This window comes from Macaca nemestrina, chromosome 8, assembly GCF_043159975.1.
Source record: "Macaca nemestrina isolate mMacNem1 chromosome 8, mMacNem.hap1, whole genome shotgun sequence".
In the NCBI taxonomy this organism is placed as follows: domain Eukaryota; kingdom Metazoa; phylum Chordata; class Mammalia; order Primates; family Cercopithecidae; genus Macaca; species Macaca nemestrina.
In genome coordinates, this window is record NC_092132.1 from 96,166,106 (window position 1) to 96,310,284 (window position 144,179).

Here is a 144,179-nt window from a genome sequence, read left to right on the forward strand (position 1 = left end):
GTTGGATAGTCATTCACACCCATGCTATTAAAAACTCTAACATGGTATATATTAATAATTTTATGACTTAATTGAATAAAATTATTGAATACTTAATGTTGAAGAGTTTATATGCCACTACAATTATTGTAAATAATATAAGCATTAATAATTTGCACATTATTTGATCATATCCTTAGGATAGTGCCACAGAGTCAAAAAGTCTGGAGGTTTTAAGACCCTTAATGCCTTCTGAAATTTTTTTCCATCAAGGCTGAACTGATGCAATGTACACTCCAATGAAAGCTAAATATCATTATTTTAAAACCTTTTGCTAATTTCCTGAGCAAACATTTTCAGTTCCTTCTGCTGTGTAACGAATTACCTGAAACTTAGTGGGGTTAGATAGCAAGCATTTTTGCTATGCTCATGGATCCAGAAGCTCAGGAGTCTGGCAGAATCAGCTGGCTGCTCCTTTGCTCCTCTTGGATGCTGATATCACACCTGGAGCTCGTTTGGCAGAAGGCTGGTCCTGAAGGCAGGTGATGACTCCCTCACAGGGCTGATGGCTTCTGGGAAGCAACAGTGATGTCTATCAGCACCTCCCGGCGGACCCTCCAGCATGACAAAGGACATCTCACTCTGTTGTCAAGGCCTCAGGAAAATCAAGTGGGAGCTGCATGGCCTTTTCTGATGGCCTTGAAAATTGCCCAGATCACTTTCACCATACTGTGTTGGCTGAAACAGGAGCAGGTTGGCCTGGTCCATGCGCATGGGGAAATGGCAAGGTCACATCCTAGAAGAGCAGGTGGTACCAGAAGATTGTTGCTGAAAATATAGCCTTCTCAAAAAAAAAAAAGAAAGAAAAAATGAGAACACTCTATATTACGTTTCAGAACTTCTTTTTAAAATTTACTTTCTGATTTGAAAAAATAATAAACAGTGTTAAAAGTTGCAGAAAGATCCCTGGAAAAAGATCATTAACAGAAGTATTGGAAAATGGAAAAATATATGTCTCTCTTATGCTTCTACCCTTATTTATAAAATGGATAATAATCAAACATTAACATTCATAATCCAGGAAGGTAATTAAGTTCTTGTGAGAAAGAAAAATACCAATATGCAAAAGTACACACTGATCATTCAAATGTGCTTACCAAAGACACCAGTCTTCAGGTCTAATGTATCTTACCCATGGACTGTACACAAGCTTGAGAGAAGTCTTTGAGCAAATGTCAACTAATGTAACAAAAAATCCCTTATGCTAAAACATTCAAAAATCCTAGCTCACTCTTCATCTGAGGAAAATCTCTAGCTCCCTCTGTTGGGAACATTGAAATTTACACACTAAACAACCTTCAGCACTTAGGAGGAACTCTCCCATCCTTTTAAAATGGGAACTCAGCCAGGAATCTGCCCTGTGCCCCTTGATAAGACACGATGTTGAATGGCCTCCTTCTTAAATATCTTATGATCCCTAAGGCTTTCTATAAATTTTATTTTAGCTGAAACTTGACATGTGTTGCTGACAGTGCTTCAAGAATGCTTCAAGAATAATGAAGAGACTGTACAATTTATAAAGCAAGAAGAAAATATGGATAACACATTAAGAGCAATGTTTCTTTGTGACACTTTTATAATAACCTTTAAAACCAATATGGTCTTCCATCCAGTCATCTGTGATTTACATATAAATTTGGGAAGTTATTTTGTGTATTTGTTGCAGCAACAGAATTCTCCAAACACAAAAATACCAAAATGACCACCAAATAGCCTTATTAATTATAAGTTACTAAGTTACAGTCCAGGAAACTCAAGTTCACCTATTTTCAGCATTTGACTATCAGTTGAATTCTGCTTTAGATTTAGACTTCATGCTGGTGTCAGCGAGTAGTGTGATCCTTTACACCAAATTTTCCTTTTCCTGTTCCTTCAAGCCTTAGGTGTGGTGCATAATTTTTTAAATGACAATAGTTAGAAGTAACTAGGTCATTGAGTGGAACCTAAACATAAACAGAGAGGGAAATCTAAATGAGTAAATGTGAGTTTTGAAGATCCAAAGAATGGGATTTTCAGTCATTCCTTTCTCCCTACTGCTTCTATAAAACTGGACGGGTTACTCAATTTCTTCAGTCTTTCGTGGAAATGCGCAAACAGAATTGAAATAAACGACAATTGTTAGATGCAGTGTCTGGGACCAAATCCTGAGTTTGAATCACAATTCAGCCACGCATTAGCTATGTGTCTCTAAGTAAGCCTCTTAAACTCTTGGTGCCCCATTGTCTTATTTAAAATGCAAACATAGGCCAGGTGCGGTGGCTCACGCCTGTAATCCAGAACTTTGGGAGGCCAAGGCAGGTGGATCACCTGAGGTCAGGAGTGTGAGACCAGCCTGGACAACATGGTGAAACCCTGTCTCTACTAAAAATACAAAAATTAGCTGGGCATGGTGGCAGGTGCCAGTAATCCCAGCTACTCAGGAGGCTGAGGCAGGAGAACCGCTTGAACCTGGGAGATTGCGGTGAACCAAGATGGCCATTGCACTCCAGCCTGGGCGAGACTCCATCTCAAAAATAAAAAAAAATAAAAATAAAATAAAAACACATAATATTATCCTCACAGAGCTGTTGTTGAATACGATGAAATTAGTTAATATATTTTCCTCTATAAAATGTAAAATACCTACTTCGTAGGAGTGTGGTGGGAGTAAATGTGTTATGATATACAAAGCACTTAAAACAATTTCATGTGATGTTATGACTTACATGTTAAATGTAACAATTCTCAAGCACTTTATCAAACTCATTACATTTTATAGGCTCTCAGTAAATGGTAGCTCCTCATGGCATTTGTGGAAGTAACAAAATATAGGGACAATGCCCAACCTCTTTTCAGAATGTTACTATTGCCAATTCTGGCCAGCCAAGGTCTTCAGAACACTGCTATAGTTGAACAGAGTTCTGTTTATCAGTAGCTGATGCAATAACAGAGATTTCGCATGATCAGAAACCACAGGGTGTCAAGCCCATTAGGAAGGGTTTGTTACAGAATTTGGACTTGAAAGTAGAGGATTAGAGTGAAGATTCAAGGAATCATGATTTTGCTCTAGATAGGCTACTGTCCGTAGGGGGTTTCTAGAATAAGGTATCTATACAATTTATATCTAAAAGGTGGAAGGCATGGAGTGGGATTAAACCTGCCCTTGGTAAAGACGTATCTATTGTTTATAATAGCTCAGAATAGGATTGCTATCTCTGAATGTTTGTGTCTCTTCAAAATTCATATGTTGAACTTTAATTGCTAAAGTGATTGCATTAGGAGGTAGGGGCTTTGGGAGGTAACTAAGTCATTAGGGCAGAGCCCTCCTGAATGGGACTAGTGCCCTCATAAAAGAGGCCCCAGAGACCTCTCTCACCTCTTCTGCCATGTGGACATAACTAGGAGGCAAAATCTAAGAGGAAGTGGGCCGTCCCCAGGCACCAAATCTGCTGGCACCCTGATCTTGGACTTTACAGCCTCCAGAACTATAAGAAATAAATCTCTGCCGTACATAAATCACCCCGTTTGAGGTATTAGTGAAACAGACTAAGACAGTGGTGTTTAGTAATTTCTCTAGTTTGCACACTCCTTGTTTACATGTTTTTAGGCAGTGCTGTGAGGTGGGTATTGTTTGCTCTGCTGCATCACAGTTTGTAGTGCTCTTGTCTAATGTATTATGTGAAATTTCTTCTGTTCAACACCAGAACACCATGGGCCAGCTGCAAGAGCCAGGCCAGCTCCCAGCTCACCACCATATATAAATATACATATATATATACACACACACACATATATATATATACTCTCAATAGACATCAACTTTTTGTAACATAAATCTAAGAAAATTACAGTATTATTATTTACGTTTTCTTTCTCCTCACTGCAGTTTTACATATTACTAGCTAAATGATTTATCCTAAAGATTTCTATCTTTAGGATATATGGGGGGTTTTGTAACTTTTATCATGACACCTCCAAATCCAAGATTCATTTATGAGCACTTAAATTTAGCCTGTGCACACACCCAGCTATATTATATAAGCACTTCCAGAATCAGACTCCAACTCCCCTTACCGCCCCCACATCCACCACCTGTACCACCTGCTGTGGCTGATGCACTCCTGCCTCCATGTCTTTACTGGCTCTCTTCTCTCAGCTTGCAAGACACTTTCAGAAACTATCTTTTATTTGAATAAATTTAAATTAATTGCATCTTATGCTAATAACTCTAAGGAACTTAATTTTGATAAGTAGAATCCATATACATTGGTTGGTATGCTTATCAAATTTGAGGCATCTCACCAGATTGAGATATGAAATAAGGCTTCATTTCATTTAACATTTGAAATAAAGTGCTTCTGAGCCCCGCAGGTGAGGTTATTATGCAGTTCATTCCTCCATTTCAGATCCTTTCTGCAACATTATAAAAACATTAGAACACTCAACCTCAGGGTTCAGTCCAGCTGTCTTGTACGTTGTCCTCATTAGCAGAACTCAGGTGCACAACTACCACTGGTGCTGAGGCTCCAAGTATACTGCCACACTATTTTCACCACCAACACTGGAGGTCTGGAATAAATGGAAACTGGGAGATTCCAAATATCTGCAAACTTCTGATTTGCTGCTTTTCCATTGAAGATGCCAAAACACCATATGTTTCCTCATTGGTTCTGGAGAAGGCCACAGTTCCAAAGTATTCAACACTGTCTATGTCAAAATTCATCTGGACTTATAATAACATAATTGTTTATAATTCGACTTGACTTTTTTAACCCCTCCCTGTACCCCCACCAGCTCACATATACACACATACCTGGAGTCATCCCATTCCTGACATGCCATGGCCCATGATGGTCATCAGGAACTCCAGAAGCAGCCACACACTACATCTTGACACCCCTTTACCAACTCTACCATAGGACAATGCTCAGATATTGAGCCAGAGGAACTCGTTTAAGAAGCAAACAACAAAAACTAAAACTAAAATAAAAAATAAAAAGACATCTTTTGAAATGAGTTTCTCTTTTAAAATAAATGTGCATTCTTTGTGTCAGATGACTCCCATCAGGGATGTTAGAATTCATGAAAGTCCTGTTACCCACGTTGATCTTCACAACAAAATGAATAAAAACCTTCATCAAATTTTTCACTAGAGAAGTTAGCTCCTGTGAAAATATTCTCACCACTTTCCAAAAGCATTTAGAGCAGAGTTTCAGAAAAAAGAGCAGCCTTCATCAAGATTTGCAAATGCCTGTTTCCCTAGAGGCAACACTTGCTAACTCTTAAAAGAAAACACTTTATTCTAAAAACATATTTAAAATTCAACTTATCAGCCTCCATATTACATAAAGTCTATTGATTCATCTCTCGGTGACTTTTGTATGGTTTGATTTTTGTTGTTGTTGAATTGATGGTTTGGGTGTTTGCACTGGGGTGTGTTAAGACTTAGCCCCTTGTGGCCGGGCGCGGTGGCTCAAGCCTGTAATCCCAGTACTTTGGGAGGCCGAGACGGGTGGATCACTAGGTCAGAAGATCGAGACCATCCTGGCTAACACGGTGAAACCCCGTCTCTACTAAAAAATACAAAAAACTAGCTGGGCGAGGTGGCGGGCACCTGTAGTCCCAGCTACTCAGGAGGCTGAGGCAGGAGAATGGCCCGAACCCAGGAGGCGGAGCTTGCAGTGAGCTGAGATCCGGCCACTGCACTCCAGCCTGGGCGACAGAGCCAGACTCCGTCTCAAAAAAAAAAAAAAAAAAAAAAAAGACTTAGCCCCTTGTAAAATACCTCAGAGGGAGTGTAGGATCACACATTTCACACTCTATGTAACTCAACTCAGCATCCAGTACAGTGTTTGCAAATGATGTTTAGTCATTTTGTTACTTACCCAGTTCTAATTCAATGTTGGTTTTAGACCTTTGGGTGAAGAACGCTAAAATAACTCAAATAATAAATTTAGATCATAAGGAAACTCATTACATAAGTTCAATGAATTCCTTCTTAATTGACATATATTTCAATACTTGGACTTTGATAAAGTTATTTTATAGGTCTTTTCATTAAATTAACTTAGAGAATTGATTAGCCACAAAACAGGAAAGAGCATATGTGTAATCAAAAGAAACCTTTTCTATGATAAAAATGCTTTCATAAATATTCTGAGGAAATGAAAACTTCCAGATTATAATGCTATTACTGACATAATAAATTTATTCTTAGTAAGCAGAGAAATGTGAAAAGTTATAAAATTTGAAAAGAAATGTATATAGTAACTTGCTAATTTAAGTTTTGTTTTCTTCTTCTTCTTTTTTTTTTTAGACAGAGTCTCGCTCGGTCACCCAGGCTCGAGGGCAGTGGCTTGATCTTGGCTCACCGCAACCTCCACCTCCAGGTTCAAGCGGTTCTTCTGCCTCAGTCTCCTGAGTAGCTGGGATTACAGGTGGAAGTCACCATGCCCAGCTAATTTTGTATTTTTAGTAGAGATGGGGTTTCTCCATGTTGGTCAGCCTGGTCTCAAACTCCCGACCTCAGGTGATCTGCCCACCTCGACCTCCCAAAGTGCTGGGATTACAGGCATAAGCCACCATGCCCAACCCAGTAATGTTTTAATAAATACCCACTTACGACTTTTACCTGACACCTAAACTCATAACAAAGAAATTTTAAAATGTTAGATTTTCACTCACGTTAGTATACATTTACAATTTAATGAAATGCAAAAATATAATGCACTACTGATCCTGTAAAACTAATTTAAGTGTTTTATTTTTTGCTCTCCCCCATAAGGATGGGTGTACTATATCCCCTTTGATGGGTGGATTTGCAAGAATCTGTAGAATGCTAAGGCATGCTTTGGCTCAGGAATTATTAAATTATACTCCAAGAATATCATTTTCAGGTTTCTTGTTTCTTTCTTCCAGGCTGTTCCTGGTTCTTTGCATTCATCATTTAATTTATGCACTTTGGCTGTCTCCAGGTGGGAACTTGTGAACGAGCTTTGGTGAGATCCCCACAGGATATTACACATTGCAATCTGGCATCAGCGTACATCTGTAACACGAAACAAAAGGAAATGCTCTGAAAACTTTTGATTTTCCAATTTCTGTATATCCAGAAGACAATTTCATCATTTATATTGTCGACTTTTCCAATGAATCTGGCAATGTTCAAGATGTTCATTCTGTACACCTAGAAACCTTGCCAACCAGTCAAACATCCCAGAGGTTCAAAAAAGTTCAGGACTAACAATAATCACTGGTTCTGAGTCGATTCCAGTGTCTCTGGAATGAGTTCACTGAAGTCTGGATTTGGTGGGCAGATTCTGGAGCGAGGCCCTGGGTGCTGCTGGTGCTGCTGGCTGCAAGGGACAAATGTGCTGACCCCTCAAACAGATGACCCGAAAGATTGCACAGGACTCTGACCCCTACAAGAGGGCCTGGAACATGCAGGCCTTGCTCAGCAACAGTAGTCATCACTGGGGCATGCTTCAGAACCTAAATAGCTGATGGAGAAATACTCTGCTCTTCCTTATGAATAATATTCGTGCTTCACAACCAGGCCTTGCCATCTGCTGTGATCTTTTATAACCTGTGTTCTACTCTATTCTCAGTTACCAGATGGTGGGTTCCCGTTTTGTAGAAAATCCACATTTACATTCTTTTTACCTTTTCCATTCTCTTTTCCCTCACAGATACCTACACCTAGCCTTTGCCTCTCCCAGTTGTCTTGTAACCAGGAGAGCATTTGTGGGCAAAGAGAAGAGAAATTATAGACAGTGACCTAAATTCTAATAATAACCTCACCACTAGCAAACTGCCATTTTAGTTAATTCATTGAAATTCTCTTGGTTTGACTGACAACATGGTAATAAAAACGCTTCCACAGGCCTGTGTGTTGGGTCCTATCCTTAGAGCTTTTCATGTCTGATTTAATTTTCATACTAATCCCACTTCACAATGGAGGACACTAAAACTTGGAGAGTTTGTGAGTTAGCAAGTGTGGTGTCATTCATTATTAGCAAGACCAGAATAATTTCTGCTCTGTGGAAATAATATTTGTTTGAAAGACACAATGTAATATTATGATGCAACAGCAATATACAATGTTTAAAAAGGATTTGAATACCAGTAACTTTTAATATTTCCTGTCATTCCTAATTTTCAGTGCCACAGATTATAGAAATTTTACTATATTTCCATCAGGGGCTGGTAGGTTGTATGAAAACTACTTTGATAGCATAATAAATACGTATCTCGGGGAAAAGAGGAAAAGGATTACAAAGTCTTAATGTTGTATCTTGCTTCTGGTTAAATTTTAGGTTATATATATATCATATGATAATTTGTAAGACCTTAAAATCTGATTTTCTCTTTTCTTCTGACTAGCAATATCCATGTGGGATTCTAAAATTAAACTTTTAAAGTTGAGGCTGACAAGCAGTTGATTGTTATTCATGATTGAATTGACTGCATTTGTCAGCTGTAACACATTTCTGCTTCCTCATGTAGTTGGTTCAGAGGCTCTCCAAAGAAAGAGAAAATATAGAAGACGAAGTAACCTAAGAAAAATACTGAACTCATTTATAAAATGTATTATCTATCTATCTATCCATCTATCTATCTATCTAATCTATCTCTCTATCATTTTTCTCTCCTGTCTATAGTTAGTATGTGCTTCTCTCTTCACTTCCTTCAACCTCATATTGAATTTTCCTCTAAGTATTTAGTCCTAACCAATGTCACATTTAGTGGTTAAATGTGCAATATTAGAATCTCATACATCTAGTCAAAACTCTTCATTTCACAGGTGATGGAATGTAACCAAAAGAACCAAAATGATTGTCCAAGCCATCTGGGAATTACCTGACACATTTAGAAAGATAATCAAGAATACTGTTGCTTCAGTGTGTGGGAGACTTTTGCTAAATTGTACAAAAGGGATAAATTAATAATTAATTGCAATTTAGCTTTCATTGTTTTACTACCAAAATAATCTTTTCTTATACATGTCACTTACGTTTATTCTCCAAACTTGGCAGCAGTCCAGTAATATGTATTAAACATACATTTTAAAATAAGAACATTCAGTCAAGGCAGAGTAACTTACATCTGTAATCCCAACACTTTGGGAGGCTGAGGCAGGAAGACTGCTTGAGGCCAGGAGTTGGAAACCACCCTGGGCAACATAATGAGATCCCATCTCTACAAAAAAAATTTAAAAATTAGTCAACTGTAACGGTTCGTGCCTGTAGGCCCAGCTCCTCTGGAGAGTGAGGCAGGCTGTTTTTTTTAGTTCAAGGAGTTCAAAGCTGCAATGAGCTACGATCAAACCACTGTACGACAGTCTGGGAAACAGACTGAGACCCTGTCTAAAAATAAAAAATAATAATAAAATAAATAAAAACAAAATGAAATACGAATGGTCAAAATGAAAATAGGATTTTAACACAGAGACATGCCTTTTTCAATAAAGGACAACATAAATAATGTATGCTGAATCAATATTTGCATCTATGATACAAACAATTCAACAGAATTATGGCAATGATTATATTTAGCTCTGAACTCAAAGAAGTCTGGAAAACATCAGGTTGTTAGCAAGTTAGTCACCACATTAAGGGTAGAGGTGCTGTATTCACTAGAACTTTCAAGTTTCTCCTTCTCAAGAAAGCATTAAACAAAAATTAAGAACTTTTTTAAGGCTCAGATCCATAATGTATTAGTTGGTTTTCACCCTGCTATAAAGAACTACCTGAGACTGGGTAATTTATAAAGAAAAGAGATTTAGTTGACCCACAGTTCTTCACGGCTAGGGAGGCCTCAGTAAACTTACAATCATGCCAGAAGGTGAACGAGAAGCAACACCTTCTTCACAAGGCAGCAGGAGAGAGAAGGAGTGAAGAGGAGACTGCCACACACTTTTAAACCAACAGCTCTCAGTTCGTGTGAGAACTCACTCACTATCATGAGAACAGCATGAGGGAAACTGCTCCCATGATCCAATCACCTACCACCGGGTCCCTCCATCACACGTGGTGATTATAATTCAAGATGAGATCTAGGTGGGGACAGAGAACAGAACAGTATCCCATCAGCCAGAAGGACTATAGGAAACACATGCTTGGGAGGTTCTGGAAGCCAGGGCTAGTGGTTGTTATTCTTGTTTATATCAATTTTTCCAGTCATTGAAACTAGAATAATTGAAGAAAAGTTTTGTATCAAACTTTCATAAACTCATAGCACAATTGTTTAAGAAAATGTTTCAATTTCCTTACCTATATTTTTACATTTTAATATTAGACTGGAACAAAAGCAAAATTACGATATTCGATATGTCTCCTCAATGACTATTAATTTTTTCCCTTAGAAAAACATTTTTACTTTAGAAAAAAAAATACCGCTTAATGAATAAAATAAGAATTAAGTCAGTCTCATGGCACTAGATATGAATCTAAGACTATTTTATATTTAAAATGACTAGAAACAGTGAAACTACATAATGATTACGTGTTTCTTTTTCTATTTAGAAAATATTTCCAAAACTCTTTAGATTTCAAAATGAAGAGATGGAAGGCCAGTTAACCCCACACAATATCGAATCACTTGGTAGAATTGTAGAAGAAAGGGCTGTAAGAGACAAACCAAAGCAATCCCCTCATTTTCCACTGGAGAAAAATGAGGGTGAAGAAAATGAATGGCAAAGTGATACTGCTACAGCTGTCAAGAGACAAAAATGGGAGTCAGTATTTGCTCTCTTGATCCACACTCCTTAAAAAAGGTATCTCTTTACAAAGCATGTTTTATTCAATTAATATTTATTGAACAGGTTCTATGTTGAGGCATTATGCCAGATTCCCAGAGGAAAGGGCTTTGATGAGACGAATAAAAAACCAGTTACATTTCTATTATGCAAGTACTGCCCTAAGTGAAGGAATTATAAGCACAACTCCATGAGGAATCAAGAAAAAATAAACAAAGCAGAAGCTATGTGACAATTAACCAATGTAGTAATAAGTGTAACATGACAAGGAGACATCTTGGAAGCATAAATGATTAAATGTATCTGCAACAAGCAGGAATATAAGACCCGTATGAGTATCCCCATCATCAGAGAACATGTGTGGGAGAACAGATGTTTAAGAAGGTTGTATGTGAGAAAAAAAAAAAAGGAAGGAAGCTGAGATGAAAAACAGGAAGGAAAAAAGACAGTGAGGGAGGGAGAGTTTGGAAAATAGAAAAATATTTCAGGAAGAGACTGAAGATGTATATAGTGTATTGTGAAGATGTATATAGTGTATTGTGAAATGGCAAGTGATTGTTCGTGACTCAGAGTATATTTCAAGGAATAGCACAGGAAGTGTTGCTAAAAATACTCGCAAGGATGAGATCATGAGTGGTTTGCTACACCGTGTGAGGAAGTTAGGCATTCTCTTTTGGGCATTAGAGAGAAATTCTAAGACTTTAAGCAGAGATCTGGAGTGGGCACAGGTGCCTTACAAAACTGGGGCTGCAGAGCAGTTCAGAGGGACAGGGGAAGGGTTGCATCGGGATTAGTCAGAACTTATTCCTCCAGGATCCAGCAATCGAGAGAAAGAGACATTTAAAAAACTAAGACAGTAGACCATAATCACAACCTCTCAGAAGCATAAGTGAGTGTTGAGAAAGACCAAGTGTTTATTTTTATTAAGAAAACAGTTTATTTTAAGGGGTCAAAAGGATTTTGACAGATCAGATAATAAAAGAAGTGGATTTGAGCTAGAAAAATGAGATTGACGTGAAATATCAAAAGAAAATTTCATATCCAAACATGACACGTATTCCATGTTAAGGAAAATACGGTGAGATAAACCAAACATGTCAAGCAGGAAACCAGGGAAACCCAGAAGTGGAGGAATGTTGCCAGATCGTTCAGAAATGGTCCTTCCAACATTGGAGAGATAATGATGACCAATCCATCACTGCATTACTTCTTAAATTTTTGTTTTATTTTATTTATGCCTTGAAGCAAGGAAGGTAAAATGGTAAAACAAGAATGGCAAATAGACCCCTTCTTCCACAAAACTGGTCACTTGCTTTGAGTGGTAACTTTGAAGGACTGGGAAAATATGGAGCCAAAACAAACAAACAAACAAACAAAAAGTGTCAGGATTCCAAAATGCTTTGGGGAAGTTGATGTGGCCTGACCGGTGTGGGACATGATGCATGAGGATGCATGCACTCCAGGTGAGGTGATCAATACAGTTAACATCCAAATCCTTCAGAAAAGTCAGTCACCCGGGGTGGGGGCTTTCTTTTAGGATCCCAGACCCGCAAGGGGCTGATGACCTCACTAGGAGTCTGATACCTCCCACTCCTGCAACTTCCCAGACCACTCAGGTTAGAGGAGGCATAGTGGTGAGATGGCTGAAGAAGACTTAACAAGGACCACTAGTAGGAAGAGAAGAGAGACAAAGAAAAAAAAAAAACATCCAGAAAGGGGAAATGTGAGAAGAGAAACCCAGTGTTGTTATTTAGTTTGTAGGAAATTATTATGTTTTTCTCTCACATCTTTATTGTCTAAAATCAGGGGAGGTAGAAAAGTTGGTTTTCACAGTACAAAGAGTTAATCTCTGTGTGTAAACACGAAAGAGTAGGAGAGAGAGTGTGAAAGAGACCACATGAGTGGGAACCCCCCCCCACCCCTCCCTGGTGATGGGAAGCCCCAGCCAGCTCCCTGGGTTCTCTCTGAGGCCTTTGGACATGGACGAGAACCATGCTGCTGGCTGTCGTTGGCCTCCAGCTTAGAAATAGCAAACTGTAAGACCTCAGCCGCCATAATCGTGTGAGCCAGTCAATCCTTTACAATACATCTCTTTCTGTATGTGTATATCTGTATCTATATCCACTGATTCTACTTCTCTGGAGAACTCTGACTAGTACAATAATATCTGCCAAATCAATTTAAATTCTCATCCTTTCATGTATTTTTTTTTTTATTTTTTAGTGATGACGTTATTAACTTTCCTGCTTCTCACAAAGCATTACTTTTGGCTATCAGGGGCTGAAGAAATAAATGGACACATTCACAGCCTGCTGGAAGGCTGGGTGCATGAGGGAGCAAAGATGAACCCCTTTCTCTAGAGCCCTTGACATCTCTTTCTCATCCCTGCCTCTAGTCTACCTCAACTTCTGCCTGTGACACAAATGTAAACAGCACTTGGACTTCTCCAGGTGAGGAAGGACATGAGCTATGTTTTGTATTTCAGATATACCGACTTTGAAACAATTAAATAGATGTAGAAAACTCTCCACCTTTTTTTCCTCCAAAATAGCAATTCTGCCATTTATATATTATAAAAGAGTAAGTGGACACAGTAGATATAAAACTAGTATGTTATGCATTTATGATACTGTTTTTCATAGCCTTTCACAAAATATTGATCACCACTTATAAAGAGCAATCCCAGGTAAGCATCAATTTTCTTTCAGTCTTTCTGCATTTTAACTACGCTTTCTGGGAACTTCTTCATGTCCTCAGGGAACACAGATGATAAATAAATAGATATATTAATTTTAAAAATTAATCTTCTGGAACAGGATTGTGCTCTGAGCCGCTTACTTTCAAAAATAGCCTTCCCTATAAATTATAGAGTTTTAATCTACTTTTCAACCCTTATAACTCATTTGATTTTTTTCTTACATAACTATTCTGCATGGCAACCAATGAGTTTTCATCTGAATGCAAAATTTCTTCCTTGTAGCATGACTTTCAAAGAGCAACTAAAATTCACATTTTGTTAGCTTTGGCTGTAAATATAATTATGTTTCCATTATCAAAATGAAAATGGTGAAAAAATGTTTTTCAAAAGGTCAGTATTTCAACACTGACTCACGATTATAATTTACTGATTTAGTACACATATTGTATCTCTAACTTACTATATATGTGTAGTATGTGGAATCTGGGGTAAGGTAAAGTAAGAAGCCCCAGGAATCCATCTCCCTAACTAGACAACAACTGCACTGGCATAATCTGTCTGACGTAACTATTTTGGAACTCCTGAGTCTCTGAACAGCTTGCAAATTCCAGGGGAAGGCTTGGACAGTAAAGTGCAGTTAATTGCAGTCAATTTCAGCTCTTAGCCCAGAAGCAGCTACACAACCTCTATGGCTGGCCACATGTTCCTGGAGCACCCTGAACACAGTGTGCAGGAATCAAGGTGGATTAAATGACCACGTTCTCCAAATATCAAGGATTTTTTTAAATCTAATCACTGATTGGGGCTTCTGATTACAGTGGTGCAGACAAAGAAGATGAGCTATTGTTGGACTTCTTCTCATTGTTGCAAGCCCCTTCCTTTCCAGCGGAAGTGACTGTCTGGGTATTTAAAGGTTGACCACTCCTTTTACTTCTTTGTCATTCTTATTTTCCCCCTTTTGGGAGTCAGACATGAAACACAAAAACATTCGAAAGCAACTATATTTATAGGAGAAATTAGAAAGTCACTGTGCAGGCTGGGCAAGGTGGCTCACTCCTGTAATCCCAGCACTTTGGAAGGCAGAGGTGTGTGAATCACTTAAGGCCAGAAGTTCAAGACTGGCCTGGCTTATCATGGTGAAACCTTATCTCTACAAAAGAAAAAATACAAAAATTACCCAGGCATGGTAGCACACACCTGTAGTCCTAGCTACTCAAGAGGTTGAGGTGAGAGGATTGCTTGAGCCTGGAAAGTGGAGGTTGCAGTGAGCAGAGATCCCACCACTATACTCCAGCCTGGGTGACAGGACAAGATACAATCTCAAAAAAAAAAAAAAAAAAAAAAAGTCACTGTGCAAGACACTGGCTCAGAAATAACCTGAGAAGACCTGAAGTTTACTCTTCAGGCTGATCCTTGGCACAGAGACAGCCCATAGCAATTCAAAACAATTTTTTTTTTAAATAGCAAGATACACACACACACACACAAACCAACAAAGGGGAAAGGGGGTAATTTGATTTCCAGAGTTACCTCATTATTATATTCAAATGTCCAGTTTTTAGCCAAAAAATTCACAAGACATATTGAAAAACCTGGAAGTATAACCTATTAACAAAAACAACAGAAACTGACACTAAGTAGGACCAGATGGTGAACATGCTAACAAGACTTTGAAACAGCTGACAAAGATACTCAGTAAGGCATGGAGAATGTGAATGTCAAGAAAATGATAATGAATAAAATAGAAATAACAAAAATTGATAGAAAAAAAACCTAAAAATAAACCAAAAGAAATTCTAAAGCTAAAAAGTGTTAAAATAAAAATTCACAAGGAGTCAAAGTTAGGTTTGAACAGGCAGAAGAAACTATTGGTAAACTTTAAAGATAGGGCAATGGAAACTGCTGAGGCCAAGGAACAGAAAGAAAACGGATTAAAGAAAAGTGAACAGAGTCTAAGGAGCCTGTGGGATGCCTCAAGCAGGCAACATACTCATTATAGAAGCTCCAGAAGGAGAAGAGAGGAAGAAAGGGGCAAAGAGATAATTATGGTCTTCCTGCTTTGTACATAAAATGCAGTAGTTCCCTTTTTTTCATTGTTGAAACTGCTAAAAAAAAATTACATTTTGATATTTTAGTGATTTCCCTTTAGTTGCCAACAACTTTAACAGATTGCAAATGTTTGACTCAATTGTATATTTCATAACGAGTAATCGAGGCTTCTACAACCCCTTCCCCTGCCCCTGCCCCCAATGTTATTGCTTTGGGCATAAGGAAGAATGAACTACTTCAATGTGACAATGTTTTAAATTACCCAAACATTGCCCATCATCTAGAGCAGATATTTTAATACATATGGCCATCACTAAGTTATATAAGATATAGCTGAGGTTTCCTTTCAAGGCTACTGAGAGGTTCTGCCCACATATTTTGCCAGTTGAGTGACTCAGTGTTCATTGCTCAGTATTATAACATGGTCCCACAGCCTTTAATATATTATTTGTAGTAAAATCTCATTTTTTACATTTGATCATTTTAAGCAGCTGTGTGTGAATTTAAATTCTCATCACTTACATTTAAGAAATAATTTATTAAGTTCACCAAACATTTGTAATGATATACATGAGGTAATTTTACACTTACTATGCTATGAAGATTTATGATCATAGTTTATTTTAAAGGAACATTGGTAGCTGTAACAATTAATTTGTTTGATACTTACTTTGTTATACATCCCTTTCATTCATACATAAGATTTACTGATTTATTAGTCATTCCACATAATTCAGGCATTTTTAAATGTAGGGCAGTTGAACAAATTAATACTTGGGCAGTGTTAGTGGCCTTTGTAGTTTTCTCAGATCTTCAGGTCTTTAAGAATAGGTGGTTATTTATTTTTGGAAAATGCCCTACATGAGTTTACTAAAGGTTACACAATAGTTTCCTGAAACAATTTTTGAATTGACCTCTCATGCATTTTCCTTTTCTCGACATGTTATCTATGGCCATTATAACAATAAATGTGTAAATTCAAAGGATCCTGAAGACATAGAACTAAATCTGAATATGAAAGGAAGAAGATGGTTTTCTGAACTCACTTTCTGTTCTTGATATCTCTGACTTACAAATTAACAGAGGGAAATTGGTACTACTATTCTAGGTATTTGAATTGAAAGCACATTCTTTAGCTGAGAAAGAATACCACAAACTCTTTTCAATACCTTACCATAGAGAAATTAATAATGAAATTTGTACTGTGTTACTCATAATCAATACTTGCCATTAGAAGTATTTGCTAAAGTAAGTATAGCTGCTGTAAGCTTGCAGCCACTTCCTAGTAACAACTGCATATTATGGAGGATACAAATTTCTGTCCACCCCTCTGGCCACTACATATTTAAATGCATTTTTTCGTACATGTAAAATACATGCATTTTCTCCCCAAGAGACAGTCTAACATTAAAGTGGGTGTGACAGCTCAAAGTGGGTATGACAATGTTCTCTCCATCAGCATTTCATCCTTTTGACCCACCTGCTTACAAAATTGAAAACAAGCTATCTGCCTCCTGCATGTATATACCAAGTATACAATGGTGGGGCATGACTAGAAAAACTGCAACTGACAAAAAGGAAGCTTGGGATCTACGCTGAAGTCACTGATCTACAGCAATGATGAAATCCTGATGGCCAAGCTGTAGAAAGCACCCTTTCCCCAGAAGGATGTGGAAAGACCTTCAATTAGACTCCAGTCCTGCTATCTGGGGAGATTCCCTTGTGTGAGATCCTTTGACTCTGGTTTGACCCTCTGTGGAGGCGCTTTCTTTGGCATCATCTCCCAAGGCCACATCTGATGGGGTTTGGGGGGATCTTGTCCTTAGTGGAAGGTAAGCAGCTTTTAACACCTTTTTTTCTGCTGGGAAAATTTAAGGACCTATGGGCGGGCTTGATACCCACAGAATATTTTAGTAAGTGATAAAAAGAAGGAATAGACTTCTGATTCATTTGTTTCCTGTCAATTTGATGTGCCTGCACTCACCTAAAGTTATTTCCTAGGAATCGTCCTCAAGCCCACATTTGCTCATTATTTCTCCATCCCCATGCATTTTTTCTTTCCATTGAATTGTGGCTACCATCATGCCATCTGAAGCAACAGGAATTAGTTGAAAATGAATCTGCTTAAATCTGGTCTCTTTTCTAGAATTGTATCCCCATTTTAACCCAATTAATCCCTACAGAGCCTTTTTTTGTTCATGTCTTTTTCAGTATTACTTCTTATGTTTGCAGCCCCAAAACAGTAAACTTTTCCAACTCCGCATGACCCAAATCTCTGTATTACCATTTATCCTTTGCCTCCAGTCTTAAAGGAGTCAGTTCTAGCCTGAATAATTAGCTGTCTCTCCTAGACTAAAAAAGGACTTAAAAGCATCAACCTACATTGAAAAATATACTTTTAAAAGGAGTTTTCATTTCCCCAATGACCAACAGAGTCATTACTTGACATGAAATTTTTCATTTTATATTTTATGAATCTGTGAATGTTGTATACATCAGTCTAATTAAAGAAGCCTTCCCCTTAGATTTAATCTGAGGGCAAAGAATAATTAAAGCATTTTCATTTATTTTATAGTATATGTATACGGGGAAAAGTAATAGATATTCATATTTAATATTCATCTTTATTAAAATTATCCTAATTATGCACATGAAGTTGTCTGGGTCAGAGACAGATTTTTTATTAAAATCTCACAGTAAACAGTAAGTATGTGGGTCTCCTTACCCTAGTCATTTCTCCCGGGGTGCCGTAAGAGCCAGGTCAAGTGTTCTGCACAAGTAGCCAGGCCCACCTAAGAAGTGTAATGTGCTGGAGTCAAACTCCAGCCTTTTGAAGGGAAATAAAACCTCTGGAGGAGTCAGATTGTCCCATGTATTGGGCCCTTTACCACCTAGACATGTTTCCAAGTTTTCAAGCCTCTTTCTTCCTTGAGTTGTAAATACAGTCATCCCTCAGTATCCATGGGAGTGTCCAGGGACCCCTCAGATATCAAACTGCATGGACACTCAAGTTCCCTATATAACATTGTGGAGTATTGGCATATAACTTATGCACATCCTCCAGTATACTTTAAATCATCTCTAAATTACTTATAATACCTGAAACAATATAAATGTTGTATAGATACTATTTATACTGTATTGTTTAGAGAATAATTACAAGATAAAGAATCTCTACATGTTCAGTACAAATGCAATTATCTTCTTTTTTCTTTCAAATATTTTCAAGCCCCAGTTGGTTGACTTCCCTGCATATGGAACCCACAAACACGGAGGGCTGACTGTACCTAAAAGGAGAAGGTTCTCCTGTCCCAGAGACCTTAGGGCTTAGCCTGAGGACCTAGTCTGGGCTGGAATCTTTGCCCTTCTTAGGAAGATCTGAGAAGTTTTATTATGCTCTAGGAAAAAAGCAACTGACAGGACAAATGTTTCTAGACTTAATCCTTTTAATATGTCTAGAGTCCAGGAGGTCGGGGCTTCTAACAGGAGCACTGAGAAACCTACAAAAGTTTTACTCCATTCTTGTCATAAGACCCAATGTCTGGAGACCAAAGGATAGCTTTCCAGGGAGCCTCATTCTGTAGGGACATTTTCAGGTATAGTATGTTTGCCTGGAGACCTTCAATATGAAACTAGATCAATTTTAATTAAAGAATAAAAACTGCTTCCAAACCCTGCTCTCTGTCAACAACCACAGTTCCTTGTTTCTCTCTGGATTGTAAGCGTCCCTCAAGACAAATGTTCCTACAACTTTTTCAGTATTTCCAATTGCTTCCGTGGAGGAATACCCAGATATAGCCCACATGTGAAAAAGCAAAGTGTGGAATAGTAGGCCTGGTACATTACCACAGGGGAAGAGTGATAAAAACAGCATAAGTAATTGCTTATTAAGATGGAATTTTATATATAGACATATGTGCACTCCACGGATGGAAGCTACATTTCTCTGAATTTTTAATAGTTTTGATTTTAAAACTTCTAAACAATTTACATAATTTAAAAATAATAAAATAAAAGAATCCCTACAAATACACAGCAAAAATAAAATAGTTAAACCTGATCATATATCATGTGGATAGCTAAAACATACACAAAAAAAAGGCATTTAAAGTCCAAAGAAATTGTGAAGTGTATTCAGTAATCATATTCAGTAAGAATATGGCATAGTTTTCTGAAACTGCAGCAAAACAATTATAATTTATCTTAAAGACATTAGAAACCAGAATTTTTGCTAAAGAAAAAAAGAAGCAAACTATGAGAATACAGTATTAACTGAAAACATTACTATCTTAAATTTGAATTGGAAATATCAGTCTAAAGTTACAATTAATGTTTCTCTTTGCCTAACCCAAGGTTATGACAATGTTCTTCTATTATTTTTATCTAAAATGTTTGTAGTTATACTTAAGTAGGTCTGCAATCAAACTGCAGTTGATTTTGGTGTAGGGTATAAAGAAGAAAATTCATTTTTTTTCATTTTCTCTCCTGTGTTCTGAAGTTAAACTGTTTTCCTAATGCAGTATATGTTTATATTTTGTTGGATTTTCATTGTTACACTTTTAAAAAATTTTGGATTTATATTCCCTAACAATGTTAAAATATTAAAGCACTTTTATTTGACTTAATCCCTCCCTTAATTTAAATAATTATTTTATAAGTGTTCTACTTTTACATATATTTGTATTACATGTAATGAAATTACCCTTTCTGTTCCTCTTTCTTTATGCATTTCTGTATTCAAATCTGCAATCATTTATCTCTCACTTGAAGCACTCACTGTGATAACTTTTATAACTATTCTTAGTGTACCATCCTTTCAATTTATTTTTTGAAAACATCTTTATGTCTTATTAATATTTTAAATTTCCCATGATTTAAATGTAGATTCTGTTCTTCCAGCTCATGAATGATGTCATTTCATTGTCTGGCTTTCCATCATTTTCACTGAGAAGTCAGCTTTAGATTTAGTTTTGCTCTTCTGAAGGTAATGTGCCTTCTTTCATTAATCTATTTGTAGGGTTTTCTCTGTCTTTCAGAATTTTGTTATAACTATTTCCTTTATATTTATTCTGCCTGGCAGTAGCAGAGCTTCTTAACTCTGTGGGTGAATCATTTTCATCAGTTTAGCAAAATTTTTAGCCATTATCTCTGCTCCTTTGCATATTTTTTTCTGGAGTCTCTTCTGAGACCCTAATTACAGAATATAGCATTTTCCCCGCGTATTCCTTATTCTATTTCTTGTATGTTTTTTCTTTCTCTATATGTCTCTGTTGAATATTTTCTACATGTCTTCTACTTTGCAAGCGAAATATTCTTGTGTCTAATCTCCTAAATCCACTTATTGATTTCATAATTGAATATATTTTTAAATTCTGAAATTTTCATTTAAAAAATTTACAAACTTTAATTCTCTTTTCATACATTTTCTCCATCTTCCTATTTTTTGTAGATATTAATGATAGTTATTTACAGACCTTGTTGCTAGCCCCATATCTGAATTAGGTGCAGATCTATTTCTATTTTCTGTGTTTTCTTTTTTTGTTTTTGGCTTTTTAATATAATTCATATTATTTATGTGTCTAGGAATTGATAGGCTGTCAGCTATATGTATAAGCAAGGTTCAGTATAACATCTTCTTCCACAAATGTTCAGCCTTTGCTTTACTAGCCAGACACAGTGGTGAGGGTTCACCTGATCCAATCCTGGGCTGAGATGAATTAGGCGATTACTAATTTGAGAAGTTTCCACCTACTGTGGTGCTTCCCTGTAAATATTGTGAATCTCTCCTGACCTCCAAATGAGATAATGGTGTAAGCGGCACTGTCCTTCTCCTAAATAGATCTCCTAATAGGTCACAAAGTATATTTATGATCCACCTGGAAAATTTGAATATGGACTGAATATTAGATAACATTAAGAAATTATTGTTTAACTTTTATTTGCAACTATAGTAATGTTGTGTTTTTAAAAAGTATTTTATCTTAGAGGTACACACAGAACTATTTGTGGATTAAATTGAAGCCGTGTTAAAAAAATTGAAAGAAAAAAATTAGGAGGTCAGAGCTGTAAGAGAGAATAAGTACAGTTGACCCTTAAACAACATGAGTTTGAGTTATGTGCATCCACTTATGCCCAGATTTTCTTCTGCCTCTGCCTCCCTTGAGACAGCAAGACCAACCCCTCCACCTCCTCCTCTGCCTACTCAAAGTGAATATGATTATGATGAAGACCTTTATGATGATCCACTTTCATTTAGTGAATAGGAAAGATACTTTCCCTTCCTTATGATTTTCTTAAAAACATTTCCTTTTCTCTAGTTTACAGTATTGTAAAAATATTCTATATAGGATATATAACACACAGAATATGTATTAATTGACTGCTTATGTTATTGGTAGGGCATCCAGTAAAAAGTAGATTATTTAGAGTTAAGTTCTGAGGGGAGTCAAACGTTATACTTGGATTTTCTACTGCTCAGAGTCAACACATCGTTGCTGACCTAACTCCTACATTGTTCAAGGGTCAATAGTAATATCTTTTACTCACCCTTCACAAGGTTTATGGATGAGGCACCTATAACAAAAGACAGATTAGCAATAGAAAAGCATACACATTTGTTAATATAAGTCTTAGGTGACTTCAAAAATGAAGAACAGGGAAACCTGTGTATCATTACGCCGAGTTTTGTGAGTGGATAGTCATGAAGAAGTATGATTGGACAAAGAGGGTATGACCTAATGGTAGTAAACTGCAGGGAACCTAACAAGGGTTTGTTCGGATTCTTGTGTATGTCTCTGAGTCTTCGAGAATAGGAATATTTCTTTTCTCCAGACATAATACAGAGGGCACCTCTGGAATGAAAGTTTTATGACCTACTTCAGAGGAAGGTCAGAGAATTCTTTTATGACCTGCTTCAGGGAAGAAAGGTGAAGAGAAGATGAGAGTGACCCTCCAGGTCTGCTGCTTCCTAAATGCCACGGTGCCATATTTTGGGGTAGCATGTCCTGAGCTCCATCAGTTTATAGAGGAAACACAATTATCCATATGTATTTGATCACATATGGATAATAATATGTTGATCATTATAGAGGATGAGTTTTAAGGACATGTGGTCTTAATATAGTGTTCTCAAATCATTTGTGTACACCTTGAAATTTTCACAATAAAAATTTTAAAAGGCATTTTCATTTGATTTACATTCAGTCCTATTCACTTCAACACAATTATTCCATATGGATTCTAAGTGTTTCTCCTTTCCACCAAACCCCAGTGCCATCCTCAGTGTTATCCCAGTGCCTCTAAATTCAGAGTATGTATTGGCATGGGTTGAAAGTGAAAAAGGTAGTGATGCATTCTCCCACTATGAGAAGGAAATTCCATTTCCTTTCACTGATCTTTTTGGTGGAGTAGAGAGGCGGATTAAGCAATGGATACCTTCCCTCTTAGACGGCCAGTAGTTATCAGGTTATTTCATTTTCTGTTGGTTCTATTGGAAGCACACCTTGATTGTAGGTGGAAAGATCATGATCTCCCTTTCCTGTCTACAGGAAGGGAGGGATGGAAAAACAAAGAATACTGGTAGAAAACACATGATGAAAACACAGCCATAAATGCTGATATATTAATAATTACATTAAATATTAATGGACTATATATTCTAATTAGAAAATAATTGTAAAATCTGTACATTTAAATAATACATATTTCTGAGTCATTCCCTCAGTCCTCCACCAGATCAGGAATTTTGCCCTTATATGTTTATGATGTACCTGTAGCACAGCACACTCACACTTTCAGCATTCTAGCAGAAAACTTTCTCTATCTCTGGCTTATAGAAGACCATTATGAACTTGCTTGTAGAAATTTAAGTGCAAAAGAAGGTAATTTCATTTTGTAGAAAATTTTTACAGTGTTTCTAAAGAGAATTTTTTTTTAAAAATCACATGAATAATACATACAATGAAGATATGATTATATGTTTTCCTTCTTCATTATTGGGAAAAGTATAAATGCCTCTGAGCAATTTTTTCAACTTCTCATGTTGCAGGTTGCTAATAAAGCTTGATGTTTTCAGAGGGTGAACAGTAGGCATTTAATTCTGTTTATTAAGATTTAAAAGCTGCCAAATAATGTTTAACCAGCACTTATTTCTTCATTCAACTCAATTTCAACCTAATAAAATAACACATAGGCGGATAGATCATAAGCTACAAGAATGTAAGGACAGGTATACTTTGAAGATATTGAGAGTTTGGCTCCAGACTACTGCAGTGAAGCAAATATCACAATAAAAGAAGTCACATTATTTTTTTGGTTTCCAGTACATATAAAAGTTATGTTTATACTATGCTGTAGTCTATTAAGGGTGCATTATGTCTAAAAGGGCAATGTACCTTACTTAAAGAATACCTTATTTCCAAAAAGAAAAATGCTAATAATCATCTGAAACTTCACTAAGTCATAGTCTTGTTGCTAGTGGAGGATCTTGTCTTGATGTTGACAGCTGCTGACTGATCAGGATTTGGTTGCTGAAGGTTGTGGTGGCTGTGGCAATTTCTTAAAGCAAGAAAACAATAAAATTTGTTGCATTGATTGACTTTTTTCATGAAAAACTCCCCTATAGCATGCAGTGCTGTTTGATAGCATTTTACCCAAAGAATTTCCTTCAAAATTGAAGTCAATTCTCTCAAATTCTGCTGCTCCTTTATCAACTAAGTTTATGGAACATTCTAAATCATTTGTTGTCATTTCAACAATGTTCACAGCATCTTCATCAGAAGTAGATTTCATCTCAAGAAACTGCATTCTTTGCTCATGCATAGAAGGCAACTCCTCATCTTTTAAAGTGTTATCCTGAAATTACAGCAATTCACTCATGTTTTCAGGCTCCACTTCTAATTTACTTCTCTTGCTATTTCCACCACATTTGCACTTACTTTTTTCATTGAAGTCTTGAAACCCTCATAGACATCCGTGAAGGGTGTCTCTAAACTCCTGTTGATGTTGATATTTTGACCTCTCATCATTGTCTATGGCAGCCATTGCCTTGCAAAATGAATTTCTTAAACAATAAGACTTGAAACTCAAAAGTACTCCTTGATCAATGGGCTGCAGGATAGAAGTTGTGTTACCAGGCAAGAAAACAACATTAATCTCCTTGTATGTCTCCATGAGACCTCTTGAGTGACTAGGTGCACTGTCAATGAGCAGTAATATTTTCAAAGAAATATTTTTCTGAGAAGTTGGTCTCAACAGTGGGCTTAAAATATTCAGTAAACCATGTGGTAAACAGATCTACTATCATCTGGCTTTGTTGTTCCATTTAGAGAGCACAGGCAGAGTAGATTTAGCATAATTCTCAAGGATCCTAGTATTTTTAGTATGGTAAATGAACATTGGTTTCAGTGTAAAGTCATCATCAGCATTAGCCCTTATCAGGAGAGTCAGCCTGTCCTTTGGAGTTCTGAAGCCAAGCATTTATTTCTTTCTGGTTATAAAAGTCCTAGACAGCATATTCTTCCAATAGAAGGCTGTTTAACTACACTGAAATTTTGTTGTTTAGTGTAGTCACCTTCATCAATTATCTTAGCTAGATCTTCTGGGTAACTTGCTGCAGTTTCCACGTCAGCACTTGCTGTTTCCCCTAGTACTTTTAGGTTATGGAGACAGCTTCTTTCATTAAACCTCAGGAACCAACCTCTGCTAGTTTCAATCTTTTTTTCTGAAGCTTCCTCACCTCTCAGCTTTCATAGATTTGTAAACAGGTCCTGTTCTGGCTTTGGCTTAAGGGAATGTTGTGGCTGGTTTGATCTTCTATCTAGACCACGAAAATTTTTTCCGTATCAGCAGTGAGGATGTTTTGCTTTCTTATAATACACATGTTTACTGAAGTAACAGTTTTAATCTTTTTAAAGATATTTTCCTTTGCATTGAAAACTTGGCTGTTGAGTGTAAGAGGGAGGCCTAGCTTCTGGCTTATCTCTGCTTTCAACATGCCTTCCTCATTAAGCTTAATTACTTCCTCCTTTTGATTCAAAGTGAGAGTCTCCCAATTCTCTTCTCACTTGAACACTTAGAGGCCATTGTAGGGTTATTAATCAACCTAATTTCAATGCTATGTGTCTCAGAGTATAGGCAGGACAGAGCAGAGGGAGAGAGACAGGAGAACAGCCAGCTGCTGGAGCAATCAGAACACACACTACATTTATCTATTAAGTCTGCTGTCTTACATGGGTACAGGTTGTGGCACCTTGAAACAATCACAGCAGTAACATCAAAGATCACTGGTTACAGATCATCATAATGGTTACCATAATAATGAAAATTTCAAAATACTGTGAGAATTACCAAAATGTGACACAGAGACATGAAGTGCCTGCGTACTGTTGATAAAATGTTACTGATAGACTTGCTCCATGCATGGTTATCACAGACTTTCCATTTGTAAAGAAAAAAATAAATAAATAACAATATTTGCAACGTGAATAAAGCAAAGTGACTGTATCTAAACACTTTAAAGAGCAACCTATCGGTATGTAATTAAGTTATTCTGATTGTTCCTGGCATTAATAGTCAATTCAAGGTTCCTACAACTACCTGTTCATAGATTTCCTTTCAGTGGTGCTAAAATTAACTCATTTATCATACTTCATTTTATATTTAGTTCCTATGGAATGTACAAAAACGATTTTTTTCAATAAGATTTCATTCCAAGTAGCTATTTCCCATTAGAAAACTCTATGAGGAATTTGTACAGAAATATATCTCATATTCACCAAAAAGGACATTTTTTAACTTTGTTGAGACCAAGTAAATGATGTTTTCCATTTATCAGTAAAATCACTTTTCACCCTGCCTTCAGGCTTTTTCTTGTGTTACTTTTACAAAAATTCTATTTCTAATAACATGTATTAACATGTCTGCTAGCTCAAAGGCCTTTTCTATTTCTTCCAATTATTGGTTTTGATAGTTATAAATAATCAACATCAATGTTTTGAAGGAAGACAAAATAATAAAACACCATCAAAAATCCCACATATGTCTGAATATATGTTATGCAAAAAAATTACATTTAGGTTTTCAAAGCAGTTAGAATAATATCAATAATTCTTTTTCATCCAAATGTATGTCTGAATGCCCACACATAAACTCAAAATATTCATTGAAAAGATCAGTCAATGCTTCAGAATTGTGGCCATAGCATTAAAAACTTTGGAAAAATAAATATGCTTTTACAGGTTTTTTAAAAAATCAGTGTCATCTAAATTATCCATTATCTTTGGTATATACCATCCTGCTGAAATAGTTAGAAAAGCTACAGTAATTAAAATATATGATTTCATTTTTTTTCACACGAGCATGTCAAAAAAGTTCCAGTAAAGGGAAGAGTATGGTACATATGTTTTATAGGGGGAATATTGCAAATTCCCTATTTTTGCATTCAGTGATATTTTTGTTGAGTCCTTGATAATGTAGATTTTTTGGAATGACAATAGAAATTTCATTCTGAGTTGCAAAGAATGAACTGATTGAATAACCTTACATGTGTGAGGGGCCATTATAATGGTTTATCACATATAGTTTGCCTTGCCTTGGGAAGTAATCCTGAAGTTTATATCAAAAAGAAAAGTAACTCTAAGGATTAGGAAAACAAAGAATGCGTTTGTGAATCTGAGACTCTATAATGTTTGACAGAAGCCCAATAGGAGAGTGATAGCAGATACTCAAAACAGAGTCGATCGGGTAATAATCATGCGGTTCTGTTGGCTTTGCTCCAAGAATATTTACCCGTGTAAGGAAAAATGCAGAGAGGAGTTACTTTATTCTGTGCAGAATCTTTCCTTCATAGGTAGAATGGGCACAAATTGACAAGCTCCTGCTGACTAGTAATGTAATAATGCCACGGACCATGAGAGCAAAATGAAGAGAATAAGCTAGGCAACCCCAATTTCCACACTAAAAGCGCAGAGCATAGCTCAGCATACAGGAGGAACGATTAGTAACAGCTCACATAATAAGAGTCCTACAAAAATGTTAAGCTTAAACATCACTGAAAATTCAGTTGTTATTTTCATTTCCGTTCTACACACTAAAATGAAAATCAAAGACCAAAATGATTAAGACACTAATCCAATGTCTCAGGACAAGTAGGAGAGCCATTACAGAGTAGGAGAACATTTTTGCAATCTACTCATCTGACAAAGGGCTAATATCCAGAACCTATAAAGAACTCAATCAAATTTACAAGAAAAAAACAAACAACCCCATCAAAAAGTGGGCAAAGGATATGAACAGACACTTCTCAAAAGAAGACATTCATACAGCCAACAGACACATGGGAAAAGTGCTCATCATCACTGGCCATCAGAGAAATGCAAATCAAAACCACAATGAGATACCATCTCACACCAGTTAGAATGGCAATCATTAAAAAATCAGGAAACAACAGGTGCTGGAGAGGATGTGGAGAAATAGGAACACTTTTACACTGTTAGTGGGATTGTAAACTACTTCGACCATTGTGGAAAACAGTGTGGCGATTCCTCAAGGATCTAGAACTAGAAATACCATTTGACCCAGCTATCCCATTACTGGGGATATACCCGAAGGATTATAAAGCATGCTGCTATAAAGACACATGCACACATATGTTTATTGTGGCACTATTCACAATAGCAAAGACTTGGAATCAACCCAACTGTCCATCAGTGACAGACTGGATTAAGAAAATGTGGCACATATACACCATGGGATACTATGCAGCCATAAAAAAGGATGAGTTTGTGCCCTTTGTAGGGACATGGATGCAGCTGGAAACCATCATTCTCAGCAAACTATCGCAAGAACAGAAAACCAAATACCACATGTTCTCACTCATAGATGGGAATTGAACAATGAGATCACTTGGACATAGGAAGGGGAGCATCACACACCGGGTCCAACATGGCACATGTATATATATGTAACAAACCTGCACGTTGTGCACATGTACCCTAGAACTTAAAGTGTAATTTAAAAAAAAAATAAACATTTTAAAAATAAAAATTTCTGATTCTTACTTCTAAAAAAAAAATAAAATTAAAAAAAAATTTTTTAAAAAAAGCTTACTTTACTAAGTCTGCCTGTTTTCAAATCCCTTGTGTGGTTTGTTTCTTTGTTTTATTTTTTAAACTTTTCAGCTTCATAAACTCTAAAAACGAAAGAGGTGTTCATTATGCAGTACAGACTAAGGCATGCTGCAGTCCCAAACGCCTCAGTGCAGGCAGTCTGCAACTGGGAACTCCACCACGTGGCCCCAGCCTACCTCTGCCTCTCTCAGGGCTAGTGCCACACTCAGGCGAACCCTCAGTCTCTGTCTAGGACATTGCCAGCTGCCAACACACAGAGTCTTAATTTGTATTGTTGCTGTAACAAATTACCACAAACTTAGTGACCAAAACCAACACAAACCTATGATCTCACAGTTCTGTGAGTCAGGAGACTCGCCTGGGTCTCAGCCGGCTAAGATCAAGGCAGGCAGGGCTGTGCTCCTTCTGCAGGCCCAGGGGAGACTCTGTTTCCTCACCTTTCCCAGGTTCTTGCTGTCGCCCACTCCAGTGGGCTGAGCGGTGGCCCCCCAAAAGGTGTGCACACATCCTGATCTCCAGAACCTGTGAATATTACCAGGTATGGTAAAAAATAAAAAGAAAAAGTTTATTTTATATGGAAAAATATGTGATTTGAGAAAAGAGACTTATGCTGAATTATCTGAGTGTGCCCTAAATCCAATAAGTGCCCCTTATAAGCATGACGCAGAAATATACTTAGTAATCTCACAGAGGAGAAGGTGAGGTAAAGATGGGGGCAGAGATGAAAGTGATGGGGCATAACACAAGGACCGCAGCAACCACCAAGCACTAGAAGAAGCAAGGAATGAAACTCCCCCTAGAGTCTTCAAAAGGAGCTATCTTGCTGATACTCATGGACTTCTGTTGTTTGGAACTGTAAGATAATACATTTCTGTTGTTTTAAGGCACTACCTTAGCGGAAATTTATTCTGGCAGCCCTAAGAAACTAACACTGTTACATGCCTCACCTCCCTGCCTTCATCTCTCATATTCAAAGCCAAAAATGGCAATTGAGCCCTTCTCGCAGTGCTCTCTCTCTTCTTTTCTTTTTCTTTTTTCACAATTTAATTGAATTTTATTTTAAGTTCCAGGACACGTGTGTAGGACGTGCAGTTTTGCTACATACGTAAACGTGTGTCATAGTGGTTTGTTACACCTATCAACGTATCACCTAAGTTTTAAGCCCTGCATGCATTAGCTATTTATCCTGATGTTCTCTTTTCTCCCTCCACCACCCCTGAAAAGGTCCCAGTGTGTGTAGTTCCCCTCCTTGTGTCCATGTATTCTCACTGTTCACCTCACACTTATAGGTGAGAACATACGGTGTTTGGTTTTCTGTTCCTGAGTTAGTTGCTAAGGATAATGGCTTCCAGCTCCATCCATGTCCCTCCAAAAGACATGATCTCATTTCTTTATAAGCTCCATAGTATTTCATGGTGTATATGTACTACATTTTCTTTATCCACTTTTTTATCCACATTTATCAGTCTATCACTGATGGGCATTTAGGTTGATTCCATATCTTTGCTATTGTGGATAGTGCCACAGTGAACATATGTGTGCATGTATCTTAATAATGGAATGATTTATATTCCTTTGAATATAAACCCAGTAATAGGACTCCTGGGTCAAATGGTATTGGTTCTAGGTCTTTGAGGAATTGCCACACTGTCTGCCACAATGGTGGAACTAATATATACTCCCACAGTGTAAAAGCGTTCATATTTCTCCACAGCCTTGCCAGCGTCTGTTGTTTCTTGAATTGTTAATAATTGCCATGCTGACTGGTGTGAGATGGTATTTCATTGTGGTTTCCATTTGTATTTCTCTAATGATCACTGATGTTGAGCTTTTTTACATGTTTGTTGGCCACATAAATATCTTCTTTTGAGAAGTGTCTATTTATGTCCTTTGTCCACCTTTTTAAATTTTTTATTTTTATTTTTTTAAATTTTTTTATTATTTTTAAGGTCTAGGGTACATGTGCACAACATGCAGGTTTGTTACCCATGTACACTTGTGCCATGTTGATGTGCTGCACCCATCAACTCGTCAGCACACATCAATTCATCATTTACATCAGGTATAACTCCCAATGCCATCTCCCCCCCACCCCCTCCCCACAATAGGACCCGGTGTGTGATGTTCCCCTTCCAGAGTCCAGGTGATTTCGTTGTTCAATTCCCACCTATGAGAGAGAACATGCAGTGTTTAGTTTTCTGTTCTTGCGATAGTTTGCTGAGAACAATGGTTTCCAGCTGCATCCATGTCCCTACAAAGGACACAAACTCATCCTTTTTTGTGGCTGCATAGCATTCTGTGGTGTATATGTGCCACATTTTCTTAATCCAGTCTGTCACTGATGGACATTTGGGTTGATTCCAAGTCTTTGCTATTGTGAATAGTGCCACAATAAACATATGTGTGCATGTGTCTTTATAGCAGCATGCTTTATAATCCTTCGGGTATATCCCCAGTAATGGGATGGCTGGGTCATATGGTATTTCTAGTTCTAGATCCTTGAGGAATCGCCATACTGTTTTCCACAATGGTTGAACCAGTTTACAATCCCACTAACAGTGTAAAAGTGTTCCTATTTCTCCACATCCTCTCCAGCACCTGTTGTTTCCTGACTTTTTAATGATTGCCATTCTAACTGCTGTGAGATGGTATCTCATTGTGGTTTTGATTTGCATTTCTCTGATGGCCAGTGATGATGAGCATTTTTCCATGTGTCTGTTGGCTGTATGAATGTCTTCTTTTGAGAAGTGTCTGTTCATATCCTTTGCCCACTTTTTGATGGAGTCGTTTTTTTCTTGTAAACCTGATTGAGTACTTTATAGGTTCTGAATATTGGCCCTTTGTCAGATGAGTAGATTGCAAAAATTTTCTCCCATTCTGTAGGTTGCCTGTTCACTCTGATGGTAATTTCTTTTGCTGTGCAGAAGCTCTTTAGTTTAATTAGATCCCATTTGTCAATTTCGGCTTTTGTTGCTGTTGCTTTTGGTGTTTTAGACATGAAGTCCTTGCCCATGCCTATGTCCTGAATGGTATTACCTACGTTTTCTTCTAGGGTTTTTATGGTTTTAGGTCTAACATTTCAGTCTCGAATCCATCTTGAATTAATTTTCGTATAAGGAGTAAGGAAAGGATCCAGTTTCAGCTTTCTACTTATGGCTAGCCAATTTTCCCAGCACCATTTATTAAATAGGGAATCCTTTCCCCATTTCTTGTTTCTCTCAGGTTTGTCAAAGATCAGATGGCTGTAGATGTGTGGTATTATTTCTGAGGACTCTGTTCTGTTCCATTGGTCTATATCTCTGTTTTGGTACCAGTACCATGCTGTTTTGGTTACTGTAGCCTTGTAGTATAGTTTGAAGTCAGGTAGCGTGATGCCTCCAGCTTTGTTTTTTTGACTTAGGATTGCCTTGGCAATGCAGGCTCTTTTTTGGTTCCATATGAAATTTAAATCAGTTTTTTCCAATTCTGTGAAGAAACTCATTGGTAGCTTGATGGGAATGGCATTGAATCTATAAATTATCTTGGGCAGTATGGCCATTTTCACGATATTGATTCTTCCTATCCATGAGCATGGTATGTTCTTCCATTTGTTTGTGTCCTCTTTTATTTCACTGAGCAGTGGTTTGTAGTTCTCCTTGAAGAGGTCCTTTACATCCCTTGTAAGTTGGATTCCTAGGTATTTTATTCTCTTTGAAGCAATTGTGAATGGTAGTTCATTCATGATTTGGCTCTTGTTTGTCTGTAACTGGTGTATAAGAATGCTTTGTCCACTTTTTAATGGGGTAGCTTGTTTTTTTCTTGTAAATTTGTTGAAGTTCCTTGTAGATCCTGCATATTAGATCTTTGATGGATGGATAGATTGCAAAAATTTTCTCCTACTCTGTAGGTTGTCTGTTCACTCTGATGATAGTTTCTTTTGCTGTTCAGAAGCTCTTTGGTTTGATTAGATCCCATTTGTCAATTTTTGCTTTTGTTGGAATTGCTTTTGGTGTTTTTAATCATGAAATGTTTGCCCTTGCCTATGTCCTGAATGGTAATGCTTAGATTTTCTTCTGGAGTTTCTATAATTTTGGGTTTTACAGTTAAGTCTTTAATTCATCTTGAGTTAATTTTTGTATAAGGTGTAAGGAAGGGGTCCAATTTCAACTTTCTGCATTTGGCTAGCCAGTTTTCCCAGCACCATTTATTAAGTAGGGAATTCTTTTCCTGTTGTTTGCTTTCATCAGGTTTGCAAAGATCACATGGTTATAGATGTGTGGGCTTATTTCTCATATCTTTATTCTGTTACATTGGTTTATGTGTCTGTTTTTGTACAATTACCATACTGTTTTGTTTGCTGCAGCCTTGTAGTGTAGTTTGAAGTTGGATAGTGTGATGCCTTCAACTTGGTTCTTTTTGCTTAGGATCATCTTAACCATATGAGCTCTTTTTTGGTTTCATATGAATTTTAAAGTAGTTTTCTTTCTAATTCTGTGAAGAATGTCAATGGTAGTTTAATAGGAATAACCTTGAATCTATAAATTACTTCGGACAGTCTTTTCACAATATTGACTCTTCCAATCCATGAACATGTAATGTTTTTTCCACTTGTTTGTGTCCTCTCTCATTTCCTTGAGCAGTATTTTGTAGTTCTTTTTGAAGCAGTTCTTCACTTCCCTTGTTAGTTTTCTTCCTTGGTATTTTATTCTTTTTGTAGCAATTGGGAATGAGAGTTCATTCATGATTTGGCTCTCTGTTTGTTTGTTTTTCATGTATAGGATTTTTGCACATTGTATCACTTATTCTAAAATCAATCATGTAATTGGAAATAAAACACCCTTCAGCAAATTCATGTGAACTGAAATCATAACAAACAGTCTCTCAGATCACAGTGCAATTGAATTAGATCTCAAAAATAAGAAACTCACTCAAAACCACACAACTACCTGGAAATTGAACAACCTGATCCCGAATGGCTTCTGGGTAAGTAATGAGGCAGATATCAAGAAGTTCTTTGAAACCGATGAGAACAAAGGGGCAACATTCCAGAATCTCTGGGATGCAGCCAAAGCAGAGTTAAGAGGGAAATTTATAGTACTGAAAGTTCGCATCAAAAAGCTAGAAAGATCTGAAATTGACACCCTACCATCACAGCTAAAAGAGCTAGACAAGCAAGAATAAACTATCCCCAAAGCTAGTAGAAGAGAAGAAATAATCAAGATAAGAGCAGAACTGAAGGAGATAGATAAATAAAAATACCTTCAAAAAATCAACTAATGCAGGAGCAGTTTAAAAAATAATAATAATAATAATAAAACAGACCATTAGCTAGACTAATAAAGAAGAAAAATAGAGAAAAATCAAATAGATACAATAAAAATGATACAGGGGCTATCACCACTGACCCCACGGAAATACAAACAACCATCAGTGAATACTATAAACACCTCTATGCATATAAACTGGAAAATGTAGAAAGAAATGGATAAATTCCTAGACACATATACCCTCTCAAGAGTGAACCAGGAAGAAGTTGAATCCCTGAATAGACCAATAACAGCTTTTGAAATTGAGGCAGTAAAAAATTGCCTACCAATCAAAAAAAGCCCAGCACAAGACAAATTTGCAGCTGAATTCTACCAGAGGTACAAAGAGGAGCTGGTACCTTTTTTTCTGAAACTATTCCCAACGACTGAAAAGGAAGGATTTCTCACTAACTCATTTTATGAAGCCAACATCATCCGTATAACAAAACCTGACAGAGATGCAAAGAAAGAAAACTTCAGGCCAATATCCCTAAAGAACATTGATGCAAAAATTCTCAGTAAGGAACCAGGAGTCATCCTGGCAGATGGGAAGCAGGACTAGATTGCAGCTCTGACTCAGATGAACAGAACAGCATGCAGAGGCTTGAATTGTGAATATTAACTCCTGATTGACTGCAAGAACAAATCAGCAATCTGGAGAGGATCCATGGACCCTCCGAAGGTGGTGGACTTCTCCTGCTAGACCCAGGAGACACCTCAAACACTGTGAGTGTCCCAACTGCAGAAGTGGGAAAAGGAGATCATCCACTCCCAAACACACACTGCTGCTGGAGAAACTGAAGGTCTGTTTGTGGGAGAAGTTACTAACCTTATCTGGAGCTGAGTCAATTTAGAGAGCTGAGCAAAATACAGGGGTAAGGAAGCAGCAGAAAGGCCCTGGGAGCTCACCGGGTCCCCAAACAGGCCATTCCTGCCTGGCACCACAGGGATCCATTGGGAAGGTTGCCAGAGGAGTGGGGGAGAACACCACGGAAAGGAAATCTCCAACTGAACTTTGTGACAATTTGAACGGGATGAGAAACCTGTTGACCAGAATTCGGGGGAGGGTGCGAAACTGGTGGGCAGACTCCACAGGCAGAGGACAAACTAAGCCCTTTGTTTTCACAGCTGGAAGGCAGGCAGCCTGGGGCAAGTTTTCAAACCCATCTCACACACCTCCTGGAAACAGACTCAGGGCTGTTAGGGGTAGCACAGGAGGAGTGAGACTGGCCCTTCAGTTTGCATGGAAGCTAGGTGAGGCCTGTGACTGTCAGCTCTCCTCCACTTCCCTGACAACCTGCATGACTCAGCAGAAGTAGTCATAATCCTCCTAGGTACACAATTTTATTGACCTGGGAACCTACCTCCTCCACCCCCACAGCAGCCACAGCAAGACTCCCCCAAGGAGAGTCTGAACTCAGACACACCTAACCCTGCCCCCACCTGATGGTCCTTCCCTACTCACCCTGGCAGGTGAAGACAAAGGGAATATACTCTTGGGAATTCTAGAGCCCTTCCCACCACCAGTTTACCTGAAAAAGAATTCAGGAGGTTAATTATTAAGCTAATCAGGGAGGCACCAGAGAAAAGCAAAGCCCAATGCAAAGAAATCCAAAAAATGATACAAGAAGCGAAGAAAGAAATATTCAAGGAAATAGATAGCTTAAAGAAAAAACAACCCAAAATTCAGAAAACACTGGACACACTTATAGAAATATAAAATGCTCTGGACATTCTCAGCAATAGAATTGAACAGTGAGAGAAAGAAATGCAGAGCTTGAAGATAAGTTCTTTGAATTAACCCAATTCCACAAAGACAAAGGAAAAAGAACAAGAAAATATGAACAAAGCCTCCAAGAAGTCTGGAATTATGTTATACAACCAAGCCTATGAATAATCGGTGTTACTGAAGAAGAGAGAAATCTGAAAGTTCAGAAAACATATTTGGGGGAATAATTGAGGAAAACGTCCCTGGCCTCGCTAGAGACCCAGACATCCAAATACAAGAAGCACAAAGAGCACCCAGGAAATTCATTGCAAAAAGATCATCCCCTAGGCACACTGTCATCAGGTTATCCAAAGTTAAGATGAAGGAAAGAATCTTAAGAGCTGTGAGACAGATGCACCAGGTAACCTATAAAGGAAAATCTTTCAGATTAACAGCAGATTTCTCAATAAAAATCCCTACAAGCTAGAAGGGACTGGGAATCCATCTTCAGCCTACTCAAACAAAACAATTATCAGCCAAGAATGTTGTATTCACTGAAACTAAGTATCACTTATGAAGGAAAGATACAGTCTTTTACAGACAAACAAATGCTGAAAGAATTTGCCATTACCAATCCAGAACTACAGTAACTGCTATAAGGAGCTCTAAATCTTGAAACAAATCCTGGAAACATATCAAACCAGAACCTCTTTAAAGCATAAAGCGGCCGGGCGCGGTGGCTCAAGCCTGTAATCCCAGCACTTTGGGAGGCCAAGACAGGCGGATCACGAGGTCAGGAGATCGAGACCATCCTGGTTAACACGGTGAAACCCCGTCTCTACTAAAAAATACAAAAAACTAGCCGGCCGAGGTGGCGGACGCCTGTAGTCCCAGCTACTCGGGAGGCGGAGGCAGGAGAATGGCGTGAACCCGGGAGGCGGCTGCAGTGAGCTGAGATCCGGCCACTGCACTCCAGCCTGGGTGACAGCGCGAGACTCCGTCTCAAAAAAAAAAAAAAAAAAAAAGCATAAAGCACACAGGACCTATAAACAAAAATACAAGTTGAAAAGCAAAATAAATAAATAAATAAATAAATAAATAAATAAAAAACCTACACGGGCAACAAATAGCATGATGAATGCAACGGTACCTCACATCTCAATACCAACATTGAATGTAAATGGCCTAAATGCTCCACTTAAAAAATACAGAACCACAGAATGGATGAGAACGCAAAAAACAATAATCTGCTGCCTTCAGAGACTCACCTAACACATAAGGACTCATATAAACTTAAAGAGTGGAAAAAGGCATTTCATGCAAATGGGCACCAAAAGCAAACAGGGGTAGCTATTCTTATACCAGACAAAAAAAAAACTTTAAAGCAACAGCAGTTAAAAGAGACAAAGAGGGACATTACATAATGGTAAAAGGCATTGTCCAACACAAAAATATCACAATCCTAAACATATATGCACCTAACACTGGACATCCCAAATTTATACAACAATTACTAATAAACCTAAGAAATGAGATGGAGAGCAACACAATAATAATGTTGGGGGACTTCAACACTCTACTGATAGCACTAGACAGGTCATCAAGATTTAAAGTCAACAAAGAAACAGTGGATTTAAATTATACCTTGGAACAAATGGACTTAACAGATATATACAGAACATATCATCCAACAACTGCAGAACACACATTATATTCAACAGTGCATATAGCTTCCTCCAAGGTAGACCATAAAATGAGCCTCAATAAATTTAAGAAAATTGAAATTATATCAAGCACTCTCTCAGACCACAGTGGAAGAAAACTGGAAATCAATTCTAAAAGGAGCCTTCAAAACCAAGCAAATACATGGAATTAAATAACTTGTTCCTGAATGAACATTGGGTCAAAACCGAAATCAAGATGGAAATTTAAAAATTCTTCAAACTTAACAGCAATAATGACACAGCCTATTCAAACCTCTTGGTTGGTGCTAAGAGGAAAGTTCATAGCCCTAAACGCCTACATCAAAAAGACTGAAAGAGCACAAACTGACATGCTAAGGTGACACCTCAAGGAACTAGAGAAACAAGAACAAGCCAAACCCAAACATAGCAGAAGAAGGGAAAGAACCAAGATCAGAACAGAAATAAATGAAATTGAAACAAAAAATACAAAAGATAAATGAAACAAAATGCTGGGTCTTTGAAAATATAAATTAAATTGATAGATTATTAGCAGGATTAACCAAGAAAAAAAGAGAGTAAATCCAAATAACCTCATTAAGTAACAAAACAGGAGATATTACAACTAACACCACTGAAATACAAAAGATTATTCAAGGCTACTATGAACACCTTTACCCACATAAACTAGAAAACCTGGAAGAAATGGATAAATTTCTGGAAAAATACAACCTCCCAGCACAAATCAGGAAGAATTAGATTCCCTGAACAGACCAATAACAAGCAGTGAGATTGAAATGTTAATTTAAAAATTACCAGTAAAAAAAGTCCAGGACCAAATGGATTCACAGCAGAATTCTATTAGACACTCAGAGAAGAATTGGTACCAGTTTTTTGACACTATTCCACAAGATAGAGAAAGGAGGAACCCTCCTTAATTCATTCTATGAAGCCAGCATCACTCTAATACCAAAACCAGGAAAGGACATAACCACAAAAGAAAACTACAGCCTGATATCCTTGATGAACATAGATGCTAAAATCCTTAACAGAATACCATCTAACTGAATCCAACAACATATCAAAAAGATGATCCACCATGATTGAGTGAGTATCACACCAGGGATGCAGGGATGGTTTAACATACACAAGTCAATAAATTTGATACACCACATAAACAGAATTAAAAACAAAAATCACATGATCATCTCAATAGATGCAGTGAAAGCATTTGACAAAATTCAGCATCCCTGTATGGTTAAAATTCTCAGCCAAATCAGCATAAAAGGGACATAACTCAATGTAATAAAAGCCATCTATGACAAACCAACAGCCAACATAATACTAAATAGGAAAGAGTTGAAAGCATTCCCTCTGAGTACTGGAACAAGACAAGGATGCCCACTCTCACCACTCCTCTTCAACATAGTACTAGAAATCCTAGCCAGAGCAATCAGACAAGATAAAGAAATAAAGGGCATCCAAATCAATACAAAGGAAGTCAAACTGTCACTGTATGCAGATGATATGATCGTTTACCTTGAAAATCCTAAAGACTCCTCCAGAAAACGCCTAGAACTGATATAAGAATTCAGCAAAGTTTCTGGATACAAGATTAAGGTACACAAATCAGCAGCAACCAAGCAGGAATTCAAATCAAGAATACAAACCCTTTTACAATAGCTGCAAACAAACAAACAAACAAAAACACTTAGGCATACACCTAACCAAGGAGTTGAAAGACCTCTACAAGAAAAACTACAAAAATCTGCTGAAAGAAGTCATATTTCTTTCACGACACAAACAAATGGAAACATATTCCATGTTCATGAATGGGTAGAATCAATATTGTGAAAATGATGCAAAGCAATCTACAAATTCAATGCAATCCCCATCAAAATACCACCATCATTCTTCACAGAATTAGAAAAAAAATTCTAAAATTCATATGGAACCAAAAAGCCCGCATAGCCAAAGCAAGACTCAGCAAAAAGAACAAATCTGGAGGCATCACACCACCTGATTTCAAACTATACTATAAGGCCATAGTCACCAAAACAGTGTGGTACTAATATGAAAATAGGCACATAGACCAATGGACCAGAATAGAGAACCCAAAATAAACCCGAATACTTAGTGCCAACTGATCATTGACGAAGTAAACAAGAACATAAAGTGGGGAAGGGAAACCCTTTTCAACAAATGATGCTGGTATAATTGGCTAGCCACATATAGGAGAATGAAACTGGATCTTCATCTCTCACCTTATACAAAAGTCAACTCAAGATGGATTAAGAACTTAAATCTAAGACCTGAAACTATAAAAGTTCTAGAAGATAACGTTGGAAAAACCCTTCTAGACATTGGCTTAGACAAGGATTTCATGACCAAAAACCCAAAAGCAAATGAAATAAAAACAAAGATAAATAGTTAGGACTTAATTAAACTAAAGGGCTTTTGCATGGCAAAAGGAACAGTCAGCAGAGAAAACAGACAACCCGCAGGGTGAGAGAAAATTGTCACAATCTATACATCTGACGAAGGATTAATAGCCAGAATCTAAAATGAACTCAAACTAATCAGTAAGAAAAAAACAAAAAATCCCCTCAAAAAAGGGGGCTAAGGAAATGAATAGACAATTCTCTAAAGAAGATATACAAATGGCCAAAATACATATGAAAAAATGCTCAATATCACTAATTATCAGGAAAATGCAAATCAAAATCATAAAGTAATACCACCTTACTCCTGCAAGAATGGCCATAATAAAAAAATCAAAAAACAGTAGATGTTGGTATGGATGTGGTGATCAGAGAACACTTCTACACTGCTGACAGGAGTGTAAACTAGTACAGCCACTATGGAAAGCAGTGTGAAGATTTCTTAAAGAAGTAAAAGTAGAACTACCATTTGATCCAGCAATCCCACTACTGGGTATCTACCCAAAGGAAAAAAAGTCATTATACAAAAAAAGATACTTGCATGTGCATGTTTATGGCAGTACAATTTACAACTGTAAAATCATGGAACAAACCCAAATGCCCATCAGTTAACAAGTGGATAAAGAAACTGTGGTGTATATATATGTGTGTGTGAAAGAATATATATGATGAAATACAATTTGACCATAAAAAGGAATGAATTAACAGCATTTGCAGCAACCTGGATGAGACTGTAGACTATTATTCTAAGTGAAGTACTCAGGAATGGAAAACCAAACATTGTATGGTCTCACTGATATGTGGGAGCTAAGCTATGAGGACGCAAAGGCTTAGAAATGATAAAATTGACTTTGGAGACTTGGGGGGAAGACTGAGAGGGAGGCAAGGGCTAAAAGAGTACAAATATGGTGCACTATATACTGCTTGGGTGATGGATGCACCAAAATCTCACAAATAACCACTACAGAACTTAATCATAATCAAATACCACCTGTATCCCAATAACTTATGGAAAATAATAATATAAAATTTAAAAACATTCAATAAAATACTGACAAACCAAATCCAGCAGCACATCAAAAAACTTATCCACCACAATCAAGTTGGCCTCATAACCAAGATGCAAGGCTGGTTCAACACATGCAAATCAATAAATGTAATTCATCACGTAAACAGAACTAAAGACAAAACCACATTATTATCTCAATACATGCAGAAAAGGCCTTTGATAAAATTCAACATCTCTTCATGTTCAATAAACTAGGCATTGATGGAACATACCTCAAAATAGTAAGAGCCATTTATGACAAACCGACAGCCAATATCACACTGAATGGGCAAAAACTGGAAGCATTCCCCTTGAAAACCATCACAAGACAAGGATGCCCTCTCTCACCACTCCTATTCAACATAGTATTGGAAGTTCTGGCCAGGGCAACCAGGCAAGAGAAAGAAATAAAGAATATTCAAATAGGAAAAGAGGAAGTCAAACTGTCTCTGTTTTCGAATTACGTGATCCTATATTTAGAAAACTGTCGTCTTAACCCAAATGTTTCTTAGGCTGATAATCAACTCTCTCTCCCTTTTTCTACAGTCAGTTCCCTTGGGCCATCATCAGCAAATGTCCCCTGTGTTGAAGAAATAGAGTGTATTCAAATAGGAAGAGAGGAAGTCAAACTATCTCTGTTTGTGGATTACATGATCCTATATTTAGAAAACCCCATCGTCTCAGTCCAAAAGCTTCTTAGGCTGATAAGCAACTCTCTCTCCATTATTCTATAGTCAGTTCCCTTGGGCCATCATCAGCAAATGTCCCCTGTGTTTAAGAACTCATGTGATTATGTTCCCGGGGATAATCTCCTCATGTCAAGGTCCTTATGTTAGTCACCACTGCAAAGTCCCTTTTGCCATGTAAAATACTGTAATCACAGTTTCTGGGACCAAGGTGAAGATATCTTTGGAGGCATTATTCCGCCCTTTGCAGACAGGAAAAGACAACATAGTGTACCACATTAGGTTTCTTATAGTGCTTCTTCCTGGAATGACAAACATCATTTCCATTTATGTTCTATTGGCCAAAGCAAGTCATATGGGTATCTCTGATTCCACAGTGCAGGACCATATAATCCACATGCAAGAAAGAATATGGAATATGACAATGATCATACACTCTATCCAAGAGACGCCAACTGCTTTACTGTGACACAAGGACACATGGAACTACTCAGGATGTACCATGAAAAAGACTTCAGGGTGCAGAAAATATTAAGATGGGCTTCTGTTTGGAAGGGAAATTTTTATATTGTGTAGTAATGTAAATAAACTACAAGTGCCACAATAAAGGGTCAGACAAGTATCATAAAGGAGTCTCATTGTAAATCATCTGAAAAGATTCATTCATTAGTTTGAGGAAAGCCACGAAGGTGTTTATGAGAGGTGGCCATAGAAGATGGAGATTTATAGCCAGATATTTTTCTCTTCATCTTTTAAAATCAGGCATGTGTATCAGTTCCATGTGGAGGAATTCCTGACCTCTCAGTCATACCAGGGTAGGTTCAATACCTCTCCTCCGTTTCCATAATAATGTGATCCACATTTGTAAAAACCCCAAAACCTTGTTATGTCATTGTGTACTTTTAGGCAGAAAATTGTCTTCCTTATGCAGGTATCATATTGTAACATAGTTCATTGAAATTGCTCAATAAACTTTGAATTAATAAAAGGATTTAAAGTCAGTGAAGAGCTGATGAATGGAAGTAGTCTAAAAATATGTGATACAATAAGTATGTTCGCTGAAATATTGAGAAGTTAAAAGAAATTAGACCTGAAAAACATGTAATGAAGTTGAATTAATCCATTTCCTGGACTGAACATAATACCTATCACCTACTAAGCTCAGGCATGAGGGATGACATGAGAAAGGGTCTGTCCCATTAAGTAACCATGTAGTAATGTTAAGGGTGTCCAAGTTTTTGGCATCTTGAACAAAGAATTGAACAAAACACACAAATAAAGCAAGGAAAGAATGAAGCAACAAAAGCAGAGATTTATTGAAAAATGAAAGTACACTCCGCAGAGTGGGAGTGGTCCCCAGCAAGGTGGTTAAAAGACTGGTTACAGAATTTTCTGGGCTTTAAATATCCTCAGCACATCTCCCATTGGTTACTTGGTGTACACCCTATGTAAATGAAGTAGTGGCTCACGATCAGTCTGATTGGTTGCAGGAGGGGACCAATCAGAGGCAGAAGTGAAGACACAAGTACTTTCCATTTTTCAACTACCAAGCAGAAAGAAAGGGGAGGGTTGCAAAGGGTCCTTTTGTTACTTGGGAGTGGAAAGTTGGGGGTTTTCTTTTTGATTTAGTTCTAGGAAGTCAGTATGAATATGCCTTAAGTTTCCTTCCTCCAGACCCTATTCTGCCGTCAGTAAGCCATGTCAGGACATCAACCCAATGTACCCTATCCAGGAAAACCACAGATGCCAAATAAATGTCAGATAGATGCAAAAAGATAGCATGAACTATGACGTTAATGTTTAAACAAGCATGTTGATCCACTATAATTAGGGTTAATGTACTATTCAACAACTGCCCCTATATACGTTAACCTTTCTCCTCTCTTCAAGAGTGGAACTCGTTTCACTGACACTTAAATGAGAAAATATCTGTCATTTAAATAAACACTTCGTTTTAAACATAGCTTTTCAAGATCATAAGAAATACACATTAATCTTGTGCAAAAAAAGACATTATCCACCGTTTGAATCTGTGCCCATATGTTTCTATATTTAGATTACGTGTTTTTACATTTCACATTAAAAGTGTAACTACTGACCATTTACTTATTGCTGAGAACTCACAGACACTGATACTTTAAATATTTAAATAAGTAAAAATGCTTATTCAGAGAGAAAATTTTTGATTCAAACTAGAAACCTTACCTTCAAGTAGGTCCTGGCCTCTAAGCAGCGGAAATCACACTATCGTTTTCATCACTTCCCCGCTATCCGGGTTGCCTTATTTTTCAACATCTGCCTGTCTTCAAATTTCCCGCCACAACAATTAGGAACATTATGTGTGGTTTAGCAAAAAGCCTAGAAGTGATCTCTTTGTGGCTAGAGAGGCACAGGAGCAGAGTGTGCTGGCTCTTCCAGCATAAATGTGTTTCCTCGGCGCTCCTGCTATTCACGCATACTTTTAGCTGCCACAGACGGAGTCTAATTCACTGAAGAAATTCACATCATTGTGATTCTCTGGGCTTCCATGAATTAAACTGGCATTTGCTATTATAAACCCCTGTCTTTAGGATTTTATAATAATTTTTTCTGAGAAATATAATTTGATACAGAATTACACTGAATGGCAGCTAGAGCAGTACATCTTTTGGTGGATTTAAATTAAAACAGAAATGAAGGCCATTTTACCAGCTTTAATTTACACAGCTGCAAAGATGTAATAAAAAATGTGCTAGACCCTGAGTTTATTCCAAAATGCTGTCTGTTACACTGAAGCAGTTTGTACACCATCAAAGCTCCACGGAAGCGTTGAGCGGGAGCACTAATATGCTTCCTCAGACCCACGTGATGCCTCTCTCTCCTGTGTTTATGCAAAACAAACATTACCCAACAAAGTCCCCTTTGCTACTGCACTCAGCACTCCTTCAAATAAAATGCCTATTCGGCCGGGCGCGGTGGCTCACGCCTGTAATCCCAGCACTTTGGGAGGCCGAGGCGGGCGGATCACAAGGTCAGGAGATCGAGACCACGGTGAAACCCCGTCTCTACTAAAAATACAAAAAATTAGCCGGGCGCGGTTGTGGGCGCCTGTAGTCCCAGCTACTCGGGAGGCTGAGGCAGGAGAATGGCGTGAACCCGGGAGGCGGAGCTTGCAGTGAGCCGAGATCGCGCCACTGCACTCCAGCCTGGGCGACAGAGCGAGACTCCGTCTCAAAAAAAAAAAAAAAAAAAAAAAAAAAAAAGCCTATTCGGCAAAGCAGGCTAATCCCTATGCCCCGAGCATTCTCTGATACAAATAACTAAGCATGTTTTGTCAGTGAAGTAAGCAGCAGCCTTGGTCTTCCTTTTCAACCCTAGATACTTCCATTTATTTTGGATGAAATAAAATTTAGCTTAGAAATCCAGTCATTATTATCACTGCTACGAGCACCATCATTATCATCTCAGGGTATTAAAAATGAAACAAACTACATTAGCAAGGATTCTGCTGCAAATAACCTAGTATATTTGACTTATTTGAAGCTTAAAGGAATTAAAAAGAAAATATGGTTGCCCACAAAATTTTGGAAGGGCTGAAAAAGTCACTCTATGCTTTACTTTCAGAAATTATACTAGAATGATGCTGCCTGCCAGAAGAGACGTGAAATCTGTTGCACTCGTGACCTGAGGAACCAGGAATATGCCTCTGGAATGAAGCTCACCGTGAACTGCCAGCCAGGATCAAGACCTGCACCCTGCCTGTGTTGAAATTCCGTCATGAAATGAACAGCACAAGTCTTCTCAACGCTCAAGATAGTTACGACCCAGCATTTCCATAGGAAAACCCAGTGCCTGTCCTCTCACACCTACCAGAACAAAAGCATGTGCATCTCCAACAGCATCAAAGCCTTTGCTTCACTCCTTCATCAGTGTCTCACATCAGCGTCTGATGCCTTGAATCCAGATCCCATATGGAATCCTAACTCCCAGGTAGTCTGGTAAATCTTAATGTTTAACTATCCAGTTTCCACAGAAAAGGAAAGCATATTAGAAGACTTTTTTAAAAAACATATTTGGCTGTAAAAAAAAAAAAAAGAGAGAGAGAGAGAGAACATACTTTACATGACAATACAGTACACATAAATCCACATATGCAGATAGACAAAATCCTTTTTGCTATTGTACTCACCACTCATTCAACTAAAATTGCCCTTTCAACAAAGTAGGCTAATCCCTATGCCCTGAGCATTATCTGATGAATTTAAGTATATTTTGTCCATGAAATAAGCAGCAGCCTTGGTTTTCCTTTTCAACCCTGGATATCTCCATTTATTTTCAATAAAAGAAAGTGTAGCTTAGAAACCTAGTCATTATCATCACCATACAAGTATATTTACATACATATGTTCTAAAATAACACTAACTCTCCCTAGGTGTGAGGCACCTAGATATTTTCTGTTCTATCTACTATTCTATTCTATTCTAACCTATATTTTCACATTTAGTACAGGCATTTTATTTGAAGGAGTGCTAACTGAGTGCACTAGCAAAGGGGATTTTGTTGGGTAACATTTGTTTTTCTCTGGAGAGAGATACGCCTGTATTATAAGGATGGTGAAATAAATATTAACCATCAACCTACCATATCTAGCACAGAATGTTAGGGATAATTTAGTTTTTTTTTTTTTCTTTTTTTGTTCCTTTCCTCCTCCTTTTTTTTTTTTTTTAATTTTCACCAATCAGACAGAAAATAACAGATGTTAGCAAGGATGCATAGAAAAGGGAATGTAATGTATTATTGGTGGCAATGTAAATTAGTACAATCTCTATGGAAAACAGTGTAGAGATTGCTCAAAGAATGAAAAATAGGACTCCCTTTTGATCCGGCAATCTCACTACTGTGCATACACCCAAAGGAAAATAAATCATTACATCAAAAAGACTTGTATTTTTATTGCAGCAGTATTTGTAATAGCAAAGTTATGGAATCAACCTAAGTGTGCATAGATGGATGACTGGATTTTTTTTAAAGTATGTAATGGAATACTACTCAGCCATTAAAAAAAAATGAAATCATGTCTTCTCCAGCAAAATGGATTGAACTAGAGGCCCTTAGCTTAAGTGAAACAACTCAGACACAGAAAGACAAACACTGCACGTTCTCACTTATAAGTGCGATCCAAATAACATGTGCATGTGGACATCAAGTGTGGAGTGATAGACACGGAAGACATGGAAAATGAGGAGGTTGGAGGTGAGCGGATGGTGAGAAATTACTTAATGGGTGCGATGTACCTTACTCTGTGATGGTTACATAGACAGCCCAGGCTTCACCGGTATGCAATATATTCATGTAACAAAATGACAGTTGTACCACATACACTTATAAAAATAAAAATACAAAACTTGAAAATGTTAAAAAAGATAATTTAGTTGAATTCACTCACATTTTAGACAAGGAAATGAAGTAATGAAAATCAAATAATCACTTTAATAGTAGCAAATTTGAAAGCAGAAATTAGATCATTTGGCATTTCATTCTAGAGACCTGACATTCGTTCTACAGTAGTTTATTGAGTTCCTATTACACACTCACAGATTTACAAACACTATCCTGTTTCACCCTCAGAAATTTCTGAGACATAAGTATTATTATCTACCTGTCAAAGAAGAGAAAATTGATACTCAGATTAAGAAAAAAAATCTCCCCAAAGCTTAACTGTTAAGCTTGGGGTTCAAACCCTAAATTGTGAGACCATGGGGGTGCCTGTCTTATAATCCGATCCCCACATAATCATTTAGAGTGTGTGCTATTCAACATCTATGATTACTACCAATACTAGTAATGCAACTAAAACAAAAGGGAACTGATAATGATAAGGTTATTTATTATGGATCCATTGTTTATGAGTCATAATGTTACATGTACTATAAATTTAACTTAATTTCCTGAAAGAAAAGTTGCATTGCTCCTACTTTATAGGAAGGATGCTGTCAATCAGTGAGGTTTACTGCAACCCTCAAGGTCACAAAACCAGTTATTAGCAGAGCTTGGATATAAACCTGGATTTACTTGACTCCATGCACAGACCAGGCTTCCTAAATCAGCTAGCCTGACTCAGTACACACAAACTCTCAAACCTTAATTTCTCATTTCATGGAAGTCACTATCTAAGGACTATAAGAAAAAAACAAAACAGAACAAAAATACTATGACAGCAAAAATTCATAGCACTTCCTGAGTACTTCACATACTTCTTAGGTATTTGCCCATTTTCTGTTAGCATGTTCAATTTTCAAAATAAAAGAAATAATATATACCACAAAACTTGCATTGATACAGAGACTTTTATTAATCCTGTTACATATCTTGCTTATCCGAGGCCAGTGAAGTTATCTAGCCAAGGCTACATAGCCAGGAAATTGTAGAGGTGGATGTTGAGACAGGGAGTCCAGCCAGAGGCCGAAGTTTGTAGAAACACAAATAATAGTGAATGTGAACAGTCAACATAGGGAGGTCATAGCTGTTTGAGGTGCACAAAAGTTTATGGAGGTGAAAGCATTGATATGTTAGGTAAAGGATTAGTAGAAACGAGCTGTGTTATAAAGAAGACAGAAGAACTATTCCTCATTCACTTATTAGTAAAAAATAAATACATAAATAATCCTAAAAAAACTCACAAAGGCCAGAAAAAAACAACATCTTTTTAGAACTCAGAAGTTCACATTAAATGTAGCACTTCCCTTTTATTTCAATACTCATAGCAGTAATCTATATTAAAATATTTAGTTTATGTGTCTTTCTCTCAATCTAGACTGTGAGTTCTTTGAATACAATTGTGAATGTACAGTGCCTGGCATGTAATCACTTATTAATGGATGGGTAGAATAAATTTCTGAATTTGAATGAATTATCTCAAACACTAATTTAACACATCCTCTACTTTAAGAATTAGTGTTCATTTGAGTACTCTTATTTTTTCCATTACATTGTTTCTCAATATCTAGATGAAAGCAATGAACGTGTAGACAAAATATCTAGATGCTCACAGTTCATATATTTATAGATAGATGTAAAATATATATATAATTGCATAATAAGTGAATAACATTGAATTTTTCATGCACTTTCAATCATGTTATAAATAAATGAATATTTATTATGCATATATATATATATATATATATATATATATATAGCATCCATATATAAATATATGAATCAATTGTGGCCCCCCAAATTTAAATGTTGAAGTGTTAACTCCCCAATACCTCAGAATCTGATTGCATATTTAGTGACAGTATCTTCAAAAAGATAATTAAGTTAAAATGATGTCCTTAGAACAGGCCGTAATCCAATATGACTGGTGCCTTACAACAGGAGGAGATGAGATGACATACAGACAAATGGAAGGCCATGAAGACACAGGGAACAGAAAACCATCTGCTAGCCAAGGAGAGTGGTCTGGGAGAAGCCAACCCTGGCAACACCTTCATTTCAGACTTTCAGCCTCCAAAACTGAGTGAAAACAAATTTGTGTTCTCTAAATCACCCAGTCTGTCATTCTTTGCTATGACAGCTGTAACGAACTTGTGCCATAAGCATTAGAAGGCAAAGAGATGAGGTAAGTCAGTAGCCATTAATTCTGACACTGAATTATGTGTAGGCACATGGCTTCCCATTACTGAGGTGCTATCCTTGGGGGAACATGCTTTTGCTGCTCCTTACAGTTGGAGCTAAGTGGGGTGACTCTGGTGTTCACACAGCATAGGGCACCTCAGTACCGAATGTGTAAGTAGAATGCAGTGATCCAATTTCAATAGTAAGAAGATAAACAGGCAGAAATGGGTACATGGATGTGAGTGTGGGGGATAGAGGAGAAAAAATGAGCAAAGGCAGTTTCCTCACTAAAGAGTTATCCACAGGCCATGACGGAGTTGAATAGCTCTACTTACTTCATCCATATGAAGACATTTCTAGTGTCTTCCATATCTCTACCTCCTCTGAGGCAATTTGTCTACTCTATCACATCAGAATTTCACTTCTACACAGATTTTTAGTGCTAGAGCGTGGTGTAGATGAGAGAAATAACCATTTTCCCCTCTCATATTCACTTAGAGTACCAATTTTTTCTAAATTATTTCAAGCAACTCACTTCAAATATGTGTTGCCCACTATAACTATAATAACCACTGATATACTGGCAAAATCACACTTCTGGGACACATGGCTTTGAATGATATACTTCAGAAGTTTGAGACTGGCATTCGGGATATAAGCTTTGAAAAACAGGTTATTCAAGGCTTAGAGTAGCTGAATCTCAGATCCCATTAGTATTTAAACCAGGAGAGAGTTGGTCCATGAATCAACCTCAGACTCACCTTTGATTCAGTTACAGCAGGGCCTTTTATGCACAAACTTACATAGATTATTTATTCAAGTTTTATCATGCTTGCACTGACAGCCTCTCAGCAAAATTAGAGGAAGAGTGTTGAATTGATGAATTAATTGAACTGTTGGTGCTTTGTATCTTTCCCAGACACCAACCTACCCTGCTAAATCCTCCCAGTGCCACTAGATTTGCTGGCCTCCCCTCAATCCAGTAAAGTCTCTAATCTTTGCCAACCTTTCTTTTTAATTTGCAACACTGAATGCAGAGCCCGAGTTTGCCGCCAGGTAGTTTGTGCTGTTTTCTGCTCCCCCATGAAGAGATTCATTTCCTGGAATTAATTTCAACTATGATTCACTGTGTCACCCATCTTCAAATGTCTCATAGACATTTGATCTAGATTTTTCTTACTTTTATGAAAAGATACAATGTCTTCTCTGTCTTTTTATATCCTAACTACCACATTAAAGTCCATTATTTCTTGAACTCATTTCAATGAGGCTACTGTCACCTTTTCTCCATTGAAAGGAGTCATGTCCAAGTTATGAATGACCTCACAATGTCAAAACCAACGACCAATCATAAGGGTTCTATTAATGGCCTCTCAGAAACAGTGAGCAGTTGACTATCTCCTTGTCTTCATATACATTTTTACTATCCTCATAGACACTGCCTTCTTGATGCTTTGCTTCTTACCTCATTGGCTATTTCTTCTCAGTCTTTGCTGGATGTCCCTTGGTCTGACTTCTAAATGTTGGAATGCACAGTGTTTCACAGTTGGATATTCAGAACTCTGTTTCTCAATCTACACTCATTCTTTACAAAGAACTCATTCAGCTCTACAGCTTCAAAGGCCTTCGGTACATCGATATAGGTGTGATGTGAGGCTCCCACTGAAATTCCAGAACAGTGTATCTACTTACTTAGTCACCATCCCCACTCAGAAACCTAATAAATAACCCAAATCTGATGTGATTAAACAAGTACCCTTGCTCTGTCACCAATCCCCAAATCACTCTTCTCTTTCTCTTCTTTATCTTGGTAAACGTTATTACTATTTACCAAGTTTCAGACAGAGAAGTATGAGGCATTTTGATTGTTTTAGTATTTCATTACCAAAAAACTTTACAATCAATTATACCTTCAGAATATATTTCCCCAATTTGGCTATTTTACTACCTCTCTGCCCTCCACCACCTAATTAGATCCATGCCCTAATTATTTGTGGCTGTTACTAAAATGGCCTCCTCCGTGGTCCTCCACCTCCACCCTTGCCTGTTCCACATGTTCTACTCCCCACCTTGCAGAGTGTTTTTTTTAATATTTAGAAACATTTTATTCATATAAGTAACTGTATTGTCAAAATAATCTTATAAAATAAATTAGGAAATCAATTTTCTTTTTCCAAAATCCTTTAACAGTGTCTCACACATTTAATAAAATGTAAACATCTTGTTTTGACCAATAGGGACCTTCAGGAACCAGCTCTTCCCCACATCTCCTTGCCCAGCTTCAGGGCAGCCATGTGGGTCTCCTTCCTGCACAAATCATCAAACTCATTTCTGCCTTAAGTCCTTTGCTTCTATGGTTCCCATGAAATATTTTCCCCCAGATAGCCACATGGGTTGTACACTCACATATTCATATCTTTACTGGCCTAATCCCTCTTCACAGAGGCCTTCCCTGACCCTTCTTACAATATAGCCACCATCAGCCCCACTGTTGGCAACTTCTTCAAACTTTTATAAAATTCATTATATTCAGCAGCGACTCTTTACATGAAATTATACTGCATACGATTGTCCTTTTCTGTCTCCTCATCTACCCTCAAAAATACTTTGCTTGTTAATTGGCTGCAATGTTTCAGTATTCACAAGGTAAAGTTTCTACAATTAGTATCTGATTTGCACTGTATGTGCATGGGGAGGAGTTGGACTAGAAGGTCCTTGATATAAATCTATTTCATATTGCTTCAACATATTTTAAAACCTGCTTCACAGGAAAGCAGTTTTATAACCAAAATTACAGTCTCTGACTAACTACTTTTGTAGACTTGCATTGCAGTACCTGAACTGCGCCTTCATATTTATATACTACACAATATTCCCAGAACCCAGCTGGCATTGATAGAGAAAGGATGACAGTCAATTGTCAAATGTTCACTTCAGAAAAACATCCTACAGCAATTCTACTAATCAGTGTTCTCTCAGTAATGCACTTTCAATCAGCAACGCATTTTCCAAATGTATTTATAATTTCCTAACCCATGGAATAAAGCACAAGTTATTCATGAAAATAATCATTAGAACTTTCAAAACCAGTTTTTAAAAATAGTCTGTAAGTGCATATGCAAGAGCTGCCCTTGCTTGTCAATACCAAGTGGGCAGTCTGGTTAAAGAGATAAAGGAGGATTGGAAACACATTTGCCGCTTCCTTACAGTATTGTGTGAGCAGGAATTCATCTCCAGCTGTCTTTGAGTTGTTAACCATTTAACCAAAATTAATAGAAGTATAAAATCAGGGATATTTGGAGGAGCAATTTCATAGGTCAAATATAAATTTACTAGGAGGACGTAGAAAATATAAAGTTTCTATGTCTAGAAACTTAGGATCATAAACATGATTTTAAACTCAGGGACCGAGATTTAAAGATGACTGTAGCTAAGAAAACAAAGGCTTACAGAAACCTGTAAACAAGCATGTCAGTGTGTGTTTGGCACTGTCTGAAGAAGATGCGTGACAAGCAGCAGGTGTGTGCAGCAGCAACAGATGTGTGCAGTCCCAGGAGGGACAACGGACTATGGCTCAGAGACACGTACACATGCTGTGATTCTGGTTATTCTATCACAAAGCCCACGCCATTCTAATTACGACCGCATGTGCTTTCCTGTACAGATTTTCCTACACTGAGTACAAGCAGTGCTGACCACGAGGATTTTCTGGTTCTCCTACGTTTCCTTTTCAAAATGCAGTCTTTTATGCCCTGAATCATTGGCCAAAGTCTGCTCTAATTTATGACTCACCAAAATTTGTTACTGGATCTGCAGAACTAAGAAGGAGTCCACAGGTCAGAGTAACATCTGCATATGAATTCCATTTGTTGAATTGTTTCCTGAGGGACTAGCTTTTCTTCTAAACCAATATCTGAACCCAAATACCTCTACTTCTAGTGTGGAACTGAGTTATAACCTAAGAATATTAAGGCATCTGATTCATTTGATTGAATAAATTGAATGCCTTTATGATGATGAAGGAAGTGACAGATTTGAGATTGCAGAATGAAATAGAAAATGACTGAAACAAGACAAGAATGTAGTATATATACACAATGTGAAATACTATTCAGCCTTAAGAAAGGGAAAAGTCTGTCATTTATGACAACATGGATGAAACTGGATGACTTTATATTAAGTGAAATAAGCCAAATACAGAAAAAAATACTGTATATTTTCACTTACATGTGGAATCTAAAACCTGGGGAGTGGAAGAAATGAGGAGATGATAATCAAAGGGTACATAGCCTCCGTTATGTAAAAGGAATAAGGTTGATTTTTTTTTTAGATCTATTGCACAATGTGGTGAATATAACTAACAATTTAATACTCTACACTGCATTGTCACTGAGTAAATCTCAAATTTTCTCATCACGAAAAAATCTAATATTTGAGGTTATAGATAGATTAATTAGCTTGATTTTTCATTTCACATTGTATTAAAAAATCATAACATCACTTTGTACCGCATAAATATATATAACTACCCAAATATCTCTACTTCTAGTGTGGAACTGAGTTATAACCTAAGAATATAAATTTGACAATGTATAGCAAAAAACAAACAAATAAATAAATAAAAAGCCTATATTGAGACCACACAAATAGCACTGTAAAACATAAACAAAACAACTTTTCTATAGAAATTTTAAACCAAAAATTTTCATGACAAAAAGAAACATTTATGTATATATTATATGTATCTCATATATAGGCAGACACACATATAGTGAAGGATATATGTAATTATATATGTATATTTCAGTATCTATATGACAAACAATTAGTCTATAACATGTATCAGCCCTTTGTAAGTTATGATAAACTCTCCATAGGCATTTATTAAACTGAATTAATTAAACCAAATATTGTAATACTGGGGGTACAAATCACTCAAAGAGGAAGTAGGGAGGAATTTTGAAAGTCCAGATTACATTAGAGTTGTGCCGAGTAAAGACTCTACGGCCGGGCGCGGTGGCTCACGCCTGTAATCCCAGCACTTTGGGAGGCCGAGACGGGCGGATCACGAGGTCAGGAGATCGAGACCATCCTGGCTAACACGGTGAAACCCCGTCTCTACTAAAAAATACAAAAAACTAGCCGGGCGAGGTGGCGGGCGCCTGTAGTCCCAGCTACTCGGGAGGCTGAGGCAGGAGAATGGCGTGAACCCGGGAGGCGGAGCTTGCAGTGAGCTGAGATCCGCCCACTGCACCCCAGCCTGGGTGACAGAGCGAGACTCCGTCTCAAAAAAAAAAAAAAAAGCCGGGCGCGGTGGCTCACGCCTGTAATCCCAGCACTTTGGGAGGCCGAGGCGGGCGGATCACAAGGTCAGGAGATCGAGACCACGGTGAAACCCCGTCTCTACTAAAAATACAAAAAATTAGCCGGGCGCGGTTGTGGGCGCCTGTAGTCCCAGCTACTCGGGAGGCTGAGGCAGGAGAATGGCGTGAACCCGGGAGGCGGAGCTTGCAGTGAGCCGAGATCGCGCCACTGTACTCCAGCCTGGGTGACAGAGCGAGACTCCGTCTCAAAAAAAAAAAAAAAAAAAAAAAAAAGACTCTAACTGATGGAATCTTGATCTATCTGTGCCTTCATATTGAATAAATATGGGATATTGGGAAAAAAGCCACTTCACAATGTTTTTTCAAGATAGTCCTTTGCCCAAAATACACCAAACCTTGTAGGTGCTATATACATATATCATATAACATATAACATATATTATGTGTGTGTGAATGTACATATATGTGTGTGTACATATATGTGTAGATATATTTAAATATATATTTATTTGTAAAATATGTATATATAACCAACACTAACATAGTTGCAGGTGACAGGACCCTGAGACTCCAAATTTGCTACCCAGGAAACTAGGTACAACACCACAAGAAAACACTATGACATAACCTTGTTGATAACCAAAGATGTTAAGAACAGGTACAACACAGGCATTCCTTGGAGATATTGTGGGCTTTGTTTCAGACCACCACAATAAAGTGAATCATGGGCATGTTTTGTTTTCACAGTGCATATTAAATTATGCTGTGCTATACTGTAATGTATTGTGTGTAATAACACTATTCCTAAAAAGACAATATATAGACCTTACTTTAAAAAATGCTTTGTTGCTAAGAAATGCTAACAAATTGGGCACATGCTGTTGAAAAAACGGTGCTGATAGACATGCATGGTACTGAGTTGACATAAACTTTCAATGTGTAAAAAACACAATATCTGTGAATCACAATAAAGTAGAACACAGTAAAACAACATATGCCTGTATAGCACTTGCCTCAATTTCCTCTTCTAAGTCTCGAATGAAATGCAGCTAATTGGTGGGTCCAGAATATGAGCTGCCAAGGCGTTGTAAAAAAATTTAGCTTTCAAATTCTGCAGCAGAGGATGTACTACAAAGAAGTAAGTGCCAAACAACCACATTCTCCAGTCCAGTTTGGCTATTTGGCATTCTGATGAATCATTCTCTCTGCACTTAAAACTCAAATACCGAGTAATGTCAGGGAAGACGGCAGAGAAGGACACACTATGAATCCATCTTTTTACCTAGAAAACAGTTATGCTGAACAGAAACTGTCTGAAGTAGCGATTGAACCTCTGGAGTACATTTTAATGCTTTCAGCTTCCAGAAGAAGGCTTCGCTGCGAAATTGTGGCTCGTTTTGATCAATTGCAGTGACCACACACTCTCTACCTCACAGCCCTGTGGCAGGCAGGTGGGCCCGTCTTTCTGGTGCAGCTCGCTAGAGCTAGGGTGAGAATTCAGGACCTTGTCCTCTAAATGTTGGAGTTTTGTGTTCTGACTGCTGATGGCTGCTGTTGCTTGCTGAGGTTAGGACAGAGACCCTGGCTGTCATTGCTTCATCTCCAACTTCTGGAAGTTTCCAGGAGATTTACACGAACGGCACCTGTTTTATTTCTTTATCTTTTTTGGCACCCAGGCATTTAAACATTAGGACATTTAAAAGCAGCAGTGCATATGGCAGAATTTGTAAAGTCACCTCACATGCCAGCAGTAATGTATTATGCAAAAAAGTCAAAACAATTACTTTAGTTTTCTATCAGTTCAATCCGATGCAATTAACTACTGCTCTGCCCAATATTCAACCCACAATCCTCATGAAAGCATCAGCTCTTCAATGAGAGTCCTGGAAGTTTTTGTGTAGTCAAATGGCACAAACTCTAAAGTTATCAGAATCCTGCATTCAGGAGGATGTCAGGGTCCTATCCATGAACTCCCCCAAAGAAGCAAGAATTGGACTGTAGCTAACCACAAACTGCTTTTTGAGAAGAAACAAAGCAAACAATAACTGTCTGTGGCTGAAAAAGTCCAAAACAAAATTTAAAAAGGCCAATGACAAAATTTACAAGGAAATTTGGCTATTTCTGTAGCACACAAAAATTGAACATAATAATTATTATTGCTGATAGCATATACTAAGACATATCAGAATTATAAGAATCTCATACAATTTTGGAACACATATTATTAACACATGTATATAAATATAACCCAAAGAATGTTAAAAACAATTTCATGTTTGACAATGCTTCCTGTATGATTTTAACATATCAAATAAGTCAAATATGTCTGCCTTGGACTTCAGGGGCCCTAATATACAAAAACTAGTTTGAGGTCAAAAGACTAAACTTAGAATTTGGAAAGCTTGTCAAATATCAAAGGTTTAAAACACTTGATATTATAAAGTATTATAGAATCACAAGTCACTGTAAAATAAGTCACTTGTTTAGCCAAAGTGGAAATCCAAAGATTTTATAAAGCATAAAATCTTTACCCTTTGATATCAAGGAGACAGTTTCCCAATAGTAAGATGCATTAAAGGCAGCATAGGCCAAACTGGATCTGTCTCTCTCATTCCTCTTTTTTCTTTTTTTTTGTTTTTTTTTTTTGTGTGTTTTTTTTTTGTTTTTTTGCAGTTTACTCAAAAGGTAAACAAAAATTCTTCACTATCTCTTAATACTATACAAAAATCTCGTTCAAAAGAGAAAATCAAATTTTACCTTTGCATAGTATATTAACACTAAAGCTAATTTTAATGAAATTTTATAAACAAATCCATCTGGTGAGATTTCTATAAATCTTCTATAAACTTTCATAATTTTCCCATTCTTTTCCCCAACTTTACATCCTTCTTTGTAGTGCTTCAATTTCAAACAATCCTGAAAAAACACTAAACTAGGCAAAATTATTTTCCCTTTTAATAAAAACTACGTTTCTATGTCTTCTTCTAAACTTTTTACCAAAAGCAAATCTTACTTTTAAAAATAGCCTTTGCATATAGAATTGCTTCTTTCATATCTAATAGTTTTAATTACATAAATAATGACTATTCTAAATCTCAGCAACCCTAGTTCCAGTGAAACACCTAGGATTACTTTATTTAATATAACATGACTTTAAGATTTTAAATTATTGAAGATAATTTTGAAACTAATTTTATTTATTAAAGATTACTAACATCACATGAACTAAAAGCCATTCCTCATGAAAACATTCTTGTAAAACAGCATAAAAGAGCCTATGTGGCCAATAATTATTCTTTCTGCACTTTATGCAAATAATCAGGCCAAGTATAATAAGACTAAAATTGATTTTCCAAATCAATTAGTCCCACTATGATTTGTTGTTGGTAAAAATGGGGGACTGGAGAGATAAAACTTTTGTTTCAAAAGAAACTGTAGTATACCTGCTATTAGATTCTAGCATTGTTCATTATTTTTGAGTTTTTATTATTTGTCCACAATTTAGATTGTGTCCTGAATTCTTTGCTGTCTACAGGCCTCCAAACTAGTTATTTGAAATGTTTCTTCCATTTTTCTCGTTTGGAATCACTAGAAATTAAAACTGATTTTCTTAAAGTCCTGCAAACTGCAGGTAGACAAAAACTTCAGGAGAAATAACAGAAACATATATATATAGAAATAATAAAATCTTCATGCCTGCCTGTTGATGTACTGACCCCCCAGAAAGTTCATTTGAATACCTGATTTGAACTATAATCTAGAACACTGTCATATTGCCACTGCAAACTGAAGATGCTTTAGAGACTAGAAAAAACAGTCTATAGACTGACCGCTCCCACACATTAACCTTTGCTTTTCTTGTTTCTCTAGAAATAACCTCTTACTAAAGATCTGTTTGCTTGCATCACATATAGGGGCCTACGCCATGCAATGGCACCTCCTGGAATGGGAGACAGTGATTTAACTGAACTGGTCTATTCTCAGGACTGACTAGAAGAAGATATACAACAACATATTTAAATTTGTTCTTTTCTGTTTATTTCTATTTGTCTTTTCACTCCTTTGTCTACCTCTGTCTAACAACCTCTAATCCAAATCTTTCCAAAGCTATCAGGAGGGCTTTTAATATATGAATTGTTTTTTTTTAGGTTTCAAAGTGGGGACCAAAGGAAATCAAAATATTTTACCTCAACATATATTTCTTTGACCTATTTTGAATGGCTACAATGGAGCCAGCAGACAGAAGTGGCCTTGCAAATTTGTCTTTAGTGAGGAAAATGTGCATCTGTAGAGAATCACCACTAATGCACCCAGGTCTTTCCTTTCTAGGCTTTTCCTGGATCTAAGAGAGATTGAGAGTTTGACACCTTTAAAAGCCTGAAAAGAAACACTTACCATCAATTTTCTCTGAGGACTGCTCCTTATGAGACTTCATCTACATAACAAAGCCACCTTTGCTAGCCAGGCCTCTTCCTTTCTCCCTGTCATAATCTGTCTTGCACTAAACCTGATTTAGCCACATAATCTGTTTTTGCCCATGCTTTAAACCTGCATTCTTTCTGCATCTTTGAGATGATTCATAAGCTTCTGTACCTTGTTGAGGACTTGGGTCTTTATTCTGAAGGCTCCCGTACATAAAAGCTAAATAATTTATGACTTTTCTCCCACTAAAAACGTCCTTGATTATATTGAAGAGATTTCCTTCTATATCTAAACTGTTGTGTGTTTTTATCAAGAAAGAATGTTGTGCCTTATCAAGTGCTTTTTCCACACCAATTAAGATGATCATGTGGTTTTTATCTTTCATTTAGGTAATGTGATGTATCACATTGATTAATTTGTGTGTGTTAAACCAATCTTTCATGTCAGAGATAAATTCCACTAAGTCTTGATTTATAATCTTTTTGATGTGTTATTGGATATGGTTTGCTAATATTTTATTAAGAGTTTTTGCATAAGTGGTCATCGAGAAATTGGCCTGTAGTTGTCTTTTCTTGTGAGGTCTTTGTCTGGCTTAGAGATCAAAGTGATTCTGGTTTCATATGATATATTGGAAAGGATTTCTTCTAGCTGTACTTTTTGAAAGCATTTTAAAATATTAGTATTCATTGTTATTTGAATGTTTGGTAGAATTTAGGCATGAAGCCATCTGGTCCTGGGCTTTTTTACTGTTGTTGGAAGGTTTTTGATAACATCTTTAATTCCTGTGTCTGTTATTGATCTAATCAGGCTTTATATTTTTTCCTGACTCAATCCTGGCAGGTTATGTTTTAATAGGAATTATCCATTTTCTCTGTGTTATTCAATTTGTGGGCATATAATTACTTGTAATTTTCCTTTATGACTCTTTTTATTTTGGGAGCATCTGTTATAATTTATTTGATTTGGTTTACTTGAATCTTCTTTCTTTTTTCTTAGACTAGCTGTGAAGTTCTCAATTTTATTTTTTTCAAAAAAGTCAACTATTAATTTTATTGCTTTTTTCTCCCTATGGTCTTTCTCACTTCTATTTGATTTATTACTGTTCTATTTTTTATCATTTTCTCCCTTAAGCTATCTTGGGGTTTTATTTGTTCTTCCTTATTTACTTTCTTTAGGAATAATGTCAAACTAATTTTTTGAGATTTTCTTTTTTTTTTTATTTATTGCTGTAAACTTTCCTCTTAGAATTACTTTTACTGCGTCCATAACTTTTGGTATGTTGTGTTTTCATCTTTGTTTGCATTAGGATAACTTTTTAATTTCCCTTTTGATTTCTTATTTGACCCATTGATTATTCAGGAATGTATTTTTAAATTTTCATGTATTTGTGGATATTCAAATTTTCCTCCTCTTACGATTTCTAGTTTCACATTGTTATGACCAGAGAAGAGAGCTGATATGATTCCAATCTTCTAAAATATGTTAAAACTTGTTTTGTGGTCTACCATGTGATCTCTCCTGGTGAACGTTCCATGAGGACTTAAGAGACTGTGCATTCTGCTGCCCTTTGGCAAAATCTTTTGAATATGTCCATTCAGTTCATTTTGTTTTTGGTGTTGTTAGCAAAACCAAAACTAGACAAGTGAGACAACATCAAATTAAAAAGCTACTGAACAGCCAAACAAACAGGAAAGTAAAAAGACAAATTATGACATAAGAAAAAATATTTTCAAACCATTTATCTGATGAGGGGTTAACATCCAAATATATAAGAAACTCTTGTGACTCAATAGCCACCAAAAACCAACAACAAAACAAATAGCCCTATTGAAAAGGGACAATTGCCTTTAGTAGACATTTCTTCAAATAAGACATACAAATGGCAACTAGGTATATAAAAAGATGCTCAGCATCGCTAATTACCATAGAAATGCAAAGCAAAACCACAATAAGACGTTATCTCACACTCATTAAGCTGGCTGTAAGACAGACAAAAAAAAAAAATAGCAAGTGCAAGTGAGATTGTGAAGAAATCAGAGCCCTTGCATAGTGTTGGAGGAGATGTAAAATTGTGCAGCTGCTATTAGAAACAATATAAAAATAAATAGAAATAGAATATCATATCATCCAGAAATCCCCTTTATGTGCATATATCAAAAAAACTGACATCAGGATGTCAAAGTGATATCTGCAATCTCATGTTTATTGTAGCATTATTCATGATATCCAAGATATGGAATTAATCTAAGTGTCCATCAGTGGGTAAGTAGGTAAAGAAAATGTAGGATTTAAATACAATGAAATTGGTGACAACATGGATGAACCCAGGGGATGTTATGCTAAGTGAACTAAGCTAGTCACAGAAGGTCAACTATTGTGTGATTCTGGTAATAGGAGGTATCTAAAATAATCAAACTAACAGAAGCAGGAAATCGAATGGTGGATTCCAGGGACTGGGGGGAAGGGGAAATGGAAAGTTATTGCTCACTGGGAATAAATAAATTGTGTACAACATAGTGCCTGTGGTTTACAGTACAGTATTATGCACTTAAAAAATTGTTAGGTGTATCAATGTCAATTATTCTTACCACAAATAAAAGAAAAACAAGCAAATTTTTGGAGATGATAAATATATTTATTACCTTGATTGTGTTGATGATATCATGGGTTTTTTAAATCTCCAGATGTATCAAATTACATACATTAAACATGTGCAGGGTTTTTGAATATAATTTTACCTTAATAAAGCTGATTTTAAAAAGATCTGTCAATAGCAAAATGACACTTTTTTTTCAAGAAATGGTGCTTTGAAAATTCAATATTCACAGGCAAAAGGTTGAAACTGGACCATTACCATGCAACATATGCAAATAATAACTCAAAGTGAATCAAAGACCTAAGCATAAAAGCTGAAAATATGAAACTCTTAGATGAAAATGCAGAGGAATATCTTCATGATTTTGGAGTTGGCAATGATATCATGGATATGACACCAAAAGCACTGTTAAAAACAACAGAAAAATAGATAAATTGGACTTTGCCAAAATTAAGTACTTTGTGTATTGGAGGACACTATTAAGAAAGTGAGAAGCCAATACATGGAATGAGAGAAAATATTTGCAAATCAGTATTTGTCAATGGGTTAATATCCAAAATACAAAAAATTTTAAAATTTAACCATACAACAAATAGTCCAGTTAAAAAATGGGCAAAGGATTTGAATAGACATTTCTCCATAGAAGATAAGCAAATGACCAATTAACACATGAAATATACAAATGACAAATAAGCTCATGGGGTCAGGCTCAACATCACTAGTCAATATGGAGTTACAAATCAAAACCACAATAAAATGCCACTTCACACCTACTGGGATAACAATAATGATAGGAATAATGAAATGGAAAATAGCAGACATTGAGAAGGATGGGGAGAAATTGGAAGTTTCATGGATTTCTGCACTATGTAAAATAGTGCAGCATCGGTGGAGCATACTTTGATTATTCCTTAAAAAGTCAAACATAGAACCCAGCATTTCCACTCCTATGTATATGTCCATAATAACTGAAAGCAAAAGCAATAACTCACAAAAATATTTACACCGATGTTCACAACAGCATTATTTACAATAGCTGAAAGTCAGTGGGACAACCCAAGTGTCCATCAACAGATGTACACAGTGTGGTGGACACATATAATGGACAAATATTCAGCCATAAAATGGAAAGCAATTTTATTTGCCACAACATGTACGGAACTTAAAAACATTATGCTAAGTGATGTGAGGTAGAAACAGAAGAGCAACGTGCTGTATTATTTCACTTACGTGAAGTACCCATAATAGGCAAAGTCATAGAAACAGAAAGTAGAATAGAGGGAACCAGAGGCCAGGCAGGAGGAGGAATGTGAAGTTATTGTTTAGTGGGTACATGGTTTATGTTGAGTATGATTAAGAAGTTTTGGGTACAGATGCTGGTGATGATTATACAACATTGTGAATGTGTTCAGTGCCAACAAATTGCACATCTATAAATGGTTTAAAAATGTTATGCCTGGCAGGGCATGGTGGCTCACGCCTGTAATCCCAACATTTTGGGAGGCCGAGGTGGGAGGATCATGAGGTCAAGACATCCAGACAATCCTGGACAATATGGTGAAACCCCATCTCTACTAAAAATACAAAATTAGCCGGGCATGATGGCATGTGCCTGTGGTCCTAGCTGCTCGGGAAGCTGAGGCGTGATAATCACTTGAACCCAGAAGGTGGAGGTTGCAGTAAACCGAGATCACACCACTGCACCCAGTCTGGTGACAGAGCGCGATTTGGTCTCAAAAAAAAAAAAAAGTTATGCCTATTTTACCACAATGAAAAATAAACCTACTAATAGTATCAACTTTATCACTCCACCTAACATAATCCAAACTTTCTTTTTATAAGTGAAAACATGACCTCCCCACAAAGTACTAGTAGTCTTTATGTCTTTTTTTAGGGGATGTTCGTTACTTTTTTGTTAATTCTAATTTGCAAATTAACATCATGTCACTTAAAAAATAACTTTTAAAAGAATAACCATCACTATACTCTATATAAAAGAGTAGCAAAAAGAGAAGAAGAACATCTTGTTTGACAGTAATAAATATGTATAGAACGAGAAGACCAATGGACTAGTAGTGCCATCTTTGCTTCATGTGGCCACAGTTAACACTTCCTTCCTCCACTCTCCATTCTATGTATCCTTTGCCCTCGACTGGAAAGTAAGCCAGTCAGCATTTTTTACCTGGTGGGCTACTAAGCCCTCGTTTTTTCAAGCGATTCTCCTGTGTCAGCCACTCCTGAGTAGCTGGGATTACAGGCATGCCTTACCATGCCCGGCTAATTTCATATTTTTTAGTAGAGGCAGGGTTTCTCCATATTGGTCAGGCTGGTCTCGAACTCCCAATCTCAGATGATCTGCCTGCCTCAGCCTCCTAAAGTGCTGGGATTACAGGTATGAGCCACCAAGTCCAGCCTACTAAGCCCTCATTTTTAAGGGGTCCTAAGCCTTCACTGATGGGGTTACCCTTGTTTTTCATTAACTTTTACTAACAAAAATGACAGTACTAGTTTGAATCCTAGAGGACTCTCTGGAATCTCTATATATCCCTCTCTAAGCACAGTGTATAGTTGCAGTCATATGCACCTGTATTTTATAAACCTATCATCAGACAACAGAGGAGTCCCCCTTCCTTTTTGTTTTTTTGTTTGTTTGTTTTTTGAGATGGAGTCTCGCTCTGTCGCCCAGGCTGCAGGCTGGAGCGCAGTGAGTGGCGCGATCTCTGCTTACTGCAAGCTCTGCCTTCCGGGTTCACGCCATTCTCCTGCCTCAGCCTCCCGCATAGCTGGGACTACAGGCATCCGCCACCATGCCTGGCTAATTTTGTGTGTGTGTATTTTTGGTAGAGACGGGGTTTCACCGTGTTAGCCAGGATGGTCTTGATATCCTGACCTCGTGATCCACCCGGCCTCCCAAAGTGCTGGGATTACAGGCATGAGCCACCGTGCCCGGCCCACTTTTTTATTAGTTGGTTCAGGGCATCAGAATTCCAAACGGTAAATTTTTATTTCTGTGGAAGCATTACAGTTCCCCCAGTGGAGACATTCTGCTCTTAGATATTAAAATCCTAAACTAGTATAAACTAAGTTCACGGATATGGAAAGAAAAATTTTGTGTGGTGATCATTAAGTATAATAGTAGCAGATGCCACTTCACCTCTACCCTTCCGATCCAGAACTCTAATACTCTGAGTATGGGAGAAACTACAGAATGTGTTAATAACTGTTTCAGATAAACTTGCAGGCTGGAACCCTAATCTCAGAAGGCACCACCTCCCACCTGGTGACATAAGTGGTCTTGAATCTTCCATTTTATTGTTCTGTAAGGTCTGAATACATAAAAGAGCATTGTATTTGGTAGCCACAGCCTCATCTCTTTTACTATTAAGTCTATAGAACAGAAGTGGTGATGTGTGGAACACTGTGGTGATGAACAAGCATTCAGGACGTCCACGTTGGTGGTGCTAGAAGCTTGATGGACACTGAGTGTAAACCCATATCCAGAAAAAGTTTCCACTTCAGGGGAGGAAACTGCTCTTCCCTCCAGAGTATATTGGACCCAATTTAATTCCATTTCAAATTGATGTTTGTTTCAGTGCCATGCAACTGAAACTTTTCATGGAAGAATTTCAGTTTATATTTGTTGTCCTGATATAACTATTAAGAGTTATCCCTGTCCTCTCAAAAGTGTCCAGATTAAGAGAAAAATTATATTTTCAGCTTCCATGCTGGGGACTAATATTGGTCTCATCTTTTGGCAGTTTGGGCTCTAGCAGTTGTATTAGCCAGGTCATCCTTGGGCCCAGGAAGCTAATGTTGAGCTTTTACAGAACCTACATCTATATAACCATGCTTGATTAATAAGGAGATATATATATATATATATCCTTTTGAAAAAAAAGCTTCAGAGTTAAGTGTAGGCCAATCTCAGTTTCCATTTCTATTCTAGTAACCAGTGGATGTCTTAAATCCTTATCTTCAATAGGAGACTCATTTTGGATGAACAATTGCAGTAATTTGAGTTACTTTTTCCATTGTGTGTGACAGACCATCAGACTCTTATTATTCAACAGTATATATATCCTCACTTCCTTTATCCCATTTCTTTTTTTTTTTTTTTTTTTTTTTTTGATATGGAGTTTCACTCTGTAGCCCAAGCTGGAGTGCAGTGGTGCAATCTTGGCTCACTGCAATCTCCGCCCCCAGAGCTCAAGCGATTCTCATGCCTCAGCCTCTCAAGTAGCTGGGACTACAGGTATGCACCACCATGCCAGACTAATTTTTTTTTTTTTTTAATAGTGACGGGATTTCACCATGTTGCCCAGGGTGGCCTTGAACTCCTTAGCTCAGGCGATCCACCTGCCTCAGCCTCCCAAAGTGCTGGGATTACAGGCATGAGACACCATGCTGGGTCCCTTTATCCCATTTCTATTTTGACCACTCCAGAATCTTCTCATTTAAAATTTTGGCTATTAACTGCTCTGGTAGTAAATACTTTATTAATCAAGTTTTTGTGCCATAAACAGAATTTACTATAGTTATTTAAAGCAGTAAATGATGTAATACATTTGTGCTTACAAAGCCCTTGGAAGAGAAGTGTGACCAGCCTTTGTGCTGGGAAAGAAAGGCTCCCAGAAACTAACTCATCAGGAGAACTGCAATCTATGACAATGTTGTGAGGCTGGAGCATCTGGAGGCTGCTTTTGGAGCAGATGAGTTGAAGAAGGCAGCACAATAACCAAAATTCAAGGATCAAAAGTCAGAATCAGAGAGCCTCACCATATTGGAAACATGTTTCTCTCCACCACTAGTGAAGCTGGTGCCCTCTATTGGAAAACTGAGTATGGTTACTTCCTTCTTGACCCCTGGGCATGATAAACTGGATGTTGGAATACTCTTGCAGGAAAAAGGGAGCAAAGCAAAACCACACACAAACAGAAAACATGGTTCCATAACCCTGTTCTGTAGCTACAAACAGCAAAGGAAGGCAGAATATGGCCTCCTTTTCATCTTTACCTTCCAAATCTCACAGGATGATTCTAATTGTTGAAACGTAATTTTCGTCTAGAACTCTTGCTGCTAAGAAATGTAGCAGCATGGGTTTTTGTTTTTCACGTTCTTCAGTGGAGGAACACACTAAGAGAGATAAGAATGGATACTAAATGCCAAGAGATCATCTTCACAGACACAACAGATCATCAGCACGTGATCTCATACGTCACCCTGTGCTTGTGTATGTGAACTTCTTAATGGTAGTACCCATGGCTAAAACAGAACACTTGTTATCTGGAAAGCTCCCAAAATTTCTTCAATTGAATTGACAGATTAAGTAAAAATATTTACAAGTGGGGAATATTTATATCTATAAAAATGATGTTTTTATGCAAGGAATGTAATAAAAGTGGTAGGGAAAGTTTTCTTCTATATCATATGTAGGATAGATGAAGAAATCAGTAATGTTTTGCCAAGGAGATAGTTCATTCAGTGAAATGATGACATAATAGCTTTTATATGCCGTGGTAATTTCCATGGGGAAGAGAGATTTTATATATATTTAGCAGAAGTAGAAAAAAATTGAAGCAAGATATTAATGAAAATTTTAGAAAGCAGGCTTTTGGCTCAATTTGAGAAACAGATTTCAAAAATTCAGGAAATACTGCCTTGTGCTGCCACATGTTTTGACTCCTGGATGGTGTGGTGTGGGCCAGGAGGAATACATTCTTGCTCTGTTCTTCTCAAGTAGACTGAACTACAGCAAAAGTTTCCCAAAATGTTTTAGGAAAATTGTTTCTTTGAAATGATTCTAACTGTTGTTTAAACAGATTCCAAGATCAAATACATTTATTCAATCCTGAATGCCTTCTATTCTTAGTGCAGACTCCTCCTCAGAGATTTGTGCATTCTAATGAAAATTATGAATATCCAGATGCATTAGTATTTATTTTTACCGCAGAAAACTTGTACAATTAAAACAAAACAAAATCAAACTAAACACCTTAAGAAAATGAGAAAACATTGAGGAAAATTTCCAGGACATTGGTCTGGGCAAAATTTTCCTAAGTGATATCCCATAAGCAAGGACAACCAAAGCAAAAATGGACAAACGGGATAACATCAAGTTAAAAAAGCTTTTGCACAGCAAAGGAAACAACAAAATGAAGAGACAACCCCAGAATAGAAGAAAATATTTTCAAACCAGCCATCTGACAAGTGACTAATACCCAAAATATATGAGGAGCTCAAACAACTCCATAGGAAAAAATCAAATAATCTGATCAAACAATGGGCAAAATATCTGAATAGACATTTCTCAAAAGAAGACATACAAATAGCAGATAGGCATATGAAACGGTGCTCAACATCACTGACCATTCAAAAGTTGCAAATAAAACTACAATGAGATATCATCTTACCCCAGTTAAAATGACTCATACCCAAAAGACAGACAATAACAAATGCTGGCGAGGATGTAGAGAAAGGAGAACACTTCTACGATGATGATGGGAATGTAAATTAGTAAAGCACTATGGAGAACAGTTTGGAGGTTCCTCTACAAAGGTAAAGACTGAGATATCATACGATCCCACTGCTGGGTATATACCCGAAGAAAGGAAAGCAGTATTTCAAAGAGGTATCTGTACTCCCATGTCTGTGGCAGCAGTGTTCACAAGAACTAAGATTTGGAAGCCACCTAAGTGTCCATCAATAGATGAATGGATAAAGAAAATGTGGCACATATATACAAAGGAGTACTATTCAGCCATAAAAAAAAGAATGAGATTCTATTATTGGCAACAACATGGATGGAACTGGAAATTGTTATGTTAAGTAAAATAAGCCAGGCATGAAAAGAAGACAAATATCGCATGTTCTCACTTATTTGTGGTATCTGAAAATCAAAACAATTGAACTCACGGACATAGACAGTAGAAGGATGGTTACCAGAGGCTTTGAAGGGTAGTGGAGGGTTAAGGGGGAAGTGAGGTCGCTCAATGGGTACAAAAATTAGAAAGAGTAAGACCTACTATTTGGTAGCACAGCAGGGTGATTGCAGTCCATAATAACTTAATTGTACACTTTAAAGTAACTAAAAGAGTGTAAATGGATTGTTTGAAACGCAAAGAATAAATATTGAGGTAATGGATAGCCCACTGTCCGTGATGTGATCATTTCACATGTAATGCCTGTATCAAAGTGTCTCACGTAGCCCATAAATACATACACCTACTATGTACTCACAAAAATTAAAAACTAAATATTATTTTAAAAGCATGGGAAATGCTTTAGGGGACCCTGAAAACCATGGTTAAGCATCATAGCATGTTTAATTTTGTTTTTTTAACCTCATACTATGATGTCTCCACTGTGGTGTGCACAGCATGTCAAAGAGGTAGTAAATGAGAGAGGGGAAGAAAAGTATGAGGGAGGAATAGGAAAGAAAGGGTGAGGAAAAGAAGAAGGAAAAGAAAAACAAGCAGGAAGAAAACGAAATATAAAAAGGAAGAAGAGAGGAATGATCATTGGGATTTATGCACATAATTGGCTCTAGGTTATATCAATTTTTTTCTCCAAACCTTTTACTTTTTATTGTGGAATATAAAATACGTCCCAGAAAAACGCCAAAAAAAAAGCATTCCAGAAATTTGCAGATTAAAAAGCTTCAAGTCTCTCTCAGTCTTTTTAAGTGTGTCTGCGTTTGTTACAAAGTCTTTGAGACGATGAAAGATATTCCTACCCAACAATACTGTTTAGGTTCAACATGGAAAGGAGTCTGGCGACGACCTTCCTAACTCCTAGCAGCCACAGTGCTGCCTGTTCTTAAGAAGCTGTCAAAGTTAGGAGATCGCTGTACGAAAAGGAATGATTTATTTTTATTTTATTTTTTTTAATTACAATAGTCACAACCTAGAATATTTGAAAACAAGGCACTCAGGGTGATTCAGGAGAGTGGCATTGTAACAATGCACTTAAGAATAGGCTATATTGCAATATGATACACTTCATAGTTACCTAGGGAAGAAAATCAATTTGGAAGAAAAGCATGCTTGGTTAGGCAGTAATTTTTCCAGAAACCAATATAATGAACACCACAAAGAATTAGAAACAATGACACTAAAAATCATTAGATTTCTGCACAGATGAGGGATTTGCATAAATCCCATTTGATGCCAAATGGGCAACAGAGTATTGATGCTGCTCTCTGAGGACAGGATTTGGATAAATTATTTTGTGAGTATAAAACCAGGGGATCTTCTTGCAGTTGCTAAACACAGCTTTGAAAAACCATCAGATACAACATTCATGAGCTAACAAAACTCAACTGTATACCTAACCCTTGCTGGTGCTTCTTGTCTTTCATTAATAAATGAGTAAAATCAGAAGTTGTTTAGATGGAAAACAAGCCTTGGGTTTATGCACACACTGCCTTGGGGAGTTGTGCAAATACATTATTTCAAAGGTAAAGGTTCAATTATAAGCTTATTTTCTAATTGATGTCACTTTACTCTGCAGGGAAAGATGCTCATTAAGTGAAGTGTTTCACAGCTTGGCAGAAATGTAGATATAAAGAATGCTCATGCCTGTGCCTTCCTCTTTCTAACAGATACATCAAGTCATCTAATGGCACCAGCTCCTCATACATTATCGCTTTAATATCCTCAGCTTCCTTATTGTACCACAGGTAAACATTTGCAATGCTTGCATAATAACAGTCTATTTCAGATGCAATTACTATGCTGGCGGTACTCTGGGTCACAAGATGGAAGTGTCTTAAGTAGCAAGCAGGAAGAAAGGTGGAAAGTTTTTCCACATGACTATTTCACATTGAAGCTCCATCAATGTGTCTGGTGTTTTGGGATGCCAGTGAACTCAGGAGAAGCCACTCTTAAGTGTTACAGAGGAAATAAGCCAAAACAGAGCACCTCCGTATTTGATATTGGTCAGTCATTGCCAAGTATTTCTTTTTTTAAAATAATGCACTAAAAACTGTATTTTAAATTTCAAAGATTTTGAAAATTATGAATCAAAATGTCAAGTATCTAGAAAATTGTTGTGTAAAATTGCATCCTTTAACTGTGCAGCATTTTCTGATTTCTCTGTCTTTCCCTCAATTTAAAGATAAGGAAACGGAAACTTTGAGAGCTAAACTGCGTTTCTCAAAGTCACTTAGACAGATAATCAAAGTATCTGTCTTGCGTTCCACATTTTATTATTGAAAGGGGTGTGGGTGAAAGAGAGACTTTTCTAAGGGTCAGGAAAAGTAAATAATGCAATGTGAAGATTAGATCAGAGTGGAGAGAGTCGGAGACTAGCTAGAGTACAACAGAAAGGTACAGACTCGAAAAAAGAAAGAATTTCCAGAAAACCTTAGGACAATAATGCACAGGATGTGGGCACGGATGAGATGTGCAGCCAGTGAGGCTCATACATTTCAAAGTCATCTCACTTTTCAGCCTGGAAATAATTGCCTGGGTTCTCATAGACTTATCACTGGCCAAGAAAGGCTCATCTAGCTATTTCAGGATGCAATATATTATAGGCCTAATTTGCCTCCACTTGAAACTCTGTCAGCTGGAAAACTGGCTGTCCTTGCTTTTGCATTTTATCAGTCCATCATGATCTATATTTTGGTAAAAATTGTAATTCTTGACTTTCACAATGCAACACTAAAGCTCTGACTCCCACTCTTGACACAAAACTTCATAAGGAGTATTCAGTACAAACTTTAAAGCATTATTTATCTTCAAAACCCTGATTATTGGTTAAAGAGAAAACTATGAAGACCTCTCTTTTACCCACTTGCCTGATTCCTCAATCTGTAAAACATGTTATTCTCGACTCAATATCTATAAAACTACTGTAGAGCTTAATCTCCATGGAAATTATTTCTCATAATAAGAGCTCAGTTTTCTGCCTACATAGTGAAAGTGGACAGAGAAAAGCAAGTAATACCAATAATAGACCTAATTACAGCGTTCCTAAGAAAACAAAACATAGCTACATGATGGCGAGCTAAAGGATGTTAAATTGCCTTACACAGGGCAACAATAAAGAAGTTTCTGAGACTATAGATTTAAGCGACTCTTAGATTACTTTAAAGACAAACACAACCCTGTGTTTGTGGTATTGTCATTTATTTTAAAAGAATAAACATTTGGCTAATAAAAATACATAGGATGGGTAGGGACAGGAAACTATCACCTAAATAGTGTGACAACATGGAGTTTCTGGCTAGAAGACATGAACTTTAAATCTGACTTCACCACTCAGTAGCTGAAGTCTCTTCATATCTCTTAATCTCAATTTCCTATTCTGGAACTTAGTAGTCATAATAATATTATTATTATTTGAGTGTGCTCAAACCAAAGGTTTTCTTTGAATTACTAATTGAAATATGTACGCAAAATCAATGTATAAGCTGCTAGTTCAATAAAATATGTGTGTTAATTTTTAAAGTACTGCAAGCTGCCTTAAAGATTTGAAAAACTAACTTAAAGGAATGTACTTTTCTGATTACAGTTTTCTAAGAACAGATTTTCCAATAAAGCTGTATAACTAGAATCACTGATTCTTTTCTTTGCCACAGAAAGCAATCTAAGGCTGCCAATACGCAGTGTTGTTTCTTACTGACTTGTACTGACTTGTAAGCAGTTACTCAATATAATGCCTGTCACTGATTCCCATCCACTTTCTTACCTAAATGTTACTGCGTCCCCTTCTTCAATTCCCTTCACAGATGAGCTACAAACCGAAGAATAAATTCTCCCAAGTAGCAGCAGCAATTAAGGCACAGAAGATAATGCACCTAGACCCTAAGGGAGCAAGCAAGTACACTGAAGAAGTGAAGAACTTACCATCCCAAAATGTGCGTAATTGGGATATTGATTACTTCAAGCTGAAAAAATTAGAGAAATTGTAGTTTCTGACAGAGTGAGCTCACTGTTCTTCCTACATGCAGCAAGCCATAAAGATTCCTCTGGGAGGGGTGCCCTCCTCATATTAGGGCAAGAAAATAGCCCTTATCACCAGAGACTGAGAACTGGGGACTGCAATGTATCTGAATAATTATACTTGTCCAAATAACTCTTATCTTCCGCTAGTTTTACACCCCACTTCCATATATCTCCTAGTTCAATCCCCTAGAAATTCGTTGCCCTAGCCAGATTTTCTTTGTTCTGTCATTTCTTCTCAAATGTATTGTTCTTTGTCTAAAAGGTATAAAAACATCTTGTTTTTGGTCACTTATTCAGACCTTACACTCTTATGAAGAGCCTAATGTACACGTAAAACTAATGAAATCTAGATATGTTTTTGTTTTCTTAATCTGTCTGGTGTCAATTTGGTTTCTAGATCCCGACAAAGAGCCAAGTGGGGGTTGCAGGTGACCTCCGACTCCCATGCCACACCCTTGGGGAAGGGAGTCATCACTCAGCTTGTCACCTGCAGGAGTCCTCAGAGCCCCAGGTTATCCAGTCTTCCTTATCCCTGACCTCATCAGCAGGGCCCGATTCTTTAATGTCTTAAATCTCCTATAATTAAACCGTTCTTCTCTGTCTCCTTGCTGACATTTAGGCCTCATCACTTCTCTCCTGGATTACTTCTTCAGTGTTCCTGCCTGCAACCTGGCCGCTTGTCAAACCATCCTTCTTTCTCCATGTTGAGTCTGTCATAACATACCAAGCTGATTAAGTCACTCCCTTTTTAAAAATGTTCGAATTTTATCCCATCCTTCTCAGAATAATCTCTAAACTCCTTATCACAGACATGAGGCCTCTGGGAACCTGCTGCCACCTGCTCACCTCCCCACACTCCCTACTCTGCACCTCAGCTGCTCCACCCACGTCAAGGCTCTCTTCTTCTTTCTTCTTCTTCTTCTTCTTCTCCTTCTCCTTCTTCTCCTTCTCCTTCTCCTTCTCCTTCTCCTTCTCCTTCTCCTTCTCCTTCTCCTTCTCCTTCTCCTTCTCCTTCTCCTTCTCCTTCTTCTTCTTCTTCTTCTTCTTCTTCTTCTTCTTCTTCTTCTTCTTTCTTTTTTTTCTGAGACAGAGTTTTGTTTTGTTGCCCAGGCTGGGGTGCAGTGGCACCATCTCTGCTCACTGCAACCTCTGCCTCCCAGGTTCAAGCAATTTTCGTGTCTCAGCCTCCTGAGTAGCTGGGATTACAGGTGCCGCCACCATGCCTGGTTGATTTTTTGTATTTTAGTAGAGACAGGGTTTTACCATGTTGCACAGGCTGTTCTCAAACTCCTGAGCTCAGGCAATCTGCTCCTCTCAGCCTCCCAAAGTGCTGGGATTACAGACGTGAGCCACTGGGCCTGGCAGCCTCTCGTCTTGTTAACATGAAGGTCTCTCCTACTCATTATGTTTTTAAATTTTCTTAATGGTTCATTAAAATATGACTCGCATACTAGAAAGTTAACAAGTCAATTGATTTTGGTATATTCATGAATCATGCAACCATCACTGCAGTTGAGGACATTTAGGACATGTGTATCAATTCAAAGAAGCCCTGCACCCATATTCCACTGTGTAGACAGATCACAGTTTGTTTATCAGCATCAACCGTAGGCAGGTATTAGGTTGTTTCTATCTTTTGACTGTATAAATAATGCTGCTATAAACATGCATGTTTCATCTTTTGTGTGAATATATGTTTCCATTTTTCTTATGTATGTATCAAAGAGTAGGGTTTTCGGATCACATGGTAACTCTATGTTTAATCCTTTGAGGAACATCCAAACTGTTTTACAAGGTGGATGTATCATTTCAAATTCTGCCAACAGCGTATGAGGGTTCCAATTTCTCCATATATTTCCTGATATCTATTATCTGTCATTTGGGTTCTGGCCATCCTAGTGGGTATGATGTAGTGCCTAGTTGTGGTTTTTGATTTGCATTTTCCTGATGACTAATGATGCCAGGCACCTCTTCATGTGATTATCAGCTATTTGTAGATTTTGCTGGGAGATAAATCTATTCAGATCCTTTGCCAATTTTTAGTTTGTGTTATTTGTCTTCTCCTTATTGAGTTGTAAGAGTTTTTTTATATATTACTCTAGAAACAATTTGCTTACCAGATATATGATATGCAAGTATTTCCTCAAAATCTGTAGTAAGTCTATTCATTTTATTAATGATGCCCTTTGAAGCCCAAAGTGTTTAATTTTGATGAAGTTCAATTTATCCAGGTTTTTTGGTGGGGTTTTCTTGGAGTTATATTTAAGAGTATTTTGCCAAACCTAGGATCATGAAAATGTAGCTCATTTTTTTTCTGAGTTAATAGTTATAGCCTTGAATTCATTTTCAGTTATTTTTGTGTATGGTGCAAGATAAGCATCCAAATTTATTCTTTTGGATGTTTATATCCAATTATCCCTGTGATGTCTATTAAAAAAATATTTTCCCCATTCCATTGTCTTGGCAAGCTTGCAAAAAGTCGGCTGATCACTTAGTTTTATTTCTGGGGTCTCAGTTCTGTTCCATTGATCTATAGGTCTATTCTTGTGCCAATGCCTTGTTTGGTTTGGTTTTGTTTTGTAATGAGATATGAGACTGGGTATTTCACACTCTCCTACTTGGTTCTTCTGTTTCAATATTCCTTGGTGATTCCATATTTCCTGCAGTTCCATTTATTTTACAATCAGTTTTCAATTTCCAAAAAAGTCAGTTAGATTTCTGACAGGCATTGCATCAAATCTGTGTGTCAATTTGGGAAGTATTGCCATCTTCAAATTATTAAATCTTCTGGTCCATGAATACAAGATGATTTTCCATTTATTTAGACCTTTAATATTGTACAGGAATGTTTTTGTAGTTTTCAGGGTACCAATTTTTATCTCACGATTAAATTTATTTTAAAATATTTTTTTGTTATTCTACTCTAAATGAAATTATTTTCTTAATTTTAAGATTTTTATCGTATCACATTGAAATATAATTAATTATTTTTATTGACCTTGTATTCTTCAACGTTGCAGAATTTGTTTATTCATTCAGATTATTTTTGAGTGGACTCCATATCCCAGGTCATGGTCATCTGAAAATAGAGATAGTTTCAATTATTTCCAATATAGAAAAATTTATTTCTTTTTCTTGACTAATTCTCTGGAGAAACGAATACAATAAAATGTTCAATAAAAGTGACTAGAATGAACATATTTGTCATTTTAAACTTAGAAGAAAAATATTCCATCTTTCATCATTAAGTATAATGTTAGCAGCAGGATTTTCATAGATACCCTTTATCAGGTTGAAGATGTTTCCTTCTATTTCTAATTTGTTCAATACTTTTGTCATAAAATCGTGTTAGATTTTGTCCAATCTTTTTTCTGCAATTAAAGAAGTCAAGTGATTTTTGTTTGTTATTCTATTGTATATTGCATTAATTTTCATATGTTAGAAATTAGAGTAAGATTTTTCTAGGATTTTGTATCCATAGATTTGTTTCAATAAATACATTGGACATTTTTGGAATTTTGTGACAATTTACAAAAATCTGCTCTCAAACTGTGTAGCCTAGAAATTTCAAAAAAAAAAAAAAGGAAAAGTTAGATATGTCACGAATGCTTAAAATATATGTAGCTATTAGCCTATTTTATGATTTACTACTATAAAATATACACAAATCTATTATAAAATGTTAACATTTACTAAGACTTTTGCACACAAATGCTTACAGATCAGACGTAATGCCATTCATAGTCAAGAGAGATGTAAACAAATATAAGCAGTATTAAATAATTACTGCATATTTACATTACATACTGTACCACTGTAATCATTTCGTAGCCACTTCCTGTTGATATCATGGTAAGCTCAAGTGTTGTATCTGCTTAAAACACCTTGCGACACTCATCATCTCTGTGTGAGCAGTTCATTTTTTCTAGGAAATTGCACATGACAGTATAAAGTGATCTTTCCTGGTTGTCGGGTCTTTTTCATCATGTTTAGTGCAACAGTATAAACTTTAACACCATGGGACCCATACAAAGTGCCACTAGAGATACTGGAAGTGCTTCCAAGAAGCAAAGAAAAGTCATGGCATTCAAATAAAAAGTTGAACTGTTTGATGTGTACTGTAGATCGAAGTCTGTAGCTGTAACTACCTGCCATTTCAGACAGACAACTTGTCTAGTAAACAGACTATGTAAACTCACACTATTGATAAATACAGTAGAATACTGTAAGTATATTCTCTCTTCCTTATGACTTCTTAATGACATTTTCCTTTCACTTACTTCCTTGTAAGAAATACAGTGTATAATACATATAACGTACAAAATATGTGTTAATTGACTATTATTTGTAAGCTTCTGATCAACAGAAGCTGGGGGGTGTCAAATGTTATATGTGAATTTTCAACTGCACAGTGAATCAGCACCCCTACCCCTTACGTTATTCAAGAGTCAATTGTATTCTATTGTGGACTTTTGCATCCATATTTATATTAAAAAGAACTCTATAATGTTTGTATCTTGCGAGAGTTTTTGTCTCATTGTAGTACTGGCCTCATAGAATGAGTTAGGAAGTGTTCTCTTCCTCATTTTTTCAGGAGAAGCATTTGGTAGATTGGTGCTACTTCTTGCTTAATCATTTGGCATGGAATTGGTCTTTCCTATGAAAAGCCTATATGGGTAGTTTCTTTTTTCTAATTACTTATTCAATCTCTTTATTTCTTATACATCTGTTCATATTGTCTATCTCTTCTTGACTCATACAATTATTCATAGTATTCCTTTGTAATTCTTTTTATTCATGTAAGGTTAGCAGTAATGTATTCTCTTTTATTTCTGATCCTAGTAGTTTTAAACTTCCCTCTGTTGTTTTTGGTTCATGTAGCTGAAAATTTGTAAATTTCATTGATCTTCTCAAAAAGTCACTTTGTTTTCATTGGTTTTTCTCAGCTGTTTATTCTGTTCTCCATTTCATTAATTTCCACTTTAATATTTATACTTCTTTTCATTTGGTTTTAGAATTAGTTTTCTCTTATCTGTTCAGGGTCTTATCTAAAAAGTTAGGTTGTTGATTAAGTTTTTCTCCTTTCTTAATTAGGCATTTAAGTATAATTTTTTTTTCTTTAAGCACTGCCTTAGCAGAACCACATAAGTTTTGGTATGGCTTGATATGTGTGTCTTCATTTTTACTTATCTCAAAGTATCTTCTAATTTCCCTTTTGATTTCCTCTCTGGACCATTGGTTTCTTAGAGTATACTTTTAGTTTCCTATTTGTGAGTTTCCCATTTTTTTGCTCTTATTGATTTCCTATTATTTTCTTTGTAGTTGGAGAAGATAGTTAACATTATTTTTTATCATTTTAAGCTTACTGAGATTTATTTTATAACCTAAATATAATATGGCCTACCCTGAAGAATGTTCCATGTGCACTTGATAAGAATGCATATTCTGGGATTATTTGGTGGAGGGTTCTCTAGATGTCTATTAAGTTCAGTTGGTTTATAGTATTGTTTAAATATTCAATTTCTTCATTATCTTCCTAGTAATCTGATTGATTATTAAAACTGGGATACTGAACTCTCCAACTATTCATTTTTAATTGTTTATTTCTCCCTTCATTTTTGTCAAATTTTCCTTCATGTATTTTGGAGTTCTGTTGTTAGGAGCATATGTAATGACAATTGATATCTTTTTCTGCAGATTGTCACTTCCTTAGCTGACACATTACAGGGTAAGATAAAATTAGTATAAGCATGTAGCACAGAGTTGACTCAAAGTGAAGTGCACATAATGTGTTCACAGTGCTGTGTGTACACCTCCAACACAAAACCCTTTATTTATAGCTGTTTGTATGCTTTTCATGCCTACTAGAACATGCACGCTTTGAAACAAGGCTATGTGACTCATTATAAGTCTAGTGACTGCCATAGTTCATGGCATTTTAGATGAAAATAGTATTCAATGAATGAATGAATGGATTTTGAAAATACTGTGATATAAAGAGAGAATGCATGGCACATAAGGGCAATTATAATTCAAACTTTTCACTTCTGTCTTTAAGGAGAAAGGTCAATGGTTACTAGCACACAGGTTTTTAACTACCTCTCTAGCATTGTTCACTTGAGGAAATCACTGAACCTCACAGAACCTCAGTTTCTTTATTAGTCAATGCACTTCCTATCTCTCAAAACACTTTATGGAAATGAAAAGGACAAAGAATGTAAAAATATTGCCAAATGTTAAGGTGTGAAATGGGTATGTCTATTGAAGGGGAGGCTGAGATAAACCTTTGGCTTTGCAATTTACTGTCTTCAAAACCTTGTGTAAGTTACTTCTAAGGTTTGTTTCTCTGTTTGTAAAAATAGGATAACAAGAGTAACCTTTAAAGATTGTTTTATATGGCCGGGCGCGGTGGCTCAAGCCTGTAATCCCAGCACTTTGGGAGGCCGAGACGGGCGGATCACAAGGTCAGGAGATCGAGACCATCCTGGCTAACATGGTGAAACCCCGTCTCTACTAAAAATACAAAAAACTAGCCGGGCGAGGTGGCGGGTGCCTGTAGTCCCAGCTACTCCGGAGGCTGAGGCAGGAGAATGGCGTGAACCCGGGAGGCGGAACTTGCAGTGAGCTGAGACCCGGCCACTGCACTCCAGCCTGGGCGACAGAGCAAGACTCCGTCTCAAAAAAAAAAAAAAAAAAAAAAAAAAAAAGATTGTTTTATATGGCATATGCAGGGTGCTCTCTGCAGTACCTGACTCACTGAAGATAGCACTTACATGTGAGGTATCATTATTACTGAAACTGCTATAAATACATGATATTTCTTAGATGTCATAGAATTCTAAGGCAGCGGAACACATTATTGTTACGAAGAGAAATCTTCACCCACGAATTCAGCAAAAAAAAAGAGACATAAAAATGCTATTTTTATAAAAAGCAAAAGGACAAAAGTGGCATTCATGCCTGTTTCCTAAATAAAAAATGTTACATGTGAGAATAGAGAAAGCGTTATGATAAGTCTAAAATAATTTTTAAAACTAGAATAGAGAAGATTCTGTTTAAAAAGCATGTATTTGCAAAGACATATCAGCGATTATGATATCACTTACTAAAAGTAAAGGAGTTCTCCCACCAAGTAAGCATAGAGAAAATTTCACCAAATACTCATGATTTCTTTGGATAATCCTGGTAAAGTGCTATGAAGATAAAGTAACTTGTATGAGATAACTTAGTATCTTAAAAATATTAAGAATATTTATATCTTGTCTCATTTGAAGATGACTATGAAAAACATGGTTGTTGCTTGCTACCAAAGCAACTTTTTTTTGAACACACAAGTCTACAGCATGAATCGTTAGTTTAATCAGAAAATCATTTCAGGCACCTGGTGTCCATAAAAATGAGCATTATTTTTTCTCTCCTACCTTATCCAGCCCCTTGAAGTTTCTATACAAATGTTTCCTAGAAGTTTCCACTCCCTCCACCACCACCCCCAAAACTCTGTAGGAGAGACAGGACTCAGTTATGCACCAAAAATGAAATTAAATGTGATGATTTGTCCTCTGGAATTGTGCTATACATAGACATATTTGGCATGACCCAAATACCGGCAGAAAAAAATGTTAAATCTCCCTCATCCTCAAATACCTCCCAAGAAGGAATTATATGACTGGCTTATGAGAACCAATGCATAAGAAATTACCGTAAATTAGACTGTATTTTTTAAGGAGAGTAGATGACATTTCAAAATCCAGTGTCTTCAGGGTGGTCCTTCTTAGTTGGCATCCGCAGAAGGGAGCTGAGCTGCTAGAGGGGCACTGAGTCTGGAGTGGGGCTGCGTGGGTGTAAATTCCAGCTTGCTACTTACTGTCATGAGAATTTAGACAAAGAATTTAGAGTCTCTGTTCCTCAGTTTCTTCTTTTGTTAAATAAGTTAATAAAAGCACCTACTTTCTACTTTCTGGTTATCATAAGAATTAAACCAGTTAATACATATGAGAGGCATAGAACATTACCTGACACATCATAATTGATATATAATTAATTGTCTGTTCAGTAAAATCAGTGAAGGACATACAGATAGTTTTTGAACAAATATTATTTTTAAAATATACCAGACACAACTATTAAATAACCATTTTGAATAATTCATTAACTCAACTATTTATTGAATATCATTAATCATGTCAGCAATTAATTATATTAATCATAAACATATTTATTATCACCCCTTAAAAGGAGACACAGATTCTACCCTTGAGAGATTTACAGACAAAAGTTGAAGGAGCCTCTATGAGAGCTTCAAATTTAAAAGTGCAAAATTGTGTGTAACTGGTCTACTCATGCCAATTTGTAAAGATCATTTTACAGTGATCCTTTGATCAAAGAAGTGAAAGAATTTATGTCCTTTTGAATTCCCTTATGAGATCATATATTTTCATTTAAATAGAAATGTGCTTTTCAAAACACACCTCAGTACTTCACCTGCTGTCTGTCACCTACTAATATATTTCTTTATTCTATATGACTATTTTTTCTGCCAATATAAAAAACCATAGGTATTATATCATGTATCATGTAATATATGGTATGACATATAATTTATATATGACATATTAACATGTCATGTTTTCATATGACAACATGAAAAATCTGAGCTCTATAAATTATTTTCTGCCTAAGGAATATCTATTACACATGGCATAAACTTCAGGTACAGCCCACTAAGCATGGACATTTCTGGCTACTTTCTTTCGTAGTTGAAGAGACACAGTGTGTCTTTGCTCCCTGAGAGAAGCCCAACTGCCATCCAGAAAGTGCACTCTTAAGGGGGCTTCCATGCACGTAGATGAGTGTTGTAGACTGTGCAAATCCATGGAGTGCCATACACGTAAATAGTAGCCCTCTTTTCCACGCAGCAAAATCCATCCTTGGCAGAATTGAGACAAAGGCCAAAATAGTCATGCGGGCCTGAACGGGACTCTAGACTCAGTGGTCAGCACAGGCAATTATTTCTCCTGTATACATAGGTGGCTTGAACACACAAGCAGAATTTAAACCACACACACACAAATTATTACTGATTCCAGAAGTTTTGGAGTAACTGGGATTCAAAGTAATAACAATTGATATTAGTTATTGAGCAGCTACAAGAATCAGATACCAAACGAAGTGCTTCATTCATGTCATTCACTAATGTAACTGTATTAACATCTACTCTATTACACGTAAGGACACTAAGAGTCAGAAAGTTAACAGACTCTCCAGAGCTCATGCAAAAGCAACAGGCTTAGGTGATAAGCTCTGGGCCTGCTGAAGCCTGTGCCTACAATCTGAAATGCTGTGCTGCTCTTCAGCAAAGGGGGATTATCAATCTCCACTAGACTGTCGCTCCCCTCCTCGCTCTTCAGTTTTGCATGTGCTTCATGAAGCTTGACCTGCATTTTGGGCATCTTAAGTGGCAATCATGAGCCATATTTTTTCATGCTATTTCAAAATATAGCACAATCATCAGTATATATTAAAACTCAGACATATACATCCAATTACCAAGTGTAGGGATGTTCGAGATAAAACCTAGAAGACTCAGACATAAAAGAAAGTGAGAAACAGGAATGAAAGGGAAGGTATAATGTTGCTAAATGAGAGAGAAGATGTATTTATGACAAAAGACAACATATCAAAGGGTTTTCTGTTTTTTGGTTTTTTGTTTGTTTTTTTACTATACTTACACATAGCACTTCTGCAAGGAATAAATCACTAGGAAATGCTCTAAGATAAATATTTTGAGCTGACATTTAACTGCCCAATACCTAGCCAAGCCTGACAGGATATATTATTTTCCATTTGCAGTTTTATGAGACTTCATCTTCCTCCAGTAAAGTGATGGGAAATGAGAAGACACGAAAGCATTGTTTTTTCACTTTTCTCCCATTTGAAATGCTCTTTGAGTGATACCCCAAGTTCAAATTTCTGTGGTTTGTATCTAACTCTTTTTTACCCCCTTTGACAGTGATTTTTACTGAATTATATCTGAACATCAACTTTTCCTGAAATGTCTATTGTAGATTATAAAAACCCTCATAGTTTATCACATAAGAGAGGGCTATGAAAACAACCGTGAAGACTTAGCAAACATGCCGTCTGCTGCCAATTTACAAGGATGTAATTAGGAAGATTAGGTAACCTGCCCGAGGTCACACACTCAGTAAAGCACAGGGCTGGCAGGTCTGTCTGACACCAGCATGTATGCTCCTGGTTGTGAGACACTAAGCAGTGTCTCTGGTGATCCATTTCTGTATTTTAAATATGCTGGAAAAATATTGCTCATTCAAAAATACATCTTGTGCCAACTTCCCACTTACTAATCTCAGTTTGGAAGTGTGTCTTGCCTTCTTTTGATTCCAGTGAAAAGATAATTCTAGTGCAAAGGGGAACCATATTGACCATTAGACCTACTGCGCTTATTAAACAATGAAGTATTCATATTTTGGCACACAACCCAGAGAGGAATAATCCTCCTTGATTCCCCTGTCTACCTATCCTGAGTTCCATTTGGTGTCCTTTGCTTTTCTTGCCAATTGTGGCTAATAAGAAAGATTATAATGGCAGCATGACACTGCAATTGCAGTACCCAAGCCAACTGACCAATTTGACATTCATTCATTCATTCAACAAATATTTGTTGAGTGCCTATTAAGTACCTATTGTGGATACAGAAGGAAACAAGAAATGAAATGTCTCATATTTTATGACAATAAATAAAGCAGGTATATAATATTAACAAAGAAAACTTAATCACATAAGCAAATAAAAACAATTTTTTTTTTTTACTGGAAATGCTGTGTAGAGAATGGAAATACAATGATGTGATAGTGGCAGACGAGGCAGTTATTTCAGACAGTGTTCACAGAAGACCTCCTGAGCATTAACATTTAAGCTGAGACCAGAAAATACATCTTGGGAAAGATATTTCCAAACAGAGGAGACATCTAGTGCTTCCTCTGGACATCCAGTGCTTGCATTAACTTGTTGTCCCTGGGCAAGTTTTAACCTTTCTATGCTTCTGTCTCCTCATCTGTAACACAGATGCCTAGGGTTGTTGTGAGGAGACAATTATTTAATGTACATAATAGAGTAGCATCCATCACAGAAAGGGATTATTAAAATAACCACTGCTGTCTCTAGCAATTATAATTTTCTCTTCCAATTCAAGTTTCCCTTCAAGAGGTAAGGACATCATGTTGAACTGGTAAGAAATGTTGATTTACAAACACATAGTTTATTTGCATAAACTGTAAATACAAGAGTGAGGAAGACAACACATCTCCATTATTCAGAAAATTCCAGCACTGAAGGGCTCAAAACTAAACTGTTTAATTAATATACATATGTCTGTTCTCTTTCGGTATCATCATTTACCACATGTAAACGTTTCTCCAACTTCTCCTCAGGTCGCTTTTTCCCTAATTATAGCCTATGTGCATTTCCTCATTCTAACACCATATAATGAGGTAGAAGCCCCATATTGTGGCAAGTTGGGACTCTCTTAAATTTACTGACTTAGTAGATTATACCTTAATCATATGGGATATTTCTAACCTTGCAAAATTTATACAATTACACTTTTTTTTTGAGATGGAGTCTTGCTCTGTTGCCCAGGCTGGAGTGCAGTGGCGTGATCTTGGCTCACTGTAACCTCTACCTCCTGGGTTCAAGCGATTCTCCTGCCTCAGCTTCCCAACTATCCCAGATTACAGGCATGTGCTACCACGCCCGGCTAATTTTTGTACTTTTAGTAGAGACAAGGTTTCACCATGTTGGCCAGGCTAGTCTCGAACTCCTGACCTCAGTTGATCTTCCTGCCTTGGTCTCCCAAAGTGCTGGGATTACATGCTTTAGCCATCACACCTGGCCATAATTATGCTTTAAAACCTTCTAACGAAACACTTAATATGTTCACTTCTGATCTTAAAATATCTTCTCCAATGCAACACATTTCTATTCTCTTCAGTATTATAAAATACTCCCCATTCTGTTGTTTCTTATTCCAATTTTATTATCTTCTTATTAAAAAAGAAAGCTTCCCCTTCAATTTTCCACTTCTCTTCTCCACATCAGTACATTTCTATCAGGTATCATTTAGGCAGTGTTTCTTTACTGATGTTATTTACCTGATTATAGACGGTCTAAATTCAAGAGTTCTAGAGCACAACTGTCTTTTAGGATTTTCCTAGTTCATATACTTAAATAAGACAATTTGAGGTGATTTTTTAAATTTAAAAATAATAAAATAAGTTATTACCAATAATTTAATTCACATATAATTATAATATCATACTAAACTAATTAAAGAGCAACCTAATTATAGATAATGTAAAATGAAATTCTTTTGCTATTACTAGTAATGGCTTCTGGCCAACTATTTGCCAGACTCAAGTAGAATTTGCCTGATTGCACATTATTAAATGGATACCTATAAGGGCATGATGCAAACATAATAACCATAAAATAAATCTGTGCTTGCACATCCATGTCAGGACAGAGTAGTTAGTAGGAGACCACCACTCTTATGAAGCACACATAGGACAGCCAGGTAAAGTATGAAATCGTCTATTCAAAATCAATAGAGAGCTGGTGAGACAGAGGAAGCTGGAGAGAGGAAACAAACTTCAAGAGGGGATCTGATTTGTGCAGCCACATTTATCCTGAGTTTGTGCAACATAATTTCTAGAAGCCTTGAGGGAAAAAATCTATGTAGTTAGAAAGCACAAAGAATGGAGACCTTGAGGAAATATGAGACTCTTAATTAAAACTATAGAGGGACAACAGAAATAAGAGGCAGACTTGTTTTATATCAAGCATACAGACCAGCTTTGACTGCACACATCCCTGAGTGGACAAAGGTGATGGCATCCTCCTTTATCACACTCACCTAGGGAAGAGCAAACTCTCTCTAAAGAAAGATAACATTCTAAAGTTTTTGTATGTAATGCACAGCATGCAATGAAAACTTATTATGCAGAAGAATGAAAACAGACCCCTATTTCTCACCACATACAACAATCAACTCAAAATGGATTAAAAGCTAACAGGTAAGGCCTGAAACTATACAACCACTAGAAGAAAACATGGGAAAATACCTTAGACATTGGTCTAGACAAAAACTTTATGGCTAATGTTTCAAAAGGCAACCAAACAGGCAAACTAAAAAAAAAAAAAATAGGCAAATGAGACTATATTAAACTTAAAAAGCTTCTGCACAGCAAAGGAAACCATCAACAGAGTGAAGAAACAATCTATAAAATGGGAGAAAATATGTGTAAACTATTCATCAAACAAGGAAGTAATACACAAAATATACAAGGAACTCAAACAACTCAACTGCAAGAAAACAAAGAATCCCATTACAAAGTGGGCAAAGGACATGTGTAGACATTTCTCAAAAGAAGGCATACAAATGGTCAACAGGTATATGAGAAAATACTCAACATCAATAACTATCAGAAGACTGGAAATCAAAACTTCAAGAAGATATCATCTTGCCCAATTAGCATGGTTATCATCAAAAATACAAAAAAAAAAAAAAACATGCTGGAAAGAATACAGAGAAAAGGGGAACTATTTAGACACCGTTGGTGGGAATGTAAATTATCACAGTCATTTTTTAACGGATATTTCTAAAAGGAAAAAAAAAAGCCTAAAAATAGAATGGCTATACTATCCAGTAGTCCCACTAATGGGTATGTAAACCCCTATGTTTATTGCAGCACTGTTCACAATAGCCAAGGTATGGAATCGAGCTAAGTGTCCATCAATGAATGAATGAATAAAGGCAATGTGGTAGATATAAACAACGGAATACTATTCACTTTTGAAAAAGAATGAAATCCTGTCATTTGCAGCAACACAGATTGAACTGGAAATCATTATGTTAAGTGAAATAATCCAGTCACAGAAAGACAGATAGACACAAGTTCTTGTCATGTCATCACAGAAGGACACATGTACTTACTCAAATGTGTAGCTAAAAAAGTTGATCTCATGCTGGATATTGGAAGCTGGAAATGGAGGATGAGGAATGAAGTGAGGCTGGTTAATGGGTAAAAACATACAGTTAGATAGAAGGGAGAAGTTTTAGTGTTAGCTCAGTAGGGTGACTACAATTAATAATAATTTATAGTATAATTCAAAATAGCTAAAAGAGAAGATTTGAAATGTTTTCAACACAAAGAAATAAGTGTTTACGGTGATGTATATCCTAATTACACTGATTTGATCATTACACATTGTATGCATGTATTAAAATGTCACACATACCCATAAATATATATAATTATTATGTATCAATTAAAAAGAAAAAATACAGCACCATTACAAGCAAAGATTTTCCCCTAAGGGGGATAACAGCGCATTAATTATAAAAAAAGGCAGAAGGACAGATTGAAAACAAAATAAAAAAGAGACAATAAAAATAAGCCTATGTTTGATGCAACTATAAATGTGAACTACCAATGGCTTTTAAATACTATGAGAAGCAAACTTTAAAAATAGAGGAAAATCTGTAGACAATAGATTAAAAGATGCACATTTTCATCAGTTAATTAGAATCTATTTTTAAGTTGAAATTCCAAAATTTAAAAAATATAATGATATATGAAGATAAGAAATAACTAAAGTGTTCTTACAGCAGATTAGACACAGCAGAAAATAGGATTTGAGAAGTGGAAGATGGGTCATTAGAAATGACGAATTGAGACACAGAGAAAAACACAATAAAGGATGCAAAAAGAATATTAGAGATATGTAGGATGCAGCTATAAGTGTAATATAGGTTTATTGTGAGTCCCAGAAGGAAAGGAGAGGATGACTATTAGGTTTTGAATGTTCAACCTTATTAATTTCATTCTGAATGCTCAAACAAGATATCTGGATCAGAGAAGTAGTTAGCATTATGTTATGTAATAAGTGCATGCCTTTCTTCACATAGGTCCTTACCTTGAGTAAGTGCCACAGCCAGATGTGAAAAACACATTCCTTTACAGAAGCAACAATAAGACTGGCAGCTGACTTCTCAGTTGATGAGCCAGGAGACAACATAATGATATCCTGAAAGTTGTCAGAGAATATCTCAACTGGGAAATGGATGCCTTATAAAAATATCCTGCAACAATGAATGTGAAAAAAATTTATTTTTAGACAAACAAAATTGAGAAAACTAAATCTGACTTTAAAGAACTATCAAGGAGAATATTTTATGCATATGGAATATAACTCCAGATTAAAAGAAGAAATTTCAGAAGTTAAGAATGAGGAATATAGTGGGTAAATGTGTGAGTAAATTTAAATAAAAATTAACTAAATATTTACTTATAAGGCAATAATAGCATGAGACTTAAAGTCATGAGACTTAAAATTATGTCAAATTAGTGTTTTTTTATTCTCTTCAGTTAACAAATAATAATTGTATATATTTATGTTATACTACATGATGTTTTGCAACATATATGTACCTTATGGAATGCCTGAATAGAGGTAATTAACATATGCATTACCTCACATATTTACTGGGCTGGATCATAGCTCACAGCAGCCTTGACCTCCTGGGCTCAAAAGATCCTCCCACCTCAACCTCCTGAGGAGCTTAAATTACAGGCGCAAGCCACTGCATCTGGCTCCCTAACATTATGTGTGTGTGTGTGTGGTGACAACACTTAAAATCTATTCTCTTAGCAATTTTCAAATTTACAATATATTGTTACTATGGTCACTTTGTTGTACAATAGTTCTCTTGTATTTATTGCTCCTATGTAACTGAAATTTTGTATCTTTAACCAACATCTTCCCAATCCCCACCTCACTTTGAAGCTCTTGGTAACCACCATTCTCTGCCTCTGTGAGTTTGACTTTTTACATTCCACACATGAGTGAGATTATAGTGTGTGTATTTCTGTAACTGACTCATTTCACTTAGCAGAAAGTCATACAGGTTTATTTATCTTGTTGCAAATCATGGGATTTCCTTTTTTTTTTTTAAGGGTTCCATTGTGCACATATAGCACATTTTCTTAATCCATACATTTGTTGATGGACCCATAGGTTGATTCCGTATTTTGGCTATTGTGAATAATGCTGCAATAAACATGGGAGTGCAAACATCTTTCTGATGTACTATTTTTGCTTTCTTTGGATATACACCCAAAAGTGTGATTGCTGGGTCATATGATAGTTCTATTTTTAATTTTTTGAGAAACCTCTTTACTGTTTTCCATAATAGCTCTACTAATGTACATGCCCACCAATAGTGTGCAAGAGTTCATTTTTGTCCATATCCTCACCAACACTTATCCTTTTTTTTATAGTAACCATTTAAAAGCTGTGAGGTGAAACCTCATTGTGGTTTTAATTTGCACTTTCCTAATGATTAGTAATGTTGATCAATTTTTCATATACCTGTTGGCTATATGTATGTCTTCTTTTGAGAATTCTCTTTTCCGGTTCTTTGCTCAATTTTTAATTGTGTTATTTGTTTTCTTGCTACGGAGTCCTGTGAGATCCTTATAGATTTTGAATATGACCGCCTTATTATATGTATGGTTTGCACATATTTTCTCTTGTGCTGGAGGTTGTCTCTTCATTCTGTTCACTGTTACCTTTGCTGTGAAGAAGCTTTTTAGCTTGGTGTAATCCCATTTGTATATTTTTGCTTTCAAGGTCAGATCCAAAAATATGATTGCCCAGACCAATGTCATAGAATTTTTCTACTAAACATTTTTCTAAAAGTTTTAGAGTGTCAGATCTTACATAAGTCTATATTCAGTTGATTTTTGTATACAGTGTAAGAAAAAATATGTAACATTTAAATGCATAATGTCAATTAAGTAAAAGTTAGGAGGAAATTAATGCCATTAACATGTTCTAAAGTTGTGACATTATTTGAGAAATAATAACATAATTTTATTATCTATTAACAAGGCAAGGTTACATGATATAATCCTACTCCCTATGGTAATTATGAATAGATGAGTAAAAGAAAATACTACAAGTTAATACAAGGGGAAAATGCAAAAAAACAAAATCTGATTAATCCATAAAGGCAATATCAGAGTGGGAAAGAAACACAATCAGTAAAATAAAACCCAATTCATTATATGGCGAATTTTAACTAATTTATATGCATACATATTTACACTAAGCATATAAATGTTCTAAGTAATTTAACTAAAGACAAACATTGTCAGACTGAATATAGCTGCTAGTGGTAATTATCTGCCCATATCAATCAGCTTTTACTGTTTCTTTTATAATGGTCCAGTCTCTACTCTCCTTCCCCTGTGCATGTTTGGCTGGAGGCATTCTTTGGCTATAGCATCCTACTCTACACCTGTGTGTCTCTCAGGAATAACCTTCAGCCAGACTCCTCAGAGTTAGAAAATGAACAGCCTAAACACTTCACTTTTTGGAGTGTGGAAATTATGTATGAGGTGTGCCTTCTGTGCTGTCTGTCATCGACCCTGGTCAGATTAAGCTCAAATTACCAACAGTGGCTTCCTCTCCTTCCCTATCTAATTTGCCAACTAAAATGCAGTGAAGCATGTCAGTGAAGCATAAGATAATCACTGAATAAACTCTGTATATCAAAATCCTTGTCTCATGGTCTTCTTCTCAGGAAGCCCAAACAATGTAATGCCATAAAAAATATTAAATCTTTAACTCAATTATACATGTGTGAGACAGGCTTTAAATAAAAAAAAGTTTAAAACTAAAATAATGGCAAACAATAAAAATACTTTTCAAAAGCTTATGTCACTATTCTAATATAATAAAAAGTGTGCTTAAAGGTAAGAAGACTTTCTAGAGATGAAGACTCTTCTAAACCATAAAGGTAAATAAAGCTATATTATTCTAAATAGTTATACTATTCTAAATCTCTATAACATAGCTTCAGATAAGTAGATATAATAATTCTAAATCTACATAATATAGTTTCAAAATAAATACAGCAAAAATTAGGGAATTCAAGGGAACAGGGACAAGTATGTGATCATTTTGGGAGATTTTAATATGTCTTGAAATAATCGAGAAAATAAGTGAACAGGAAGACTGATCTTCATTGATATAGAAAATCTGAGTAACACAGTTAAGAAATTGATGCATCAAGAAATTATGTAACATTGCTATGAATATACAATTAAGAGATTTCACCTCATTTATCTATACAGAACAATGTAACTATTATAGAATTTGTAGTCTTTTGATCTACATACTGAATATTAACAAAATGGCCATATGCTGGACTATAAAGAAAGCCTCAATAACTATCAAAGGATAGACTTCATTAGAGTATGTTCCCTGAGTAGAAAGAAGCCAAGCACTAATAATAAAAATAGAACTATAAAAATAGCAAACTTGTTAAATAGTAAGCAACACATTTCTCAGTAATTTATAAATCACAACAATAATCTATGACACATAACAGAAGCTAGAAATATTTCAACTGAATTATAATTACACCAAAACATCAAAATTTGTTGCAAACAACTAAAGCAACACTTTAGCGAAAAATTTGTGGTGTTAAATGCATATATTGTGAAAAAAGAAAGGCTGAAAATAAATAATATAAAAGTTTATATTAAAAACTAAGCTAAAAAACCAGCAAACCTAACACAAAGTAGAAAAGAATACTAATGAAGATAAGAACAGAGTTTTGAGAATATAAAACAAGTGTATTTTAGAGAATATAAAACAAGCATCACAAAAGCCAAATGTTGATTATTTGGAATAATCAGTAACATTTATAAATTTCTAGCAAAATTGATTTTTAAAAATGAGTCAGGAAACTATCAATACAATGACTGAAAAAGCAAATATCACTGCAGACCTACAGATATTTGGATAGATCATAACATTTTGATAGACTGTATGCCAATAATTTGGCATTTATATTCTATGAAAAAAACATAATTGATCAAAACTAACAGAAGGAGAAATAAAAAATTTTAATACTTCTATTATCAACTATTCTTCTAATCCTTTCCTCAAAAGAACTTTAGTCCTAAATGGTCTGACTAGTGAATTCTTTTAAATATTAAAGGAAGAAATAGCATTGACCTCACACAAACTCTACAGATAAGAATGAAAATAGGAACACATTTGTAAACTTTGTATGAGGTCAGCATATCCCTGAAAAGGACAAGAAAGGAAAATTTACAAATCAAACCCTTCCATGAGCATTGATATAAATATCCTAAACTGATTAGCAAATTAATCTCTACAATATATTAAATGATACGATCTACTGACTAAATAGGTTCTTTAAAGCAAGGGTGATTTAAAATAAGAAACTCAATCAATAATAGCTCATCTCATAAACAGACAAAAAAGAGGAGAAATTGTGTAATAATCTCAGAATCGTGCAATGAAATTCAATACCCAATCATAAGAAAAATCTATTAGAATCTAGGAATAGAAAGCAAACTCCTTAAATGAATAAAGACTATAGATAAAACTTTCAGACTAGTCTATGTTACATATAAATTAAACTCTCTTACATATAATTATGAAAATAGTACAAAGAAATAAGTTTCAGCTTCACCAATCCCTTTGTGTTGCCTCGCAGTTGACGCATAAGAACACAAGTTTCGACATAGCTTTAATGAAAGCAACTATGTTGTTTTCTGTCTCATTTCTTGTGTTTTTCATATTACCCCATAATCTTCCACAGTAGGTGCTGTGATGACCTCCCTTTGGAAATGGACGACTTTCTCTCACAGGTGCCTGGAGTTCTCCTAGCAGAACAGCCTTAGTCATTCACTCCACAGGGATGGCCCAGCTAAGGAGAGTTACGGCAGCCATGGCCAGGCCCAGGCCCAGGCCCCTTCTGGTGTGGTCACATCCAATCGCTAATCAAACTGGGTATGTAAACTCCCACCCTCCCACCCCAACTAGGGATAATCTTGAGAGTCTTCCCACCCTCAGAACTCCCAGGACACTGGCTGAGGCCTCCACTGAGCTAACTTCACAGCACAACTTCTTGCTCTGCCCAGCCGTCCTTCCCATCTTCCTTTCCTTGACCTTTGCCTACACCCTTTTTCCTTTCTCTATAATTCCTTTCTCTATAATTAGCATATTTCCTTTCTCTATAATTAACATAACTTTTAGCAAAGTAATGGAATTAAAACAAATGTTATATGAGTGTTATACCTAATTGTTTTCACTACATTTTTTCTAAACAGCTCATAAATCCCTACTTTTTATACAGCTCTTCTCCTGGGAATCAAGGATATAGAACCCAATAATTAAATTAGACATGTTTGATAGAGTTCATTGATTTTTCATTCAAATTGCTTTTATTATTCTGACACAATAAATATGCTATTAATTAAAAATAACTGTTATAGAAATACGTAGCTATTTAAGGCGTGTGAATCTCAGTTCTAGCACTTTTTAGTAATTTAAGCTTTCATAATCTTATTTACTTATCTGTATAAATGTGGACACAAATGCCCACCTTGTAGTGTAGACATGACGACTACGTTTGTAAAGCTGCTGGAGTAATATCTGCTCTGTAAAAGAGCTCCCATGATCCACACTGTAGGAAAAAAGAGAGAATTCTGGCTCATATTTCAGGGCATAAATGAAAGAAAACTAGCCTATAGTAGGGGAAAGCAAACATAGGACGGTCCTGGACAGAGTCTTCCAGAGCAGCAGTCTGAATGAGAGACATTAACATTGTCTAGGAAAAACATGTATACTCATGTTTTCTAAGAAGATCTCAACTTCTCACAAGGACCTCCTGAAAATGGTCCTTTGTAGGCATGGACTTCAAGTAACTGGTTATATATGTTTGCATGTATATCCTACAGGGCTGCTATAAATAAGACTCGGCAAAGTCCAGGCACTGAGGACATGAAGGAAAGAATGGAGTTGCGATGGATCTTAGCCAGGCCTGAAACCCTGACATTCCAAGTAGACTCAAGGGCACAAAGACAAAAGACTGTGATACAGTATGACTTTCCTGGTGATGTGGTAGCCCCTTGGGTGCAGACAGCAGCTCACTCTTAAAGACATTTGGTTATGATTTATTGGAAGAAAGGTGTAACAACTGGATTTACACAGAAATTCCAGTCACAGAATACCTGGGCGAACTTGAATAATTTTTCATCATTTGGGCTTATAATGTCATATCAAAGAGAATATTTAAAAGTGAATAATCCAAATGTAATTTACTTGAGTAATATTTGTTGAATGCCTACTCCATGATAAGAAAGCACTTAGAAAATAAGGACATAAAACCAAATTAGACAAGAGACTGTTCTCGAAGAGGTCAAGTGATCAATCTACCTTAAACAAAATTTATGAAAGTGCATTTTTAAGTAATAACATTTTAAATTATCAAATAAATGGCTACTTGTTAGAGACTAGACCAAAATGTTGCCCATAAATTTATAAAATATTTTCCTCTGTTCATGTTCTTCACCTACTTTTTAATAGGGTCATTTGTTTTTTTCTTGTAAATTTGTTTGAGTTCCTGGTAGATTCTGGATATTAGACCTTTGTCAAATAGATAGATTGCAAAAATTTTCTCCCTATCTGCAGGTTGCGTGTCACCCTCATGATACTCAAAGAAGACATTCGTGCAGCCAACAAACATATGAAAAAAAGCTCAACATCATTGATCACTAGAGAAATGCAAATGAAAACCACAGTGAGATACCATCTCATGCCAGTCAGAATGGCCATCATTAAAAGTCAAGAAACAGCAGATGCTGGCCAGTTTGTGGAAAAATAGGAACGCCTTCACACTGTTGGTGGGAATGTAAATTAGTTCAACCATTATCGAAGATGGTATGGTGATTCTTCAAAGATCTAGAGCCAGAAATACCATTTGACCCAGCAATCAATACATGCACATATGTTCATTGTAGCACTATTCACAATAGCAAGGACATGGAATCAACCAAAATGCCGATCAATGATAGACGGGATAAAGAAAATGTGGTACAAATATACTATGGAATACTATGCAGCCATAAAAAGGAATGAGATCATGTCCTTTGCAAGGACATAGATGGAGCTGGACGCCATTATCCCCAGCAAACTAATGCAGAACAGAAAGCCAAACACGGCATGTTTTCACTTATAAGTGGGAATTGAACAATGAGATCATATGGACACAAGGAAGGGAACAATATACACTGGGGCCTGTTGGGGAGGGTGGGATATGGGGAGGGGAGAGTTTTAGGAAAAACAGCTAATACATGCAGGGCTTAATACCTAGGTGATGGGTGGACAGGTGCAGCAAATCACCATGGCCCGCATTTACCTATGTAACAAACTTGCACATCCTGCATATGTACCCCAGTCATAAAAATAAAAATTAAAAAAATTTCTCTGGATAAGACATTTTCCTACCTTTATGTTGCCTTATGTTATCCATTCATTAAACTCAATACATAATTATTGAGAAGCTATGGGCATACAGCAATGAACTACAGAGAAACAATTCTGGTGTGTGTTTATGTGGGCTTGAGAATGGGAAAGATGGCAGACCATTTTGTAGCCTGGACATTGGGAATTGCAGTAGTAATAAGGGGTTGAACAGATGGGAGAAAGGAAAGAGTAGAACTTGGGGGGAATAGAACAAACTGGGGAGAGGAAGACTGTTACAACCGATAGGAGCTACCCATGGAAGGATTAGCCTTAAAGTGAGAGGAGATATCTTCCACAGAGACTAGTGGAGAAGAGACAAAGCTGAGCATAGATATTTGGAGCTGTCATAAGTGGATTCTGAGAGTGTCTGTTCCCCTCAGTCTCAACTATGGTGCTGACACAAATTAGATATTCAGTAGACACCTGCGGAATAAATAAGAGATGAATTTCAAAACAAAATCTCCACATAGAATGCTCTTACAACAGTGACACTATAAAAGCCTATAAAAGATTAGCAAAATTCTCAATAATGTAAGATGAATGTATACATCAGTCGGTTTGTGATAATGATTCATAAAGGACAAATTCTGTGAAAAATACAAAGGAAGTGAACAATGAAGTTTCAATTCGCTTCTTATTCATAAAACTCCCAGAAATTTTATGTCACTATAACTAATCCCTAACAATTCTGAAAATGCATGAATGCTAAATACTCCAGTTATTCTTAAATAGTAACAGGCCATTTATTTCGAATGCTGTGTTTCAGTCTCAGTCCTGCTCAAACCACAATAAGAAAACGCGCATGCAGTCACTACCTAGGTGGAAGACAGGATCATCTGTAGCACATTCAGGTGACTTGTACAAAGCAGGGACACAGGTTTGAAATTGCTAGCTTTTCCTAGCACCTGTAGGTAGTCATTGCATGTCAAACTGAGCCATCTGATGTACAATTCAATTCTGCTAGAGGAGGTGGAACCCAAGTCAATGTGGGCTGTAGGACCAGCCAATTCATTTACCTGTGGTCACTGGGTGGAGGGCTGTATGTAAAAATGGTATGTGATGTTGTGTCACTTTGCCCTTGGGAACCCACAGACTAGGACATACAGAGGTGTGGTTCGACTCACAGCTCCTATTCCACACTTAATTAATGACATTGGGCAACTCATTAAGACTTTCCAAGCCTCTATTTTCCTTTTTGTAAAATAAAGATTAATGGAGCCTCTTGCAAGACTAATAAAAGCATTAGAAACAATATATTTAAAGCATTTATATGCAGCATGGAATGTGGTGTAAGTTTATAAATCATAGGAACCATTAGTAGAAGTAGCAGCATTAACAGTCTAATTCTTCTCAACCCATGATGAGGCTGATATCCAGATTGATTCTCAGCAATTTTAGCTGCCCCTTTTTAAGGAAGATTCTTGCTCCGTCACCAATATAAATTCTGTGGTCAGCTCTTATTTTGAATGAGAAGCTTTTCATATTTATAATTTAAAGTTACAAACACACTGTGAAATATGTCACAATGTCTTCCCTAAGTGTCACGTTGCTTTGTGTGGAACCTAGATACACTACATACTCTAGGACAACAATATAATTACTTGCATAATTTTTTGAAGAATGCTTTCAGCCTTGCTTCTATGTAACTTAAAGAAATTACTGCTGCTTAATAATTCAGTTCCTGCTTAAGCACCTGATTCATAATTTAGGAACAGGATGATAAAATAAATATTCACTTGAGACAGGAATGAGGTATTCCCACCTGCAACAAGTATTGGTGTAAAAAGCATTGATGTGAACATGGTTGACCTCCCAAATAATCTCACTTTGAAAAAATGACCCAGACCAGGAGCAGTGGCTCATGCCTGTAATCCCAGTACTCTGGGAGGCCGAGGCAGGCGGATCATCTGAGGTTAGGAGTTCGAGACCAGCCTTGTCAACACAGCAAAACCCCGTCTCTACTAAAAATACAAAAATTAGCTGGGAGTGATGGCAGGCACCTGTAATCACAGCTACTTGGGAGGCTGAGGCAGGAGAGTCGCTTGAACCGAAGAGGAAGAGGTTGTGGTGAACCGAGATCACACCATTGCACTCCAGCCTGGGTGACAAAAGTGAATCTCCATCAAAAAAAAAAGAGAGAGAGAGAGAGAGAGAAAGAAGAAAGAAAGAAAGAAGGAAAGAAAGAAAGAAAGAAAGAAAGAAAGAAAGAAAGAAAGAAAGAAAGAAAGAAAGAAAGAAAGAAAGAAAGACCAACCCAGAATTCAGAAGAGGGAGTATCAATCATGCTTTATTTCAGGGAAAAGTTAATAATACAAAAAAAAAAAGTTCGCATCAACAATTTCTCTCAAGGAATCTTCAAAGTTAAAAAAGATTAGCTGTTTTCCTCAGCATCACATTTATGCCTTTAAAAACATCTACAATTTCTAACATTTCAAAAGTTACTTGTATTAGGCCATTCTTGCATTGCTATAAAGAAACACCTGAGATTGAGTAATTTATAGAGAAAAGAGGATTGCTTGGCTCAGGGTTCTGCAGGTTGCACAGGAAGCATAGCGGTTCTGCCTCTGGGAGGCTTCTGGGTGGGGACACAGATCAAAAATATATCTTTACTCATTCTTATTTAGTTACTGGGGCTAACAGAAACTTTGTACATTTATTAAATGTACTCTTCTTATTCCTATGGCACAAGTGGCTGTGTGTCTGAAACCAGGTCAAAGCAAAGTATCCATGACTATTAGGGATGGTGATAATGACAATGATAAAGATAACAATGATAACGGCAGCAATGAAAAGCACTAAAAGGTCTTTTTTTAAAGTTATTTTATAGTTAACCTCTCTCAGCATTCTGCTTTTCAGTACTGGCATTCCAGAAACTAGAAAATATTATTCTAAATAGAAGAATATCACTGTTGCAAAGAATATAGCATGTGATGTTCTCTTTGAATGAAGAAAAGCAAATGATATTTCCTTTGGAGATTTCCACTGGAAAATTTTTGGATAGCTTGTCAGTCCTTACCAACAATAACTGTCCCTCTCTCAGTCCATAGGAAATTTATATAATATCTGAATAGATTTGACCCCATTGTGCAAAGAAAAGGTCTCTCCCTGGGAATTTGAAGTTATAACTAAGAGATTTCAGACTCAAGTTTGAGTGGGTTACTTGAATGTGACAACAGGAGTGCCAGCATGGCCAGCTGCTGCGTGTCCATGGTATGGTGGACACTGCAAACAGACACAGGAAGTAGGCAGGAGAGAGGGGGAAGCACACCAGGAGGCCTTGACTCCTGTGGCTTCCTTCTTCTAGCCCTTACCTACCATCTGGCTGCATTGACTAAGACACCAGTGCTTTTACAATGAAGTCTCCGTTTTTGATTTTGCTGGTTTACACAGGCTCCCATTATTTAAATTGAGAGGAGATCTAATCAAGGTGGAAGACAGGCACTTTTAGAGCACAGAAGGACTGAAGTTAATTTTGCTAAAAGAATGGTCTAGGGTTAAAAATTGGGTAAAACTTTGAAATATATGATTGGATGTCAATGGGCTGATACACAAATATTCCAAGGGTGATAATACAGTATTAAAAGGCAGAGATGGGAGAAAGTGTGAGTGTTTGGTAGGAGTGATTACTGTCGTGTGAAAGATTTATTATATGTAGTGGAGACAGAATGAGGAAAAATGAGAAAAATAGTTTTGGGGTTCAAATAACAAAAGATCTTAAAAGTATTCATAAAATATTAACAGTTTATTTTGTGTTTTGTTGTTGTTGTTGTTGTTGTTGTTTTTTAACAGTTTATTTTGTTATCAATGGAGGCCCACCAAAGTTTGTGACCATGGGCAAAAAACAAAAAAGGATAAATCTCATTTTCGAAACTTTGTACAAATTACTTACAGTCATCCTTCTTTATCTGCAAGGGATTCGTTCCAGGATGTCCGCAGTTACCAAACTCTATACATATTCGGGTTCCGCAGTCGGCCCTCCCGAACCAGCAGATGAGATAGTTCTTCCCTCCATATCCAAGGTTTCACATCCGACTAATACTGTGTGTTCGTTTCAGCCGCATCTAAGTGGACCCTAGCCATTCAAACCTGTGTAGTTCAAGGGTTAACTGTGCTACCAACTTTCACATTATTTCCAATTTTTTTTTTTTTTTTTTTAATACTTAAAAAAATAGGCGGGGCGCAGTGGCTCACGCCTGTAATCCCAGCACTTTAGGAGGCCGAGGTGGGCAGATCACGAGCCCAGGAAATCGAGACCATCCTGACTAACACGGTGAAACCCCGTCTCTACTAAAAAATACAAAAACCTAGCCGGGCGAGGTGGCGGGCGTCTGTAGTCCCAGCTACTCGGGAGGCTGAGGCGGGAGAATGGCGTGAACCCGGGAGGCGGAGCTTGCAGTGAGCTGAGATCCGGCCACTGCACTCCAGTCTGGGCGACAAAGCGAGACTCTGTCTCAACAACAACAAAAAAAAATACAAAAAATTAGCCGGGCGTGGTGGAGGGTGCCTGTAGTCCCAGCTACTCCGGAGGCTGAGGCAGGAGAATGGTGTGAACCTGGGAGGCGGAGCTTGCAGTGAGCCGAGATCACACCACTGCACTCCAGCCTGGATGACAGAGCAAGACTCCATCTCAAAATAATAATAATAATAACAATAAAATAAAAAATAAATAAAATAAATTCCATTTCTGTGACTTGGATCTTGGAAACTTTAATATGACTATTTTGGAAATGCAAGTTGGGACATGGATTTTATGACCATCGTTTTATGACTATCTGCCTGTGATAACAAGTGTCCATTCAGTACTAAGATTGTGTTGATTCAGCTTATTTACTCTATTTAGCAGATGACAAACTACATCTCAGATCAGAAAAGTGACCTGTCCAAGACCTCTTAGCAGGAAAGGCTTACAACAGAGATACAAATTGGAGTTTATAACCACCGTCAGAAGCCATAGAAAAGTCTTCATAGAGGAGCTGGAATTTGATTTATGTCTTGAAGAAAATATATAATTACTCAAGTTGAGGGTAGGAGGCAGGTCCATGTGGATGACTGGGACAGACATGAGAAGCTCTGGGGCCTCACCCATCTTGGTTACTTACCAGCTGTGTGGACTGGGCAGAACCCGGAGGAACCATCTGAGCCTGATTTCTATTCTTAAAAATTGAATGTGTTCTTTCTGTTTGTACCATAGAGTACTTGAAGGCATGAAATGTCATACATAAAACACAACAAACATGCAATGGCAAAAGTTTTGCAATAGGATCACACAAGCAAATGTATTGAACAATAAATCGTCTCCGTTTATCACGGAATAAACGTAGGGAGTAAAGAGAATCAAGAATGAAATATAGGGTGGGGCCAGCGCACGCAGGGGAGGATGATCCACGTCTCGCTGGTGGTTGGTGCCTGGACAGAGCTCCGGGAGGAAGCTTATGAGCAGTGGCCTCTCCAGCCGGAGTCCCTCCTTATGCCCAGCTGCTGTTTGCATCTTAGACAGTGACATAGGGCCTACCCAGCATCGGGCTCCAGTTGTTTCCTTGGCGCTATATAAATCTTCTCCTGAATTAGATTATTAGCACTTAGATCCTACTTCAGTGTATTTAATCCCCTCCAGATCAGCAAATTTGTAAATACACCTTAGCACAATGCTGGGGCACGCACAGAGTTAACAAGTATACAATTTAAGATTAGTAGGTTTTACATGTGGCTTGTGGAATCAGAATCATGGTATCACCGTATTCTCTATTTGTTTATTAAGCAAAATAGGCTAAGTATCTAGGAAGATGAAAAGAGCAAGCAGGCTTATTTGGGTGAGGAAGTGGGCAGCTCCTAGGTGGTTTCTTAGTAGCTTACAGAAGCTCACAGGGCACTCTGAGGTCTGATTGGCTGCCGTGGGAAGATGAAGGTCAGAAGGCCCGAGAGTGTTTGGCTTATCTTGACAATTTCCAGATATCCTCAACTCAAAAACAAAAATCTGCAACTCAGCAGTTCTCTTTTGCTCATTTCTAGTGTTCTAGAAGTGGCTTTTAAATTTCCAGTGACTCTATGTTCTTTGCAATGTAAAGATTTTGCTACATGCCAAAGGATTCTCACTCTCCTTAGAAGCAATTTCACAGACATTGAAGGCAGACAGCCTTCTACAGCCCAACTGCCCCCCACCCTGACTGTCCCAAATAGTCAGGAAAAATATCACTTCCCACCAGGTAGGCGCTGGCCTCTCCAAGCCCAGTTGTAGGGAGCGGTTCATCCAACTGCACCAACCAACCTGCACTTCATAGCTCAAATTGCAGGTAATTTTAAAATAAGACTCTTCTAAAATGATTAAGCCCATAGTATAAACTATATATAGTTACTTAGTTAAATGTATCACTATCTGCATGCTGTAACCTACTAAAAGTATGAAATGAGTTACTCATTCTTGCCTTATCCTATTTGGGACTTACTAAAACTCTTAGAAGAGTCTATCACACCTCCTCTACTTTCCAAAGTTATGTGCATTAACATGATCAGGTCTTCGGCACTGGGCTTCATATTGATTGCAGAGAATTCTCAGTTTTTCTTTCTGCAAATCTGATGAATGTAAATGAATACATAGAGCCACTGTCATATGTTATTATATCTCTGGCTACACCTCAGAAGCTGTTAATAGATCCATGGATGCATGGGTATGCGGCAAGACAAAACCACTTGTGTCTGCCGGACAGGTAGAAATGATTTCTCTCTCTCAATGCTCTACATTTTGGCCACGGAAAATGCCTCAGATATTACTCAAAGAAGCATCCTCCTGAAGTGGGGCATCACTCAAGTTATTTTTCTCTGACTCCCCCAGACAAACAATGTTTGTCAAACATTGTCCATTTTGTTCCCGGCACATATCACATATCACTGTCATATGGCATTGTAACTTCACTTAGAATTACACTGTAAGTTTTCATAGAAAAAGAGCCATCCTTTTAATTTCTTTCTTTGCCAAATGATGTGTAGTAGTATTCAACAAACTTTTTAAATCCATTTACAAGCATGTATTTATCCTCTGCAGCAGCAGTCCCCAGTCCCCAACCTTTTTGGCTCCAAGGACTAGTTGAATGGAAGAGTTTTTTGACCGATGTGGCAGCAGTTGGTTCCGGGATGAAACTGTTCCACCTCAGATCATCAGGCATTAGTTCGATTCTCATAAGGAGTGCTCAGCCTACATCCCTCACATGCACAGTTCACAACAGAGTTTGCACTCCTAGGAGAATCTAATGCCCCCGCTGATCTGACAGGAGATGGAGCTCAGGCAGTACCTCCTGCTGTGTGGCTCCTTTCTTAACAAGGCTGCAGACTGGCACCCGTCCACTGCCTGAGGGCTGGGGACCCCTGGTGTACAGTGTACCAGACTGTGCGTCAGGTGCTGGGGATACAATGGAAACAAGACAGAGTGAACTCTGGCCTCCTAGAACTTCCATTCTTATGGGGAGAGAGATGAAAACAAGCAAACAGAAGCCTGAAAAAAAATCAACTCAATAAAGAAACAAGTAAAAGTGTGAGAGAATGACAGAGAGGGAAGGCCTCTCACTCTAGGTGCCCCTAAACTAAAGGAAAGGAGAAATGTTGAAGAAGAGCCTTCCAAGAAAAGGGGGTCACATATGCAAATGTCCTTATTTTGAAAGCAAAGAAATAATGTTTGCATGAACAAATGGATGTGAAACACACACACACACAGACACTTTAGGCTGAGTGCTTTATATAAAAACATTATTTCCCACTGTATGGAAGGCAGTCTTGCTAGAGGGTTTTCTAGGTCTCATTACCAGTCACCACCCATGACCATAACAGCTCTAGGCTTTATTTTTCATGTGGCCCCTCCTAATTACAAACCCAAAGCAGAGCCAGAAGGAGGCTTTCAGAAAGCAAGGCAGCACCGTCATCACAGGGAACTGCCTGGGGCATGCTGATCCTAACCCCAGCGCACCTCCTGGGCTGTGCAAAAAGGAGGCCACGTCCTGTGAACCGTAAACTGCAGGAGAAAAAAACTTGTTTATTTTTGAAAATTGGGCCAGTTTTGGTAAATATTTCCCATACCTGGGTTTACAATGTGAGAGTTTGTTTTAGAACATTCAGTATAAACTCATAGTTGAGTGGCATCATAGCTTAGAGGTTGAGATTGTGGGCTTTGGATTTAGCCTTCCTAGGTTCAAACCCCGGCCCTATGACTTTCCACCCATGTGATTGCTTTAACCTTTCTGTGACTCAGTTTCGCCATGCCTGCAGGTATTTCTCCTGTTCCTCTGCACGTTCTTTCCCTACCCTATTTCCCCTTCTTCTTCCTCTAGCTACCCCTTTGATATAGACATTTACTGAGGTCTTGCCCATGGGGTTTGAGATCAAATTAATGCTGCAAGACCATGAGAACAGTGCCCAGCTCCCGAGGGGTCTATTACAATGACAACTTTCATCATTAGAATGTTCTTATTTTATTGAACCAAAATTTCCATCTTTTAAAACTTCTGTTGATTATCTTAGAGTTGCTCCTTGATATAGGATATGATCTCCAAGTTCATTCAAATACTTTTAAGAGTCAATTGCATCTAAAGCTCTGTGCTATTTGTTGAGAACAATTTTATTTTAAGCTCTCTTCCATACTGATAAGCCTCCAAATAGCTGCTGGGTTTTCATTCCAAGTTTAAGGTATTCCCCAGGCTGTTTTATATTTGCTTTTATTCTGAAGTGTTTTTATACTCATTCAATGCTCACAGAGTCAATAATCGGATGATAACTATTTGATATAGTTGTGTCTCCCTATAGAGTAACAATTTTAAAATATCAATTTTATTTAAAAGAGAGAAAAAAATGTTTTTGAGGATGATCCTCCACACACAATAGCTGGTGACCTAGGGCCTCTCCTTGGACTCTGAAGCAGTTCTGATGCCCAGGTCATGGGAAGGGCCATCCTAGGCGTCCGCTCTACTTACGCAGCACATCGCAAAGGCAAGACACTCTCATTGTCCAGAAATTATGCCACACTTTTGCAACGCCTGCTAGCAATACAGTGCATACACTTGCCCCTCACCCTTACAGCCAGCTTGCCTCTTAGAAATAGACTGAGAAATAAGAAAGTATGAAAACAATAGGAAAAATCAAAATCACATACTTTATTATAAAAGTGCTACAAGGGCTTGGTCTGGTCCTATGTGGACTTTTTGTCACTTAATTCTAGTAATATTTGAAGTTTTTCAATGTTTAAAATCAAAACATAATAATTCACATTTTTATAATGACAAAATATTTTAAACCTTTCTTTGGTTTAAGAAGTCAGAATAATATGAAATACGTTTTTGAAAAATTTACCGCAAGATAAAGTATGGTGATTTGTTTGCTAATTTTGTTTTTAGGTTTCTGAGCTTAAAGTAGTAAATTCTTGTGCCTTTTGAGAAATCTGGCTCTTTAGAAAGTATTAATCCTAGGGAAAATCCGATAGCTTTTTATTACGTATGTGTGTGTGTATGTGTGTATATATACACATATATGTGTGTATATTTATGTATTATTATTGTAAGTGATCTGGGCTTGGGGAAACTCATTTATAAAACATATAAAGTGTTAAAACTTTTAGCTTATAAAGTGAATTACATGTACCATGGAGCTTGATATTATAAAATATTAACATCTCTCTAGACTAAGATAACCCCTGTATTTGAACAGTTTATTTGGAATCCTTTCATAAACATTAATGCTCTAATGTGCTGTATGGATCTATTTTTAATTACCCTTATCAGCTAGCAATCAGAAAGCTGATTGAGAACTGAGATTTTGAAACAAAAACAACAAAATCAAACCTAAAAAAATTTAATTTTTTCTGTTTTTTTTTTAAGTGACTTTTATCAAGTCTGGGCAAACTGTAATATTTAAGCTATACAATACCCGCCATGATTTTTTTTTCTTTTTCGAGTACTTTGGGAACTTGATAAAATCTTAAAATAGTTTCATAAACATAGTATAGCAATAATGGGAATCTTAGAATTTTCACTTTAATTCATTTGTATGTTTATATCATGCAGAAACATTGTTTCCATATTTCAAATTAAGAAATTACACCTGAAATCACTGAAGAATGAATAACTCCCTTTCAGTCATAAACATCCTCAACATTGTCAACCCAAACTAAAGATGCCCTTAATTCTTAAGTTATCCTCTAGCCTCCCTTCTCCCCTCTCCTTCACATATAACGATGTTTTTTAGTTTTCAGTGTAGAAGTCTCGCACTTCTTTTGCTAAATGTATTCTTAAGCATTTCATTTTTGATGCTATTGTTGAAAATGGAATTGTTTTCATTTAAGTTTTGGATTGTTTCATTGTTAGTGCATAAAGGCAGATTGATTTTTGTATATTGACTGAGTATACCAAACCCTTGCTAAACTTACCAGCTCTTTATTCTAACGGATTCTTTCCGGTTGCTTTAGGATTTTATATGTGAAAGATAATTTCAAGTGCAAATAGAGCACTTGAAAGAAGTAAAAAAAAGTAATCGGGATGACTTTTATTTCTTTTTATAAAGTAATCTGCCTGCCCATACTTTGCTTTAGAAGCATTAATATATACAGCATGTACTTCTGTCATCATATCTATAACACTCAATGACACTACTTAAACATCTTATTTATCTTAGCAATCCAAGTTGCCTGACATATCACTGACATTCAATAAATACCTGTTGTATGATTGAATGAATCTCTAGTGTTTCACTGTTGCATGATGGAAAACATAAAGTGCATTTTGCATTTTACAGTATACATCAAATACACACTAGTAACAAACTGGCAATTTTGAAATGTTTAAGCTATACAGTGTTGTGCAATCTAATCATGAAATTTGCCACTACTTTAGGCTTAATAGAATGTTGTAAAACTAGTTCTTTCCCCAGAATTTTATGAAATTGCCAATAAAATGAAGGTTTTATAATTTAAACTCATTTTAGATCCAGGGAGAGAGCGAGTGAACAGTTCTGCAAACCCAGGATGTCATGCACAGCATTAGGACACACCTCGTAATTCAGTGAAGGTGACAGCACGGTTGTCTCTCTTCACAGAGCAGAAGTACAAACCGTGTATGGGGTAGCAGCTCCTCCTTGGTCCTCAGTCCCCACTGGGTGCCAGGGATGCTTCCTGCACAGATAGGCTGTCCTGGCCAGAGCTGGGAAAACCAGAAGTGCTCCTTCAGAGGATTACATAATTTACTTTAAACTTAACAAAATGTCACCTTTATGATCCAAGCTTTACATTAGCAAGTCCTCTCTTTGTATGCTCATTAATTACTAAAAGAATAACAACTGAGGATTGGAAGAACTTGTTATGTCATGGACATCTCTCAGTTAATCACCATGCCATCATATGACTAACACATCCTAGAAACACATTTTAAACATGTTAAAATTTGACTTTTCAATCAGAAAGCAGCAAGGCTACAAAAGTAGAACAAGGATGGAAAAATATGTTTCTTCACAATATACAAGAACATATTATGTATCTACATGCTGTAATTGAATTAAAGTCATAGAAGTGTCTTAATTCTCGCAAATGTGGCTGTCATCTGAATGTAAAATAAACACTAAGAAATGAATGCTGCAATTCAAACACTAAGAAATGAATAGAGCAAGAATTCAGGAAATAACCCTTGGACTTTAAAACTCGAGGATCTAAAATGCATCCAACAAAAAGCCTGCAGAAAGACCCCTTTTCACACTCCTGGTTTCTAAGTGGTTACAGCTTACTTAGACAGAAACTACCTGGAACTCCCTGCTCCGGTCTTTGTAAACAGCTATCATCATCTTTTACTCCAAAAGTCTTAGCTGGTTTCAATATGATTTATTATTTTTAATCATTCTGCCTTATACAATGTTGGTGTCTACACCGTCTTACATCCCTCTCCCCTCTAGAGTATGAAACCATTGTGCACAATTACCATTGTCTTCTTTTTTCATTTTTAATTGACAAATACTAATTGTATATATTTATGGGATACAACATGATGTTTTGATACATGTATAGGCTGTAGAGTGATCAAATAAGGCTAATTAGCATATCCATCACCTCACATACTTATTTATTTGTGGTGAGAATATTTAAAATCCACTGTTTTAGCATTTAGAAATTATACACTATTACCTATAATTACTCTGCTGTGCAAGAGATGATTCCTCCTGTCTAACTGAAACTTTGAACCTTTTAACCAACATTTCCTCTTTCCCCGCCCACCACCTTCTCCCCAGCTTCTGGTAGTCACCATTCTACTCACTCTTTCTATGAATTTGACTTTTTTAGGCTCCCATAAACACTGAGACATGACAGGTACTTCAAAGTATATATTCTGTTTTATTACAACAGGCCCACGCTTCAATTTCAAGCTTCTTATTCTTCTGAAATCTAATGAGACATCATGCACTTAAAAATCAACTTCAATAATTTTAGGGGTACAATGACTTTTTGTTACACGGATGAATAAAATCGTAGTGGAGTGTGGGACTTTAGTGCACTCACCACCCACATAGTGTACATTTGCTATCCAATACGTAGTTTTTCACTCCTCACCCCCTTCCAGCCTCCCCACTTCTGAGTCTCAAGTGTCCATTATACCACTTTATATGCTTTTGTGTACCCACAGCTTAGCTCTCACAAGTGAAAACAAGTATACATCTCATAATTTGTTGAGAAAAAGACCTGTCGATAAATGAATTCCCTCAGTTTTCTAATATAGCTTGCATAAATATATCTATGTACTCTCAGAACCTTCATTATTTCATCACCTTATTTCATCTGTCATTGTACATCTTGAATTCTGAATCTTACGTAATCCTGATTTCTTCCACATACATCACATACACGCATAATTTCCCACACTAGAAAGTTCAAAATAGGCCGGGCACAGGGGCTCATGCCTATAATCCCAGCACTTTGGGAGGTCGAGGTGGTTGGATCACCTAAGGTGACGAGTTCGAGACTAAAAATACAAAACTTATCTGGGTGTGGTGATGGGTGCTTGTAATACCAGCGTCTCGGGAGGCTGAGGCAGGAGAATCATTCCAGCCCAGGAGGCAGAGGTTGCAGTGAGCTGAGAACGCACCATTGCACTCCAGCCTGGGCAACAGAGTGAGACTCCATCAAAAAAAAAAAAAAAAAAGAGAGAGAGAGAAAGGAAGAGAGAGAGAGAGAAAGAATGATCAAAATAATTGAAAGAAACTTTTCACCAGAACTCCTCTTCAAACTGCTGTCTGATCTTTTATTTTTCCCTCAAAGAATTCCAAAGAGGAATGTATTCACTGACTCCACTTAGTAATCTTATACTCCTCAATCCAGTACAACTCAACTTTGCCTCTTAAGATTCTACAAACATGATTAATACAGAGATCACACGTGAATTTCTTAACAGCTAACTCCAAGGTATTTTTTTCAGTCATTTTCTTCTTTGCCACCTTGAATTTTGTCTTTTGGGCACTTTCCTTTTTTGAGACATTCTCTACTTCCTTAGTTCTTTGTTTTAATAGACAACATTGAGTTGGGTCTTATTTATTCTCTCTGACATTCTCTGTCTTTTAATTGGTGTATTTAGACCATTCATATTTAAAGTGATATTATCATTTTCTATTAATATCTAATATCTTTATAACTGTTTCCTATTTGTTTCTCTTCCCCACCCCAACCCCACCCCACCTCCATCTTTATTTTGCTTCTCTAACTTTAATTATTTTCAATGATTCAATTTAATCTAATCTTTTAGAATATTATTTATATTTCTTTTTTAACATTGATTTTAGTGATGTCTTTGAATTCGTTACCTTGTTTTTATTTGCATATTTGCATTAACTTATTTCAAGACAATAAATACAGAACTGAAATTAGAGCAAAATCTTACATTGGTGGGTACTTCTCTCTTATGTATTCCTTTCCTGCAAAACAAAAGGCAGAATGCCATATTGCCGATTGATAACATATGAAAAACAATTCTTTAGAATTTATTTTATTTTGGAAATGTTATAAAAAGAACCTCTTGATTTTATTGGTATAGTGTGCATATAAAAAATTAATAGAAGAAAAATAAAACTCCAGAGTATATCATAAATTCAGTTATCTAAACACATAACACATATCAGTTATTCCCATAATATAAATACGTTAACAAGTAATATTATTTTCACTAAGAAACATACAGCTCATTCCTCATCTCAACATGAAGCCTCTATTACATTACCCTATTTTAAGGTGTTTGTTTTAATAAGCATTATTTTAGAATAGTTTGATTTATCAAAAAGTTTTTAACATAGTATAGAAAGTACCATACAGTCCACACACAGTTTACCCTATTATTAGCATAATATATTGTTATGATTAATTTCTCACAAATTAATGAATATTAATACATTACTACTAACTGTAGCTCATGTTTTATTCAGATTTTCTAAGTTTTCCCCAATACTATTTTCTTTCTTCTTTTTTTTTTTTTTGTCTCACTCTGTCGCCCCAGGCTGGAGTGCAGTGATGAGATCTTGGCCCACTGCAACCTCAGCCTCCCGGGCTCAAGCGATTCTTCAGCCTCAGCCTCCCGGGTAGCTGGGATTACAGGCGAGCACCATCATGCCTGGCTAATTTTTGTATTTTTAGTAGAGACGGGTTTCACCATGTTAGCCAGGATGATCTCTGTCTCCTGACCTCGTGATCCACCGGCCTCGGCCTCCCAAAGTGCTGGGATTGCAAGTGTGAGCCACCGCGCCTGGCCCCCCAATATTATTTTCTAATCCATGATTCCATACAAAATATTGCCTTAAACTTAGTGAACACGTTTCTTTAGGGTACACCTCAGGCTCCTTAGTTTTTCAGCCTTTCCTTGTTTTTGAAGACTTTGACAGTCTTGAGTACAGGTGAAATATTTTCCAGACTATCCCTTAATTGGCATTTGTCTATGTTTCACACAGTCAGACACGGGCTGTCAGTCTTAGGGAGAATGATCACAGAGGTAAAGGGTCATTCTAATTACATCATGTCAGGGAACAAACTAACAAAACGAATTGTCACCGTTGATGTTGACCTTGACCACCTGGCTTAAGGGAGAGTATGTTAGGTTTCTGACTGTAGAATCACTGTAAAGTTCCCCTTCCCATGCTGTATACATTCTAATCAAAAAAACTATGTGTAGTCCATACTTAATGAAGAGGGACTTAGGCTCCACCACTTTGAGGGCAGAGTATCTAAACACATTGAATCCTACTTGACAGATACATCTGGTCTTCTTCATTAGTTAATTAATTATATAAATTCATTTGCATATATATACATATACACAAGCAAGCATTTATTTTATACTTTGGGTTTCAACCCAATACATATATTTTATACTATAGGTAATAATCCGATATTGTGTTACTTATTTTTGTTCAAATAGTTTCAGCTTTGACCATGTGGAAGCTCAGTTGGCCCCATGCTCATGGGCATACCACAGTAAGAGTGTGTGTGTGTGTGTGTGTGTGTGCGCGCGCGCGTGTGTGTTCTGTACTTTCTTACTTTCTGGAATCTCAAAATACTACAGACTCATTTTATGTATTTCCTGCTGCAGTGTTAGAATCAGTCATTTCAAAAAGTGGCTGTGGCTCCTTTAATGGCTGAACAAAGGTTCGAGTCCTAGATATCAGTGCTACTCATGTGACAAAGCAAGGAGATACATATAGAGAGAAAGTACCATATATATACATGTATGCTGGCTGTGTATGTAAACTTATCTGTGAATATTAGTTATATGTTAATCTGTGGAAGTAGAGATGAGTTCATACTGATGTTTTCTCCCTTGCTAGTCAGTAACCTCTCACTCCAGAAGTGAGAGACCTGGCTCCCACCACACCCAACCACTATATAATCATTCAAATCCACTATACATGTGTAGTGGTTTTAGAATTGTTAACTCCACAGAAAACAAGTTTATCAGCTACAGTACAATACAATGTCTCGGTTCGTTTCCTCGTGCCTTTAATCTTACAGGCTCTATTTATTTGCAAAGTCACTTAGTCAGCACACTCTCCCCCATTTCTTTTATTGAAGTTGTTTCATATATTTGTAATACAGTTAGATCCTTTTATCACATTCTGCATTGCATTCTAGGATCCCATTACCTTTTAATTTTTTTTAATTTTACATACATTAAGATTTGCTCTTGTGCTGTAAATTAAATGGGAATTGAAAAATGCACAATGACATGCATTCACCATTATAGTATCATACAGAATAGAATCACCATGATAAAAAAATTATCTGTGCTTCCCTATTCAAACACCCTCTTCCATAAACCCTAGGAATCATTGATCTGTTCACCTTTTCCAGAATTTCAAATAAATGAAATAATACAGTACCTAGTCTTTTCAGAGTGGCTTGTTTCATGTAGCATATATAACGCATGTTTCTGTATGGCTTAATAGCTTATTTCTTTTCATTGCTGAATGATATTCTGTTATGGAACACCACAATTTGTTTATTTATTCATCTCTTGAAGAGCATCTCAGTTGCTTCCAGCTTTATTGTGAATAAAGCTTCTATAAATATTCACGTGCCAGTATTTTTGTGGGCATTAGTTTTAAAATAACTTGAGTAGATACCTAGAAGTGCAATGGCCTGTTTGCATAAGATTATATTTAGCTTTGTAAGAAACTAATTTTTTTAAGAACTTTGTAAGAAGCCAAAATGTCTTCCAAAGTTAGTGCATCACTTTGAATTCTTATTAATAATAAATGAGAGCTCCTGTTGCTCTGCATATTTCTCAACGACGTCAGATTTGGAGGATTTTAAACATTCTCATAAGTCTGAGTGGTATCTTCTTTTCAATTTGCATTTTCAGAATGACAAACAATGTTGCACATCTTTTCTCCTGCTTAGTCGTCAGCTATATTCTTGGGTGAGGGGCCTTTACTAAATTTTTGCCCATTTTTAATTGGATTGTTTTGTATTGTTGAGTTTTTAGAGTTCTTTGAATATTTTGTGTGCAAACCTTTAATAAGAGTTGTCTTTTTGCTTGCATTGGGCTTGCTTTGTTCTTTTTTCCTTTAATTGTCTAAGGTGGAAGCTAAGGTTTTATATTTTAGATCATCTTTAAATAGAAATGTTCAAATTTCTCTCTGAGCACTGCTTTTGTTGCCTCCCATGTACTCTGATGTTTTATTTTAATTTTTATTAAGTTCATAATAGTGTTTTTAGTATATCTTTAGATTTTCTTAGACTATGTGTTATTTAGAAGTCTTTTGTTTAATTTCCAAATATTTGGTGGATTTTCCAATTATCTTAATGTTACTGTTTTTAATTTTCATATTTTGTGGTCTTAGAACATACTTTGTATGATTTCTGCTCTTTTAAATTTGTTAAAGTGACTCATTAAAACAAAAATAACAATATAACATGTAAGCTCTGGGGTGAACACTAAAAGTTTAAAAGCAATATATACCTAAAAAGCCAACAGATGGGAAAATATAATAATAATTAAAAAATGAAAGTATATGCTTTATCAACCCAGTAATAGGCAAGTAAGGAGAAAAAAGAAAAAGGAGAAAAATGGTACAAATGGAAAACTATTAAGACTTTAAATTTAAGCCAAATGTGTTAGTAATTGTATTGAGTCTTATTGGACTAAATACTCAACTAAAATATAATAATGTCAGGATAGATAAAAATAAAATTAAAATATGACACATACCCCTCAAAGAAAGCCCTGTATTCTGCTTTCCAGAGACATGCCATAAATAAAGGACCTGGTAAGTTTGAAATAATAGAATAAAATAAGATGTACCTTAAAAAATTAATTAATTGAAACTATGCTAATATCATACAAAATGCAATTTGTTTAAAAAATATTACTAAAGACAGAGGGATATTACATAATGACAAAAGTCAGTATAACAACAAGACCTGTATTTTCCTCATTGCGAATGCATATAACACCACCTCGAAACTCTATTAAGTAACATCTAACATTACAAAAGAAGAAACAGATAAGTCTGTAGCACACTTGGGGATTTTAGTAAACCTCAAATGATACAATGGACAAAACAATCAGTTTGAGTATAGAGAATTTTAACATGATTAACAAACCTATAGAATGTGTTTGTTTGGTAAACATTTGTTGCTCTGTGTACTTAAGATTTGTAATTTTGCACATATGGTTAGATATTAATTATTCAGTTGCATTGTAGAGAATCAGTGATCACCTGGCCAGGGATAAGATGCAATGGCATACAAATGAGGACAGGTTCAGACACTGCAGCCTTAAATTTGGCTAGAGATGATGATAGTAGCTCAAGTTAAGGAATTATAGCAAAAGTGAATGGATTAACAGAAATATCAAGTACTTAGTGATGATTAATGATATGTTTGTGATGAGAAGATAAAATAAATATCAGTGTGTTTTTTAAAAGATTAGTTTTTTTAATGAAGTTGAAAAATCATTTTAGTTTGCATGAGTGAATTGGATATGAGTTTGGGTGTAGAATGTGAGAGGTTATAAAGGACTCATCTATGACTTTCACTTCAGGATTTGCACTGGGTGGATATGTGCAAAACACAGGGGGAAAATGCACTTATTTGCATGTCTGTGTCCACTTGCCTGACATAAAACTCCTTGAATAGAGGACTATTACAGATTATTAGCATCTGTCTTCCCCGGTTTGAAGTTCAGCTGCTGAATCACTGTGATGGTAAATATGTGATGGTTGAATGATTCTTGATTTGCTACCTATGTTAGTCCATTTTACTGGCTATAAAGGAATACCTGAGAATGGGTAATTTATAAAGAAAAGAGGTTTATTTGGCTCATGGTTTTGTGGACTGTACAAGTAGGGCACAGCATCTGCTCAGCTTCTAGTGAGGCCTTGGGAAGCTTCCAATTATAGTGGAAGGCTAAGGGGGAACAGGTGTGTCACATGGCTAGAGAAGAAGCTTGAGAGAGGAAGCGATGCTGGGCTATTTTACACAACCACCCCCCACATGAACTGAGAGTGAGAACTCACTCATCACTGTGAGGAGGGCACCAAGCCAGTCATGAGGAATTTGGCCCCATGACCCAGACACCTCCCACCATTTCCAACACTGGGGATCATATTTCAGCATGAGATTAGGAAGGGACAAATATCCAAACCATATCACTACTCTGTGTTCCTGGATGTTGGCACTCTGGAGCAGAGAAACAACTAAGTCTCCGCAGCTTGTCTTATACTCTTTCCTCCAGAAATTTTAGAATGAACATCCCAGTTGGGTCTGTTTCTGAAAGTAACCTTCAGTTGACTCATGTTTTAGGTGTTTAAATATCGGAGGAGCTCTCCTTACATAACCCTACTAATAAAGTGTTTTTTTCACAGGAGAGGGAAGAAAAACCTAAATGTATGATATTGGAGGTCATATAATACATCCATTATGTAATCAGTGTCACATTTAAGGGAGGAAATAAGAGAGGAAAATACTTGTCTGGATCACATCATCCAGAATCCTATAGATCCTGGCACTTGCAAATAAAAAAAATCAAAATAACCATCATATCTTCTATTACCCTTGTAGTTATTTAAATAACTATTATTTCTTATCATTAGATTCCATATTTGAAGGTTGCTCATTTTTTCATTGCTTCTATGCATCTGTTTCACTTAACTTTAGGCATTAAAGGTATCTAATCACCACCAGGCGTGGTGGCTTATGCCTGTAATTCTAGCACTTTGGGAGGGCGAGGCAGGCAGATCACTTGAGGTCAGGAGTTCAAAACCAGCCTGGTCAACATCGTGAAACCCCATCTCTACTAAAAATACACACACACCAAAAGATTAGCAGTGCATGGTGGCAGGTGCCTGTAATCCCAGCTACTTGGGAGGCAGAGGGTGCAGCAAGCCAAGATCCAAGATCACATCACTGTACTCCAGCCTGGGTGACAGAGCAAGCTTCGTCTCAAAAAAAAAAAAAAAAAAAAAAGCCACACAAACAAACAAATTAACCACTGTCCTATGTTTTAGTTGTGTAAATTTAAGGGGTACAAGTGCAATGTTAACTGTTGTATTTTAATATCATTTTAAAGATGATTGGATTAAAAATTGGTAAACTTACTGCTTTAAATTATAATACATTATGTGGAAAATGATCTTTATGGTCCAGATAACATTTATAAATGCTATAATATATTGCTTCAAAATATGCCCTATACTAAGAAAATAAACTTATTATATGGATATTGAACCTTGATAAATTGAATTTACAATATAATTATTTCATTATTATGTGGAACTTTTTCTCTTATACCAAATTTACTAATAGAAGAACACTTGAAACACTGCTGGAAAGGAAGTAAATAACTGTGGCCATGATCTTTTACTTTACTGAGAAACCAACCAAAAACAGCATTCAGTGCCCAGCTGAAAATTGCATATGAAATATAAAAATATCACCATGAGAGTATGATATATCTCAATTTCAAGAACCTCGCTTATAACTATAAAAAGAAAAAATAAGTAAACATAATGAAAGTTCATGTTAATTAAATGTGACTAACAAAAGCAACAAAAGGAGATTCAGAATAATCAATTTTGGATAACTGACATGTGAAGGTATAAGATCTGATGGTATCTTATGAAATATGTAGATTAATAGTATTGATACCCTAAAATACTCATTTGTGTTGTGCTTCTATTTATTTTTTTCTCACCAGAGTTCACCAGATAGCCTCAGAATAAACTTTGAGATAGGTACAATTATCAAGAAGCAAAGTCTCATTTTCAACAGACGATGTAAGTTGGTACTCAATGTGTTACTTATTTCCTTTAAATTAGATATACAGAAAAAAAACCAAAGCACATTTACGTGAAATAAGAAAAATGGATTTTATGCCTAAGGAATATATAAAATATATAAAAACTTCAGTACAAGCTGATTGGCAGTCTCTTCATGAAGAATTATAATTGTTATAAGTTATGTTTTGAGGATCAATATTTAATTTTGCTTAAAATTCAGTATTTACACTAACTAATAAGACATAAGTTTTCTACTGATTACTCTATGGCATAAAAGTCTTACATATAATTAATATATGAGCCATGATTATGTTTTTATATCTATTAATTTATTCCAAAAATTATTTAACTCAACTTTAGTGTGCCAGGCACTAAGCCATTCAGATTATTAAGTATGACAAAAAATGAAAACAAATTTTTACTAGAAATACATGCAAGATCTTAAGAACATCAAATACTCTTAACTATAATAACAGTGTTTTTCCACAGTACTTAAATAGTTGTTCATAAACTATCCTCTGCGTGTCCCAACATTTAGCTTTTATCAGATTTTACATCCCCATTAAATTTAAATTTAAGGATGTTTCATTCATGATAAACCACTTCATGTGCAATTAGAAGTTAGGGGGACAGAACTGGGCAGGTGTCAAGTATAAAACTGAGGTCATTAAAGAGATCCTACCATAGATGCTCATGCCAGGCTTACCTTAGATGAATACCATATTTCTGCATTTGAGATAACATTGAAAATAAGAATTCCTAGAGTCAATAAAATGCTTAAGATAATAATGATGAACTTATGGTTTAAAACATAAACAAAAGTGGCATAAACAAAATATATCTTGGTTGAAACATATTTTATAATACAGTAAAATACTGTATTGTAAATACATTATTATTAAAATTTAGAACAAATAATTGGCATTTTCTAAGGGCCTAAGAATTTTTAAAACATGTTTACTGCTTTATATAATAATGAAGTTAATATATCTCATTGTAAGAGAAATTTGAAAACCATAAAAAATGTAAACTATAGGAAAGATATACAGAAGAAATTTATAAATTGAAATCCCAGCATCCAAAGTTCACCAGGGTCATATACATAACCATATTTTTCTCTCAAACTGAAATCATAGAACAGATTAAATTTTTAATACACAGAATTTTAGAACTGTTTTAGATTTGCAGAAAAAAAATTATAGATAGTGCGGAGTTCCCCTACATCCTACACTCAGTTTTCTCTGTTATTAACATCTTACATTTCTATGGCACATTTGTTTTAATTAATGAACAAATGATGGTACATTATTGTTACATTTAGTTAACTAATTAACTAAAGCCTATACCTTGTAGAAACGTCCTTAGTTTTTAAAGGATGTCCTTTTTCTGTGCCAGGATCCCATCTAGGTTACCACATTATAATTTGTTACGTATCTTCCCAGGCTCCTCTTGACTGTGTCAGTTTCTCAAATTCTTTTTGTTTTCACATTTTTGAGGAGACTTGGTGAGATACTTTATAAGGTGTTCTGTTAAAACTTGTCTAATGTTTTTGTTTTAAGAAGATTGGTATTATAGGGTATTGGGAGGAAGTCTCAGAGATGAGGGCCCATTCCATCTTATCCTCTTAAGAGAGCACACTATCAACATGATGTGTAGCCAGTGGTGTTGACCAAGGTCACTTAACTGAGGTAGTGTTTGTCAGGTTTCTCCACAGGAAAGGTACTCTTTATTCCCCTATCCAGATTGTAGGCTTTATAAGAAGTGCCTACGCACACAGTCCACACCTGCAGAGAATGCAGAGTTATAGTTTTCCATTGTGAGGGCAGAATTCAGAATGTCTATGTAAATCACTTGGAATATTTCTATATTGGGAGATTTGTCCTATCTATCTATCTATCTATCTATCTATCTATCTATCTATCTATCTGTATGTGCTCATGGATATTTATTTTATACTTTGGGCTATAATTTAATACTATTGTATTGATTTTTTTTTTCGCTCAAATATTTCTTGGTTTGACCATTATGAGCTCATTTCAGGGGGCTGGTGTGCTCCTTTGACATACCCCCATCAAAGTGTGTGTGCGTGTGGATGTGCATGTGTGTGTGTTGAGCTCTTTCTTCCTTTCTGAGATAAGATGTCCAGGCCTATCTTGTATACTCCCTTCCGCAGTTCTAGAATCAATTGGTACTGTTACTGTAGAAAGATTGGCTGTGTTTCTTGTTGGTAGGGTGCCAGATTTATTTTTGCATTCAGCTTTTTTTAAAAAATTATATAATAAGAATTCTCTTGTTAAGTTTTAAGTTTGCTTTTGGAATTGTTTTAAAATGCAGTAGTCCATTGTACATTTTGTTGAAAAATGATTATTTAAACACGCGGCAATACTAACAATATAAACATGTTCGCAATTTTCCCTGTTCCTAATAACATAGCACACCTCTTTTTCTGCAAAATGAAGCTAGCTTTTATTTTAATAAAACAAATACATTTTGTTTAATACCTACTTCTCATAGTCTATATATTTGTTAGTAAATAAGTGAAATATGTATAAAATAATAATAGTCAAGAAGAGATTATTAAATTGGATAGAAAATATACTTGCAGGATTTGACAACAATAACATAATAGACTTAGAACAAATTTTCATTTTTAATTTTTGTGGGTACACGGTAGGTGTACCTGAAATGTTTTGATACAGGCATGCGATGTGAAATAATCACATCATGGACGATCGGGTATTCATCCCATCAAACATTTATCCTTTGTATTACAATCCATCCAATTATGGTCTTCAAGTTGTTTATAAATGTACAATTAAATTATTATTAACTATAGTCACTCTGGTGTGCTATCAAATAGTAGATCTCATTAATTCCTTCTAATTATTTTTCAAGCCCATTAACCATCCCCAGCTCCCCTCCCTACCTCCTCCATTCCCACTGCCCTTCCCAGCCTCTGGAAACCATCCTTCTACTCTCTATGTCCATCAGTTTAATTTTTTGATTTTTCGATCCCACAGATATGTGAGAACATGTGATGTTTCTCTGTTTATACCTCATTTAACTTAACATAATAATCTCCAGTTCCATCCATATTGTTGCAAATGACAGGATCTCACTCCCCTTTATGGCTGAATAGTACTCCACTGTGTATAAGCACCACATTTATTTTCATGCATTCATCTGCTGATAGATACTTAGGTTGCTTCTGAATCTTGATTACCATGAACAGTGCTGAAACAAACATGGGAGTGCAGATATCTCTTCAATATAGTAATTTCCTTTCTTTGGGTATATACCCAGCAATGGGATTACTGGATCATATAGTAGCTCCACTTTTAGTTTTGTGAGGAACCTCCAAACTGTACTCCATAACGATTGTACTAATTTACATTCCCACCAACAGTGTACAAGGGTTCCCGTTTCTCCACGTCCTTGCCAGCATTTGTTATTACCTGTCTTTTTGATATAATCCATTTTAACTGGGGTGAGGTGATATCTCATTGAAGGTTTTTTTCAGGGTCTTTTTGTTGTTGTTTATTTTTGTTTTTGTTATTGGAGACAAGGTCTTGCTGTGCCATCCAGGCTAGAGTGTAGGAATTTGATAACAGCTGATTGCAGCCTCAATCTCCTGGGCTCAATTGATCCTCCTACCTCAGCCTCCTGAGTAGCTGGGAATAAAGGCGCATGCCACCACACCCAACTAATTTTTGTGTGTGATTTTTGCAGAGATGGGGTTTCACTGTATTGTCCTGATCTCAAGTGGTCCACCAGCCTCAGCCTCCAAAAGTGCTAGGAATACAGGCATGAGCCACCACACTTGTCATCACTGAAGTTTTGATTTGCATTTTTCTGATGATCAGTGACATTGAGCACATTGTCACATGTCTGTTTGCCATTTTTATGTCTTTTTTTTTTTTTTTTTTTTTATGGAGTCTCACTCTGTACCTGGAGTTCAGTGGCATTATCTCAGTTCACTGCAACCTCTGCCTCCTGGGTTCAAGTGATTCTCCTGCCTCAGCCTCCCAAATAGCTGAGACTACAGGCAAGTGCCACCACGCCCAGCTAATTTTTGTATTTTTAGTAGAGACAGGGTTTCACTTTTCTTTTTAAAAATGTCTGTTCAGACCTTTTGCCATTTTTAAATGGGATTAATAGACTTTTTCCTATTGAATTGTTTGAGCTCTTTATATATTCTAGTTATTAACTGCTTGTCAGATGGCTAGTTTGCAAATCTTTTCTTGTATTCTGTGGCTTATCTTTTCACTTTGTTGTTTCCTTTGCTGTACAGAAGCTTTAACTTGACATAATCCTATTTGTCCATTTTTGCTTTGGTTGCCTGTGCTTTTGGGGTGTTACTCAAAACATTTTTGCCCAGACCAGTGTCCTGGAGTAGTTTCATAGTTTGAAGTAGTAGTTTCATAGTTTGAAGGCTTAGATTTAAGTATTTAATCCACTTTGGTTTGATTTTGTATATGATAAGAGAAAGAGCTCTAGTTTCATTCCTCTGCATATAGATATCCAGTTTTGCTAGCACCATTTATTAAAGAGACTGTCTTTTCCTCAGTGTATGTCCTTGGCACTTTTGTCAAAAATGAGTTTACTGTAGGTGTGTGGATTCATTTGGTGGTTCTCTATTTTGTACCATTGATCTATGTGTCCGTTTTTATACCAGCACCATGCTGTTTTGGTTACTATATCTCAGTAGTATATTTCAAAGCCAGGTAATATGATTCTTCCAGTTTTGTGCCTTTTGTTTTGGATGCTTTTGGCTATCCTGCATCTTTTATGGTTCCACACAAATTTGAGGATTGTTTTTTCTATTTCTGTGAAGTATATCATTGGTATTTTCATAGGAATTACATTTAATTTGCAGATTGCTTCAGGTAGTATAGATATTTTAACAATATTGATTCTTCCAGTCCATGAACATGCCTCCATTTTTGTGTGTCCTCTTCAATTTCTTTCATCAATGTCTTATAATTTTCATTATAGAGAACTTTCACTTCTTTGGTTAATTCTTAGGTGTTTAACTTATATATGGCTACTGTAAATGGGATTACTTTTCTGAGTTCTTTATGACATTGCTCACTGTTGGCTCATAGAAATGTTACAATTTTTGTATGTTAATTTTGTATCCTGCAACTTTGCATAATTTATCAGTTTTAATAGTTTTCTTGTGGAGTCTTTAGGTTTTTCCAAATATAAGATCACATCATCAGCAAACAAGGATAATTTGACTTCTTCCTTTCCAATTTGGATGCTCTTTATATATTTCTCTTGTCTGATTTCTCTAGCTAGGACTGCCAGTACTATGCTGAATAACACTGGTGACAGTGGACATCCTTGTCATGTTCCAGATCTTAGAGGAAAGGATTTTAATTTCTCCTCATTATGTATGATACTAGCTGTGGGTCTGTCATATATAGCTTTCATTATGTTTTGATATGTTCTTTATATACCCAGTTGTTTAGGGTTTTTATCATTAAGAGATGTTGATTTGTATCACACGCTTTTTCAACATCAATTAAAATAATCATATGGTTGATGTCCTTCATTGTGTTCATATGATGTATCATATTGATTGATTTACATATGTTGAACCCTCCTTGCATCCCAGGGATAAATCTCACTTGTTCATGAAGAATGCTTATTTTAACATATTTTTGAATTTGGTTTACTAGCATGTTGTTGAGAATTTTTGCATCAATATTCATCAGAGAAATTGGCCTTTAGTTTTATTTTCTCAAAGTCTTTGGTTTTGGTATCAGATAATATTTGCCTCATAAAATGAGTGTGGAAGTATTACTTCCTCCTCTGTTTTTCAGAACAGAGTATGGTTGTTAATAGTTCTTTAAATCTTTTGTAGAATTCAACAGTAAAGTCATCGTGTCCTGGGTTTTTCTTTACTGGGAGACATTTTATTACAGCTTTGAACGTGTTGCTTTTAATTGGTCTGTTCAGGTTTTAGATTTCTTCATGGTCAATCTTAGTAAGCTGTATGTGTCTAGAAATTTGTCCGTTTCTTCTAGATTTTCCAATTTATTGTCCTGTAGTTGTTGGTAGTAGCTACTAATGAGTGTGAATTTCTACAGTATCACTTATGCCCTTTTTCATCTCTGATTTTATTTATTTGATTCTTCTCTCTTTTTTCTTAGTCTGGCTAAAGGTTTGTCAATTTTGTTTAACTTTTTGAAAAGCCAACTTTTTGTTTCATTGATCTTTTATATTTTTTTTAATTTCAATTTCATTTATTTCTTCTCTGATATTTATTGTTTCTTTTCTTCTACTAATTTGGGGTTTGGTTTGCTCTTGCTTTTCTAGTTCTTTAAAATGCATCAGTAGGATGTTTACTTGAAGTTTTTCTTTTTTGGTGTAGGCACTTATAGCTATAAACTTGCCTCTTAATACTACTTTTGCTGTATCTCATGAGTTTTGGTATGTTGTGTTTCCATTAACATTTGTTTTAAGGAATTTGTCAAGTTCCTTCTTAATTTCTTCATTGACCCACTCTTCATTCAGGAGCAAGTTGTTTAATTTCCATGTATTTGTATAGTTTCTAAAGTTCCTCTTGTTACTGATGTCTAGTTTTATTCCTTTGTAGTCAGAGAAGATGCTTGATATTATTTCAATTTTTTGAATGTTTTGAGACTTGTTTTGTGACCTAATACATGGCATATCCTTGAGAATAATCCAAGTACCGAGGAAAAGAACATGTATTCTGCAACTGTTGAATGAAATGTTCTGTAAATATCTATTAGATCCATTTGGTATATAGTACAGATTAAGTCCAATGTCTACCTGGTGTTCTATTTTACTGTGGCTGAGCTGACACTCAAACCACAAAACAGTCCTTCCCACTCTTCCCTTGCCATTCCATTGACAGAGAAGCCTTACCTCATGGCCACCACCACCATAGGCCCATGAGGAGTACGGCCAGACTACTGCTGATGTTCCCTTAAGGCCCAGGGGCTCTTAAGTCAGCTTGCAGTGAATGCTGCCTGGCCTAGGACTCAGCCTTCATGGAAGTGCCCCCACCCTCACCCCCAGCCCAGGGCAGATCCAGAAATGTCATCCAATAGTCAAGTCCTGGAATCTGGGACCCCAAGAGTCCACTTGTGCCCTACCCTTTGTGGCCAAGCTGCTACCTAAGGCACAAGACAAAGTCCCCTTTACATTTCTCTCCACTTTTCTGAAGGAAAAGGAGCCTCCCCCATAGCCTCCAGAGCTGGGAATATGTTGAGTCTCACCTGAAGCCAACAAGTCTCAGAGTCTCACCCTAAGCCCTCAATGTAGTACCTGGCTATTGCTGCTGGTTATTTAGAGCCCAAGGGCTATTCACTGAGCAGGTAATAAATCCTGCCGGAACTGAGTCCTTTCCTTTGAGGCAGTGAGTTCCCTTCTGGCCCAGGGTGTGTCTAGAAATATAATTCAGGAGATAGGACCTAGAAAGGGGGCCTCACAGTTCTGACAAGTTCCCTCTCCTGCTGTAGCTGAGCTGGTATCCAAGATACAAGACGGGGTCCTCCTCACTCTTCCCTCTCCTCTTCCCAAGCAGAAGTAAGGGGTCTCTTTTGGAGCTGCGAGCTCTGCAGCCTGGGGTTGGGGAGAGGTGATGCCATCACTTCTTAGACCACCCTGACTGGTGTCTCAGTAGGTTGCATGCCCACCCCCAACACCAGTCCTCTTATTCTGGGCACAGTTCAACACTAGGACTAGCCGAGGAGTTGCCATCCTTGTGGCTAGACTGGCTTTCAAGATTATTTAAGTTCCCACTTTATCCTACACTGGCAAGGCTTGCAGGAACTAAATATCTAATTGCTGGAATTGGTGATTCACCTCTGTCTAGGGCTGGTCTAAATGCTTCCTCCATAGGTGGGCTTCTGCTGAGTTTGGTCAGGTTTTGTTCTCTGGTAGAATAGGGCAGCACTGAGTTCAATGCCTCACAATTGTTGTGCTCTCCCTCTCCCTGGCACAGCACACAGAATCACTCTCCACACCACGCCCCCACTGCCAGGGGTTGGAGAGAAGTGGCATTAGCAATTCAAAACAGTTTCTCTTACCTCGTCAGTGCCTCTTTTAGTGATGTGAAGTTAAACCCAGGTACTGTGAGTGCTCACCTGATTTTTGGTTCTTATGAAGGTGTTTTTTTTGTGTGTAGATAGTTAACTTAATGTCCCTACAAGGAGGGACAATCATTCTGCCATTTTGCTCTACCCCTGTCCAAACTAGAAATATTTTTAAAACAACAACATTAAGTAAAATTTCTTCAGAATAATTTCTAACTTTTTTCCTATATACTATTGTAGATAATTTACAGGGAGTGTACAGAGAAAAATATGTATTTTAAAGAGCATATCTGAAAAAAAATCTAGAAGAAATGGGGGTATCAAAAGATGAAATAAATTATAATTGATAAGATTTAGTCATGATTGTAGTAAGCACAATAAGAACAAAAACTACCACAACTGCTTTAATCGAAATGAGCCTTTTATAGTGATGTGGCACTGGCTACAGTTTGATTCAAGAGCTTTGGCATTTCCTGAACCATGCTGATATCATTGAGTTCTTTATATATTTTACTGAACTAGTCTACTAAGTTCAGATTCTGTGGCTAATTTAGTCACTTTGTCAGACTTCAAAATATTACCCAAGGTTTATTCTCTGTCTTCGCTAACAATACAAACCTGATTTCTAGCCATGCTAGAGGATAGTCATTGGTGAAAACATTGATGTTAAAAGAGGGAAAGTATCCTTTGGTAAAGGATAACAGTAGTTTCAGAGCAGGTGGCAGAATAAAATCAGAATTTTGGATTGACCACTTTTGCTTTCTCTTTTAAGTCAAAAGAGTTAAACAAATAAAATATATGTGATATATAAACAGAATTGAAAAGAAATGTATTTTTGCGAACATACATATACATTGCATATATTCTGAAATATAATTTACTATAATGTCAGGCCTTGAAGGTAAGGAATATGAAAAACTGTTCCCAGACACTAAATAGGGCATGAATAATAGTAGTTTAAAATGCTGTTTTAGGAGGAGATAAAACCCCTGAGCATAACTAGTAGTTACTTTCTTTTAAAGATTCTCTCTCAAGTAATTGAAGAATTCTGCCTCAGACAAAAATTACTGTTAATGGCTTCAAGGTGACGGGCTATATTTTAAGAAATAATGGGTTTAACAGAGCACAGGACAAGCATATTCAAATTTTGAAACCATATATAGGACTGCTTTTTTCTAGTCAAGAAGGAATAAGAGAAGTTAGAGGCACCCTGTAATCTAAAACTACCAAGATAAGAAAAAATATACACCATAATGGCACTAAAATATTGAATTGTAACAGTCAAAGAAGGACAGTGATATCTACAAAAAGAGAAACTAAAGAATGGAGTACTACAATTTTTCCAGCTTACAAACTGATAAAGTTTAAAGATCTTATAAAGAGAGGGAGAATCCAGTAAGAGCCTACAAGTCTCCATGAAATAAGGAATTGGGAGCCCAGAGATCTCAAAATATCAGGAATCCACAGGACTGAGTACCAAAGCGGAAAGAGCAGCACAGAAAACTGAAGACATTCAAAGAATCCCCCTAACTCTTCACCTGAATACTGGTAAACAAATGCATGTGAGAAAAACATCCAAGAGAAGGAAAGAAATAGCAAAAATGATAAAGAGAACTTTATATGAGGTTTACACAGATCTGAGCATAGCCCTGTCGACAACACAAGCGTATTCAAATTTTAAAATGCTTTTTGGTTCATAGGGTATTTGGTAGAGTACTAAGAAGAGTTTGTCTTAGTATTGAGGAGAAAGCAACCCTAGAATAAATACTGCTCTGACCTCGTTTAACCAGTGCTTAAAATAAAGACTGAAAAAGATCAAAATTGTTTCAAGAAGTTGTACTGCATCAAAACAAAGCCAAAGAATATCACAGAGATGCAAAAATATCCAGCACTCAGCAAGTAAAATTCTGTGTCTGACATCCAATAAAAAATTACAATGAATAAGATATCAAAAAAAATGGTGAATTTGGGACTTTTGAACTTCTTTCCTTCATATATCACAAGAAAACTAGGAGAAAGATCAGAATAAACGTTTTTTGGATTCTAGAAATTAACCAAAGTTTTACAGCAGAGGAGTATTTATACAAGAAAACTTGTTGAATCTCAATAATAAGAGTGAGCTTTTTGGCATTTTAGCTTACTCTAGTCATATTACCCCTTCTCCAGCACTCCAGTATCCTTGAACAATAATAGAACACATTCCTGGTACAGCATGACAAACCTGGAAAGAAGCAAAAGGAAGCAGAAGGAAGCTGGAGCTCTTTCAAAGCCTCATTCCCAAACAATTCTCGTCATTTGACCTGCCTGGTAGTTCTGAGAAAGACCCACTTTCAAGATTGTCTATATTTGACTTGACATGGCACCTGCCAGGTGTTAAAATCTCTTTTTTTTTTTTTTTTTTTTGAGACAGAGTCTCGCTCTGTCGCCCAGGCTGCAGTGCGGTGATGGCATGATCTCGACTCACTTGCAAGCTCCACCTCCCGGGTTCACACCATTCTCCTGCTTCAGCCTCCCGAGTAGCTGGGACTACAGGCGCCTGCCACCACGCCTGGCTATTTGTGTTTTTGTACTTTTAGTAGAGACGGGGTTTCACCGTGTTAGCCAGAATGGTGTCGATCTCCTGACCTCGTGATCCACCCGCCTTGGCCTCCCAAAGTGCTGGGATTACAGGTGTGAGCCACCACGCCGGGCGGAAATCTATTTAAAGGCAGCATTTGTCAAAATCATTTACGGGCAAGTGTTTTAACTTCATCACTGCCTCAGGTGCCAGATAGCAGTCTGGGCAAATGATAGAGTAACCAAAAGCTTAGGAGAAAATGTTAGGAATGAGATAAAAGCTCTGATGGAAGTCTAGAAGGCCATGTGCATGCATAGGGCTGTGTGCATTCCCAGGCTGGTATACACGGTGTTCTCAAAAAAGGCCTGAAAACGTGCTAAGCTGTCACCTCTGGCTGGCCTTGTGACATTGCGCAAGTCGGAAGTGAAAGCTAAGGCAGAGCTGTAAGATGTCTAGCTGAATATTGGAAGCATGCCCCAACATGCACAGAAAGCCTCTCAGCAAAAACTGAGAGACTTAATGGTTGCAGAAATGTAGGCATATTTCTGCCTGATCAGTAGCTAAACACTAAGCTAAATGAATCGAAACATCAACGACCACATATGCCAAAGAATGCAGACGTTACAGAATTAGATAACAAAATTCACTAAACAAACAAAGCTACAGCAAGCAGCAACACCACCACCAGAGATAAAAGAAAGATTTTTATTTCTGGAATTGAAACATTATATCATTTTAAATGTCGAGTTTTTTTAATGATATATAAAAAATTATTTTAAACCGTGGCTGTAGGAAGGAAAAAAAAGCAATTAATAATAATTGTCACTTTACTAAAGAATATCAGATATTGACCTTACTAGACAAAGATTTAAATTAGCTGTTTTAAGTGTGTTCAAAGAGAGAAAGTTTACATTCTAAAGAACTAAGGGAAAGTATCAGAATAATGTCTTACCAAAAGAGAGAATATCAGTAAAGAGATAGAAACGAAACCAGCTATATGTATTAGTATTTTAAAAGTGTCACCCCACTGCTTTCTGACTTCCATGGTCCCATAAACAGAGCCAAATAAAAATACTAATAAATAAATCTTTCAACAAACAATGCTGGATCTAGAAAACTACTCTTCAAAATTGAAGGAGAAATTAAGACACTCCCAAATACACTAAAACTGAGAGAATCTGTCCCTGGAAAAATTGCCCTACAAGAAATTCAGACAGTATTTCAGGTTGAGAGGAAAGGACACTAAACAGTAAGTGGAAAACACATGAAGAAATAAAGTGCACCTTACTGGTAACCACATAGGTGAAAGTTAGACAGTATACTTTTGTTTGACTTATATTTTTGCCCTATGTAATTTAAAAGACAGCTAGGTTAATGTATAATCTTAAGTCTGTTCTGATGTACACACAACGTGTAAAGATGTAATTAGCTTAACAATAACATAAAGGAGGGGAGAAAATGGAGCTATATGGGGAAAACTTTCTGTATACTGTGAAAATTTACCAGGTATTTATGTAAACGAAATTGTAAGGAGTTAAAATATTATTTGTAATCTCCAAGGTCATCACTGAAGAAAATCTCAAAAAACACATATTAAAAAATAAATTAAAATGGTGCCATAGAAGATATCTACTGAAAACAAGAAACCAGTAATAGAAAAATAGGGAGAAAAAGGCATAAGACATATAGAAAACAAATAGGAAAATGTTAGACATAAATTCTACTTATTGGTAACTACATAAAATGTAAATTATTTAAGCTCTCCAATTAAAAGGCAAATATTGCTGAAATACCTAAAAAGCATGGCTCAACAAAATATTTATCACAATAGACACACTTTATAATCAAATATACAAATAGTTTGAAGGTAAACAAATAGAAAAAAGTTATGCCACACAAACTTATCAAAAGGGAACTGGAGTGACTAAACTAATAGTTGACAAAATATACTTTAAGACAAAATTTGTCACTAGACACAAAGAAAGATTTTATTTTATTTTATTTTATTTTATTTATTTTAACAAGATCTTGCTCTGGCACCCATACTGGAGTGCAGTAGTGCAATCTTGGCTCACTACAGCTTTGAATTCCTGGGCTCAAGAGATCCTCTTACCTCAGCCTCTGAAGTAACTGGGACTACAGGTGGGAGCAATCATGCCCAACTAGTTTTTGTATTTTTTGGTAGAGATGGGGTTTCACCATCTTGCCCAGGCTGGTTTCAATCTCCTGGGCTCAAGCAATCCATCCGACTGGGCAACTGGGCCTCCCAAAGTTCTGGAATTACTGGCATGAACCACTGCACCCAGCTGAAAGACATTTTTAATGATAAAGTGATTAAGCCAAAAAGAAGCACAAATAATATTGAGATATATAGTACTCAAAAAGAAAGCTACAAGTACACAAAGCCAAAGCTGAGAGGAAAAGTAGGCATTTTACAATAATAAGACTGCAATACCTCATTTCCAATAGTGTACAGAACAAAGAAACAGAAGATTGGTAATGAAATTGAAGACTTACACAATGCTGTAAATCAACTAACAGAAATCTACAGATCACTCCACCCAGGAACAGCAGAATACACATTATTCTCAAGTACGCATGAAACACTCACCATGATATACCATATGTTAGGCCATAAAAAAGTCAAAATAAATTTAAAATGATAGTAAAATTGTACAAGAGTAGGTTGTCCTCTGACTACAATGTAAAGAAATTAGAAATCAATGAAAGAATAATTTCCACAGTCACAATTATGTGAAAATTAAACACCACACTTAATAAACAATAGGTCAGAAAGAAATCACACAGAAAATTTAAAAGTACTTTGAGATTAATGAAAACAAAGGCACAAGATACTAAAACTTATGGGGAACATCAAAAGCAGTACTTAGAAAGAAATCTATAGCTTTAAACACTTATGCAACAGCACAATAAAGATCTAAAATAAACCTTTCGCCATCTGCAGAAAGAAGAGCAAACTCAACACAAAACAAGCAGAAAGAAAGAAAAAATAAATATTAAAGTAGAAATAAATGAAATAAATCATAGACAAACAATAAAGAAAATTAAACCAAATATGTAACATTTTAGAAAGAACAACAAAATGGCAAATCTTGAGTAAGATTGACAAAAAACAGAGAGCAGACTCAAATTACTGAAATCAAGAATGAAAAGAGGAACATTATTATTGGCCTTACAGATATAAAATTTTTATGAAGATACTATACACAATTGTATGGTAATAAATTAGATAAGCAAATGACATAGATACATTTATAGACATACATGAACCATCTAAACTAACCCAAGAAGAAATAGACAATATAATAAGCTTATGACAGAAAAGTGATTGAATTAGTAATTTTAAAACTATTTCACAGTGAAAATCCCAAGATGAAATGACTTTTTGGTGAATTCTACCAACAAATACTAGCAAACTAAATTAATTTAGCAACATGTTTAAAAGATTAGAAACAATGATCAAATTAGATTTATTTCAGAAATTCAAGTTTAGTTCAACATAGAAAAAAATTAATAAACATAACACATAATATTAATTGAATAAATGGAAAAAAGCCGTAATTATCTCAATAGACAGAGAAAATACTTGGAAAAATCCAACATTATTTCATGATAAAACTCTCAACAATATAGGAATAGAATGAAACTTACTCAATCTGATGAAAAGAATCTAAGAAAAACCAAGGCTAATATCATACTTACTGGTGAAAATCGGGATGCTTTCTCCCAATATCAGGAACAAGACATGAGCATGTGCCCTTGCCACTTCTATTCAACAGTGTGTCAGACGTTTTAACCAGATAAATTAGGCAGAAAAGGAAACATCATCTAAATTGAAAAGCAAGAAGTATTTGTAGATGATACTATCCTTGATAAAGAAAACCCCAAGACATCAAAAAAAAAAAAAAATGTCTTGGCATTAATAACCAAATTCCACAACACTGCAAGGTCCAAGTGTTGGACAGTTTCTGGATAGCCTTGGCTGACCTAGTCTTCCTCCGTCTTCTTGATTGTAGTTCTCAGAATAATTGAAACGTGTGAGCATGCAATATCCTGAGAACCAGAAATAGCCCAGGTTTTGTTATTTGCCCTCCTAGGGAAGAGAACATCTTGAAATGGAGAAGAATTGCTCAGGATAGCCTGAGCTTTATTCTTTATCCTAGAAGCAGGATGCCCTTCAATGCTTTAACCCAGCAACCCATATGTCCCCTGAGTTAACCCAAGGTGGGTTGCCTTTTGGGATCCCTAAGCTGCAGTCCAAGTGTGGCATGTTCAGTCAGGACTCCATCCACCCTCGGCAGCTCTCTAGAGCCTTGGCTGATCAGCTCACTGTGGATCCTGGGCTTGTGTTGTCCCTTGCCACCTATCTGTAAGTAATAAGACTGCTCCATATAACTTGTACAATGTAAGTGTTGTGTCTTACTGAACTTAGGTAAATAGTAAAGTTGTCGCCCAGGATGGAGTGAACAGAAGTGTTTGGATCCTATTCCTGGTGGTTGGCATAGAAATGATCCTTGTTATCCTCCATGCAATGGGAGTTCTTCCTTAGTATTGGCAATTAGTCATCATGGTCATACCAACCTGAGCATGCGTGATGTTGTCTGATCTCAGAAAATATTGATAATTAGTTAACCTGTTTCACACCAAGATCAATATTTAAAACTCAGTTGCATTTCTATATAGCATCAATGAACAATCCAAAAACTAAACTAAGAAAACTATTATACTTACAATAGAAAATAAAATAAAATATTAAGAATAAATTTAACCAAAAACGTGCAATGTAATGCATATTTGTAAATAGAAAACTACAAACATTGTTGAAAGAAATTAAAGAAGAGCTACATAAATGGAAAAACACGTTATGTTCATGTGTTAAAAGTCTTAATGCTGTTAAGATAGCAACACTACTCTGATCAGTAATACTATATTTTATACTTGGAGTTTTATAAGAGAGTAGATCTTAAATGTTCTCACCACACACACAAAAACGGTAATCATGTGAGGCGAGAGATTGTGGCAATTATTTCACAACATGTTCCTGTATCAAAACATCACCGTAAATACCCTACATATATACAATTTTTATTTATCAAAAGCTGGAAAAAGAAATCTATATCAAAATTCCACCTTTATTTTTCACATAAATTACAAGTTGATCCTAAAATTAATGTGAAATTCAAATATTATTAGGCATGCTAAGAAGCAGGAAAATAAAACACACAGTGGATATAAAAATCAGTCAATAGAAGCTGAGCCAGAAATAACATGACAAGTTTCTAAATGAGAATGTGAAACAGTTATTATAATTGCAATTCATATGCTTAAGAAGTTAGAGAAATAGAAATTAAAATAAATAAGCTGCTTTATCCTTTCTCCCTCCTGTAAGGGTAGATGCAGAGTATATTACCCCTAGCAATACAATAAATGTGCGCAATATGTCCACTCAGGGAATCTCATTAGATACTCAGTACCCACATTTTTATTTGGAGCTGGTCATATAGGTACCTTCTGCCTAGGATGTACCGAAATTCCAAACTCCCAGGAAAAAATTACGTGTTCAGGATAAGTCCTATTCTTTTCACAAACAGTCAATGCACAATGAGCCACCCTTATCATTCAAAGAAGTTTTATATGAGTCAAGGGAAATGTTTACCAATCAAGTTCGCAGATGCCAGTCAAGGGCAAACCTTTCAAGAATAAGTTTCTAAGGATAGGAAGTCTCAGCTCTGCTACATTAACCATTTTTGCACAATATAGAATACTCAAGCAACACCACTAACCAATGTGCACTAACTGACATTTATGGATTACTCCACTCCATCCAATAAGGGCAGCATATTTATTATTTTTAAGAGTACATGGAACATTTAGCAGGAGAGACCTAATATGGACCATCAACAAGTCTCAATATGTTTAAAATAAGCCAGGACCACAAAAAAGTCTCACTACCATTTAAAGGATTCAAACCACCAGAAGTAAGTTCTCTGATTGCCACAGAATTAAATTAGAAATTATCAACAAAAATATTTTTGAATGCCCCCAAATATTCAAAATCTGAGTAGCACAATTCTAAATAACCCATGGAGCAAAGAAGAAATTGGAAGGGAAATTAGAAATTATGTTTAAATAAATATAAATAAAAGGCTAATATATTAAATTGTATGGGATATAGCTAAAACAGACCTTAGGGAAAAATTTACAGCCTTACCACAAAGATTAGAAAAGAAAAGAGTTTCAAGTCAATAATATCAGCTTTTACCTTAAAACAAAATAAAACCCAAACAAACAAGCAAAAAAGAGCAAATGGATTCCAGAAGCTAATAATAATGACAGTAGTGGTAATCAAAATCAATAAGAAACATAAAAAGAAGTAGAGAAAAAACAATGAATCTAAAAGCTACGTTTTTTAGAAAGTTAATAAAGGCACAAATTACCAATACTATGAATGATGAAATTGACATCACTACAGATTCCAGAGATAGTAAGACGATAAAAAAAATTGCCAACAGCTTTATGCCAATAAATTATACAACTTAGATGACAAATTATTTTAAAAACACAATCGTCAAGGCTCATTACAAATAAACAACCTGAATAGCCCTACATCAATCACAGAAATCGAAACTTCAGTTCCCACAAATAAAGCAGTAGACCCATATCATTTTGCAGAGGAATTCTATCAATTACTTGAGAAATAGTATAATTTTTACATGAAATCTTGTAGAATTTTAAAGAGGAGGAAAATACCTACTCATTTAATGAGGTCACCAATATATTTTTTTAAATTATTTTTTATTATTATACTTTAAGTTCTAGGATACATGTGCATAATGTGCAGGTTTGTTACATATGTATACTTGTGCCATGTTGTTGTGCTGCACCCATCAACTCGTCAGCACCCATCAACTCGTCATTTACATCAGGTATAACTCCCAATGCAATCCCTCCCCCCTCCCCCCTCCCCATGATAGGCCCCGGTGTGTGATGTTCCCCTTCCCGAGTCCAAGTGATCTCATTGTTCAGTTCCCACCTATGCGTGAGAACATGTGGTGTTTGGTTTTCTGTTCTTGTGATAGTTTGCTAAGAATGATGGTTTCCAGCTGCATCCATGTCCCTACAAAGGACACAAACTCATCCTTTTTTATGGCTGCATAGTATTCCATGGTGTATATGTGCCACATTTTCTTAATCCAGTCTGTCACTGATGGACATTTGGGTTGATTCCAAGTCTTTGCTATTGTGAATAGTGCCGCAATAAACATACGTGTGCATGTGTCTTTATAGCAGCATGATTTAGAATCCTTTGGGTATATACCCAGTAATGGGATGGCTGGGTCATATGGTACATATAGTTCTAGATCCTTGAGGAATCGCCATACTGTTTTCCATAATGGTTGAACTAGTTTACAATCCCACCAACAGTGTAAAAGTGTTCCTATTTCTCCACATCCTCTCCAGCACCTGTTGTTTCCTGACTTTTTAATGATTGCCTTTCTAACTGGTGTGAGATGGTATCTCATTGTGGTTTTGATTTGCATTTCTCTGATGGCCAGTAATGATGAGCATTTTTTCATGTGTCTGTTGGCTGTATGAATGTCTTCTTTTGAGAAATGTCTGTTCATATCCTTTGCCCACTTTTTGATGGGGTTGTTTGTTTTTTTCTTGTAAATTTGTTTGGCTTCTTTGTAGGTTCTGGATATTAGCCCTTTGTCAGATGAGTAGATTGCAAAAATTTTCTCCCATTCTGTAGGTTGCCTGTTCACTCTGATGGTAGTTTCTCTTGCTGTGCAGAAGCTCTTTAGTTTAATTAGATCCCATTTGTCAATTTTGGCTTTTGTTGCCATTGCTTTTCGTGTTTTAGATATGAAGTCTTTGCCCATGCCTATGTCCTGAATGGTACTACCTAGGTTTTCCTCTAGGGTTTTTATGGTATTAGGTCTAACATTTAAGTCTCTAATCCATCTTGAATTAATTTTCGTATAAGGAGTAAGGAAAGGATCCAGTTTCAGCTTTCTACTTATGGCTAGCCAATTTTCCCAGCACCATTTATTAAATACAGAATCCTTTCCCCATTTCTTGTTTCTCTCAGGTTTGTCAAAGATCAGATGGCTGTAGATGTGTGGTATTATTTCTGAGGACTCTGTTCTGTTCCATTGGTCTATAGCTCTGTTTTGGGACCAGTACCATGCTGTTTGTAGCCTTGTAGTATAGTTTGAAGTCAGGTAGCGTGATGCCTCCAGCTTTGTTCTTTTGACTTAGGATTGTCTTGGAGACGCGGGCTCTTTTTTGGTTCCATATGAACTTTAAAGCAGTTTTTTCCAATTCTGTGAAGAAACTCGTTGGTAGCTTGATGGGGATGGCATTGAATCTATAAATAACCTTGGGCAGTATGGCCATTTTCACGATATTGATTCTTCCTATCCATGAGCATGGTATGTTCTTCCATTTGTTTGTGTCCTCTTTTATTTCACTGAGCAGTGGTTTGTAGTTCTCCTTGAAGAGGTCCTTTACATCCCTTGTAAGTTGGATTCCTAGGTATTTGATTCTCTTTGAAGCAATTGTGAATGGAAGTTCATTCCTGATTTGGCTCTCTGTTTGTCTGTTACTGGTGTATAAGAATGCTTGTGATTTTTGCACATTAATTTTGTATCCTGAGACTTTGCTGAAGTTGCTTATCAGCTTAAGGAGATTTTGGGCTGAGACAATGGGATTTTCTAAATATACAATCATTTCATCTGCAAAGAGGGACAATTTGACTTCTTTTCCTAACTGACTACCCTTGATTTCTTTCTCTTGCCTGATTGCCCTAGCCAGAACTTCCAACACTATGTTGAATAGAAGTGGTGAGAGAGGGCATCCCTGTCTTGTGCCAGTTTTCAAAGGGAATTTTTCCAGTTTTTGCCCATTCAGTATGATATTGGCTGTGGGTTTGTCATAAATAGCTCTTATTATTTTGAGGTACGTTCCATCAATACCGAACTTATTGAGCGTTTTTAGCATGAAGGGCTGTTGAATTTTGTCAAAAGCCTTTTCTGCATCTATTGAGATAATCATGTGGTTCCTGTCTTTGGTTCTGTTTATATGCTGGATTATGTTTATTGATTTGCGAATGTTGAACCAGCCTTGCATCCCAGGGATGAAGCCCACTTGATCATGGTGGATAAGCTTTTTGATGTGCTGCTGAATCCGGTTTGCCAGTATTTTATTGAGGATTTTTGCATCGATGTTCATCAGGGATATTGGTCTAAAATTGTAACAAACTGTCTCTCAGACCACAGTGCAATCAAACTAGAACTCAGGACTAAGAAACTCAATCAAAACCGCTCACCTACATGGAAACTGAACAACCTGCTCCTGAATGACTACTGGGTACATAACGAAATGAAGGCAGAAATAAAGATGTTCTTTGAAACCAATGAGAACAAAGATACAACATACCAGAATCTCTGGGACACATTTAAAGCAGTGTGTAGAGGGAAATTTATAGCACTAAATGCCCACAAGAGAAAGCAGGAAAGATCTAAAATTGACACTCTAACATCACAATTAAAAGAACTAGAGAAGCAAGAGCAAACACATTCAAAACCTATCAGAAGGCAAGAAATAACTAAGATCAGAGCAGAACTGAAGGAGATAGAGACACAAAAAAACTCTCCAAAAAATCAATGAATCCAGGAGTTGGTTTTTTGAAAAGATCAACAAAATTGACAGACCGCTAGCAAGACTAATAAAGAAGAAAAGAGAGAAGAATCAAATAGACACAATAAAAAATGGTAAAGGGGATATCACCACCGACCCCACAGAAATACAAACTACCATCAGAGAATACTATAAACACCTCTACGCAAATAAACTAGAAAATCTAGAAGAAATGGATAATTTCCTGGACACGTACACTCTTCCAAGACTAAACCAGGAAGAAGTTGAATCCCTGAATAGACCAATAGCAGGCTCTGAAATTGAGGCAATAATTAATAGCCTACCAACCAAAAAAAGTCCAGGACCAGATGGATTCACAGCTGAATTCTACCAGAGGTAGAAGGAGGAGCTGGTACCATTCCTTCTGAAACTATTCCAATCAATAGAAAAAGAGGGAATCCTCCCTAACTCATTTTATGAGGCCAACATCATCCTGATACCAAAGCCTGGCAGAGACACAACCAATATTTTTATATAAAATCTAGGCAAGGGCATGACAAGAAAACTGTAGACCAGTGTCCATCATGAACATGGGAACAAAAATCCTTAACAAAATTTTGATAAGTCTAATCAAACAATATAAAAAAAGGATAATATAAAAAATGTAAGGCTGACAGTAAATAGGCTGATAATAATATAATTCACTATATGATCAGACTAAAAACAATGGGTCATCTCAAAAGATGAAGAAACATTTGACTTCAAGACTCATGCAGATGAAATAATCAAGGTGTGATATCAGCATCAAAATGGAAAACCAGATCAAGAAAACAGAATAATGTAAAAGTACACCCACACAAATATGGTCAATTTGTTTTTGACAAAAGTTCAAAGACAAATGTGTAGAAAACTGATAATCTTTTTAACAAATGACCAGTTGTAAGTATATATAGAAAAAAACTTTGATCTATACATTGCAACATAAACAAAAGATAATAAAAACAGATCATCCCAGATATTAAATGTAAAAATATGAAATTTCTGAAAAAAAAATCGCAGGACAAAAATCTTTGTGATCTTGAGTTAGGCAAAAAAAAAAAAAAAAAATTAGATAGAATAGCAAAAGCATGAACAAAATAAAATTTAAATATCACAAATTTAGTGTTATTAAAATTGTGGATTTCTTGGTTTCAAAATACAGTGTTAAACTAATGAAAGACAAGCCACAGACTGGAAGAAAGGATTATTTTGAAGTCACATAAATTTTAAAGAACTTGTATTCAAAATATGAAAATAAACTCTCGAAACTCAACAACAAGAAAACAAGAAACATAACTGTAAAAATGAACAAACATTTAAATAGATCCTACACAAAAAAGATATATGCATTGCAAAAAAAAAACCCATGAAAATATGCACAAAATCATTAGTTACTGGGAAAGTTAAAACCACAGTGGAATTCCACATCCACTACCATGTCTAAACTCATAGTCACTGAACAAGGTGTTAGTAAACATGCACTGAAACCCAGACAATGCTGGTGGGAATGTAAAACAGTACAAGCACTTTGAAAAACAATACAAGGTTCTACTAGAACGTTAAACATACATTTACTGTATGACTCAGGAATTCTACTCTTAGGTATTTACAAAAGAGAGATTAAAGTGCATAGCCATACAAAGACTTCTAGACAAATATTTGTAGCCAGCTAATTTGTCATTACCTAAAACTAGAATCAATCCAAATGCCCAACAGATGAAATCATAGATAAATTGCTGTATATCCATTCAGTGGAATTCTACCAAGCAATAACAAGCAATAATTTATTCAACAGAAAACACATATATTAATCTCAAAATAACTGTATTTAGTTAAAGAGGAAATACAAAAATCATAGTATATACAATACTCTTCACATAAGGTTCTGGAAAGTGCAAACTTACTTAAAGCAACATCTTTGCCTGGGAATGAGGAGGGGTCAGGGAGACACCAGAGGGAGTGATTACCAAAGGATGGGAGATTCTTTTGGGAATGATGAATAGGATACTCATTGTCTTGAATAATGAACAATATTGATGTTCATTATACCTTGATAGTTTCACAGGTGTACACCCATCAAAAGCTATCCACTTGTGCATTTGAAGAGTGCAATTTATCACATGCCAATTAAATCTAATAAAATTGTTTTAAAATTATATCTAAAAGAGATATCACTTGTTTATCCAAATTGCTTGTTCAAGGTGGTAACCGAAAGCTAACTCAGTGGAAGACTACTAAGGTAACTGGCAAAGAGAAGTCCATGCACGGCCTGCCTTAGCTGTGACTGCTGCCCTTCTTTTAGACTGCCTTCTTGTAAGAAAACAGAGAGGGCAGCACAGCATCAGGAAGCCAGATGGCCATGCTGTTTTCCTACTGACAAGGCCTGCTGTTTCTGTACAGGACCCAATCCATCTTCATCTGTTTCTTATTCAAGAAAATAAAGACACTGATACTAAAATTCTATCATTTATCTCCTGTCAGATAACAGTTAACTTAACTAAAATTCCATTTATAATACCAGTAATACTCAGGTTTCTTTGTTGTCCTCACAGGTTTTCATCTGTATCAAGTGTCTTCATTATTTCTTATACTACGTATTCTCTGGAATTGAAATTATAGCCACTCTCTTCACTGTCTTTTATACGCTGTGGTCTGATTGCAGTACATTTTTCTTTTTTGTTTTTGTTTTGCTACTGTTAAACTGTATCTTTAGGACAGCAATGACTTCAATGGTCTCTTGCTCCACTGGCTTTGTTAACCACTGGAATGCACACAGTACAGCCTGAGATCCCAGATTACAATGCCTCCTAAAGAACATAAAGAAGATAAACATTTTCCAGCAGGATAAAATTGTTTTCAAGATGTCCCAACAAAATGATTTGGTACTTTAGCACAGAAGTTTACACAATTAAAACAAAAAGCTTACACAATTACACTTTGCTCTCTATAGTCTATGCAATACACAATGCTTGACATGTTATTAATCTCTAAAACATGTAAAAGCAAGAAATTAGCCTCAGTGATACTACCTTTGATTTTACTTTACTCCTTTTCTTTCATTTCCTTGCTCAGTTAATATGTTAGTGTGGTATTTTTTTAATGCCTCACAACAAATGCTAATGAATTATTTATCATTTTCTCATAAAAATGGCAGATATGATATGGTTTATACTACCATGTGGATTTAGGGCAGGTAACCACAAATTTCCACAATGAGTTACAGCTCTTATGCAGGATATGGTAACTTTGCTAGAGCAGACGAACCTAATCTCATGTCCCCGCTATGCAGTTACTGATCTGGGAAATTATTATTTTTCTTACTCCTAGGCACAAAGAATCAGAAGCAATGTATCCTAACATGAAATGGGCATAGAATGGAAAATCTGTGGTAACTCCCTTGCTCTCTCCTGGATCATCTGAAATTCCTAAAAGTATCTCATTGGTTCATTGCATTAACGGCATCATGGTCATTGGAATGTGACAAGTATTGGGATATCTTGGTAAGTCTCATGTTATCCAGACTGTGGGAAGGAAACTCTACAAAGACTCAGGGGCCACACTGATAAATATTTTTGCATCCTGGGATCTGGGGCCTGCCCAGACATTTCTTTCCTATATTAGTCACTTGTTGCTGTGTAACAAATAACTGGGGCTTCTGCCACCTCAGGGCCTGCCTGGGCTAGGATTGACCTCCAAGCACACTCACATGGCTATTGCTGCAGACCTCAGTTCCTCACCACACCGCCCTTTCCACAGGTCTCCTGCATGACCTCATGACAACATGGCTGGCTTGCTGGGATTAAGCTTCATCTTAAGCTTATCAAAGAGTATCAAAGATTTTGTGGATATATTTTTACAACCACCATATTCTCTATTGTATTGCAACTTGTACCTCAACCACTAGGAAAGAATCACAACCACTGGTAGGCCTCTGAGTTTTAGAGGCAGAATATTCCATACTTAGGAATACTTCTCGGACCCACTTTTTAGATGATATGATAACTGCTAGTTTTGAGTGGAGTCTAAAGCAAATCTCAACAGCAGGTCTTGGCTGCTCTATAGCCATGTCTGCAAATTGGGCCATAAGGCCCAGCAGAACCCCTGGTACTAAATGTTTCTGTGTTGGGAAAAGACACCATGTGGTGCCTCCAGCAAGAGTCGGTAAGAGAGGCACAGTGCAGGCCCTAGCTTCTCAAAGTAAGACCACGCTGCCTGCAGCAAAGTCCAAATACCATTTTAAAAGCAGCTCCTGGCATGCTACCAGGCCCTGAGAACCAGAGCATCTGGATACAGCACACCAAAGTGTCCATGAGGCTGTCACTGCCCACCATTAGATCTGCACAGTTGCATACAATGGCTTCTGTTGTCAGGCCTTGCAGCATCCATCAGCTTTAAGGTAGGAGGGAAACATTGACAGTGGGCTTACATAGTGCAAAGGGAAGACCTAGGCTTCAGGAACAGGTGCCTAAGGCCTCCATGTTGTTGGCCAGTGTTGCCTTGATGGCTCTCTTTCAATTCACACCCGTAGCCTCATGGCGGGTTCCCCACAACCAGCTGAAAAAGGAGGCAGATGCCCAAGCCTCGTTTACAGATGGGTCGGCTCAGCAAGTTTGTGCAAGCCAGAACTGCTGCTGTGCCCTGACCCTACTCAAAAGTTTCCTAAGAGGCTGTCATGAGGGAAATGCTCTAAGGGCTAGGGGCTTGAGCCTTGCACCATGTCATCTGCTTTGTGTGGAAGCAGAAATAATCCAAGGTAGAGATATATATGTCCCAATGGGCAGTAGTGAATGATGCTTGATTAGGAAAGATTATATAGATCGACGTACAAGTTGACAAAAAGTGTGAAAATATTTGTATTGTATGTTAATTCCTACCAGAGAGCATCCACTGCAGAGCAGTCACTGAACAACCACATAGGCAGGATGGATTGCTTGACTGACGTCATCTTGCCTTTGTTCTTTGATACTCCCATACTTACAAATGGGCTCATGAATACCACTGCTGTGGTGGCAGAGGTGCAGGCTGTGCTGGGCACAATAGCCGGAGTTCCCCTCATCAAGGATTGTGTAGCCACTGCCCTCACTGAATTTTGACATGTTAGCAAAAAAGAACAGGTGTCAGTTCCCCAAATGGTACCATTCTTCTTGGAGACCAGCTGGCCATTTGGTGATAAGCACATTTCATGTACTTCCTTCCACAGGGAGAGTGGTGAGGATTCGTAATAAAGGCAGGAAAGGCAATATGTTTCCCACTACTGTGTTCCATGATGGCATCTCTTGGTGCTCCCAGGCCCAACTGTCACCGTCACTGGGCAAGTACAGTAGCCACAGGCTGATACGTGCATGCAAATCAGAGGCTCCCACCCCTTACAAAAGAAAACTAACCTGCACCAGAGAAGTGTTAGCCGAGATGGAGCCAAATCTACAAAGGGTGGTAGAGAAGGGAGAGGGGTGTTGAATACTAGTTGTAGTCTTGCAACGCACTATAGCTTTGGAGAATTTAGTTTGTCCCACTAACATTCCTCTAGTAAGTTCTCAGAGAATCCTGGGAAAGCTATACTTGGATAGAGAGAATTTATATGATAATCAAGTGGATTTGACAGATTCAAAAAGAAGAATACAACAGATGTTAGTGTTCTACCCAGATTTTTCTCTGTTCCTCAGGGCACCCTCACCCAGCTGCTGCAAATGCTGCAGATCATAGCTTTCACCTGCACAACTTTCATTGGAGAATTGCCCACTGCAGAGAGGAGCGCCCTGACCCCACATGCCTGGGAGTTTACACCAGCATCAAAGCCCTCTGTTCACACGCACCCTGGAGCATCCACAACTAATTAATTGATACCACAGTACAAAGTCAGATCAGCTTTCTGCAAGGTGGAATTTGTGCATTATAGTGTGTAGCCTCAACCACTCCCAAACCCCTAACACCTGGATTAGACACAGCTGAACCTTTTTAATAACACATCCCTGCTTGGGCCATTGTTCTTTTTCATTCTGCCTCCCTCGGTTCAGCCAAGTCCCTCAGGTGGGTACTGCTTCTAGAGAATGTGCCTTGGAAATTGGCTTTTAAGGAAATTGAGTTTGATTCTTTTTACTTCCATTGGAGTATCCCATCAATTATATTTATATTTTACAGATAATGTTTTCAGGAGCATGGAACTAGTTTGGGAGGAAGGGGCAAGAGTTAAGATCTCATTCCCAATAAATCCACTTTAAACAGAATCTGTGGTTACTGTAAAAGTATTCCATGTGAACTGGATAATGTGAGGCATTTCACTATGAAGATTAATTGCTGATAACTATTTGGTCTTTAAAGTTGATTTTCATAGAGATTTTAGTTTAGCAATAACAAATACATTTTTTCTTTGTAGTTTTTTTTTTTAATAGTTTTCTTTTTCTGACCTCCACTAATCAACCTTGCCCTTCAAGGCCAGCCTGGAGGTCTTCTTTCCCTCTTTCCCACAAAACCATTAGTGAACCCTCAACTGGGACTTTCTTCTCTCCCTGCCATGAAATGTTCCAGCCTCTTATATGCAACTCATATTAACTCCTTCCTTTCCTCTCATATACTTTAGATATTGAAATAAATGACCTTTCTTTGGCTATCAGGCTGCATGTCATTGGGGACCAGCATCTCTGACTATTGAGTTTTTTAGTGTTTCTCCCAGAATCTAAACAAACTGCCTTCCATCATCAATGACTGGGGAGCAGATGAGGGCAGATAGAATTCACACAGTGATGGTGTGTTGCCAGAAGATGCAGCCCACCCTTAAAAAATACATGAAGGCCCATATTATTCTGTGAATCTGTGTGATTCTGAGTGGCCAGGCGTGATTGCCTGTGCCAGTGGGAGGATAAAAGAGGAAAGAAACTCCCTGGATGCTTGCTGTGTTTTAAGGACTCACATAGACTGAGGATTTAATCCTCATAACACCCTTCATAGACAAGAGTCATTAATTCCATTCTACAGAGCTGGAAATCTAATTCAGAGCTGCAAAATAACCTGGACTTGATTACCTAGTGGCTGAGCCAGAATCCAAGAGAAGTGATTTAAAACTTATGCTCTTTCCACTAAACCCCTTTTCCTGTTGAGATCCAAGTAACTTGAAATTCTATGATTTAACCACCGTTAGAGATCAGTTTCTTCAATAAAAACATTTTATGCGTTTATATAAATATGGAACATTTACAATGCCCAAGGTTCTGGGAAAGATACTGAGAACATACAAACAGTAAATCTTAAATGAAAATTCCCCTTCTCAAAATCCATTATCTTTCACACTAGAATAGGGAAGGCCTTTGCCTAGGATTATACATAGAGCAGTACTGTTATTCCATCACTCAAGATCCAATTTCTATGCAAAAGCATATTATTTTCAGGTTCACCAGACTTCTAGCTAGCAGAGTATTTAGGTTTATGAGATTCCAAATTTAAAGTCACAATTTATATCCTAGATTGACCAATAACAACTACCTGTGATATCTTGCACAATTTTACCTCTCGAAATTTTGTTTTATTCACCAACAAAATAAGCATCCTTGTAAATTCGTTATGGGTCTTACATGAGGTAAGCTATGGCTTGGATGTGGTTGTTCGTCCCCACTAATTCTCATGATGAAATTAAGTCTTCAGTGTGGCAGTGTTGGGAGGCGGGGCTGAGCTGGAGTTGTTTGATTCACAGGGGTGGATCCCTGATGAGAAGCTCCATGCTGCTATCATGGTAGTGAGTGAGTTCTTACTTTTGTGAGACTGGGTTGATTCTCAAGGGAATTCATTAGTTCTGTGGAAGTGGGTTCTTATAACACTAGGATGCCGTGGGTTTGGCCCCTCTTCCTACATGCCCACTTCCCCTTGACCTTCTGTGCCATGTATTGTCTCCGTACAAATGCCCTCACCAGAAGCTGAACAGATGTCAGTGACATGCTTCTCGTACAGAGGTGTGCAGAGGTGTGACATGAATAAACCTCATTTTTTAGTAAACTATCCAGCCTCAGGTATTCCTTCATAGCAACACAGAATGCACCAAGATAAGGAACATGTAAAGTACTTAAGGAAACTTCTGAAACATGGTAAGTATAATAAATTGTCATGTGGCAGGATAATCAGTGTCTCAGTAAAATATTGATACTAATTCCTACTAATGTAGAAATATCAGAAAGAATGAATATTTTGCCCTCCTTACTCCGCTCCCCCGTGCTTCTGGAGTGTAAGGAGGGATTTGAGGATAGCAGACTTTTGAGCTGTAGACCTCTGGAACTTCCT

The 144,179-nt window shown here is 36.7% G+C and overlaps 1 long non-coding RNA gene across 1 annotated transcript; it reads left to right on the top strand.

Annotated features, from left to right (window-relative positions):
• Positions 1-29,046: 29,046 nt before the first annotated feature.
• Positions 29,047-92,294, top strand: LOC105495672 (uncharacterized). The gene is made up of 5 exons (XR_011606527.1): positions 29,047-29,186; positions 45,102-45,467; positions 70,040-70,117; positions 72,173-72,301; positions 92,110-92,294. It is a non-coding gene; the product is annotated as an uncharacterized lncRNA (long non-coding RNA).
• The last annotated feature ends 51,885 nt before the right edge of the window (positions 92,295-144,179 follow it).